General features: G+C 41.1%; 1 protein-coding gene across 1 annotated transcript; it reads right to left on the reverse strand.

Annotated features, from left to right (window-relative positions):
- Window positions 1-3,964: 3,964 nt before the first annotated feature.
- On the reverse strand, window positions 3,965-100,111 carry CUL5 (cullin 5). Its single transcript, XM_053900536.1, has 19 exons — window positions 99,631-100,111; window positions 79,178-79,287; window positions 62,114-62,213; window positions 54,301-54,477; window positions 52,337-52,478; window positions 50,375-50,520; window positions 50,211-50,291; window positions 31,122-31,215; window positions 29,658-29,788; window positions 29,301-29,408; window positions 25,702-25,766; window positions 19,208-19,340; window positions 18,230-18,361; window positions 15,378-15,501; window positions 14,642-14,817; window positions 13,931-14,092; window positions 12,868-12,986; window positions 12,132-12,255; window positions 3,965-7,579 (listed from the first exon to the last, which is right to left on the reverse strand). Exons 1-19 carry the CDS (start codon window positions 99,652-99,654, stop codon window positions 7,385-7,387), a joined length of 2,343 nt encoding a protein of 780 aa, XP_053756511.1. The 5' UTR covers window positions 99,655-100,111; the 3' UTR covers window positions 3,965-7,384.
- Window positions 100,112-130,964: the final 30,853 nt, after the last annotated feature.

The following is a 130,964-nucleotide window of genomic DNA, read 5'->3' on the forward strand; positions in this document are numbered from 1 at the left end:
AAAAACTTAAAGGAAAAAAAAAAGATGGAAAGGTGCCTGGGTGGCTCAGTCACTTGAGCTCTTGACTCTTAATTCTGGTCTAAGTCATGATCTCAGTTTGTGAGTTCAAGCCCTGTGCCGGGCTCTGCACGGATAGTGTGGAGCCTGCTTGAGATTCTCTTTCCCTCTCTCTCTCTCTCTCAAAAATATAGAAACATTTTTTTTAAAAGATGGAAATACTATAAGATCGAGTAAGAGGAAGATTGAAGATGAACCTTTGAAACTTTGATGAAGCAACAGGGAGGTCAATGTTGACCTTGTTAAGGGGACCGGTGGGGACAACAAGGCAATGGTACTAAGTGGAAGAGAGAGAGACAGCGGATTACTCTCTTAAGACAGAAGACAATGGAAGGAGGAAAACAGGGTCGCAGCGCGAGCAAAGCAGGGGAGGAATATTTTTAAGCATGGTGGGCACTTGCACATGTCTGCACGCCGGTGGGTCTCAACATCAGCATTACATCAGCATTACCTGGGGGGCGTGTGGAAATTCAGAATGCTAGGCCCTACCTGACGATTTCTGCAGATCTCGAGTAGAGCTCAAGGATGTACTCTTCCAAGTTTTCAAGTATGGCACTGCTGGTCTGTGGACCAGATCTTTAACAACCGCTGTTGTAGGCTAAGGACGAAATAACCAGATGGATGTTTGGAAGGTAGAGGAAACATAGGAATTTTTGGAGCACTACACGGGAGGCAGAAGATGGGTTTTAGCGAGAAAGTAAAATAGTTTGTCCTTGACTAAGAAGTGAGGTATCTCTCCTCTGAGACAGGCAGGCAGGTGAAGAAGTGCAACTATGAGAGATAAAGCTAGAGGTGGAAGGAAGGCAAGTTATCAAAGTTCATGGCTGAAGGCTTCATTTCCTCTGATCCGCTCAAAGCAAGGTCATCCCCTGAGAATGGAGGAGGTAAAGTAAACATTCAGCAGCCACAGGAGAAGGAACTTGTAAAGATATTCCCAAACTCTACTCTTTCTCAGAGGCATGACCCTTGTGGTGTCTTAACGGAGTGTTAATTTTCAAACCCGGCTCATACAACGTATGTGCCAGACAGGTTTCTTTTAGCACTCATTTTTAGCAGGACTGGATCCAACTTTTGACATTTTGAGAACTCTTTTTGTGAAAACAAGTTATATGAAATTACAAATTTGCCATTTAAAATGGATTTTTTTGTGTGTGTTGAGTTGTATGAGTTCTTAATGTATTTTGGTTATTAACCGCTTATCAGAAATATCATCTGCAAATATTCTCTCCCATTCAGCAGCTGCCTTTTTCTTTTGTTGATGGCTTCCCCTGCTTCACTTTGATATGATCTCGTTTTATAGTTTCAGGTCTCACGTCTTTAAACAAATTTTTTTTTTTAACGTTTATTTATTTTTGAGACAGAGAGAGACAAAGCATGAACGGGGGAGGGTCAGAGAGAGGGAGACACAGAATCTGAAACAGGCTCCAGGCTCTGAGCTGTCAGCACAGAGCCTGACGCGGGGCTCGAACTCACGGACCGCGAGATCATGACCTGAGCCGAAGTCGGCCGCCCAACCAACTGAGCCACCCAGGCGCCCCAAGGTCTCACGTCTTTAATCCATTTAGTTTTGTGTATGGTGTAAGGAAGTGGTCCAATTTTCCCAACATCACTTACTGAAGACTGTCTTTTCCTCATTGAATATTTTTGTCTCCCCTGTCGTAGACTGATGGTACAGGCATAGGTTTATTTCTGGGCTCTTTGTCCCACTCCATTGATTTACGTGTATATTTTTGTGCCAGTAACATACTGTTTTCATATCCAGGCTTTGTTGTTCCATCTATAGGGAATAGGAAGAAGAGATTTGGCATAATTCTGAAGGGTGCTAAGATTTTCAGAATGGTAAATGAGCACTGGCTCCAACCTAAAGTCACCAGCTGCATAGGCCCCTAACGAGGGTCAGCCTGTCCGTTGAAGCTTTCGGGCATGGACTTCTCCTCTTCAGCTCTGAAGTTCCTGATGGCACCTTCTTCCAGTAGGCAGCTTATATCATCCACAGTGAAGATCCGTTAAGTGTAGCCACAGTCATTAATTTCTCTTAGCTAGACATTCTGGATTACTTGCTGCAGCTTCTACATCAGCACTTACTGCCTGACCTTGCACTTTTATGTTACGGAGATGGTTTCTTTCTTTAAACCTCATGAACAACCTCTGCCAGCTTCTAACTTTTCTTATGCAGCTTCCCCACCTCTCTCGGCCATCACAGAATGGAAGAGAGTTAGGGCCCTGCTCTAAATATGAGGCTTTGGCTTAAGGAAATGTGGCTGATTTTATCTCCTGTCCAGACCACTAAAACTTTCCCCATGTCAGCAATGAGGTGCTTCGGTTGGTTGGTTGGTTTTTATCATTCGTGTGTTCACTGGAGTAGAAGAACTTTTAATTTTCTTCAAGAACTTTTCCTTTCATTCACAACCTGCTGACTGTGCAAGCAGCCTGCTTTTGGCCCATCTTGGCTTGCAATATGCCCTCCTCGCTGAGCTTAATCATCTCTAACTTTGAGTCAAAGTGAGAGATGTGTGATTCTTCCTGGCACTTGAACGAGTTACTTGGCTTAATTTCAGTACTGTTGTCTCAGGAGCAGGGAGGCTGGAGGAGAAAGAGATCGGGAAACAGCCAGATGGTGGAGTCCTCAGAACACACAGAACATTTATGGATTAAGTTTGCCACACCCTTACATGGGTGCGGTTTGGGGCACCTGAAACCATTATAAGAGTAGCATCAAAGATCACTGATCACCAGAACAAACGTAACCAACAAAAACCTTTCAAATACACAAAAATTATCAAAATAGGACACACACACAAAGTGAGCAAATGCTAATTGGAAAATGAAGCTGGGTTGCCACAAGCCTTCTATTTGTAGAAAACTTACCTGCAGAGTATAGTAACGTCAGGTGCAGCGAGGTAGGCTGGTGCAAAATTCCTAGAGCCTTTCCCAGGACCTGAGCGGGGGCCTGACCAAGTTAGAGTTACCATGAAACTCGAGCTTCTGGGCCCGCCTCTAGGTTTAGGTGAATCTTCTACCGACACCATATTTTTCATTGCTTTCATTTCCAAGTCAACTCCCTGCCCTGCCCCAATCCCTGTTCAAGTCCAAAGTTGAGTTTAGGGTCATTACGAAGTACAATAGACTTAATGTCTGTGTCTCTCCAAAATTCATACTTTGAAACCTAATCCCCAGTGGCGTGGTATACTAGGAGGTGGGGCCTTTGCTTGGAGAGGTGATTAGCTCGTGAGGCAGGGCCTTCATGAAGGGGAGTAGGACCCTTAGAAAAGAGACCCCGGGAGCTCTGTCAACCCTCTGTCCTCCAGTGAGGCCACAACCACAAGTCTGCAGCCTGCAACCTGGAACAGGCCCCTCACTGGAACCAACCGTGCAGGCACCTTGATCTCCGACTGACTCCAAGCCTCCGGAAGTGTGAGAAACACGTCTGTGGTTTATAAGCCAGTCCGCGGTACTTTGTGAACACACTGTCCATCCTCATAACCTTATCACTAATCTCTAGCTTTGGAATTTAAATACCTCATAGATTTTCAAATAAACGCAAAACATGAGATAATTCACTTTATATGTTTTCATTTTTATCTGATATAAAAATTCAATTTGTGGTTCTGATATGACTTCTCTAACCTGATGAAGGAATGCGTCAATCACTTTCAGGTCTGAATTTTTTTCCCCTTTTCCAGGCCTGATAACCTTATGCTATCATCAATGGAAACAGGTACATTCATGAGAGCTTTCATTTTGGACTAAAATTTAAAATCTACAAGAAGTGGGTTACTCTTCGTGTTTCTGATTTGTAAGGCTAAGATTTACTATTTCACCACGAAATGCATAAATATACCTATTACACAAATTTAAATTTAACTCTTAAAAACTATGTAATCGTAGAACATCAACATTTTCTGGATAGGTGAAAGCTTTTATATTACATTTTTATTTTGCAAGAAAATAAATTATACAACTTAAAAAATAAAATCCAAAAATTAAGCAGTTCATCAAAATATTTCAGCCTACTGCATACAGAAACTGCTACCATTTAAAATTGTACAGCATTATCATCTCAGTATGTAGTGGCACACATTCAAAATCGTATATACCATACGAAGATAGATTACAACTTAGGAACGCAAATTTGTTCAACACTCCAGACGACATATATCGTGTAGATGACAGGAAAGCTCTCGTGTAATGTTTAGTTCACAAACATGACCTTGGAAGAGTTTATAAGATAGCATCCCAGTCATTTACATGAAAATAGAAAAACCAGCTTGAGTTTAAGATAGCAAATCTTTCTGGAAAACTAGCAAATCTTTCACCCAAATTGAATTTCGAAAATTTGCCCTGTGAGCAGGGCTAATGACATCCTACTGCAAAGAATGCAAAATACTTTTAAATTACTCTGATCATATTTTGTATTAAATTCAATAAAAAGTAAAAACAAGGAAGCTAACATTTCATTTTTGGAAATTTCAACATTTATGCACAAAATAAGAGTAAGAGACTTAAATGAACAGGTTGACAATGCAGGGACCCCTCCAATAAGTGTAAAAATTGGAAGACTTCATAATTTATTTCAAGATCCTCATTAAATCATTGGAACACTAATGTTCTAATATTTATCTCATTGTAAGCATTAAAATGAGATATTAGCATTAAAAGATAAAGCATTAAAATGAGCATTATCTTTTACTTTGTAACTTTTGCTTCCTGTCCCGGACCCCGGCAACGGGAGACGACAAAGGTTCACGCTGGCCAGAAGGCTCCATCTTCCCACGAGAAACGGAGTGTTCTGCCTTAGTTAACCTCTGGCTCGCCTCCACTGCCCCACCCCAGGCCCCAGTGGCAGCCTGGACTCCTCTCCCTGGACTCTGTCAGGTTTCGCCCCTGCTCAGGCAGCACGACTTTTAAGTGCAATCGGAGAACAGGGGCTGGATAAAGAATGCTAACTGTGATTCTGTACCTCTAGCAAGTGCCTCACAATCTTTTTGTCAGACTCTTTTTTGTTAATTAGCAAACCTACCGTCCAGACATAAAGAAAACTTAACAATGGTATAGGCACCTCGTCAACTAAATTGTTTTCATAAACACCAAAAAGTAGTTAAATTTTGTATACATAACAGAAAAAAATGGTAACTGTAAGTCTACAGTATTTGCTGCTGTTCAATTTCCCAAAATACAATTAGGACATAATTCGCTATTAAAAAATTTATAAAATTGAATAGAAAACTTTGCTATGGATTTAGTTACCCACTTTTGCACTAAATTTTCCATTATAAATCAAAACATCATGACTCTCAAATGACCAAAAGATGAGAAATTCCAAAAATGTTCTAAGAACAATTATGGTTTGAAGCAACAAATCTTAAACTTTAAAAAATGGCCTGTAATTTCCCCTTCAACTGTTCTCCCCCGTGGGCGTTCTCCTACTGGATAAGCACATATGCTCAGTGTTTATTAAATGTAAGGGCCACAATTATTACAAAATTATTATTTTCTAAATTTCAAATGTACCCGTTGTTCACCGTCCTCTCATTCAGTTTATTCTCCCCAACACACTTCGTGTAATACCTGACATGTGCTGCCCTAGAGCTGGGCATAAGATTTTAAATTAGAGACAAAATCCTAATTTTCTAGGAGTTTCGGAACAGGCATCTGAACATCACCAGCGACACCTTAGGATGTTGTAAATTTGCTCTCCGTCCCGGCAGCAGACAGCTCACAATGCTTTCTGGGGGGGGGGGGGGGGGGGGGGGGGGACAGACTCACTGTGACGCTCCTGAGAGCACTCTGCGTAGTACTGTCCACTGTCTACCTCTCGGAGCTCAGCTCTCTGCTTCCTACTACTTCCAAAGTCATAGGTTTAAAATAATACTTAATATCAAACAAGATACAAACGAATTTGCGAGAAAACTTGGAACGTGCAGCATAACGAATAAAAATCCATGTGGGAGCCACTCTTTCCCAACGGGGAATCGTCCGTCCCATCTCGGTTGCCCGCGTCCTCACATCCCGAGCTCCGCATGACTCTGGATATTCAGTTCCCAGCAAACCAGTCAGTTGCTACTTTGGATTGACTGAAAGGAACAAGGTAAGTGTTGCTTTCGGAACATTTTAAAAACATTTATTTTTAAAATATATAAATATATATGTACATATATTTGGCAAGTTTACTGCTCATATTAAGACCGCAACAATCTGCTTATGCTTTTCAGGCCTTAGGCTGTGGTTTTGCTATTCCTCCTAGGTAACGGACACTCACTACTCTTTAAAACAGAACGTCTTCCTTCCCAGAAACCTGAGGCTATAAATCCCTTATCATGAGTTTAAAATTCCAAAACATTTCTATGCTGCAGATCAAGTGATCAGTTACGTAACCGTACTAATAGGACAGGAGGAGATTTCTGCCTTGTTTTTAGTAAATTTGGATATAATCAATTTGGCATAATAAATATTAGATAAATATTAAGTGTGTTATTGAACACACTTAATATGTTTGTTCTGCGATTTTTTTTTCTCTGCAATTTAAATGATCTGTCTCCATACATTTTCTTAAACGGTTGAAACAACAAAGTAATATAAGCTTTACTTTTTCAAAACAAGCTCTCCAGCCATAGCAGATTTTAAAACTCCTTATTTAACAACAAACAACTAAACTAGCAGTCTCCTGCTTAAAAAGAAAGCCAACATTTGTAAGTTGGAAAAATCTCGTATCATTTTCAGGTCACCGTTAAATCCGGTTATTATACTGAAGCAGGGCGTGAACAAATAATGTGATGCTATTAAATACTTCTCTCCTCACCTACATCTGTCCCCCCCCACCCCGCAGTGTCGTGTACACCAGCTCCCTCTTTTGATCGAAAGAAACCAAGAGTGCTATTTCTAGTTTTAATCGCATTTAAAAAAACAAAACATAACAGCATTATTCAGTGCACGAATATCTGAAGATCCTTCCTGGTGCAAGTACATTTTTGTCAGAGAGGAAAAAAAAAAAGAGGAAAAAAGCAATTAAGAACCCCGCCCTCACCCTGCCCAACTATTTCTTCCGATGGGTATAAATCAAATTTACTGTGAAAAGTTCATAATGGGCTCTTCATGAATGCAAGTTTCTCCACAAAACAGCATGCTGTTACCGAGTGTGCAACATGAAGGGATGCCGTCATGCTAACTAACGTGACTGGCAAAATATAGTTGTTTTGTCAGGTAAGGCAGAGATTTTAATAGTTATGTAATCAAAGTCCAAATAAACCTTCCTCCAGCACAAACTGTTACAACTTTCTGCCCACGCACTCTGAAATTTGGGTTCTAATGTTGTCCATGATATTCAAACTTATGCCATATATATGAAAGTGTTGATATCGGATTCATCTCTTCTGATGTATTTGTGCTCTATTAGCCATTCTATTTGCTCTTTTATCATTTTCTTTTGTGGCAAAAACATGTTTTTCAAAATTTCTACTAGTTCAGTCTGCAGCTGAGCATTGCTAATTTTCTTTCTCATCTTCATTATTTGTATGATGGCTTCCTAAAAGAAAAAGAAAAATGAAAAATCATTAATATATTACATCTTAAAACAAAAAAAAAATGACTTTTTTATGTATTTCATCCTCTTTCCAACATCCACCCCAATGATCAATCACTAGCAGATAAGTCTTGAGTCCAGCGGCTTTTACTGAACAAAAATACTTTTCACTCCCTGTAAAAGTAAATCTGATGATAAAGATTTTGACAAATGAGGAAAAGCAAAATAACCTAGAACCTCTCTGTGGAAAACCACACCGAATGTTCTGGAGTACTCCCAATACTTTTTTCCACATCATGCACATGTTAACAATTTATCTTGCTTGTGAACACAGTATGTACGTAATCTGGCATTGTGTTACCCATCACCTAAGAAAGAGCAAATCCCTTACTCCTTTTCCATCATATTCAGAGTTAATTCTTTGTATAGTAGCAAATGCCAGCTGGTGTCTATTTTTAAAAATCAAACATTACTACTCTTTATATATTTATCAGATTAATAAATTATATTTGCTATAGATAGTTTATTGATTCAATTACTTTGACTTCTTACAGGAGTAAGCACTGTTCATCTAAGTCAATTTTGTAAGTATTTCCTTGACAATTTAATTACTATTAAGCTTATAACAGAGATAATCAGAAAATGATTAAGTGTTCTTTTCTCTTTTGCTTTTCCAGGATAATCTCTGTCCTTAGCAAACCAAAGGCATCTATCTACCTTGGTGGAGATTAGAGTTTGCTAAAAAAGGAAATGTGAAAACAGAAAATTAGGTGTGTGTGTGTGTGTGTGTGTGTGTGTATACACACATATATATACACACATATATATATACACGCATATATATATTTTAAGTTTGCTTATTTATCTTGAGAGAGAGGATGTGCATGGGAGGGGCAGAGAGAAAGGGAGACACAGAATCCCAAGCAGGCTCCGTGCTGTCAGTGTGGAGCCCAATGCAGGGTTTGAACCCACAAACCGCGAGATCATGACCTGAACTGAAATTAAGAGCCAGATGTGTAACCAACAGAGCCCCCGAGGAGCCCCGGTAATATCTGCTTTTAACATTCAAAGAGGTGTTTTGCTGCAAAGCAGTAATAGGCTTGGTGGCCAGGAGCTGTCCCCTATGGAGGGAGACTTAAGGATCCCTCCCCTGTCATTAGGAGAGGGAGTGAACTCCTCCCATTATCAGTGCGACAGGATGCCAGACTCTGGACTGCAGGGCTTGCATCAAGGGTCCCGAGGGAAAGGGGGAAAAGGGGAAGTCTTCAGGCACGTGAAGATCACAGGAGCCAGGGAGGAGGAACAAGTGTAAATGTCTCCAGTCCGCCCTCCTCCCAGCTCTGGTGGAGGAGAGGAAGGTAGGCTGTGTGAGAGAAGTGGAAAGGAGAACAGCACAGGGGCTCCAGCCCCGGGTCTGCACTTATTAGCTGCCGAAGACGGCATGATGTGGTACGAAGAGCTCACTGCGGAACTCCTCTCAGGCCCCACACGATGCGGACAGGGTCTAGAGCCAACAGACCCACAGGGCCGTCAGGGCCAGGGGAGAGGAATCTCGCAGCAGCAGCTGATCATGACAGTGTGCCGGGCAGGCCAAGGGGCCACACCGAAAATGCGGCAGAGTCTCAGAGAGTTTAAGAGCTCAGTTAAGAACGGAGGGCAGGCAGTCAGAGCAGGGAAGGGGCCAGGAGGCCCTTACCAACCGGGAAAAGAAGCCCCAGCTCCTGTGCTACAACCAGCGGCAGCAGAGAGCCACAGAAAGTCAAACTCCCACAGGTGACAGGTAAAGTACCCCACAGATGTCAAGAGCAAGAACCCAGGACACTGTCACAATGATGTGACGATCCCTTCACTGTCACTACAAGGTCACGTGGACTCCTTTCACCCTCCGTCCATCCCGATGCCATGTGGGAAACAACAAAGAGCGAGGATGGGTAGAGCAGGGTCAGGGAGAAATGAGAAAGGCTGAGCGTTACGTCAGGGACAGCCTGGATTACGGGACTGCACATAATCACCCATCCGTTTCGGACAAAACAGAAAACCTGAATTAAAAAAAATTTTTTTTTAAATGTTTGTTTATTTTTGAGACAGAGACAGAGCGTGAGTGAACAGGGGAGTGGCAGAGAGAGAGTGGGAGACACAGAATCGGAAGCAGGCTCCAGGCTCTGAGCTGTCAGCACAGAGCCCGATGTGGGACCTGAACCCACGAACTGTGAGATCATGACCTGAGCTGAGGTTGGACGCTCAACCGACCGAGCCACTCAGGCGCCCCTCTGCACATCTTATGGAAGGACTATACTTGCCAACCCGTCACATAGCTCAACTGAAATCCATCTGGAATTTATCCTGGTCTAGCCATACACCAGGACTATATCCAGATTTTTCACCCCAAACATAAAACTCTCTAAAATCTCTTACTGAATAATCCGTTCCCTTTCACAGCCCATGGAAATTATTTCCTTTATGGTAAAGTTCATCTATACTTACATAGTAGGTTCACTTCTGAGTTAGTTTCCTCAACTAATCTGCCTGTCATACTGTTTTATTTTTGCAGATATTTTACTAAGGTGTAACACTTGGCAAGTTCCACTAACACCTTATTCTTACCTTTTTTTAAAGATCACAAACACTCATTTATATTCTTTGTCATAAAACTGAGAATCAATTTGTCCATTTTTTTTAACGTTATTTTTGAGGGAGAGAGAGACAGAGTACAAGCAGGGGAGGGGCAGAGAGAGAGAGAGAGAGAGACACAGAATCTGAAGCAGGCTCCACGTTCTGAGCTGTCAGCAGAAACTGACGTGGGGTTCAAACCCATGAACCTGAGCCAAAGTCAGACGCTTAACCAACTGAGCCACCAAAGCGCCCCTCACGTCCATTCATTTTTGAGAGAGAAGAGTGTGAGCCATGGAGGGACAGAGAGGGGGAAAGAGGATCCAAAGCAGGCTCCAGGCTCCATACTGACAACAGAGAGCCCAAAGTGGGGCTCACACTCACGAACCACGAGATCATGACCTGAGCTAAAGTCAGATACTTAACCAATTGAGCCACCCAGACAACCCCCTAGCTGAACTTTTATCATGGACAAAATTGACTCCTTAAGTAACTGAGCCTTGTCACTGAAAAATGTGGTATTCCATGGTGAGCCAAAAAAGGCAAAACCAGGCAATGGGACAGGAGTCTGGTTGGAGGGGGGGCTGGCTGCAGTGACACAAACGCTGTGTATCTTAGGTGATGGTCCCCAGGTACGTACACTTATCCAAACTCAACGACAGCTAAACTATGAAATGTACATTGTAGCATATGTAAATTACACCTCAATATAAAGTTTTAGTAAAAAAAAAAAAAAAAAAAAAGAGTAACATCTTCTATTTATTCAAATCTCCTTCTGAACCCCCTAGGGATGGCCACCGTCTTCACACAGGCTGTCAACGTGACTCATTAAAAACGTGCCTATGGGGTCTATGGTTTCATCTTTCTCTTAAGCTTTTAAAATTTACATGTTTATTGCTAAAAAGAAAAGCAACTGACTTTTATTCCTTTCTCTCCGCTACTTTATCATATTGTATGCTGTGTAAGTAATGAAAAATGTTCATCTTTCCTCTTTTCATTTTTTACTGAATCGGCCAGCAGTTTCAAATAATATTCAATAAAAATAGTGAAACTGGGATCACTTGGTTATAATAAGAATACTCCTAAAGTTAGAATGGACACATATCAGTCTGCAACAGGCACTCTTCTTATGTTCAGAAGGATCACAATCTTAGCTTTAAAATGTTTGCTGGCTCAGTCTGCGGGCTATTCTAGATCCTGGGGATATGAGCTGAAGCCCCACGTTGGTGTGGAGAGTTCTAAAAATGAATAAATAAAACTTAAAAGATAACTTTTTTAAAGTATTCCCTCATTTCACACTACAATGAAATTATAAAACTTACATAAGAATTTGAATACTTCAATCCTAGAATTGTAACTTATTGCTGACACACAGTTAATCAGTCATGGTCAAAGGCAGACACAACCTAAAACCAAGGTTTTGCCCAACAAATAGAATCTACCGGTGGGGAGGGGGGGAGGGGAGGTGGCACCTGGGTGGCTCAGTTGGTTAAGGGTCCGGATCGTCATTTTGGCTCAGATCGTGACCTTGCAGTCGTGGGATCGAGCCCTGCGTAGGGCTCTGCACTGTAAGCATGGAGCCTGCTTGGGATTCTCTCTCTGCTCCTCCCGTACTTGAACTCTCTCTCTTTCAAAATAATAAACATTAAAAAAAAAAAAAAAATCTACCAGAGGCCACCAAGACATACAGACATCTCTTGCAGCAGCTAAGATAAGGTCAGCAATACAATTTTTAAGTTCCAGTAAAGTGAAAATTAGTTCTTCGTTACAGGTGGAATACCTACTACATGCTTTAAAATTTTTTTTAACATCTGAAGATAAAAAAAGAGAAAAATTTCTGAAACCAATACTGTACTGTGTAGTCATTAAAATTTAAATAACAAATAAATACCAAAAAAATGCAATTTTTTTCAAGACGTAGACATTCTGTCTTAACGTCACAAACCTGGGTTCTTAGTATTCGTAGCTGAACTATCCCTTCATTCTCCTCTTCTCGCATCCTTTCTGTAGTGAGCTGCAAGCGTCCAATCAAGTTGATTTTACCTCTTTTCTGAACTTTTGCATTTTTTCTATAAAAAACATTGAATGAAATATTTTACAGTGGAAGGCCTTTTAAACATATTACAGCAACAACGTCTGAGAAAAAAGGTATAGAAATTTTCTGAAGACTACTATACTAGAACTGTTCAAAGGAAAAGTTACCAATAATCGACAGATAGCTTTAAAATGAACCGTAGGATTTCCCCCAAACACAACAAAGGTTCAGTTAATAAAATATGGGTGACAACATGCCCTGTAATAACAAAGCTAATGTAATTTACATTGCCACGAGAGAGCTGAGATAGTTGGAAATATATGGGCTGTTATTCAGCATTATTATCTAAATGGATCTTAAGGAGAAAAAGTGATTTCTGTGAATAGAGCTTCTTTAGAGTGCAAAAGGATGCTTAAAGATGAAAAGCAGTATCATCAGATACCAAAATGTACCCATGAAAAACACATAAACGAGTGAACATCTCCAGTCCTCAGTATGTTTAATGAACAACTAAATGGCAGAAACCTGGAGCGGTGTCAGGGTACACATAGGTCTTAAAAGTAAGGAAAACAACCATTTTGCTAACAATAAAACACCAAAGTCAAACAAGGCATTTTTATTTTACATCAACCAACATCAGCCTTACATTAAACTGAACTCCTGGTTCACCGAGAAGAGGGTGCCTTCTGTGAAGTCTTTGGGTGAGTTGACTTGAGGTTCATACAATAAAACCTGCCGCTTGAGCTTTGGGAAAGCTACTAAAGACTATGAAGAAGAAAGAGAACACAATTACCATCTATAAATGGTATGAAAGACCAAGATCAGTTCTCCAACATGGCTAACAAAATCACAACCAACTTCTGCCTGGTGCCTCGACCAGTCCAACACTGTGAATGTACGGCGAGGAAAGGACAAGGCGGGGGGCAGCTCACGAGGAGGGAAGCACTAAATGATCCCTTCACAGGAAGACAGAGACTGCAGGGATCGGTCATACACGAGCTCAACAAAACCAACTTGCCACTGACACACCAGCTATTTCTCTCTAGACAATTATTTATTCTGGAACTTCTAAGAGGTCTATGGAGTAGGGGTAACATGCAGCTATGAGCAGGAGACTAATGAGTACATTTTACAAGCCCCTGAAAAGACCAAAGTTTTCTAATTCTTGCATTTTTGGTCATAAAATCTTTGAACACATTCTTAGTATGAAATTTCTGGTCACATTCCTCACAGGCAAGACTGAAATACCAACTCAATCTTTCTCTCCACCCCGCCCCCCCCGCTTTTTAAGTTTATTTATTTATTTTTGAGAGCGAGCAAGCATGAGTAAGGGAGGGGCAGAGAAGGAATCCCAAGCGGGCTCCATGGTGCCAGCGCAGCCCGACGTGGGGCTCAAACTCATGAACCGTGAAATCATGACCTGAGCCGAGATCAAGAGTCAGGTGCTCAACAGACTGAACCACCCATGCACCTCAACTCTCCATTTTTTCCCCCTCTTTCATTATCTTGGTAACTTGCTTATTTTCAATTTCTTTTTTTACCATGAATACCTCATCAATGTATTAACACCTCATTAGCGTTTTTTTTTTTCTTGGTTAAAGGTCATTTGCAGAGTGTTATGAATTCATAAATTTATGATAAGCAAGCTATCAAATATTTCCTGCTATGTAACTGGATACACTTTAAAAACAAAAAAACATGAAACAAACCCATAAAGTCCTTCTAAGCTCAGCGTCAGGCAGTTCAGTTGCAAGTTTTAGATTTTCAAAGCTGATTTTCTCTCTGGGTCTTTGGTTCCATGCAAACAACACAGCCAGCTGAAATGTTGTTACCTCCAAATCATATTGCCCTACTTCATTCTTAAATGTTATCTGCAAGAGAGAAAGTAATATAAAGGTAAGAATCTCTTCAGGATGATTACCACCTCCCTGCTAGAATACTCTCCTTACATGAGATTATCCACGGAAAAGACTGGCAGTTGTCTTCCAATATACATTTTTCCTTTCCTACACAGTAGTAACAATTTTAACAGACCTTAATGACCGCCCAGAATTAAAGGCTCATCTTCCAGCTTTCAAGGAGCGAAATGTGGTCTTGTGACTAGTTCTGCCCAATGAGAGGTGAGTGGAAATGATGGGGGAAACTTCTAGAAGTTGCTTCTAAAGTAAGGAATACTTTCATCTTTCCCTTCCTGTTGGGCTGGAAGACAGCCACAGTGGGCATCACACTGGATTCTGCAGAATCCATGGTGATACAACCAGAAGCTAAGTCCCTAACGACTTCCTGGACTAGATCCACTGCACGTGTTCAAACTTTCACACGGGAGAGAAACAAAGATCTATCTTGTTTAATCAACTCTTACTTGGAGTCCTGGTACTTTCAGTCAAACCAATATCTGAACTAACACACCATCTACTTACAATTCCATTTGACATGAGATGATGCCAATGTAATTTTCTACCACTATGATTTTTTTTGTAGAATTCTTCTACTTCAGGTATCAAATCCTCCAGTTCAGTAGGAAGGGAGACAAAGACTTTCTCAGAGCTTCTTGACCATGCTCCAGCATTCAGAATTTTTATATTAACCGAATCAGCTATAAGTAGGAATATCGGGAAATATGAAGTAAATAAACTTGAAAATGGATAAAATTCAAAAGAAATTAAATATGTACATACTGGATAAGCTTTGGTGAAAAATAAAACCCTAAAGATTTAAAGGTGCCTTAAAAAAAAAAAAAAAAGGATTAGAGGGGCGCCTGCCTGATTCAGTCAGTCAGGGGAGCATGGGACTCGACCTCAGGGTCGTGAGTATGAGCCCCATGTTGAGTGCAGAGATTATTTAAATAAAAATAAAACTTAAAAAAAAAAGAAGTTATTCTCTTCATGTGACTGGATCTGAAACCTGTAAAACTCAGGCAAGTGAGTAGTGGCTATTAAAAATAATACATACATACATATAGATACATACATAAAAATAAAGATTACGAATCTAAATTCTGTTAAATTCTGTTTTGCCAGATGTCTTCAAGGAATGTGGACTTTGTAACATCTTTGTACCTATTACTACTAAGGTTCAATTCTAATCTACTGGAAAACAAAGATATTCTCTTTAAGAAAGCCTATATACATAATATATGTAATTTTAAAATAATACCTGGTAAAGCCAATTTGTTATTTTTGTGCATTTCCTTAAAAGCTTGGTTCAAATCTTCAGACACTTTTATGTCCTGAAACATTCTAGCAAGCTTATTTACATAATCTGCGGGCATACCAACTTCCTACGAAAAGCAAAGACAAAAGAGGTAATGAACAATAATATATAGAAGCTTTAATATAAAATTAAATTTATTTATTAGAATATTCATAGTCTAATATCTCTTAAATTTGATTCTTAAAAACTAAACAAGAGAATACAGGTAACCCAGGCTTTCTCTGCATGAGTTCAATGTGCATGAATCAGTCACCACAGTAGAGTTAAATCACACCAGTCCCCCAACAACACAGCTCAACTTTCGGTTATCACCGTACATTAAATATGAGTAATGCACAAATTTACTTCTCATCAGTGACCAATCACCATCCGCCTTTCGAAATCTGTTAGTCATCTGTTTATTCAGTTCACCCACAGAAAGCAAAGCACAGTGACAGAGCCACTTGACATTTTATAAAAATGGATAATCAAGTGAGCTCAATGGCCAATGAAGATAATAAAAGCACACCAAAGAAATAAAAATAAAGCTGGAAATGAAAATAAACAGAACCTAAATGAAATTCTAGAAGAGCGATCTGAAGTTGTAATGTTGATACTTGCCAATGATGAAGACTAAATACACAAGGCAGGGGAACTTAGTGAAGGCAAATTATCAGCACAAACAAAAGGAGCAGGGACAATAATAACAATAATAATGATAAGATGCTGCAGAAGTGGCACCAGCAAAAACTTTCACGACCTTGAGCGCCCAAAAACAACAGGCTGGAAGCTGACCCAAACCTACAGAGACAATGACAACTCTCCCAGGCGCATGGATGATGCTCATTCTGTGTTCTAAGCCACATGACAAGAAGGCACGTGCTAGTCAAACGATCCTTCATTTACACGACGGCTCTCCTGAGATATAATGCATCTGTCACAAAACTCACTCTTTTCCAGTGTACAATTAAGTAGGTTCTAATGTATTTACAGAGTCTCTATAGATTTAGTGTATTTAGTGTATTTACAGAGTCTCTATGGATTTGGCTACGGTGGACATTGGCAATTAGGGGAATCGTATACTAGGTGGTCTTTGTAATGGAATTCGTTCACTGAGCATGACAATGTCAACAATCATTCACGTTGTAGCATGTGGCAGTACTACCTTTCTCCTAACTACTAAGAAATATTCCATTGTATGATTAATCCACATTTCGCTTATCCTTTCATCAGCTGAACAGCACTTTGAGCCGTTTCCACTTTGTGGCTCTTATTAATAATGCCGCTACGAACATTCATAGACAAGGCTTTGTGTGGTCATACGCTTGAGCGGAGTTACTTAGGAACAGAACTGCTGGGTCAACTTTGTTTAACTTTTTGAGCAACTGCCAGAGTTTTCCAAAGTGACTGCACCAATTTATATTCTCATCAGCAAAGCATGAGATTCCGATTTCTCCTCTTCCTCGCCAACACTTGTTACTGTCTTTTTAATTTTAGCTTCCCTAGGGAGGAAAGGAGGAGGAAAGTATCTCATTGTGGCTTTGATTTGCATTTCCCTAATGACTAATGATGTCGAACATCTTTAATACACTTATTGGCCATCTGAATATCTTCTGTGAAGAAATGTCTATTTTAATCCTTTGCCCATTTTTAACTTTTCACTGGTGAGTTGTAAGAGTTCTTTATATATTCTAGATATGAAACTGGACATATGAATTGCAAATAATTTCCTAAGCAGTATTAAGTTTCTACAGAGAAATAGTAGTACTTTATGTTTATGAAAGTTTGTTATAAATTACAGTATACTAAATACATATTCATTTACAAATTTGTTCCTATATATTTATTTTTAATTTTTTAAATGTATTTTTCTGAAAGAGAGACAGAGTGTGAATGGGGGAGGGGCAGAGAGCGGTGGAGACACAGAATCTAAAGCAGACTCAGGCTTTGAGCTGTCAGCATAGGGCCTGATGCAAGGGTTGAACTCACGAACCGAGAGATCATGCCCTGAGCTGAAGTCAGATGCTTAAGTGACTGACCCATCCAGGTGCCCCTTCTTCCTATATATTTATAACAAAGAGTTTCTAATGTTTTGACAGAAATTTCTCAGTCACAAAATAATTTTCCCCACTGACTGTTAATATTAAGATCATTTTGCACACTGTCGGTTTGCAGGGTAATTTTTACTATCCTGTAAGTATCATGCAAAGCAGGGCAATGTGTAAGTGTGTATTTTGAAATACATATATAAATGAAAGACATATATATAAAATATATATATAACTACACACACTATATACAATCTTGCTATGTATTAATAAAATCATATTATAAATCATTAACACCATATATATAAGTAAAAGATATTCATTACAGTGAACTGACAGGAACAGACTTAAAATATTTTGATATGAGAATTTAGTTATGACTAAATTAGCAGTGATTACCCTAAATAAACCATCGTCTTTTACATATTGGTTCTTTTGCCTATACAAAAGCCTTTACTTACAGTTACGCATTTACTACTAAAAATACCTTAACAATGTAATGATCTGTCCTATAAACCATTTAATAAGGTCAGTTCAAATGGAAGTGGAAATAGAAAAGAGCAAAATATCAAAAGCACAACAAGAGCAAAGGTGTTTCACTAAAAGTCTTTATTAAGAAAATATACTTTATTAGATACCTATTTTACACAATTGATGCCATGTTCTTATAAAATGTCCCCTACTTCTTCAACACTAACAACATCACTTGAGCACACATAAGAACCATGTGCTATAGTAAGGAAAACAAATATTAAAAAATTTACTTACTCTTAGCCACTCTACCATATTCTCTTCAATTTCACTATCAGCAGAGATGTCTAATATAAGACGTCGCGTCAAATGAGCTTTGTGATATCTCATAAAAACGTCTTTATTTTGTACGTATTTAAGTACCAACAGCTGTACAGAAAACAGAGTTACTTTCAATTCATGTGCACTCTTCGCCACCTCTCTCACTGAGCCCTTTCCATATCCCCCAATGTCAAAGTCCAGAAATTTACATGAGTATATACAGAGAGAGGTCTACTGAACTGCCCGTGTCTGAAAAATAACCAGTCCTGACACACTATTTTACTAAACAATTAGCAAATCTGAGACTGTAATCAAATAACCTTTTAGTTTCTATAAACATCAAATTTCCAGATTTCATATGCAACGTAATAAAACTTTACATGAAAATTAAGGGTTCTCCCCCAATTTTCTCTTCTGTAAAATCTTTTCACTTTTTTTCTGACACTCATCTTCTATTGTCTATATTCTCTACTTTTACTTCTTGTTTTTCTTCCTCTCTGTATTCCTGGACTTACAGCATATTACACTAACAGCCAGGATACAAAAATGAAAGCAACTAACTCTTCCCTTCACTCACTGGTGTTGAAACACCTATCCTGGGCTCTCACAAAAAGAAAGAGGTGAAAAACTCCTAGTCTCTCCACTGCCATTCCAAACACCATCAGCCCCAATTCCCCCTTCTTTGTCCTTTAATAGAAGCTGGCACTGAATTCCTTGAAAACAATCAAGAAGGGGGAAGAATTAAATCTATTTTCCTTTCTAGAAGCTACAAAGTAAAAACTTCCAGGAAGAAAAACAACTGCCCTATAGAGATCTTACATTGTAAAATTTCGTATTAGCTGCTCATAGATAAACATTTTAAAAAACGTGATGCTATCACAGAAAGTCTTACAAGCAAAACACAAATTCAAAGTAAGATAATTTAAATTTCTGTAATAAAAAAAAGATATGTACCACTTCTTTAAGCTTTGCTTCAATCTCTTCAGAGGTTAGTTTTTTGCTTAATGGTGTTTTTCTTAACAACATGTCACAGTAATTGGCAAGCAGCTCAGGGCATTTTGATTCAGGCTGAGTTTTTAATCCCACCCTAAAAAACAAAATAAAAGCAGTTGATGAAAAGTGACTGGTATCTACAAATATTTTTTTTTCACCGTTTATTTTTGAGAGAGAGAGAGAGAGAATGAACAAGAGCAGGGGAGGGGCAGAGAGACAAAGAAGGAGAAAGAGAATCCCAAGCAGGCTCCACACTGTCAGTGCAGAGACTGACATGGGGCTCAAACCCATGAACCATGAGATCATGTCCTGATCCTAGATCAAGAGTCCGAAGTCCAACCGACTGGGACACCCAGGTGCTCCCTGCAAATATTTTTTCTAGAGCCAATTTTTCATGAGCAAGACAATGAGGGGGCATAACTTAAGGAGGCCCTCATCTCAGGTTCCCAGGGCCTGCAGGGCCCTGAGAGGGAAACCTCGAAGTAGTCTGTATCCTGGGTGAGGGCCTGTCTACCGGTAGCCTTGTCAATAATCTTTAAAAACTTTTCTTCAGGTACTTACTTGCTAAATACTTCTGAAAAAGTATGTAAGTCCTTGCATATTTTTAAGTTAACATTAAAAACTTTTCATTATTAATATGTCAAGAAAAAAGTTACTTCATTCTCTGAAATGTATCCAATGTAACTTAAATTCGTTATGTGATATCTACCATCATCCATTTTCAAAAACTGTAAACAAACTTCTCTTAAACAATGAAGAACTTTTAACTCTATTTTACTTTGCCAACAAAACTTAAAAGCCAGTGTACTATATTTTTATGCTTTAAAGTTCTTTATCTTACTTCTCTAAACTATGTAGGAAATAAATTTAAATTCAACATTTCAAAATTCGTGTATATAAAACTTACATGTTATTTTCCCAGAATTGAATTAACCAAATTATTTTAAGTACACAACTTTCCAAAATAACAAACTTGTAATGCCTGTACGTATAAAACATAGGCAGTACGTTACTGTTTGTGTCAACTCTTACTGAGGGAGATGAAACTTTTCCCTCCAACTTATGAACCCAGAAATTACTTTTATTTCTACTTTTTTATCTTTATAAATATATATCTGTCCTGAACGATCTTATTCTCATAAGTAAGTACATGAGACAGGAAGTTTTTCTGATGTCACTCAACTTGTTGAGAACCTTCCGGGTTACTGGCTTAAAAAATACATACAGATCTAACACCAAAGGTTATTTTTAATAATGCATCAAACTAGCCATCAATTGTGTGGAAAGCAAAGAACTGGACACCCTATGACTTGCAAAAGGATCTGATACTTAGTTGTAAGAAATTCATTTCTCGGGGGTGCCTGGATGGTTCAGCTGGTTAAGCATCGGACTCTTGACCTCAGCTCAGGTCATGATCTCACGATTTGTGAGTTTGAGCCCCTACACAGGGCTCTGACAGCACAGAGCCTGCTTGGAATTCTCTCTCCATCTCTCTCTGCTCCTACCCCACTTGTGCTCTTTCTCTCGCTCAAAACAAATAACTAAACTTAAAAAAAAAAAAAAAGAATCCATTTTCTGTACATCAATACCAATATTTCAAAATATTCCTTTCTTACGCAACTCGGAGGCTTTTTTAAATGTTTATTTATTTATTTTGAGAGAGAGCGTGAGAATTCCAGGCAGTCTCTGCACTGAGCACGGAGTCTGATGTGGGGCTCAATCCCACGAACTGTGAGATCATGACCTGAGCTGAAATCAAGAGCCGATCATCTAACCGACCAAGGCGGCTTTTTATGTTTCAAGGCAACACACCATACTAAGAATAAGGAGAGGTGCACCTCTCTTTGCACAGCAGGGAAGACTAATTGTGGGGAGAAGTGGAAAGGGCAAATTGTAACGATACTTCCACCAGAGGGCGCCAGTTTAGAAAAGAGCAGATGCGGAAGCGGAGGGCTGAAGAACGCATTTCCTTTAAGGCTAACTGGCACTCGCTAGAAAGGTTTTGATGTAGACATGGGCCAGTGGGAAGACCACTAACTTACTTCCCATCCCTCTACCTTCATCTACCCGCACTGCCAGTGCCTAGCTCCCGCATGAACTCCTGCCAAGTCTGCAGCGATCCATCATCTCCCTTCCTCCAATTCACCCTGCTGGGAAGACAGAGGTCAGTCCTTCATCCTTGACTCTGGGAAGGCAGCGTGTCATTTCCTCTCCTGGGGCTGTTTTAGGGCTTTTTTGTTTCTTTTCAGTTTTCCAGCTGTTTCACTATGACGTACTGATTTAATTTGTATTTATCTTCCTTGGGACTCAAAGAGAATCTAAGAGTTGGCAGCTTTCATCAATTCTGGAAATTTATGGCCAATAACTCTTCAAATACTGCTTATGTCCCCTTTTCTGCTCTAATTCCAATTACATATTGCTATAGACATGTTACCTTTTCTCGGTAACAATTTCCACCTATTTGTTCATTAATGTGTATTATTTGTTCCCTATCACTTATCTATTTAAGCTTGTTATTACTAAGATATAATTCACATACCATGCAGTTCATCCATTTAAAGTATGCAAGTCGAAGTTTTTAAGTATATCTATAAACTTGTGCAACCACCATAATAAAATTTTAAAACATTTTCATTACCTACAAAAGAAACCCCACACTCATTAGCCAAATGCCATTCTCCAGCCACCCCTCCCTCCCAGCGCTGGTTACAAGTATTCTACCTTTTATCTTTATGGATCTCCTTTCTCTGAACACCTCATATAAAGGGAATCATACAGTGTGTGCTCTCTGGTGACTGACTTTTTAAAATTAGGATAATGTTTTTAAGATTCGTCCATATCATAGCACATATTGCTGGTTCATTCCTTTTAAAAAATATTTACCTTTTTATTGTGGTAAAAAACATTTACTGTTTTAATCATTTCTAAGTTTACAATCCAGTGGCAGTAAGTACATTCAAAATGTTCTGCAAATATCGCCACTATCCGTACCCAAAACTTGTTCACTGCCCTACACAGAAACCCTACATCCATTAAACGGTAACTTCCCAGTTCCCTCTCCCCACCCCCACCAAGTCCCAGCAGATATCTACTCTACTTTATTAATGGACCTGCCTATTCCAGATACCTTATGTAAGTGGAATCACACAATATTTGTCCTTTTGTGTGCGGCCTATTCCACTTAGCACTTCTCAGGGCTTCATTCATGTTGTAGCATGTATCAGATCCTCATTCCATTTTATGGCTCAAGGACAGCCCACTGCATGGCTGTACCATATTCTGCTTACCCCTTCACCAGACAATGGGCATTTGGGTTGTCCTTTTGTGGAAGGCTATTAAGAATAATGCTGCTACAAACATTTGTGTACAAATAAAAACAAAATTTTTTAAATGTTTATTTTTGAAAGAGAGAGTGCAGAAGAGGGGCAGAGAGAGAGGGAGACACAGAAACAGAAGCAGGCTCCAGGCTCCGAGCTATCAGCACAGAGCCTGACGCGGGGCTCGAACTCGTGAATGGTGAGATCACGACCTGAGCCAAAGTCGGCCGCTTAACCAACTCAGCCACCCAGGCGCCCCATAAATGTTTTTGTTTTTGTTTTTTTTTAAGTAACCAATGTATTCACCACATCAGAAGAATACAGGAAAGAAAAAAAAAAACCTTAAGCATTTCAACACAGAAAAAAATTATTTAATAAAAGTCAATACCCATTGATTTATTATCAAAACTTTTAGCAAGCTAGGAATAAAAAGCAATCTAATTAAGGGCATCTATGAAAAACCCTCAGCTAACTTTGTAATTAGTGATGAAATATTAAAGGCTTTCTGCTCCAGCTTGCCAAAATGACAGGGATGCCCACTGTAACTACATTTATCTAAAAATGTACTTATAATCCTAACCAGTTTATCAAGGCAAGAAAAGTAAGTGGTATAAAAATCAGAAAGGAAGATATAAAACTTGTATATTTACAGATTACATGATTATTTACACAGGAAAACCTTAAGAAATCTGCAAAACAACTATAAGAACTAATAACTTCCACAAGGTAACAGGATATAAGATCAATATACTAAAATCAACTGTTTACCTACAGATAAATTATACTACCTGACTTTAAAACTTACTACAGAACTATATTAATTATGACTATATAATAATGGCCTAAGAATACCTAAACAAATCAATGGAATAGAATAGAGAGCCCAGAAATACAAACATATTTCGTTTTAAAGTTTATTTATTTTGAGGGGGCCTGGGTGGCTCAGTCAGTTGGGCATCCGACTTCGGCTCAGGTCATGAACTCGTGGTTCACCGGTTTGAGCCCCGCGTCAGGCTCTGTGCTGACAGCTCAGAGCCTGGAACCTGCTTCAGATTATGTATCTCCCTCTCTCTTTGCCCTTCCCCCGCTCATGCTCGCTCTCTTTCTCTCTCTCTCTCAAAAAAAAAAAGTTACAAAGTTTATTTATTTTGAGAGAGAGACAGAAGAGAAATAGAGTGAGAGTGGGAAGGGTCAGGGAGAGAGGGAGAGAGAGAATCCCAAGCAGGCTCTGCATTGTCAGCACAGAGCCTGATGTGGGACTCCATGTCACGAACTATAGGATCATGACCTGAGTCGAAACCAAGAGTGAGATACTTAACCGACTGGGCCACCTGAGCGCCCCAACGTACATATTTTTGAGTGATTTGATTTTGACAAAAGGTCCCAAAGCAATGCAGTGGGGAGGGAAAGTAATTCCAATAAATGGTGAAAGAACCACTTGTTACCCATGTGGAAAAGAAAAAAAGTCAGATTTAACCGCTGACTTACACTATACATAATCATTAATTTAAGATGGATCCTAGAACTAAGAACCTAGAACTTTCACATTTATGAAAGCTAAAATGATAAAGCTTCTAGAAGAAACAAAAGAGATTATCTTCATGTCTCAGGGGTAGAGGTAAATGAAGTTTTCTAGATGAAACATAAAAAGCAAAAAACCATAAAAGAAAAGCACATATCTCTCAAATGATCTATATTTCAAAGAATACGTAAGAACTGTTATAGCTCACTAAGAAAAAGGAACAATGCAGTGGGAAAAAAAACAAAAAAACAAAAAAAAACCAAAAAAAAAAAAAAACCAAACAGACAAAAAAGATACTTTATAAAGGAAAATATAAGAAGGCTAGGGGCGCCTGGGTGGTTCAGTCAGTTAAGCATCTGAACAACTCAAGTCATGATCTCACAGTTCATGAGATCAAGCCCCACACCAGGCTGACAGCTCTGTGCTGACAGCTCAGAGCCTGGAGCCTGCGTGGATCCTCTGTCTCCCTCTCTCTCTGCCCCTCCCCTGTGCTCATGCTCTCTCACTTTCTCAAAAATAAACATTAAAAAAAATTTTAATATAAGAAGGTGAAATGATACACGAAAATGTGCTCCACAACAATAGTCACAAGGAAATGGAGCCGAAACCATAATGAGACAGTCACTACAAACTCTACAACGACTGAAATTAAAATGACAACTCTAACTGGCTGGTAAGAACGTGGATCGGCTAGCACGCCCTGACTTCACTGGTGGGAGTGTGGGAAACGAGCCACTGTGATATGCCGGTACACACCTGAATCTCAACACCACTACGCTGCACTCAAAGAAGCTTTACAAAAAGAAGTGCCTATTGTATGATTCCATTTATATCAAGTCCCAGATGAGGCAAAACTAATCTCGGCCGAAATCATCAGAATGGCTGTCTCTGGAAGAGGACGGGGTAGGACTGACAGGGAAACGGGTCTGAGGAGATTCTTGAGGATGATGAACATCCGGTCCATCGTACCAGGGGTGCAGGCATTTGTCAGGTCTCACAGAACCGGACACTTGGGATTTCTGTATCTGTCCGCATGTAAATTTTACCTGAACACATATACCGACACCATATTCAATTCATGACCGTCTGCTGAAGTGTTCAGGGAGCGAAAGTTACTTGTGCCTGAAATTTCTTTTGAAATCCATTTAAAAAGCTGACTGATGATGTATACAGAGATATATATTTGACAAAGCAACAGGTGACAGAAATTTGAAAATTTTTGTTAAAAAACGCGGGGGGCAGGGATGAATGAGGAAGACCTTTATATATCCATATGAAGAGATTCTGAAAATGTAGTGTTTATGTGTTTTATATATTTCACAATGTATAAAGAAAACAGGACAGATGCCCTCTTAAATTTTGTCAAGTCAGCAGAACATTTTTCCACTTAAAAAAAAAAAATAAGATCAACGTTTGAGATAATTTAATATGAAATTAAAATTCAAGACAGTTTTTTCCCTCAAAAATGTGAGACAATTGTTAATATTCAACGGCAACAAAAATCATTAAAGTAAAAACAAAACAACAAAAATCAAACCTAACAGTTTGCATATTCAATAATGTATAAGACACTCCAAAAAATGAAAGAATTTTAAACATGATTTTTAAAGACTTACCCTTTCTGCTTCAAAGGTAATTCAAGTTTAAATATGGTAGCATCATTAACAACTGCTTTATATGCCTGTAAAGAATTTAAAATGTAATGAGCATTATTTTTTGTTTTGAAAATACAGCTAGATATTCTATTTATTTATTTTAAATGTTTGAGAGAGACAGAGAGAGAGAGAGAGTGTAAGCAGGGGAGGGGCAGAGAGAGGGGGAGACACAGAATCCGAAGCAGGCTCCAGGCTTCAAGCTGTCAGCACAGAGCCCAATGTGGGGCTCGAACTCATGAATGGTGAGATCATGACCTGAGCTGAAGTTGGATGCTTAATGGACTGAGCCACCCAGGCGCCCCCTACCCTTGTGTTTTTTAATGTACAGCTAGATATTTTAATGGTGTACCTGGCCTGACAGAATTTTTCAGGTCAATGACTTCATGCCCCTCCTGATGCTATGATTGTCGTTATTCTCAAGCGGGGTCTTAGTGCTGCCTGACCGCCACACCACCTTCTCTTGTCAACACACTCTCCCAGAACACATCTCGTACCATCAACTTTCTCTTCAGCCTCCAATATTTCCTCTCCCAGGGAGACTTCCCGCTGATGATGTGGCTTCCTATTTTCCTAATAAAACTGAAGTGATCAGAATTCCCTCCCATTTCTTCTCTATCTTCACTTTTTCCCCCCACCCACCATTTCTGCAGCCTCGCCATACAAACGTATCGTTATTTAAATCTTGAAAATTCTCTCTTGCCTTTGTTCACCTTCAGCCACAGCCTCATTTACCTCTCTCTCTTTAAGCTCGACTAATGGATGAAGTGCGCAGCCCATGGTCTCCAATTTCTCTACGGCCGTTCCTCCTGGGAAAACCTTCCAGGACCAGGCTTTCGCGCCACAGCTCCGCTAACTGTTCTCACTAAGTCACTGACCACCTCCATGTTGCTGAAGACAATGGCCGATGCCCATCCCATCTGACCTCTCAGCAGCATTTTAAAACAGCAGATCACAGCCTCTTCCTCAAAGTGCTCCTCCCACTTGTCTCCTCCCACAGTGCACTCTCCTGGTCATTCCACTCATCCCCCTCTCACCTCAGGAAAGTTGCTTCTTCATCCTTCTCATAACCAAACTGACTATCCCAGGCTGGTCCCTGAATCTCTTTGCTATCATCACTCATCACACTGGTGATCACAGCTAGCGTCCGTGCTTTAAATACCATCCAGACGCTAAAGTTCCCCATTTACGATTCCAGGTCTATTCTCTCCCTTACATGGCCGCCGTGACGCTGCCACATGGACAGTGAACAAATCTTTCAAAGTTAACTTGTCCAAAACTGATCTCCTAATCTCCCTACAACCGTCCCCCACAAACTGCCTCTCCCATCACCTTCCCCATCTCAGCAAGCACATGCTGCTAATCGATCGGAACAAAAATCTGACTGTCATCTTTGGTCTCTAGTACATTCTACATCTGATTCATTAGCAAATCTTGGGTAGTTTGCTGTCGTCATCAGTATCCAACCAACCATGACTACCTCTACCCGCTACCGTTCCGAGCCGAGCCTCCATCCTTACTTCACAGAATTGCCCAAGTAGGTTCCTAACTGCTCTTGTTTCTTCCCTTGCTCCTCTTAGTCTGTTCTTTTTGCAGCAACCAAGGGATCCTTTTTTATAAAATTTTTTTTAAATGTTTATTTATTTATTTTTGAGAGACAGAGGCGGGGGGGCAGAGACAGAGGGAGAGAGAATCCCAAGCAGGCTCTATGCCATCGGCGCAGAGCCCAATGTGGCGCTCAAACCCGCAAACGGTGAGATAATGACCTGAGCCCACAGGTCATGACCAAGAGTCAGACACTTAACCAACTGAGCCAACCTGGTGCCCCAACCAAGGGATCCTTTAAAATGTAAGTCATATGGGCCGCCTGGGTGGCCCAGTTGGTTGAGCATCCGACTTCGGCTCAGGTCGTGACCTCACTGCTTGTGAGTTCGAGCCCCGCACTGGGCGCTGTGCCGACAGCTCAGAGCCTGGAGCCTGCCTCAGATTCTTCCCCCATCTCTCTGCCCCTCTCCTGCTCTCTCTCTCTCTCGCTCTCAAATATAGAATTAAAAAAATTAAAAGTAAGTCATATTCATTCTGTTCAGAACCTTTCAGGGACTTTCTGTCCAATTCAGGGTAAAAACCAAACTCCTTACCATGGCTCATAGCCTGACGTGATCTGGCCTCCATTATCTCTTTGACTTCATTTCCTACTCTTCTCCCCTCACTTGATCCACTCAGGCCACAATGACCTTTTTCTCCCCTGTTCCTGGAATAGGACAGGGATATTCCTGCCTACAGCATTTGTATCCGCTGTCCCCTTTGGCTGAACACACTTCCCTCATATACCACATGACTTCATGTCTTAATCACCTTCAATCTTGATTCTAATGTCCCCTCAATGAAGACTTTGCCAGCCGCTCAATTTAACATTTCAAACCAACTCACTACTTCCATCCTCCCTTAACATCTTTCCTCCTCTCTCTCTCTCTCTTCCTATCCACTTACAAACAGAAAGAGGGGAAGAAAACAAAACAAAAAACCCTCAACCCTACTGGAGAAAGTTGATTGTCTTTTTAGAGACACAAGAACAACAGCAAAAAAATCTAACTTGGGAAATAATGAAAGGTAGTTCAAAACAAAAACACTGATGGTAATTTCTATAGTGATAGGTTTACGACACTTTAAAAGATACAACTCTAAGGATAATTCTATGTTTTGTTATTATCCCATGCTAGCAAGGACAGAAGAAAGGGTAAGGGAAGCAGGGTAAGTGACATAATACCCAGGAGTCCTGTGAGAAGGGCAGAGGGTGGAGGAATCAACTCTGCTTGGGACAGGATGTCGGGGGAGGCAGGCTATCAAGGAAGTTCCAGGAGGAATGTACTTTGAGGTGGGTCTTGAAGGGTGAAGAAGGGAAGAATAGGAATTCAATAATCAGTAAGAGTAAAAAACGGGAAAATATTCTTGGAAAAATGAAGGAGCAACTTTCCACTAAATTCTAGTCCATAAGCATACCCAACGCTTACAAAAACATGTACCAAGCCAAATATAATAAAAATGGTTGCCCTCCACTGATTTAAAAAAAAAAAAAAAAAAAAAAAGAGTTGCTAGGTTTTCAGTTTGTAACTTAGTAGCATAATGGTGCAAGTTTCTTTTTAAAAATAAATTATGGGTCGTTCATTGGTTAAGTGTCTGGCTCTGTATTTCAGCTCAGGTCATGATCTCACGGTTGTGAGATTGAGCCCCGCGTTGGGCTCCACGCTGGGCATGGAGACTGCTTAAGGTTCTCTCTCTCCCTCTGCCCCTCCCCTGTGCGTGTGGTCTGTCTCTTTCAAAAAATTGTTTTTAATTTAAAAATATGACATCTTAAGGACTGAGAACAAACTAAGGGTAGCTGGGGGAGGTGGGGGAGAGGGGAAAGTGGGTGACGGGCAGGGAGGAGGGCACTTGTTGGGATGAACACTGGGTGTGGTATGGAAACCAATCTGACAATAAATTGTATTTAAAAGAAAATAAAAAATAAAAAAAATAAAAATAAAAATATTATGACAGTAGTATTGATACACAGGAACACATACCTTATCTCTTGCAGTAAGAAATCGTGGATCATCTTGAAAAGCTTCTTTGACGAGTTTACTAAATCTATTAAATAATGTAAGTAACTGCTCAACGTATTTCTCAGAGTCCTAAAAATAAAATGTTTCATACTCAAATGAGATTTTAAAAAGAAAACAATACAAAAAAATAATATAAATGTAATTTTAATAAATCATTACAGAGATAAAATTTGGGACTTCTCTGAAAAAAATTTTTTCTCGATATTAAAAGATGTTCCAATATTACTGTTTTGCCATCAATCACTATTTTAAATACCCGATCTTCCGTTTACCAAACAACCTTGACACACATTCATCCTCGCCACTGAGGAAACTTACAGTAGTAATGGTTTCAGCAGCTGCTACCATATCTGCCAGGCCAGCGCTAATGATATGTTCCTCCAAGTCTTTCAGCATTGGCTCTATCCCATTGGGAACCTTGTCCATCAATGAAAACATTAAATGTAGTTCTGAAAGGACAGAACACACTCATGAAATCACCTCATCCATCAAAATAAAGTTTCTCATTGGTCTAGAATACCTATGATAGGAAAAGTATGGAGAAATAGTAGCTGGAAATTGAGAACCTTAATAGTACTCTGTAGGTACAATTAGTTTAGGAGTTGTTATAATAAGTACTATAACTTCTTGATCTACATTCTGACAAAAATTGTTTTTAAAGGAAACTCAAATTAAAAGTGACCACACAGCACAAAACCTAACTCCTCTTAAAAGGTGAATCATTTGACCTTCAATTCCACAGAACAGTTTTTATTCTAAGAAGCACAAAAATTTATGTAATAGCCTGTTTCATAAAGTAGACTCAATATTAAATTCATAGCACCTTATCATTAAGTGGCAAAAAAACTCACATCATCACAGTAATGATTATAAAAGAAAAAAGTGTATTAGGGATAACATGAAACTGCACTCATCGATAGGGAATTTTTCAGTTTATGAAAGCACTGTTTCATGTTATACTGTTTAACTGACTTCGCAAAAATCTTGCTGCACAAAACTGTTTGCGACTAAATAATCCTTTTGAAGGGAGTCCAACAGGGATCAGATAAGATAGAACTCTACTTAGCTTGGCATACAAAGATTCACATATTTCATTTATGCCAATGAGCTTTCTACTACAAAACTATTAACAAGTGTATGAACCTCGGTGAGCTGAAATACATACTTTAAATGCAGCTGGAGATTTTTATACACACTGAAATGCGGAGAGCAATACATCAAAGTGTTAAAAGTTGTTATCTCCACGTAGTAGAAATATAGGTAATTTTTTTACCATATTCCTTTTGGTTGTAATGTACTTGCAACCTCCCCAAATATACCTTTATTAAGAAAACATGTAAATAATAAAAAAAAAGTACTTGCAGAAATCTTAAATTGTAACATATTTTAGGGGAGAGGGATGAAGAGCATTACCATGGAGTGTTATTTTACTTTCTAAAAATATTTGTCACCAAGTCCCACACAGAAGTCAAATACCTAGTTCTTTCCTATCCCTATGTTTACCATTTAAATTAGCCTTTAAAAGCAGGAGTCCTACCGTTTGAGGACACACTGAAATCCAACCCCCTCCCCTGCACATTGATACCGAAGGGGAGAATGTTTAAAATGCAAATTTGCAACCTTCTATATGTTAAACATCTTACCATTTTCTTTAAGCACAGTTTACCGGAACAAATATACCTCTATATAAAAGAATAATCTAATAGCAAACTTATTAAAAGTGAGTCGATTCAAAGATACCTCTTAAAAGCTTATGAGAACTTTATGTGATGTTTTACCTACTTTCAGTTTCATTTCGCTTGATCATGCCTTGGCACTCGGCTAAGATAGTCTCTTTAAAAGATGTCACCAGGGCATTTACACAGCATTCCATGAGCTGAAATATAGCAAAAACTGGTCAAGGCTATTATAAGCACAAATCTACTCCACTCTGCTTTTTAAGCCCCATAAGATCATACTGTTCAACAACAACAGCAAAAAACTGAGTATACTGAAAGCAGATTTTACTTACCTTTACTACAGGAACGCTAAAGGTGGATACTCTATACTAGTTTACCAAAGTATATTTATTTACACCTAAGAAAAAGGCTATAGAACTTATGTTCTCTTTAGAAATTTGAATAAAGCCCCCCAAGGAGGGAAGGAAAAAAACTGGAAAATATACAAAACAAAATGAAAACAAAATTAAATAAACTGATGAATTCTTCTTGTCTGGAGAGAACATGCGTTAAAATTAGATTTTAAAATTCTGAAAGTATGAATACATCCATTCAACTAACCACCACGAGATGCCTACTGTGTGCAGGCATCAAAGAAGTGGTTCAGACAAAGATTAAGGTATAACCCCTGCTATGGAAGAGGTCACTGTCTACTTAAGGGCGAGGAAGAAAGCAAACATAAACTAAGAACAATTCAGTTAACTGGCAACACACACACACACACACACACACACACACACACACACACCCAACAAACAAAAACAGACAGAGGAACTATGTACTTCTTTCTGGGGTAGTTAAAATGGTCTTGTGTACAAGATGAAATCTAAACTGAATCTTGAAAAATAACTACAAGTCCAAAATGGATTGAGTATTCTAGGAATAAGAAGCTGGATACGGTAAGGAATAAACAGTGGAAGAGAAAACTAGAAAGGTAGCTGGAGGCAGATTATGAAGGAAAATCTACAGTTTGGGATTTTATTCTATAGGCGGGGCAGGGAACAAAGAATCAAAGGTTTTAAACAGAGGATAAATGCAATGAACTTCTACTCCCCCAAGAGTAGACTGGTCAAGGAGGCTGTTGTAATATTCCAAGGAGCATGGCCAGGGGCCAGTGTTCCAGGCGGTCTTCAACATAAGCCACCCCACCCCCACCACTGCTCCTTCGTGTCACAGAATTACTTCTTATTCGTGCAGGCCTCAATTAAAATGAATAGGTCGTGTAAAGCAAGGTACCCTACGGATGACTGGTACAAATCTTCTCAAATGAAGATCATGCATCCGTACTGAGGAAGGGAATTATGCGTGTCTTAAAAGCTCTTTGTTAAAAATTCTCCTTGGAATTGACATAGTGTTCATAATTACTGATGCTGAATTTAGGCAATAGGGATTCACTATACTACTTTTTAAATCTTAAAAAAGTTTGAATAGAAAGTTTTTTTCAGGTCCCTTTTTGAGAATTACGCTAACAACTTTAAAATCCATGTGTGCCAATTTCCTAAGAAAACAATACACACAAAGGTGGTGGGGAAATTTCTGCCTTGCCCAGGCGGGGAAGCTCTGCCCCAACTCCTGAGTAGTCTCACTTGACACCAGCTCTGTGATGCGCACAGCTGACCAGGGCCGCCCTCTGCAGCAAGGCGATTGTGAGGAGGTAAGTCTAACTACATATAACGGAGAAGAGAAAAAGTGCCATTGAAATAAGCTCCAAGCCTCTGTCACTTCATCTCCATTTTCATTTTGCTTTTTATAAAAGTTTATTTATTTTGAGAGACAGAGAGTGAGCACATGTGAGCGGAGGAGGGGCAGAGAGAGAGAGAGAGAGAGAGAGAGAATCCCAAGCAGGCTCTGCGTTGACAAACATGATGCAGGGCTTGATCTCACAAACTGTGACATCATAGCCTGAGTTGAAGTCAAGAATTGGACACTTAAACGACCGAGCCACCCAGGCTCCCCTCTCCATCTTCTATTTCACTGAAAATTTATACTTGAATATAAGTGAAGTTAGTCCAACTGCTGCAAATTCCTAAAGTCCAGCCTGTGTTTCAAATCGTTGTGAAAGAAATTTCTTTTTTTTCTGAAGTTTATTTACTTATTTGTGCAGGAGGGGCAGAGAGAGAGGGAGAGAGAGAGAATTCTAAGCAAGCTCCGCATTGGGCCAGGAATCTGATGCGGGGCTCGAACTCACAAACCATGAGATCATGACCTGAGTCGAAATCAAGAGATGGATGCTTAACCAACTGAGCCGCCCAGGTGCCCCTTGTTGCGAAAGGTTTCGATGACTGTAACCAGCTTTTTTTTTTTTTTTAATAACACAGAACAACAACAAAAAAAGCAGAGTGTGTCGTACATAATAACAGCGAGTATTATTTCATAGAACTTTGGTTTCAGATATGTGCAAGTAAGCACAGTATATACTAAGCCACAATACATAATGTATTTCTTATTGTGGGTTATAATGAGAATTAAAAGGAGAGGACAAGATGATTGAAGAAAACTGAACAGGATCTGGTAACTGCTTAGATGAAAGATAGTTATGAAAATAAAAGTCTGCTGAAGCAGTTTCTAGTTTGAGAGGTTTAACTATATATATAGCAAGGGGTATCTTTCCAAGAGCACCTACTCTGTGTCAAGCATTGCGCTAAATGCTTTACATACACTACCTTATTTAACCCACATGACAACCTTATCAAACAGATATTTAACACATAAGGAAACAAGCTTACGGAGGCTGAGTAACCTGCAAATGTTGTACAGTTAGTTCATGAGGTCTTGTAATATGAGGCTGTATGTGACTCCACTATCTAGAACTTCTGTTACATTAACAGAGCAAGTATATACTTAATAATGGCTACATGCTGAGAACTAAGTGCTTTAAGGAAGAGAGAAGTATAGAACATGGTTTGTATCTTCAATAATCTTATAACCCATCTGGGGACATGTATGTGTATATCTAAAAATTTGTGTATAATTCATATATATAATAGAGGTACATTAAAAGAAGTTCAACTCATTAATAAACCAAAGATGTAGAAATAAAGGCATCACTGTTACACTATAAACTTCACAAGGACAAAGACTATGTTTTGTCCACAGATATGTATTGGTGGCTTCACACACAGCTGGTGCCTGGTAAGTAACACAACAAAGTAGCCTATAATTTGCTACTAACTCTAGTGGTGGGAAAAAATAGGTACAGTGGGATTTCAAGTAAGAGGAAGCTGATGAAGGCTAGAGAATGTGTGGGGACTTTATCACAAGATGGACCATAGGATTCTGGAGGATTTAAACAGGCAGAGAAAAAGTATAAAGTAAAACATTAAGAAAACAGGTAAAAAATGCTTGAAAATGAATCCAAGAAAAAAAATGAATAGAAAAAAATATAAGAATGAGGAAACATTCTTGGGGCACGTGGGTGGTTCAGTTGGTTAAGCGTCCAACTTAGGCTCAGGTCATGATCTCTAAGTCTGTGGGTTCGAGCCCCATGTGAAGCTCTGTGCTGACAGCTCAGAGCCTGGAGCTTGCCTCAGATTCGGTGCCTCCCCCTCTCTCTGCCCCTCCCGTGCTCATGCTCTGCCTCTCTCTGTCTCTCAATAATAAATAAATGTTAAAATTTTTTTTTTTTAAATAATGAAGAAATATTCTTTATTGGAGTAGCATGACTCTTGTTGGACAGTATTAAGTGAGAAAAATAGGTTAGGGCAAAATTATGAAGAGGCTTGAACATCAGATATAGGAAATAATGATACTATAGTTCCTGAGTAAAGAAGTAAAATAATAAAAGTGGTGAAAGTTTATAAAAAATTAGCCTGAACTCACAAAAGAATAAAAACGGTCCATAATAAGAATAAAGACGTCTAGCCTCATTAGTAATTTTTAATTTTTTTTCAGGGCGCCTGGGTGGCTCAGTCGGTTGAGTGCCCGACTTCGGCTCAGGTCATGATCTCACAGTTCGTGGGTGTGAGCCCCGTATCAGGATCTGTGCTGACAGCTCAGAGCCTGGAGCCTGCTGCGGATTCTGTGTCTCCCTCTCTCTCTGCCCCTAACCCATTCACATTCTGTCTCTGTGTCTCTCAAAAAAAAAAAAAAAATTAAAAAAAAATTTTTTTTTAATTTTTTTTAATGTTTACTTATTTTTGACAGAGAGAGAGAGAGAGAGAGAGAGCGAGCGAGCGAGCATGAGTGGGGGAGGGGCAGAGAGAGAGGGGGAAACACAGAATCTGAAGCAGGCTCCAGGCTCTGAGATGTCAGCACAGAGCCCGATGCAGGGCTTCAAACTCATGGACCGTAAGATCATGACCTGAGCCGAAGTCAGATGCTGGCTGACTGAGCCACCCATGCCCCCCATCATTAATAATTTTTAAATACACATAAACATTTTTTTCAAGTCTATAATACCAGGAAAACTGTCAAAATCCACAGATTGACAAAAGCGAGATAAGCAAAGATCAACAGGCACACTGTTGATGGGAGTAAGGATCACCACATTTCCAAAGATCAGTTTGGTATCATGTAGCGATTTGTAAAAGTGCATACCCTTTGCTTCAGCAATTTCATTTCTAGTAAATTCCATTCCAAGAGAACACCACATGTGTGTGCATAAAAGTGTTAAAATGACAAAGGCATATAAGGATGTCCCAGGAAGTACTATTCATAAGAAATAAACTATAGTAATGACAATAATGAAAATGCCCATCATTAGAGAATTGGTTAGGTATACTGACTAGGTATGTATCATTAAGTACATACAGGCATGAAAAAGAATGTTATAATGAACTTCTGTATCATACAGAGTAAAATATATGGGACATCATAAATTTCTTTAACATGATAAAAGAAAGGAATGAAAGAAAGGGAAGGGAAAAGAAAAAAGGAAAGAAAACAAAAAAGGCAATGACCAAGTAAATATAACAAAATGATGATCACAGTTGAAGCTAGGGGCTGGGTACGGGGGTGGGGTTCATTACTCTTTTCTCCACTTTTGTAAATATTTAAAAACTTTCATAACAAGGATTTTTTTTTAAATAAAAGAGATTAATTATGGTATAAATCCCTATGTGATGAAAAATCCTTCAGAACACTATTTTACATAGGCAAAAAGAAGAAAGGGAGATTGCTTGACAGTTTTCCCCTTATTGTAAAAGAGTCTTAACAAGAGCATCAGTTCCTTGAGGACACAGATCATGTTCTTCCTCTTTTGTATTTCTTTCCCATCCTTTACCAAAATACTACATACAGAATCAACCCTACATATATTACTTGTTATTTAAAAAATCTGCCTTGAAAGGAAAGGAGAGCGGGAAGCTATCCCTCTCACCTTGTACCCCCCTTTCCGTCTCCTTTTGCCAGCTTCAGTGAGGAACACAACTTTTTGCCAGGTGCCATCACCTTGCGTATTTTGCCTGAGATGAACACAAGCTCTAAATCCATACAGATCTCTTCCCAGAGGTCTGCAAGGTGTGACACTTTCACTATGAATGTGCTCCATGTTCTACCTTCCTCTACAGCAAAACTCTGCAAAGATGGCACCTGCCACGCAACACAGCAGCCACTCAGGACCTGCTGAATGACGATGGAGGGCGGGACAGGTCAGCCAAGTGGCGTGGAGAGTCTTCCTTTAGTGGTATTCAATTTGCACCTTTAATTCTACTTCACTGAAATTTAGTACAAAGCAACAAGAATGGCTCTTTCGTTCATTACGTAAATCTGCACAAGTAATAGTTTGCTTCAGCCCAACTATAAAGTAGGGGATGAACTAAAAATTATCCTAGGTTTCTCCACTTTAAGATTTTACTTTATCATTATAAGGTCTTTAACCATACAAGGGAACATATTCAAGAATTCATTCATTCTATGCGTGGAAGGTTATTCTCAAAATTAATTTCCCTTGGCCTTTCTAGCTTGGTTAAGATTTCTTTATTTTACCATTATAACTAGTACTTGCTTCATTTATCAACTATTTACATGACTACACAGAGCGACGAAGAGTCAGACTTACCTTCACTTTTTTGCCATCGCCCTTAATACACTAAAATCGTGAAAGGTAACAGCTACTTTAATGTTATTCATTTATGACTTGTGGCCTGGTTGCTAATTTTTTAAATCAGTGTTTTGTATGGACAGTAAAATAGTTCCTGTCTTCGAATCAGCAACTTTCTCCAAATCTGAGCCCCGGCAGTAAAAACTACCTGCCAGGCACAGTGTTTTATTAAACTTTGACCACACAAGTGGGTATTATCCCATTTTACAGTTAAGCAAACACAGATTACAAAGGTTGAATGACTTGCCAAAGAGCACACAGCTGGTAAAATGACAACAATGGAAACGAAATCCTCACGTGGTGGCCACACATACACCCCTGACCGCTGTTAACACCACCCCCCACCATCTTTGCCTCGAAGACTTGCCACCACCAGTCCCCTCTCTACTCCATTACACTGCTGTACAAACCATCCACTTTATTTTAGTGTCCATCTGAAGACAGGAAGCAGATGGCTGCTATTACCCACAACTGGCATAAGACCTAACATATTTTAAGTGCATAATAAGTACTAACTGAGTGCCCTCATGGAATGCCAAGGTATGTCAGACAATCACCCAAAATATTAATAGCCAGAGAAAAAATGTTAAATTTATCCTAGTTTAAACTTTTTCTCATTCCTTTCTACCATGTCTCATTTCTTTTTCTTAAACGTTTATTTATTTTGAGAGAGAAAGAGAGAGTGCGAGCGCACATGCAAGGAAGGGAGGGGCAGCGCGAGAGGGAGAGAGAGAATTCCAAGCAGGCTCCAGGCTCCGTGTTGTCAGCATGGAGCCCGACTCAGGGCTCGATCCCACAAACAATGAGATCGTGACCTGAGCCAAGATCAAGAGTCGGACACTTAACTGAGGCACCAGGTGCCCCTCACGCTTCACTCTTTGCTGTCAAGTGCATCTCTCCAGCGGTGCAGCTCTGAAGGCTCTCTCCTGGTTTTACAAACGGGCTGCGGCTCATGTGTCCCAGGGCCACCGGAGGGAGAGAGAGCTGGTGAGAGCTGCGCGCATCACGGGAGTGAGAGGGACTGGGCGGCGCTCCTCTAAGCACAACTAGCACGGCCCTCAGCTGCCAGCACCCCCGGGACGGATGACATCCCAGGTGTCCCCTGAACTGCAAGCAGCGGAAGCTGCTCTAAGGGCTGTTCTCTGGCGAAGGCAGTCTCCTCCATGACACACACACGCTGCCACTGAGCCACGCTCGCACCCGTGTGCAACGACACACACACAAAGCATGTGATGCAAGCTGGTGACCGCAACTCAAGCTGGATGAATTAAAACCTAGGAGCCAGCCTCTTATCTTCTTTCAGTCACAATCTGGAAGGCCAGGCTGGCAGCTCTCAGGGTCCCCGCTTCAACAGCACAACAACAACAACAACAACAAAGACTGCCAGCTGTAGAAGATAACAGAGCAGACCAGGAGAACAATATGTATCTAGAAAGTTCTCACAAAGTTCCAAGTCTGTAAATCCAGATATCCTTCATTTTAGTTTTCTCCTTGTACTTTCCACACTGGATTTGACATGAACTGACACATTTGCCTTTTTTGTTTGAGATGGGTTCTTGCTCCTTGCAACCAAGAGAGTTGACTACATGTGTGCTATATGCAATACGTACATTCAAAATTATATATCAAACTTTGTGTCTCTTCTTTATACACCTCCAAAGCGCTTAGCATTATCCTTAGGAACTCAGGATCTAGAAATGGACTTTATAAGAAGCCTAGCTTCACCATTTCCTAGCTATCAGAGGCTAACCTCTACTGTCTCGGAGTTTCATTTTCTTCACTTATACAAGAGTAACAGCACCTACCTGCTAGTTCTACGTCCAAAATACATCCTGAATCCCTCCACTTATATATCCAGCTCCACTGCCATCGATACCTCTCCCCCTGATATAATTTGTGATCCAAATACCCCACTGCAAACCAAATGCCCTTTCGTAATATAAAAATTAGAGGACATCAGTTCTCTGCTTCAACCCCCAGAATGGCCTCCCACCGCATTAAGCTCCTGCCCCTCTCTCCTCCATCTGGGTCACTCACCGCCTCTCACCTGCCACACTAACCTTCTTCCTCTGTTCCTCACACAGGCTAAGTCTGTTCCTGCTTCGGAGCCTTCGCACTGGCTCTTCCCTCCACCTAGAAAGCTTTGTCCCAGATCTTCACAAAGTCTTAGGTCTTAGTTCCAATGTGACTCCCTGAAAAAGACCTTCCTTGACCACATTCCATAAAGCAAAAGCGACAGCAGAAGCATTACTGGCGCTAATTCACTTTCTACAGCATTAGTCTAGTTAGAAAGACGCACTTATCCTGGGACACTGCAAGGTCTTGACACATCCTTTACTGGGAATATATATAAACAGCAGCTCAGACAAGCACAAAGATTTGAGAGACAAACAACAGCTGAGACAGGGCTGAACAACAGGAAGAAGTAAAACTACCACTATTTACAGATGACAGGACATTAATATAGAAAACCAAGAACACAACACCAAAGAACTGTCAGAACTAATAAACGAATTCAGTGAAGTTTCAGAATATAAAGTTAATATGCGAAAATCTATTATGTTTCTTTACACTAATAACGAACTATCACAAAGAGAAATCAAGAAAACAAGCTCATTTACAACTGCACCAAAAAGAATACCCAGAAATAAATTTAACCAAGGAGGTAAAAGAACTATACACTCAAAACTGAAAGACACTGATGAAACAAAATGAAAAACACACAAAGAAATGGGAAGATATTCAGTGCTCATAGGTTGGAAGAATAGTGTTAAGATGTCATGAGACTACAAGTAATATACAGAATCAATGCAAGCCCAATCAAAAGTCCAGTGGTATTTTTCACAGAAAAAGAACAAACAATCTTATAATTTGTAGGGAACCACAGAAGACCCAGAATAGTCAAAGCAACCTTGAGAAAGAAGAACAAAGCTGGAGGCATCACCCCCTGACTTCAAACTATATGACAAAGCTCTACAGTAATCAAAATCGTGCGGTATTAGCACAAAAAACAGACACGCAGATCAACGGAACAGAAAAGAGCGCCCAGAAATAAGCCCACACTTATGCGGTCAATTAATTTACAACAAAGGAGTCAAGAATCTACAATGGGGAAAGGACAGAAATACACACGAGGAAAGGACAACCAAGTACCAACAAATGGTGCTGAGAAAACTGGATAGCCACACACAAATGAAGGAAACTGCACCACTCTCTTGCACCACACACAAAAATGAGCTCAAAATGGATTCAAGACTCAAACGTAAGACCACAAACCAGAAAGCTCCGAGAAGAAAGCATGGGTGATAAGCTCCTTAACACGGCTCTTGGCGATGACTGTTCTGAATAGGACACCCAAAGCAACAAAAGCAAAAATAAACACGCAGGACTACGCCAAACTAAAAAACTGCCGCACGGCAAAGGAAACCCTGAACGCAATGAAAAGACAACCTACCAATGGGAGAAAGTCACTGCACATCACCTATCTGACGAGGAGCTAGTATCCAAAACGCACAAAGAACTCCTACGACGCAACAGCAAATAGTAAACAATTAGAGTGAAAAATGGGCAGATCTTCCCATGCGTCCGATGACGACATAAGATGGCCAACAGGTCATTCAAAAGATGCTCATCGTCACGAAAATGTAAATCGGAACCGCAATGGGCCATCACCTCGCACCTGTCAGAACGGCCAGCATCAAGAAGACAAGAAATAACAAGAGCTGGCGAGGCTGTGGTGAAAAGGGAGCCCGTGTGCACTGTGGGTGGGAAGTGAACTGTGCAGCCACTATGGAAAACGCTATGGAGGTTGCTCGAAAAATTAAGAACAGAACTACCATATGATCCAGCAATTCCACTTCTGGGTGTTTACCCAAAGAAAATGAAAACACAAACTCGAGAAGATATATGCACCTCCTATTCAATGCACCATTTACAATAGCCATGATATGGAAATAGCCTGAGTATCCATCAATGGATGAATAAGATAAAGAAACTGGTGTGTGTGTACGTGCATATAGGTATATGCGTGCGCACACACATGCACGCACACACACATAGATATACACAATGGAATATTATTCAGCCAATAAAAAGAATAAGGTCTTGTCATTTGTAATAACTTGGATGGACATTGAGAGCATTATGCTGAGTGAAATAAGGCAGAGAACGATAAACACCATGTGAATTCTCTCATATGTAGGATCTTTAAAAACAAACAAAAACGTGGGGCTTGAACTCACAACCCCAAGATCAAGACCTGAGCTGAGGTTGAGTCAGATGCTTAAGGAACTAATGCTTAACCTCATACATTGAATCTTAGAAAAGAGAAAGAGAAAAAAACCCCAAACTCATAGATACAGAGAACAGACTGATGGCTGCAAGAGGCAGTGGATTAAGGGTAGGAAAAGTGTATTTTGTTTTTAGTTTAAAATAAATTGAATAAAACTTCTTTAGAAGTCATTTTTACTTACTGGTTTACTTGTCTTTATACATCCTTCTCTATCTGAATGTTAACTCTGTAGGAAGCAGGACTTCGCTTCGTCCATGAGGTACTCCCTCTCCTCCCTCATCAGTAACAGAGACTAACTACATATTTACTGAATAACTGAGTGCTCAGTAAACACACATTCAAATGGTCCAATGAAAAAAAACAAAACAAAATCTAGAGGATTGTAATCTGTGGCTACAGGATCCCATTCCTCAATAAACCCAGGGCATATTCACCAACAAACAAAGGAACAAGTCCTTAGATTGTAGAATGTCTACCCTTATCCCACGGCCCATCACATTGGAAGAAAAGCAGTCCAGTGGAAAAAGCTCTAGTTCGGAGCCAGGCAACAAAAGCTGTAACTCATCATTACCTATCGGACACTGAAGACAATGATTTTTCACTGCTTTTCACCAAGTGCTTCGTAAGTAGGGTTCTATCATGTATACACACTGCCTTCCCCAAAATTCTAACTTAAAACACCCTGGAGTCTTCTAAGTATACAATCTTTTAAAAACTGCAGAGGGCTCTCACAACTAGCTCCCCTCTGACTCTACTGTCAGATTATTCTAATAACTCAGGCTCAACATCTTTTAGTCATCCTACAGGTTATTAAAATGTCTTTTAGGGAATGCCTGTCTGGCTCAGTTGGTAAAACATGCAACTCTTGATCGCGGGGTCATGAGTTCAAGCCCCACACTGGGCATAGGGCTTACTTGAAAATAAACGAATAAAATAAAATTTCTTTCAATTATTCCTTCAAAGTGTCTCTTACATGCCTTCCTTTCCATTCATTTATCATCACGTACCTAGTTGAAAACCTTTTACTGCAGTGTCGACAACTAAAAGCAAGTTGCTTTTTGCAGCAAAAGTTGCAAGTTGCCTCTTTAAAGGTCATACACACCATGGCAGATGAATCTTCCCCAAGTGCAGCTTTGATCCCCTAGTCACCAACTTTCATGGCTCTCCAATACCAGAGCACTGGCTCCCAAAGCTTTCAGACCAAACAGCCCTTTAGACAGCAAATCCTGACGTGAAATTTACCTATATTGTTTCAAAAACATTGATACAACTCTCTAATCATAATATACAGCAGACATCAAAGGAAAGTTCTTTATAATAAGTCAGTATGTATTTCAACCTGTAAATTCTTGGGCACAACCGAATGAGAAGATACAACAGAGCAGTCAGATACTTTCATCTCTATGTGGCATTGCTGGGAATGCGACAACTAGAAATGCAGTCGCACACAGCTACGCTGGTGACTCAGACACCATGAGCAGTACCACTACAAGCGACGGAAGTTTCTGACAGTAAAAAAATTTTTAAATGCCAAACAGCAATAAAAATATTATCTTTCCCCAACTTATACAATATTATCATCCCTGGAAAATAAAGTGTATTATTAATATCATGCAAAAATATTTTGGTTTATAGGTAAAATAAAATTCAGTTTTAGACCCAAGCATAAACAAGATGCTCCCTTACATGAGTGGCCAGTGGGACACTAACCGTTACTTTTGGGATGTGATCTAATCTTTATGTGGGACCACCTGAGCACTGGGACATGTAGCATTCCTGACCCCATTCACTAAAAATCACTGTGACAACCAAAAAAACCCTCCACAAATTTGGATAATACTTCTTAGAGGTAGATGTTACCTCCATCGAAAACCTCTGGCCTAGAGATTTCAGCTCAAAATGAGTTATCCTAGTTCAAAAATATTAATCCAGAATTCAACTGTTCTCCACTTTTTTCCCACCTTTTGCATATGGGCATCTGTATGTTGTGATAACTAAATAACTCACAGCATTACTAACTTTCCACTGATTCGTCTCTGTCATAATCTGCTCTACTATCGACAAGCAATTTCCAGTAAAAGGTGAATTAGGATAAATCTACCAAAGGATCCTAAAGATACTATTCTTGTTATACAATAAACTTAACATTTAAACATTCTACACAGAAGAAACTGTGAGAGGAAGATCCTGGCAGTAACTTTATTGGCTACATAGATATGTCAAAATCCCTTTGGGGTACAAATGTTTATCCATTAAAAAAATGGAACTTTGTGTTCATTCCTAAAATGGAAGAATGGTGTAACGTTAGGAACTCTGTTAAATGTGGTTTACTGAATTAGTTCAATGAAGGATAATGCCATGTGATCAACTCCACTGATGCTTTCCAAATTAAAAAGGCATTCTTCATAATCTGCTTTTTTTTTTACATTTTATTTTGATTTTAGCATTACAAAAAAGTTGCAAAAAGAGCATAGAGCGCCTACACATTCCTTACCCGATTTCCCCTAACAGTCGTCCCACACATAACTACAGCACAACCATCACAACCACGAAAACAGCACACTACATCACCTAACCACAGACCTTACTCTAAACTCACCGTGTTCCCACTAAGGTCTCTTCCCTATTCCTGCATCTTATCTACACGCTCACCAGTGCCCCCTGGGCTGGGGCAGTTCCTCGGTCTCTTTTTTTTTTTATCTTGGCACTTAAAAAAAACATTTTTTTAAACATTTTTTTCATTTTTTGAGAGCATGAGCAGGGGAGGGGCAGAGAGAGAGGGAGACACAGAAGCCAAAGGCGGCTCCAGGCTCTGAGCTGCCAGCACAGACCCCAACGCAGAGCTTGAACTCACAGACTGTGAGATCATGACCTAAGCTGAAGTCAGACGCTCAACCGACTGAGCCACCCAGGCACCCTTGATCTTGGCACTTTTCAAGTTTTGATGAGAATACCACAGAATGAGGTACTCTTCCCAGTGCATCCTCTCAAGGTACATCATGTCAATATGTCCTATTACTGGTAATGTAAACCTTAATCACCTGACAAAGACAAGGTCTTCTGGGTTTCTCCATTGTAAAGTTACTATTTTTCCCTTAGTAACTGTCTGGGGGAATATACTTTGAAACTACTAAAGTAGTCCATTTCACCTCAAACTTTGGCCATTAACTTTAATACCTATTAGTGAAACTTTTCTACAATTACTACTGTGATATTTGTCTAATAGTGATTATCAATTTCCCTCCATATTTATAAGGTGGAAATCTCCTGTGAGAATGAGTTTGAGCGGTGCCTGGGTGGCTCAGTTGGTTGGACATCCGACTTCAGCTCAGGTCATGATCTCGCGGTTTGTGAGTTTGAGCCCCGCATAGGGTTTCTGTGCTGACAGCTGAGAATCTGGAGGTTGCTTCAGATTCTGTGTCTCCTCCTCTCTCTGCCCTCCCACACTCATGCTCTGTCTCTCTCTCTCAATAACAAATAAATGTTAAAAAAAATAAAATAAAATAAAAAAGAATGAGTTTGAGCATTTTCTTTCTTTCTTTTTTTTTTTTTTAGTATTTTTATTTATTTTTGAAGGAGAGAGAGAAAGACAGAGCATGAGTGAGGGAGGAGCAGAGAGAGAAGGAGACACAGAATTCGAAGCAGGCTCCAGGCTCTGAGCTGTCAGCACAAAGCCCGATGCAGGGTTCAAACCCACAAACCGTGAGATCATGACCTGAGCCGAAGCCGGATGGTCAACCGACTGAGCCACCCAGGCACCCCTAGTTTGAGTATTTTCTGTGTTTAATGGCCATTATTAGGTATATATTTCTGTGATTTGTCTGTATCTTTTTCCAATATCTTTCTTTCAGGTTCTTACTCATTTTTTGTTTCTCAATTTGTCAAAGTTCTTTATATAGCAGGGCTAAGAGGCCTCTTTGTGATATATGCCACAAATATGTTTTCCCAGATTGTCAGTTTCCTTTTGACTTTATGATTCTTTCATAATTTTTAAAATCTAGTCAAATTTATCAATCTTTTCTTTTACTGACTCTGAATTTTGAGTCATGTTAAAAAGACACCAAGGTTAAAGAGGAACTCTTCTAGGACCTGTATGACTGAATGCTGTAATACAGAGTCAGCTTTTTCCAAATGGCTACCGAGTTGTTCCATCGCTATCTTTTTTTTTTTTTTTTTAAAGTTTATTTATTTTGAGAGAGGGAATGAGAGAGAGAATCCCAAGCAGGCTCTGCACCACCAGTGCAGACGTGGGGCTCAAACTCACCAACCATGAGATCATGACCTGAGCCAAAACCAAGAGTCAGAGGCCTAATGGATTGAGCCACCCAGACGGCCCTCCCATCACCATCTTTTAAAAAGTTTATCTTCACTCCCAATGATTTGAGATCCAACCTTTTTCACATAAAACTCTGGACTTTCTACCCCACCCCACTGGTCCACTATGCATTCATGTGCCAATATCACATTATTTTACAGAAGAGGTTTTAATGTCTGATGGAGCTTGCTCTGCACAGTTTTTCTTTACCAGTATTTTCCTGGCTGTTCTTACATGTTTATTTTTCCACACAAACTTTCATATCAACTTGTCCTAACTTTATTAAAGTTGTATTTTTGTTGGAATTATGGTGAATTTGTAAATTCATTTAGGGAAGAACTGATATCTTTATAATTCTGAGTCACAGAATTTAATAACAATAGATGTCTTGGGAAGTCTGGGTGGCTCAGTCTTAGGTTAACTGACTCTTGGTTTTGGCTCAGGTCATGATCTCATGGGTTCGTGAGTTTAAGCCCTGCATCGCATTCAGCGCAAAGCCTGATTGGGATTTCTCTCTCTCCCTCTCTCTCTCTGCCCCTCCCCCACTTGAGCTCGGTCTCAAAAGATAAACATAAAAAATTAAAAAAAAGAAAAAAGAATAGTCTTTCCAATATTTCAAGTCTATTTCTTTTTGAGTGTGTAAAAAGTTTTCCTCCTACAGGTTTCACACATTTCTTGTTAAATTTATTCCCAAGCATTTAATTTTCTTTTTTATTACCATAGTGAGATTTTTCTTAATATTATATTCTATTTATTATTTATGCATAGGAAGACTATTAGTTTTGTACATTATTTTTACATCCTACTACTTTACTGAACTGCTTTATTTTTTGAGTTAATTTTACCACTGATGGTCTGGAGTTTTCCAAATACACTATCAAATCATCTCTAAATTTAGAGTTTTACTTCTGCTTGCCCATTCTTATTACTGCAATTGATTTCTCTAGTCTAAGTGCAAAGGCTGACACCTTTGCATACAATACAATGTTAAATAGAAGAAGAAATAGTGGGCACCCTTGCCTTGTTCATGATTTTAGTGGAAAGGACACTGGTGTTTCTCCATGAAATAAGATACTGGCCATACATAGGACTATGTATTACAAATTTCTGATAATATTCATAATAAAAGATGAATAAGTGAATACTTCTTAACCTAACAAAATGCAAACATCATGCCAAACTCCAACACCATGCTTAGTGATGAAAACGTGGACGTATTCCCATCAAAGACTGAAAGAAGACAAAGATCCCCAATATTTAACATTTTTCTAAAATTAACTATTAATAGATTTAGTCCATTGAAGGAAATAGGAGATATTAATATTAGAAAGGAAGAAGTAAGCATCATCATTTGCAAATGGTATCATCAGCCGCTTGGAATACGCAGGGTAACAAAATAAAACTCTTATAAACAATGAAAGAATCCAGTAAGCTGTTTAGTACTATATTAACATTACTTGAATGTACATTTGATCTTTATTAGGGTTGGCCTCACAACTGGGTACTACCTGGGTGAGATTTCCTCTATTATAGAAAACAAAACAGGTCCAAAAACATGTTTTCCTGCATATGTTAAAAACTAACCAGGTGTAAAAAACTGAGGATGATTCATACTAAGTTGATTAACCATAATAAATTGCTAATTTACAGAATGAAAAAAGTGCCAAAAACATACTTACTTTAACCTTAAATTCTGGAGTGCACTACTGTGTACCCCATATGAAGAGACCGTAACAGTAAAATACATTCTCCCTATATTATGACTGTCCTCCATTAAAAAGAATAGTTTGATATATAAGAACATAGCATTGCATGTTCTGACCTCTAGAAATACTTCTTCTCAGAGAATTTAGGACAGTAAGTCTGCTTTGAATTATTTGTAGTATGGAAAGTGACTTGTTTCTTACTAACTATTCAAATAATACTGTTCATGGGCACCTGGGTGGCCCAGTCGGTTAAGCATCTGACTCTTGATCCCAGCTTAGGTCTTGATCTCAGGGTTTTGAGTTCAAGCCCCATCTTGGATTCTATGCTGGGCATGAAGCCTACTTCAAAAAAATAAATAATAGTAATACTGTTCATACTTTATTTGTATCAGGACTTGGTGAGTTTTTGTTTACTGTTCCTTCCATCACAACATACTTCAATTTAACACATCATTTCTCTCTGAAAACAGAAACTGTAAATTAGCAATGTAACAAATATTATATACACAGTACCAGGGCCTCAGCTCAGTGAGGTATATAAATAGTAATGCATCTGCATTAAGCCTGAAATTCCCAATGTTATAATCAATCCTACGGTTTTGTACGTGGTTGTCCTCTGTACCAAATTTTGTTGTACAAACAACACATTGGTTGCTGATGAATACTAATCTATTGTTAACAGAGTGATACCCTTTGAAGAAAAAGATGGCAATAGTAATTGGGAGAGTGCATGACAGATTTCTGAAAGATTTCTGAATTGCTGGTAATTCTTGTTATGGTGATCTTACAGGTACGTTCACTTTGTGATAATTCATACTTGAGATTTCTGTGCACTTTTATGTATATACATTATACTTGAATCAAGTATATTTTAATTTTTAAAAATAAGCAGAAAACTGAAACAAAATAAAAACAAACCACACAAAAAGACCTCCAACATCTCCAATAAAGTCCAATTTCTCTGGAAGCATGCTATATTGCACTTAGGGTCTCTGTTGAAAACAGTAACAAAAAAACTCATCTTTAAACTCTAGAATCATTCAGCTTGATGAGATCCTCACACTATGTGTTAACTGTGGAAGAGCAAATTCACATCTTCTATTTTAACTCTTTCTGTGTGTGTGTGTGTATGTGTTTCAAAGTAGAAAGGGAGGCTCACTTGTTCTATACAAACTGTCATGTGTATTTGAGTATCTCTGCCTTTCTCATTCTCCTTTTCTTGCTTTCTCTTATTCTTAGACCATCTATAGCTGAATTTCCTGAAGTCTCATATGCATATAATACAAATTAAGCTGTATAAACCAGAGCAGAAAAACAATTCTACCTTACAAAACTGCAACATCCCCACCCAGACGCTCCAGGCACAATGATCAACTCAAACTCCTCACGCTCACTCATTATTTCTTCTGCACCATCCAGACTTACTCTTCCCCCAGGCCAAAACCCCAGAAACACCCAGACTCAGTTCCTTTTAATATCTAGCCCCACCCACAGACACCAGGTTCCATTTCTGGGAAGCCTTTCTCTCCACTCTTCTGGGCTATGCCCCCACTGCTACAGACCTATCTGGTGCTCCCAAACCCTAGCATGAATGATCATAAAAACCACCTACCTCCTATTCTTCTCTCTTCCCCATTCCAATGAACCTTTCATCCAGTCATGTCCTCTCTCTGAAGGACAGCGCTGAGCGAGGCACCTTGCTTAGAAACATTCATTGGCCTTCCCTGCACTTTGAATGAAGCCCAAGCCTGGCTTTCAAGGTCTACACAGAATTCCTACAAATAACCATGAAATTAGCCCACTCTCCTGACCAATATGAGAGTTATTTTAACCACTAAAAGAGGACACATACTGTATATTATAAAAAGACAAACATAAAAACCAAAGGAAAAAAATCTAACTCAGCCTGATTTCTGAACAAAGAATGAACATGACTATCATTCAAGACCGAAGAGCCAAAGAAAAGTCAGAAGCAAATAAATAAATAAATCCATCCATAGCTGAAAATGTTTGGTTACAGGGAAACATGAATGTGGCCACCCGGAATGCAAATCTAAATCTAGTTTCTCATCCCCAAAGACTGAAAATAACTACAGGAAACACTACTGCTATATGTGAGCAATTTCCGAGACTCTATGCAAGCTTGATTCTTACTTCCTTAGGACAGCACGTTAAGGTCATTCTCCATGTAGAAGAAAACAGCGAGTACAGATAATAGAGCATGGCTATGATCTCTGATCAGTTTCACTTTTTTTTTTTTTTTGAGGAAATTACAGTATAAAAACACCAAAATAACAATATAAAGACTGATGTTCTCTGATCAAGTAGTATTTTATCTCACAAGATAAGGTTTGAAAACATCCTCTCAGAACAAGAAAAAATACCCTCCATGGTCACTATTTCAGTGATCACAGCCACTTTACAGGACATAATTATCGTGAATTATAAGGATCCACTATATCTCTAGGGAACATATTTTACTTGCAACACAAACATGGTTAACTTCGGATACGCATAAAACAATACAAGGACACTGTTTAAAAATTAAGTACATTAAATGTAGTGAAGCCTGGAGCAGGGATGGCAAATAGATTTCGTCTTGCACGTCGGTTCAAAAGAACAACGAGTTCTGAATAAGGTGTCCTCTGAAACTGGGACACCAGGGGAGAGACTGTCCTCGATTAGTAACGTTGGCCAGAGATGAGAGAAAGGAGTCAGAAGACCTGCACCACACATTTGCCATCCCTTGGCTACCGTACTTCAAAGAATCTCAAAGAATACATAATCACAAAATTACTTACTGCTTCAACAGAGTTGCATTCCCGCCTTGTTTCTAAATAACGTAGTGCTCGTTTTTCTTCTTCTTTCAATTTAGCGTCTGCCTGCCCAGAAGCAAAATAGCAATCATTTTTAAGAATATCAAGAGAACAGCTGAAATTATCACATATACTAAGTTCTGACTTACATATTTCATATAATTCTGTACACCATTTTGTTGTAAATACGAGGGTGCCTGTGTTCTATAAAATCTCTCTGTGGAGTCCAAGTATGCCTTCTCAAAATTATCCCTATAAATTTGAAGCTTATCCTCAGGATTAGAACAAAGGTTAACTGAAAAACAGAAAATAAAATTTTACTCTAATTATGTTTCAAATCAGTATTTTGAGTACAATAATTGAAATAACAAATAGTGAGGGGTCATTATGTGCAAGGGACTGTGACAACGCTCAAGAGAACATAAATATAATACAAGACCCTTCTCCATAACAGACTTAAAATGGTAACAGCATAAAGCACTAAAGTGACAAACAGTACAGATAACATGGGCTATTGTATTTCTGCATAGGAAAGGGCATGACTTCTAACTAGATGGTCAAGAAACCATCCACAGATGAGATGAGATTTGAGATGAGTCTTAAGGGAAAACTAGAATTTACATAGAAGCTAGTAAAATAAGCAAATAATCTGAAGTACAAAAATCCCAAGGCCAAGTCAAGGTATAATGACCAGGTAGAATGGGAAGTTAGGAGTGGCTGTGGAGGGGTACATGGGTGGCTGAGTCAGTTGAGCATCAGACTCTGGATTTTGGCTAAGGTCATGAACTTTGGGTTTGTGAGTTTGAGCCCCACGTTGGGCTCTACACAGACAGCATGAAAACTGCTTGGAATTCTCTCTCTCCCTCTCTTTCTCTCTCTCTCTCAAAAAGAAAAAAAATACGAGTGGTTATGGAAAGTCTCGAATCTCAGGTTAAGTAACCTGAATTCAGCATGGTGTAACCACTAAATGGGTAAAATCAAATAAAAAGTACTTAAAAATTAATCTCATGAACAGTACATGGGTTAAATGATAGTAATAAGGTCACTATAAGACAACTGTTTCAAAAGTCCAGAAGCAGAGTTTACACAGTATAAACTGGTGGTAGCTGATAGAAGAGGAATAAATTTCAAGGACATGGCTAATGAAAGCCTAAACACTATGATAGCTCAAGACGTATGGGGTAATAGAGAAAGCCAATCAAAGATAACTGCAGGTTCATTAATACAAAAAATTCTTGGGGCGCCTGGGTGGCTCGGTCGGTTAAGCGTCCGACTTCGGCTCAGGTCATGATCTCACGGTCCGTGAGTGCGAGCCCCGCGTCGGGCTCTGTGCTGACGGCTCAGAGCCTGGAGCCTGTTTCGGATTCTGTGTCTCCCTCTCTCTCTGCCCCTCCCCTGTTCATGCTGTGTCTCTCTCTGTCTCAAAAATAAATAAACGTTAAAAAAAAAAAAATTAAAAAAAAAAAACAAAAAATTCTTACTGAGGAGTACTTTGTGCCCACGTCCTACATCCAGTAAAGATACAGTGTCAACAACACAGTTAACTGAACTAAATTATGATGACAGGGAGGCACGGGTCCTATGAATCAATGTGAGAGGGACCTAAGCTAGCCCGGGAATTAGGGAAGGCCTCTAAGAGGAAACAGAGGATGCAGATGAGCTAGAAGACAGAGGGAGGAGGAGGAGGAGTATTCTGAGAGAAAACACTGTATCTGACTTAAATAATAAATGAGAAGAGCACTGCCAGAAGCTGAAAAGTTCAGAGAGGAGTATGTACATGAAATAAACATACTGTCTGAAAATATAAGCACAAAATTAGTTACCACCTTTAGGAGCTAAAGAATCAAAATCTACATTTCTTTAATTCAGGTCACTGAAAGGATTTGCCAGCCAAGAAATGAGTGACATGGAGAAAACAAGTATTAACCACACAAATATGGGTTTTTCTATGTGGCCTTGAAGAGATTTCATGCCTTCTGTGTACTCTTAACAGCATCTGGCACTAAACATAGGCGTGTCTCTATGCTAGTACACATAACTCTGGCAGTACTATTCTGTAACTGTCTCAGAATTTCCAGAAAAAATTATCATCAGGAAAGTTCAGAACATACCATAGGATTCTCTTACTCCAATGACCAGCTGAGAATCAAAAGCTTCTCCTAATCTTTCAGCATGTACCAGCTTCATTGCACTATCCTGGAGTCTGTTTTTTATATTTGAAAAGATTGACTCATTCCATGTATCAAGCATGAGCTAGGATAAAAAGAAGCATGAAATCATTGCAATTATTAATATACTAAGTACCATACAGACACACAAAAACTTTAGCTATAAATACTAAAAAAAGGAAACCACATTCTTAGGCCTATATTCACTTGAATGCTTCAGGGAACTAGTATATTTAAATCTGGTAAAAAACACATGGTAAATGTTAAAGAACACATTTCAAAATCTAACGTAAATGGATTTGAATTCCAGCTCTATTACTTATTCACCGGCTTTCCCATCTGTAAAATAGTAAAAGTAAGAATACAAATCTTAAGTGGTTGTTGTAAAAATTAAATACAGTAATGCCTGGAAAAGGTTACCTCCCCTACAGTTACAAGGTTACATTTCAGAAATACTGGTCAGTGTTTGGAATGCTCATGTGCAGGTTTGTACGAACATGAAATGCAAAAAGCACTGAATGAAAACCTGCCTGATACTAGATCTTAAAAAACACACACAAATCCACCTGAAAGATGTTCCATTTAAATGATGGAAATATTACACACATATCCATATGTATTATCATTCCAAGTAACTGGGTCAGATACAGAAAATATATTAACAACAGTAGCATCAATAACGACAAAAATAACAGGTATGTAACATTCACTACGTACCTAGCACTGCTCTAAGTACTTTCCACACGTAACTCATTTAATCCTCAATACCGATATATAGGTGTTATTATCTCCTTTTTAGAAATGCAGACTCAGAGGCACTGAGAGGAAAGCTAACTCCCCACATGCATACAGCTCATTAATGGCAACACTGGGATTTGAATCCAACAACTATGGTCTCAGAATCTACGGTCTTAATCATTAAGTGATGCTGATTCCTGTAATCAGTAGGGGATGGCAAAAATTAAAAGAATAACGGAAAAACAAGAGAGGACAAGATTATGGAACTGAAAATTAAAAAGCACGTAGAAGTATTTTTCTTTTTTGGGGGGGAGGGGGATAATTTCTCATATTGCAGTTATTTCTACCACCCGAGAACCACTGGGTGTCTAAATTTACAGCATCCCTGTCGACATCAGCACAAATTTTAGAGCTTGGAAGGGGCAGGAATGCCGAGGCAACTATTTGAGGGCCTGAGTTTGCATTCAGCAAGTAGCAAGTCGTTTAAAGTCCAAGAGGCATTTCGTACTTTTCTTCCACTTTTCAAATCTATGTTTCTATTTGATTCTCAGAAGCAAGAATACATATGAGAAATGAGGGCAGGGAGCTTTAAGTCATTAAGGATTGAAGAGCTGAAAAGAACACCTGAGATTCCACTTTCAGAGCTGAGTTCTTTCAATTAAATCACAAGGAGTTCTGGACACAGAACTTTTAACTAGAAACTATGCAAAATATGAAAATAAACAGTACATGAGTTCACAATAACTAGAATCAAGTAAAAAGAAAAACATAACAATAATAGCAGCTTAGTCACAATGAAACACCAAGATACGAGAAGGTAATCTAAGGAGAGATTTTTGAAAGAGGAAAAAAGTAAAGTAATCTATAGGAAGGTAAAAGTACAAAGAAAGAAGAAGGAAACAGAATACAGAAGATAAAACTAGGAAAAGGCAGAGATGTCTGAAGGCACAGATCCGCAACTCAACACCACGTGGGATAACGAAACAGAAGTGCAGCTCAACGCGGTTGGAAGAAAGACAGTATTATTCAGTAAAACCCAGCAAGAACTTAAAAGGAATTTATATGTGAAGTAGGAAAGCCCACTTAAAGTCTAAATTACTTCCTAAAGTTGTAAAATAACCCTCTTTCTGAAGACTAGTAAGGGGGACAAAAAGCAAAAATAAACTTACTTTTCGAACAATACTGTCTTCTACGGTTGATTTTTTATTGCTGCCCTGTTTACCCATTAAAGTAATCTCCAGTTGACAAAAAGGCTTCGGTAAAATATCACACTGTGTAAAGAATTTTCGCCATTCAACAATGTATGCTTTTAGCAAAGCTGTATCATCTTGATGGCTCAGTACTCGCTGGAAAAAAAAAAAGAATTATATGAATTTGAAATAAATACAGGTAGGTGCTTGAAAGAATAACAGAACATAGCCATGCTATAGAGCATTTTATTTACTGTACAAACTATATTATACTCAAGAAATTAAAACATGTATATATCCAAGAAAAAAACACGTTCACAAAGACTTACTACGGCAATCATTTTGATATATACATAAAATCATCATGTATACATGAAACTGATCAAATGTTATATGTCAACTATATTTCATTTAAAAAAAAATCCCAAACCCTCTATCCTTAAGCTATCACCTTTTTATCCTCCCCACTACCATTCCCATCCATCCCTTTCCTGGCCCTAGCAACCATTCATTTGCTTTTGGTGTCTATATATTTGCCTGTTCCAGACTTCCACATGAATGGAAACTTACAATATGTAGACATTTATGACTGACTTCTTTCATATAACAGTTCTGAGGTTCACCCAAGTCCTAGGACCTATCATTACTTTATTCCTTTTATGGCTGAATTCTATCCCATTTTATAGATATACCACATTTTATCTACCGGTCCATTGATGGACATCAGGGTTGTCTCCACCTATTGGCTATCATGAATAATGCTGCTATAAATATCCATATCCCCAAAAAAGTTCATAAAAAAACCTGTGTACACTCACCAAGAAAGAGAGGACTGAAATAAACAACATCAGAAATGAAACAGGAGACATTACAACTGATAACACAGAAGTACAAAGGAGTGGGGCTCCTGGCTGGCTCAGTCAGTAGAGCACGTGACTCTTGATTTCAGGGTTGTGAGTTTAAGCCCCACACTATAGCCTACTTAAAAAAAAATTACAAAGGACCATAAGAGACACTGTGAACAATTATACGCCAACATATTCAACAACAGAGAAGAAATGGATAAATTCCATAAGACATAAAATCTATGAAGACAAAAGAAATAGAAAATCTGAACAGACCCAATCACTAGCAAGTAGACTGAATCATTAATGAAAAATCTCCAACAAACTGAAGTCTGGGACCAAATGGCAACAATGGTGAATTCTACTAAACACTGAATGAGAATATCAATCCTTTTCAAACTCTTCCAAAAAACAGAAGAGGAATAAACACTTACAAACTCAGTTAATGAGGCTGGTATTACCCTGACACCAAAAACCGGTAAGGATGGCCCAAAAGAAGAAAATTATAGGCCGATATCCCTTAAGAACATGGGTGCAAAACTGCTCAGCAAAATATCAGAAAACCAAATTCAACAATACATTGAAAGGACCATACACCATGATCAAGCGGGATTTATTCCACGGATGCAATGTTGGTTAGTTCAGCACTCACAGATCGATCAATGGGAAACACCACATTAACAAAACGAAGTATAAATCTCATATAACTAGAGTGCCTGGGTTGTGAGGTTGGTTAAGCGTCCAACTCTTGATTTTGGCTCAGATCATGATCTCACAGTTCAGTTAGTGGAATCAAGGCCTGCATTGGGCTCTGCGCTCCAGGCTCTCTCCCTCTCTGCCCCGTCCTGGCTCACATTCACAAGTGTGCATTCTCTCTTTCTCTCTCTCTCAAAATAAACATCAGAGAGAAAGAGAGAGAGAGAGAGAGAGCGCACGGGGGAGGGACAGAGAGAGAGAGGGAGCCACAGATTCCGAAAGTGGCTCCAGGCTCCACACTGTCATCACAGACCCCAAGTGGGGCTTGAGCCCACAAACCATGAGATCATGACCTGAGCCGAAGTTGGATGTTTAACTGACTGAGCCACCCAGCCGCCCCAATAAATAAACATTTTTAACAAATCATATGATCATCTCAAATAGATGCAGAAAAAGCATTTGACAAAATCCAATATCCATTTATGATAAAAACTTAAAGCAGGTATTGAGGGAATTTACCTCGGTATAATAAAGGCAATATATGACAAACACATAACTAAAATCATACTCAGCAGTGAAAAGCTAAAAGCTTTTCCTCTAAGATCAAGAACGGGACAAGAATGCTAACTGTTGTCACTTTGATGTAACATATACTGGAAGTCTTAGAACACCCATACAAGCCAGACGACAAGAAAAAGAAATAAAAGGCATCCAAGTAAAAAGAAGTAAAACTGTCACTATTTGTAGGTAATATAATACATTAAAAAATCATGAAGACTCCACTAAAAAACTGTCAAAACCAGTTAAGTTTAGTTTTAGTAACACAAGATACAAAATCAATATACAAAAATATGTTGCGTTTCTATATACTTAAACTATCAGAAAGAGAAATTAAAAAAAAAAAAGAACAATACCATTTACAATTGCATCAAAAAGAATACCTGAAAATAAATTTAACCAAGGAGGTGAAAGAACTGTACACCCCAAATTGTAAGACATTGATGAAACAAACTGAAGACACAAATAAATGGGAAGACATCCAGTCCTCATGGAATAGAAAAATAATAGCATTAAAATGTTCATACTACCAAAAACAATATACAGAATAAATGCAATCCCAATCAAAAGTCCAGTGGTATTTTTCACAGAAAAAGAACAAACAATCTTATAATTTGTAGGGAACCACAGAAGACCCAGAATAGTCAAAGCAACCTTGAGAAAGAAGAACAAAGCTGGAGGCATCACCCCCTGACTTCAAACTATATGACAAAGCTCTACAGTAATCAAAATCGTGCGGTATTAGCACAAAAAACAGACACGCAGATCAACGGAACAGAAAAGAGCGCCCAGAAATAAGCCCACACTTATGCGGTCAATTAATTTACAACAAAGGAGTCAAGAATCTACAATGGGGAAAGGACAGAAATACACACGAGGAAAGGACAACCAAGTACCAACAAATGGTGCTGAGAAAACTGGATAGCCACACACAAATGAAGGAAACTGCACCACTCTCTTGCACCACACACAAAAATGAGCTCAAAATGGATTCAAGACTCAAACGTAAGACCACAAACCAGAAAGCTCCGAGAAGAAAGCATGGGTGATAAGCTCCTTAACACGGCTCTTGGCGATGACTGTTCTGAATAGGACACCCAAAGCAACAAAAGCAAAAATAAACACGCAGGACTACGCCAAACTAAAAAACTGCCACACGGCAAAGGAAACCCTGAACGCAATGAAAAGACAACCTACCAATGGGAGAAAGTCACTGCACATCACCTATCTGACGAGGAGCTAGTATCCAAAACGCACAAAGAACTCCTACGACGCAACAGCAAATAGTAAACAATTAGAGTGAAAAATGGGCAGATCTTCCCATGCGTCCGATGACGACATAAGATGGCCAACAGGTCATTCAAAAGATGCTCATCGTCACGAAAATGTAAATCGGAACCGCAATGGGCCATCACCTCGCACCTGTCAGAACGGCCAGCATCAAGAAGACAAGAAATAACAAGAGCTGGCGAGGCTGTGGTGAAAAGGGAGCCTGTGTGCGCTGTGGGTGGGAAGTGAACTGTGCAGCCACTATGGAAAACGCTATGGAGGTTGCTCGAAAAATTAAGAACAGAACTACCATATGATCCAGCAATTCCACTTCTGGGTGTTTACCCAAAGAAAATGAAAACACAAACTCGAGAAAATATATGCACTCCGATGAATACTACAGCATCATTTACAACAGCCAAGATATGGAAACAACAAAAGTATATCAAAGACAAAGAAAATGTTATATAGGGGCACCTGGGTGGCTCAGGCAGTTAAGCAGCCAACTCTTGATTTCAGTTCAGGTCATGATCTCACGGCTCATGAGAATGAGCCTCACATCGGGCTCCACACTGACAGGGCAGAGCCCCCTTGAGATTCCCTCTCTGCCTCTTCCCTGCTTGAGCTCTCTCAAAATAAATAAATAAACATTTTAAACCAAGAAAAAGAAAATGTGGTATATATACACATTGGACTGTTTCCCAGCCATTAAAAACAAAACAAAACAAAACGAAGTCTTGCCATTGGCAAGAACACAGACCTTGAAGGCAACAACAGTTAACAACTGTATTCGATATTAGAAAGTTGGTAAAAGGAGCTCTTAAAAGGTCTCATCACAAGAAAAAAAAATTCTGTAACTATGTGTGGTTATGGATGCTAACTAACTTACTGTAATCAATTCGCAAAATATACAAACATCAAATCATTACACTGTACACCTAAAGCTAATGTCAATTATACCTAAATTTAAAAAACCCAACTTACACAGTAATGTTCACAGAAGCATTATTCAAAACAGACAAAAAGTAGTAACAACCCAAGTGTCCACCAATGACGAACAGATGAAAAAAACTGGTGTATAGTCATACAGTGGAATATTATTCAGCCATAAAAAGAAATGCAACAAAGATAATTATTACAATGTAGTTTAATCTTGAAAACATTATCGTCAATCAAAGCTAGTCATAAAAGGCTTCATATTGCATGAGTCCATTTATACAAAACGAACAAAAGCACAGAAGGAGAAAGTAGATTAGGGGCGCCTGGGTGGCTCAGTCAGTTAAGCATCCGATTCTTGGTTTCGGCTCAGGTCATGATCTCACAGTTTTGAGATCGAGCCCCACAACAGGCTCAGTGCTGCCTGCTTGGGATTCTCTTTCCCCGTCTCTGTTCCTGCTCCGGTCATGCTCACATCTCTCTCTCTTTCTCAAAATAAATAAGTCAACTTAAAAAAAAAAGTAGATTAGTGGTTGCTAGAGTTTGTGGAGAGTGGGTAATGAGGGGGCGGGTTAACTGATCAGGGGTACAGTTTTTTTTAGGGTGACGAGAATGTTCTAGAATTTGTGGATGATGGTTGCACAACTTTATGAATATATAAAATATGGTTTAAGAGGGTGAATTTTCTGGGATGTAAATTACATCACAATTTTTTTAAAAGGGTGGGGTCTATTTCTCCACCACTGGTTTGGGTTGATCCTGTGACAGGCTTTGACCAAGAGAATGCAGATGTGACACCTTGAGACTTCCAAACTGACCTGAGGAGCTCTTGCAGATTTCAGTATCACCTCTGAGGCTGGTTTCCTCAAGAATGGGAAACCACCTGACAGAGAAAGGCCCAGATGGAAGCTAGCACCGAACACCAAGTTTGTGAGAGAGGCTCTCCTGGATCATCCAGTCCTTGCAGAGCCAACAGCCACCTGCTGGCACATGAACACACCAAGGCCTGGGGCCCCTGGCTGGCTCAGTAGGTAGAGTATGCAACTCTTGACCTCAGGGCTGTGAGTTCAAGCCCCACATGGGGCATGAAGCCCACTTTAAGAGAAAAAAGAAGCAGGGGGAGGGGAGCTAAACTTAGGCCAAATCAGGTGACCCTATCCCCAATTGCTAAATTATACAATTAAGAGCAAAAAAATACTTACATCAATATAACAAAATAACAAAAGAATTAAATACCCAAATAACTTCCCAAGCCTTGTACATTTATTTTTCACTTTCCATTTTGTCATTTTATATAATGCTATAAACATTTTAATGCAGATGGAAACAATCTCTCCTGTTTAAGAGATCTGGTCCTCCCTAACAAGATAAGTTCAGTCTAACTACTGACTAGGAAAATAACTCAAAAAGCTAAATTCTCTTAAAGGTTTAGAAGTCATACATATATGCCTAGCATTACTACTCCTACAATTTAAATGCTCAGAATCAGTGACACTAATCATCCTCCTCAGGGTTTTTCTGAGGTCTACATTCCAGATTTCACTGGATCATATTACAGTGAAACACTTAACTTAGTTTTCCAGTGTAAAGTGTATTTTTTTAACATTTATTAATACGTAAGGTGATTCTTTATGAGCCCATTTCCAGAAAATGAAGGATAAAGGTCTATAAATTTGAAATAAATATAATTTATATTCACCAAAAGTCATAAACAGATAAGGTGATATGCTTCCAAGGCAAGTAGAAACTATATTTCTAAATGAGTTCTGGAAAAGTATACTTTTCATTAAATTTTGATACCAAAACATTTATTTTTCTAAGCAAAGCAGAAAAATATTACTTATGTTCATTAAAAGATAATTTCCTATAAAACTATAGTTTTTAAAAAATCATTTATCAAAATGACAGAATTAATGATGTTATCAATAAAACATTTCATTTTGTAAGTAACACCCCATGTGACAGGATTCTTTTTTCATCATGGTAGTGGCTATTAGCAGAATTAAATATATAACAATCATACACGTAACTTCAGTATCTTATATAGAAAAAGACCATTTTTTAGGTTAGGCTAAAAATGTTAGGCTGCTATCAGTATTTAACAAAATTTCTAACAGACAACTTTGACTAATGTTGTATGAGACACTGACATAAAAATTCACCTAAAGAATAAAAAAATTCTAGCTCTGTAGTTTTCAAAACTTCATTTTAGAGAAAGGAAAACAATCTCAGGTCTTCAGGCCCTTCCTTCTTCAAAGTGTTAAGAGTATGGGGCACCTGGGTGGCTCAGTCAATTAAGCATCCGACTTCAGCTCAGGTCATGATCTCACAGTTAGTGAGTTCAAGCCCTGTGTCGGGCTCTGTGCTGACAACTAGGAACCTGGAGTCTACTTTGGATTCTGTGTCTCCCCCTCTCTCTGTTCCTCCCCTGTTCACACTGTCTGTCTGTCTGTCTGTCTGTCTGTCTCTCTCTCTCCCTCTCAAAAACAAATATTAAAAAGAATATTTTTTAATAAAACTGAAGCAGGCTCCAGGCTCCAAGCTGTCAGCACAGAGCCTGACACAGGGCTCAGACAATGAACTTTAAGACCATGACCTGGGCCAAAGTCAGATGCTTAACCAACTGAGCCACCCGGGCGCCCAAACCTAAAGACCTTTGAATGACCTCTTTTTCATTTCAATATTATGAAACATTTCTACATATTATAAACAAGAGTGAATTTCAGCTCAGCAGCAGCAATGTAAAGGACAATGCAAGGATTTTACAGTTGAAGAAATATCTGGAATTGAAGAAAATTACTATCAGCTTGAGAAGAGATACAGGCTGCGAGAAAAAAAACTGATTCATGTGTACTGACACTTGACAAAAAAACAGTGGGGGTGGGGACTTCTAAAGAACATATAAAAAACTTAACTCTTTATATCTTTTTTTTTGACAGAGAGCGAGCATGTGCACGTGCAAGCGGGAGAGGGGCAGAGGGAGAAAGAGAGAGAAAGAGAGAGAAAGAGAGAGAAAGAGAGAGAGAGAGAGAGAGAGAGAGAGAGAGAGAGAGAAACTTTAAGCAGGCTCCATGCTCAGCACAGAACCCGACCTAAGAGTTGGACAATTAACTGACTGAGCCACCCAGGAGCCTCTTTACAGCATCTTTTAATGGAGGATGATATACTCTCTTAACAGAAAAGGCGCTAAGGGGCGAAAAAACAACCAAATCCAAATCATCTCATTAAAAATTTTAATCAAAATGGGGCACCTGGCTGGCTCAGTTGGTAGAACATGCGGCTCTTGATCTTGGGGCTATGAGTTCGAGCCCCACGTTGGGGGTAGAGACTGCTTAAATAAATAAACTTAAAAAAAATAATTAACAGATGTCCAAAGTCAATGTGATATTTTAAAATTACTTCTGGAAGCCCTACATTCAAAATCAGAAAACAGGAAACTCTCTGAGTAAAGTCTTAAAATAAACTTAATACAAAGATGCAGCACTTACTGCCTGTGCTTGCTTGATAAACTCAAGAATATCTTCTTTTAAAGCCTGATGAATTTTTGCTGGACCTTTATCATCCCAGAGACAGACTGCATGCACATCCCTGTAAAAATAAAAGTAAACGAACATGAATACCAGAACAAGAACAAAGACAAAACTCACGTCAAGTTCTGCATGAATAGTTTCCATGGATCAAGCTACACCAAGATGAGGGTGGCTGAATCCATCCCTAAGAACCAAGAATTTTTTGTAAGCTGTTGTCACACATACACTTGTTTCTTTTTTTATTTTACTTTCTCTGTTTTCCTCCTTAATCTCTATTTACTGGATTTTTTTTTTAAGTAGGCTTCACGCCGAGCACAGGGCTTAAACTCTTGAACTCATGACCCTGAGAACAAGACCTGACCTGAGGTCAAGAGTAGGACATTCAACTGACTGAGCCACATAGGCATCCCCTCACTGGATATTTTGAATTACAAAAGCAAGCTCCCTTCTTCCAATCCCACATCCCAAGGTTCACTACTATTAATTTCTTTCTCATGTAACGACAAGTGTAAATTCTAATTCTTTACCAGAATATATGCAAACTATTCTTTAAAAAAAATTAGTCATTTAAATACTAGCAAATCTCTTAGCTTCCCCCATATAGCCGCTATATTTACACACTAATTACCGCTGTATCCCTGTTATTTAAAAAAACAAAACAAAAGCTCTCATAAGTTGGTATACTAAAACTCTGAATTTATAAAGCTGATATTATAGAAATATATTTAATGTTAATACAATATTGTCAATAAGTTAATTTCTTAATTGCCAAGCTGTAGAGTAGGGAAACTTATAACAAAAGGACAGAATCTTATATCGAGGATTCTTTTATCAAAAAATGTTCCCCAGTGATTCATTTAGTACCTAATGGAGCCCCTCTTATAAAAAATGTCAGAGAAATCAAAGTAAGACATCTCCAGAATTGTAATATTGTAACAATGACCAAATAGTTTGCTTTATATACAGAATCTTAGGAACATCAATATAACAATGTTCTGTCTGCATATTCATTTGAACTTACTTTGTCACCTGTTAAATTTAGCTTTTACCTTAATAGTGGTATCTAGCTCACTGCCCAGGATGCAGCAAACATACAAATCTTTGTTAAATAACAACAAAATAGGCAAATCTGATTGCTTACTATGTGCCAGTTACTTTTCTAGGCTGTTTTTACTCATTTAAATCTTCACAGCAACTCTGAAAGAAATACTCTTTTTATCACCATTTCACAGGTGGAGAAACTGTGGCAAAGAAAGGTTACGTAACATTCCGAAAATTACACAGCTAGTATATAGTGGAAACAGGCAGCTGGGCTCCAGAACACACACTAAACCATTCCCCAAATTCACTCTTGCACCTCTCCAAACCAACCATTCAGCCAACAGCAGCCAAAGTGATCTCCATAAAACAAGTCACATCATATGAGCTGTACCCTTAAAATCCTCCAATGGTTTCCTACTACTGTTTGAATAAACTATAAAATGATTAACTGATCCCTCTACAATCTCACCTCATGACTAAAATCAACCGGCTAAAATCAACTGATACAAAAATAGGTTGATTCTGGGGCACCCGGGTGGCTTAGTCAGTCAAGCGTCCACTCTTGGTTTCAGCTCAGGTCAAGATCTCACAGATCGTGATATAGACCCCCATATAGGGCTCTGCTCTGACAGCTTGGGGCCTGCTTGGGATTCTCTCTCTCCCTACCTCTCTGCCCCCTGCCCCTCCCCGAGCTCGCATGCGCACACCTGCGCTTTCTCTCTAAATAAATAAATAAGCTTAAAAAAAAAAAAAAGGTTGATTCTAATTCAGTATGTGTGCAACTACTGTGCATATAAACCCAAGATAGTTCAGGAACCCAGGAGAGGGGGAGAGTAGAAGTGAGAGGCAGAGGGGTAGTAAGGAAAAGGGAAGGCTCCCAGGAAGAGTTGGTTTCCTGAGCTTAATCTCCAAGAACAAGTAGGAGTTTGCCAGGCAAAGGTACAAGGGGGTGCGAGAAGGACATGGCACACACAAGTACCAGTAGAAGTACAGAACTGTGGATTACTGTGGTGCTTGCAGTGAATTTAACCAAATCACTGTGGTTCTCATGTCAAGCAGGGAGTGGTAAGCAAGAAATTGGGCAAATGAAGCCTTTTGCAGCCACATACTACATTCAATCATGGTCCTACTGTATCCATCACCTAAACATCTCTCCAATTTGGACATGTGCATCTATTACCACCACCAAAGTCAAAACCACCATCATCTCTTACTTTATTTACTGTAACAAAACTCACATGCATGGACTGCTTACCATGTGCCAGGCACTGTACACATACTGACTCGTGTTAGTTTAGGTCTTCCCAGAAGCAGAGGGTATTACACATGCAAGAGATTTATGGAAGGAACTATATGCAAGGGAAAATGTGAAGTGTGCTACAGGAAGCTGGGCAAGTGATAAGCCCACAATGCCAGTCTGATCCCTGTAGGGAAGGGTGGAAAGGAAGGTTGGGTAGGAAGAGCCTTAGACTGTCTTGCAGTTCTAAGAAAGTTTGGGAGTTCTGAGGCAGAAGTCACCCATCAGAGGAGTCTGTGCCACCCTGAAGTAGGACTACCCTAGTATCCCTGTACTCAAAGTAGTGCTAGGTACATTTTAGAATGGCTAAAATGTGGCATGAGTCTCATAAGGCAAGAGGGAATGGTGTGGTTAAGAAGGCAGGGTTGGGTCACTCCCAAGTAATCTTACCCAAGAAAGAGCTAAACTTGTGACTGATTTAGCACATCTTCCCCAGCTCGCTTTTCTCAACCTCCAGGTATTCCTAACTTTTGTCACATCAGCCCTCTTTTCTCAACCTCCGGGTGCTCCTAAGTATGTCAACAATACGCTCATTCTTATTCAAACACAACACTACTCTTCATCACCCAGAAGACCCTGTCAACTCTCCAGGTCAATTTTAACACACAGTTTGAAAAACATGTAATGTACCTGAGGAATGGATTATGATAATACCCTTAAAGCTCTCTATGTTCCTCGCCCAGATCCTACTCTCTTCTATCCTCCCCAGAAGTAACCAAGCCTGAATTTACTGTTTTTTGTGTTTTATGACAGACTATGAGTATTCCTGACCTTCATGGAAATTGTATCAATAATCTTTTGGAATCATTTTGTACTCAACATTGCTTCTGCTATTTACCCATACAGACAATATGCAGTTTTAGTTCGTGCAGTTTATCTGTTGTATCAAATGGCACATCAGTATAAAAGGGAAGGAGTAATGGCCAGCAATAAATGTATGAAATTAAATCCGAATGGTTAAGAATACATTCTCTTGGAATATAAAACCAAAGTGCTCTTAAAAATGTTTGGGAGCTCAAAAACCACAAAATACCTAGGAATAAGTCTAACCAAAGAGGTGAAAAATTTATACACTGAAGACTATAGAAAGCTTATGAAAGAAATTGAAGAAGACACCAAAAAATGGAAAAAGATTCCATGCTCCTGGACAGGAAGAACAAATATTGTTAAAATGTCGATACTACCCAAAGCAATCTACAAATTCAATGCAATCCCTATCAAAATAACACCAGTATTCTTCACAGAATTAGAACAATCTTAAAATTTGTATGGAACCAGAAAAGACCCCGAATAGCCAAAGCAATCTTGAAAAAGAAAACCAAAGCAGGAGGCATCACAATCCCGGACTTCAAGCTATACTACAAAGCTGTAATCATCAAGACAGTATGGTACTGGCACAAAAACAGACACGAAGATCAATGGAACAGAATAGAGAACCCAGAAATGGACCCACCAACATATGGCCAACTACTCTTTGACAAAGCAGGAAAAAATATCCAATGGACTAAAGACAGTCTCTTCAGCAAGTGGTGCTGGGAACACTGGACAGCGACATGCAGAAGAATGAACCTGGACCACTTTCTTACAACATACACAAAAATAAACTCAAAATGGATGAAAGACCTCAACGTAAGACAGGATGTCATCAAAATCCTCAAGGAGAAAGCAAGTAAAAACCTCTCTTATCTTGGCTGCAGCACCTTGTTACTCAACACATTTCCGGAGGCAAGGGAAACAAAAGCAAAAATGAACTACTGGGACCTCATCAAAATAAAAAGCTTCTGCACAGCGAAGGAAACAATCAGCAAAACTAACAGGCAACCGACAGAATGGGAGAAGATATTTGCAAACAACGTACCAGATAAAGTGTTAGTATCCAAAATCTATAAAGAACTTATCAAACTCAAAACCCAAAAAACAAATAATCCAGTGAAGAAATGGGCAAAAGACGTGAACAGACACTTCTCCCAGGAAGACATACAGATGGCCAACCGACACATGAAAACATGCTCCACATCACTCATCATCAGGGAAATACAAATCAAAACCACAATGAGATACCACCTGACACTTGTCAGAATGGCTAACATTAACAACTCAGGCAACAACAGATGTTGGTGAGGATGCGGAGAAAGAGGATCTCTTTTGGACTGCTGGTGGGAATGCAAGCTGGTAGAGCCACTCTGGAAAACAATATGGAGGTTCCTCAAAAAACTAAAAATAGAACTACCCTACGACCCAGCAATTGCACTACTAGGCATTTATCCAAGGGATACGGGTGTGCTGTTTCGAAGGGACACATGCACCCCCATGCACTATCGACAATAGCCAAAGTATGGAAAGAGCCCAAATGTCCATCGATGGATGAATAGATAAAGAAAATGTGGTATATATGCACAATGGAGTAGTACTTGGCAATCAAAAAGAAGGAAATCTTGCCATTTGCAACTATGTGGATGGAACTGGAGGGTATTATGCTAAGTAAAATTAGTCAGACAAAGACAAATATCATAGGACTTCACTCATATGAGGACTTTAAGAGAAAACAGATGAACATAAAGGAAGGGAAACAAAAATAATATAAAAACAGGGAGGGGGACAAAACATAAGACTCATAAATATGGAGAACAAACAGAGGGTTACTGGTGGGGGTACGCACTAAATGGGTAAGGGGCATTAAGGAATCTACTCCTGAAATCATTGTTGCACTATATGCTAACTAATTTGGATGTAAATTAAAAAAAAATTAAATTAAAAAAAAATGTTTGGGTGCCTGGGTGGCTCAAACCAGGGTGGTGCCTGGGTGGCTCAAACTGGATGGCTAATTTGGATGTAAATTTAAAAAAAATTAAATTAAAAAAAAATGTTTGGGTGCTGGTTGAACATCTGCCTCTAGCTTTTGGCTCACATCACGATCCAAGGGTCGTGGGGTAGGGTCCTGCGTTGGGCTCCCCACTGACCATGGAACCTGTTGAGATTCTCTCTGTCCCTCTCCCCCACCTGTGCTCTTTCTAAAATAAAAATAAATAAATAAATAAATGAAAAGAGACATGTTGTAAGGGAAGTCTTAACTACTTAATTATATTATGAAAATCAGGGAGTCGGGGAAGTAGGAGAGGGACAAAGTAAAGGTTTTTCAAAGCTTTCAAGGGGACAGGGAGAAGGGACAGGAGAAGCATCAAGCGGTAAGAAGTATTCCAAATGCTTCAACCTCCTTGGGTACAAAGAAAGTAAAACAGAAAGAATGTGACCCTGGTGTGACAAACAGGTATTTTGCTTTTAATTAATAGTAACACTATATGCTTCTGATTGAGAGCCGGAAACAGAAATATAACCACTAATGGAAATGAATTTTCAGATTAACAAAAAGAAGGAAAACAAAAAATGAAGCAGTAAGAATAATTAGTGATAAAGTTAGAGAAGCAATAAAACAAGAATATCAGCTATAACATTACACATGAACTCAATAAGTTATCCCACTGGAAGACAGTAGGCCCTTCAAAAAGACAAATATTGTGTGATTCCACTTATATGGGGTACCTAGCATAGGCAAACTAGGAGAAAAATGGGCTCCGTAGAGACAAAGAACATGAAGTTTTAAAAATGGGTAATAATGTTGATGTTTGTACAACAGTGAACGTGCTCAATGCCACTCAACTGGTTAAAGCGGTATGGTTTTATATAATGTAATGTTTATGTAATTTCAAAAAAAAAAAAAGGTACTAGGAAACACAAATAAAATAAAGCAGGGTGGCAACACTAGTATCATCCACAGAGGAATTTAAGGTTAAAATAACTACAGAGAGGACACATTATATAATAATGATAAAAAGCATTATTTATCAAGATATACCCAATTCTTTGGACCAAAAAACAAAACAAAACAAATTTATCTAAATATAAAACAAAAATAGAGGGGCACCTGGGTGGCTCAGTCGGTTGGGTGTCCGACTTCAGCTCAGGTCATCGTCTCAGAATTTATGGGTTTGAGCCCCACGTCGGGCTCTGTGCTGACAGCTCGGAGCCTGGAGCCTGCTTCTGATTCTGTGTCTCCCTCTGTCTCTGCCCCTCCCCCACTAAGGCTCGGTCTCTCTCTCAAGAATAGACACTAAAAAAAAATTTTCTTTAAACACAAAAATAATTACAAATTTAAGAACTTGATACAAATACAATGCAATACGTTAAAGCATCCTTACCTCTACCAGGTAGGAGGCATTCAGCTGAACCATTAAATTCAATTATGAGTGGCTCAGACTATTATGTTATTTTTCTTAAATAACTAGAAGTCTAGAGATGGGCAGCTACTGGGGTTCATTCAGAGACTGAGAAGAGGCTCCTTCTCCTTCTACTCAGACACATTAGCGTGGCAGCCTCTTACTTCTGTGAAAAGGACTGTGCCAGGCACGTTAGTTTAATTCATCTGAAAAGCAAAAACTTTCTCAGAAGCCCTCCTGTAGACCTATTTGCTGGAACTGTGTCACATGGTGACCCAAACAGCAAGGGAAGTTGAAGAAGTGACTATTACAATATGCAGCCAAGTGGACAGTACATGGCACAGAATGGGGGTGCCTCAGCTAATCAGCAGTGTCTATCACAAAATCTCTTAACATCTGAAAATCTAGACAAAAGAAAATTAAGGACATAGAGGAATGTAAAAATACAATCAATAAATATGACTTATTAGAGATTCTTATTACAACTATCAAAATGATAATTTCTTCGGGGCACCTGGTTGGCTTAGTCAGTGGAGCAGGTGACTCTTAATTTGCGGTCGTGAGTTCAAGCCCCACACTGGCTATACAGATTACTTAAAAATAAGATCTTAAAAAAATACTATTTTCTATGAGCATATAAAATTTGTAAATATATTTATACTTATTAAAAAAATTTTTTAACTATTTATTTTTGAGAGACAGACAGAGCATGAGTGGGGGAGGGGCAGGGCTAGAGGGAGACACAGAATCTGAAGCAGGCTCCTGGCTCTGAGCTGTCAGCACAGAGCCCGACGTGGGGCTTGAACCCAAGAACCGCGTGAGATCAAGACCCGAGCTGAAGTTGGACGCTAACCAACTGAGCCACCCAGGTGCCCCTATAAAGATATTTTTACAGGCTATTTTCCTGATCATAATATATAAATAAGTAAATGATAAAAAAAAAAAAAAAACAACTCCATTGTCAGAAGGTAAGTCCTTACATAATATGTGGATTAAAGAACAAAAAAAACTTACTAACTAAAGAATCTACTAACTTACTAAGAGAGCAATAAAAACGCAAACATTTCAAACTGCAAAGCCTGTGGTAATAATAAAAGCAGCATTAAAAAAAGTATAACCCTGGATGCTTTCATTTTATTTTTTTTTTAAATTTTTTTTTAACATTTATTTATTTTTGAGACAGAGAGAGACAGAGCATGAACGGGGGAGGGGCAGAGAGAGAGGGAGACACAGAATCGGAAGCAGGCTCCAGGCTCTGGGCCATCAGCCCAGAGCCTGACGTGGGGCTCGAACTCACGGACCGCAAGATCGTGACCTGAGCCGAAGTCAGACGCTCAACCGACTGAGCCACCCAGGCGCCCCTCATTTTAAATATAAAAAGATAAAAGAACTAAGAATTTATCTGAAAAGAAACTAGAAAAAAACCCAAAATAATTCAAAGTAACCAGAAAGAAGATACTAATCAAGATACAAATTATGGATGTGATAAGGAGAATAAATTGAATATTCTTCTTCCCAAAGAACTAATTTTTGCCTTTTCCTTTTTACTACCACACAATTATTTTGTATTTCATTAATTTTGGCTTTTGTCTTCCCTTCCTTATACTTCCTTTAGTTTTACCATGCTAGGGTTTTTTCCTCATTAAAAAAAAATTTTTTTTTTAGTTTATTTATTCTGAGAGAGACAGAGACAGTGTGATCCGGGGAGGGGCAGAGAGAGAATTCCAAGCAGGCTCTGCACTGCCAGCACAGAGACCAATGTGGGCCTTGAACCCACAAAACTGTGAGATTATGACCTGAGTCAAAACAGAGTGTTGGATGCTCAACCGAGCCACCCAAGCACCCCTTTTCCTCATTTCTTGAAATGAGCAGTTAGATTACTGACTCCCAACCTCTTTTTTTCTAACACATGCATGAAGGCTATAAACTCCTTAATACAGAAGTTGTTTTGATATGATACATCTTATCAAAACAATTTTTAAAATGTGGTTATGTGAAAAGACAAAATGGATCAACTCCTCAAGACCAGATAAAAGTGGGGCACCTGGGTGGCTTAGTTGGTTAAGCATCTCCCTTTGGCTCAGGTCATGATCTCAAGGTTCATGGGTTCGAGCCCCACATTGGGCTCTGGACTGACAGCCTGGAGCCTGCTTCAGATTCTGTCTCCCTCTATCCCTGCCTCTCCCCTGCTCGCACTCTGCCTCTCTCTCAAAAATAAATAAAATATTTTTTAAAAAAGACCAGATTAAAGAAAAATGCATAGGATTAGGGATGAAATACATGGTATATCCACACATACAATATAAATACGCTATTAATAATGCCATTTCCAATTTCAAAACCTAGAGGAAACAAAAATGAAATATGAGAATAGACTCTTTGTCTTACTCCCAATTAAAAAAAAAATGTTTATTTATTTTGACAAAGCACGAGGAGAGGCAGAGAAAGAGACAGAGGGAAAGAGAGAATCTCAAGCAGGCCCACGCTCAGTGCAGAGCCCGACTCGGCTCGATCTCACGACCACAAGATTGCAACCTGAGCCAGTTATCGAGTCAAATGCTTAACCGATTGAGCCATCCAGGCACCCTTTATTCCCAATTTTAAGTAGAATGTTTCCAACATATCACTATTGGGATGATGCCTGCTGCTGGAATACTTGACGAATTTATTTTTCCCATTTTTTGGAAACATTTCTTTCTTTATGCCCTCATCTATGGAGATGATCAACTTCTCATGTGACTTTAACTTTTTCTATTTGGTTTTAAGTTCAACTGTCATTTTATCTTCCTCCTTTTATTGATTTCTCTCCTTATCTTGTAAGTTTCTGAATCAAGATATTTTAAATGACCCTAAACGGTCATGTGCGGATACCCAACTCAGTTCGGAATGCTGTTTGTGTTCTTCGGCTTCACAGTCAGTTTCTGTGGAACAATTTTTATCAGCTAAAATGTTTTGGTTTCCACTCTCTTGTGGTTTTGGATGGATGGTGTCTGTCATTTTCTATTTATATTCATCTTTTGGTCAGGATTCCTAGTTTAGGAGCACCTCCTCTTTAGTTTACGAAAGCTCAATTTCTTAATGGCCGACGCTGGGAACAGAAGAAAGGGTACGTATTTCGTATCTGCTGGATCCTTAAATCCTCTAATTACTTACCCGTCTGGAAACATTTTTATCTTGCCTTAATCTTGATTACACACTTGACTAGGTAGAGAATACCAGGTTTAGAATAATATCCCTTCAAATATTTAAAGAAAATGTTTCATCAGACTCCTACACCCAATTTGACCAATGAGAAGTACTGGGGATAGCCTGCTTTGAGACTTAACTGTACTTCATCACTCCAAGAAAAGTAGGACTATTTTGTTCATCCTTGGAATTCTGAAATTCCTTAAGGATGTGTCTTGGCATGTTTTTTTTAGCACTTTCAATATTAAAACTCGTGGCGGGGGGCAGGGGGCACCTGGGTGGCTCAGTCAGTTGAGCGTCTGACTTCGGCTCAGGTCACGATCTCTCAGCTCATGGGCTGGAGCCCAGTGTTGGGCTCTGTGCTGACAGCTCAGAGCCTGGAGCCTGTCTCAGAATCTGCGTCTCCCTTTCTCTGCCCCTCCCCTGCTCAGGCTCTGTCTCTAAAATAAATGAACATTAACAAAAAAAAAAAAAAAAAAAGTTACATCTTTATTAAAAAAAAAAGACTCGTGGGGATGGGTGGGAAGGGACAAGAATATTCAATTTTCTTCTTATGTTTTTGGACTATACCCTCTCCTCTACTATTTCTATTCTCTCCTGGCATGACTTTACCCAATTCTAGATCAACCTTCTTCCTTTCTTTCTTTTTAATGTTTATTTATTTAGAGAGAGCACAAATGCAAATGCAGGAAGGACAGAGTGAGAGAGAAAGAGAAATAATCTCAAGCAGGCTCTGCACTGTCAGCACAGAGCCTGAGGTGGGGCTCTAACTCAGAGACTGCAATATCATGACTTGAGCTGAAGTCAGACACTTAACTGACTGAGCCACCCAGGTGCCCCCATTTTATTTTCCATACTTTGTTTTTGCTCTACATTCGGGGAGAGCTCTGCTTTTATTTTTCAAATCACTGATTTGGTCTTTTATTTTTTAGCTCTTTATTTTTTATTTCAAAGGTCTCTTCTTTATCTTGACTTTCATTTTCAGTGGCATCTCTTTCATTTTCTTCCTCTTTGATACAAACTGGAGTTTTTTTTAAGAGTTCTTTTCCGAACCTTGCATCATCTATTTCCTCTAAGATGGCCCTTGATGATTCCCCATCTCCTGGTATTCATGGCCGTGTAAGTTCCCTCCTACAATGTACAAGCATTTGCATGATTAACAGCACATATGTAACGGTCTGTCACTTCCCAAATTATGTTATAATCACCATGAATTCCACCTTGGGAGGACCCTCTTTCACTCTGGGGAAAATACGCTGCCACACTGTAAACTGCCCTACGGAGGGGCCCACATGGTGAGGAACTGAACACCTGCCAACAACCATGTAGGTAAACCCGAAAGCTCACTCAGCCCTAGCTGAGTCTAGGCCTACATCTTCTGCTGAGCTCCACTGCAACCCTGAGAGAGACTCTGAGTTTCGCCACCCAATTAAGCTGCTATCAGCTTCCTGACCCTCAGAAACTGTGACAGAGTGTTTTTTACTTCCAGATGCTAAAGTTTAGAGGAACTTGTTATGCAGCAAGAGACAAATGATAAACAGAGATACAACAAAGAGAGGCAGAAAACTATTGTAATCATTCAGATGAGGAGAGGGGGAAGAAGCTGGGATGGAAAGAAGTTTCATTCAAGAGATATTTAATAAAAATCTATGAAACCTAGTAATCAACTGAATATGAGGGAATTAAAAAACAGAAAGCTGATGGTAGCTTCTACATGTTCGGTTTGAAACTATGAATAACACATTTTTATCATTCTAAATTTGGAGTATTTACAGAACTTAAGAGACCAGACACATAGAGGAAAAAACAGACCATTTGAGTCTGGAAGTTCATGTCACGAGAATAATCTAGATTGCTTTTGCAGATATGAGAACTCAGTTAAAGGAATAAAAAGAAATGAAACTCTGGAGGAAACCAAAATTTAAGAGGTGCACAACAAAAAGTCAGCTTACATGACAGAGATGAGGCAGACAAGAGAGGAGAAAGTGGCGTCAAAAACCAACTTGGGCGGGGGGGGCACCTGGGTGGCTCAGCCAGGTGAGCATCTGACTCTTGGTTTCGTCTCAGCTCATGATCTCATGGTTCATGGGTTCAAGCCCCACGTCAGGCTCTACGCTGACAGTGTGGAACCTACTTGGGATTCTCCCTCCCTCTCTCTCTGCCCCTCCCCTGCTTGTGTGTGGCCCCCCTCTCAGATTCAAATCAAAATAAACTTTAAAAACAAAAATAGAAACCAACTTACGAACAATAAAAATACATTTTAAAATAACTTATAATAAAGACAAATCTTCTTTAAAATGAAGCATCCCAAGCTCAAAGTAATTTATTATTTAATTCTGGCATCGACTTCACAAACCAGAGTCAAACCAAGTATGTATATAGAACAGCAGCAGTTATTAACCAAGGGAGGTACCGTCCCCACAGAGGCTCATGGGGAAAAATCTGAGAGCTTTTCTTTGGTTTCACTAATGAGAAGTAGGGAGGAGAGTACACAGGGAGTGTCCACTACTAGAGGTGATGAAGGTGAAGGCCACAGGTGATAAACATCCTGCAATATGCAGCACAATCTTGTTTAACCACTTAAAATGCCAACAGTGCTCTTACTGAGAAACAAGGATATATGAGAAAAAATGGAATAGCCAATGTACTTTAAAAATAATACAATATTTTAGTGCCTCAAATTTAGAAAGATATAAGCAGTCTAATTATTAACTCGTGATCAAACAGGCTAAAATCTGAAAGGTTTTAATTAATGTAGGTCTTGCAATTTTGGTGATGGCATGTAAGATATACATACAAGAAGTCTTTAACCTAAAAGGACTACATATCGAGCTGCCTTAGATACCTCAAGGAGATCAAGGAATTTTACAGAAATGACGTGATGAGACCACTAACTAGGGCACGTACAAAGGTGTTGACGATTTCTGCTTAGAAACAGACTTGAAGCAGGGACACCATCACACTACGCTCCCTCTCCTGGTCAGGAGTGCACAGGAAACAAGCATTATTCTACATGATAAATGATATTATCAACACAAATTGGCAAAAACAAAACAAAACCAAAAAAACCCCACCACATTCAACATATTATTCATAAAATAGTTTAATCAAATAATTTAAGAAAAATATATAATATACATGAATGCTACGAATTTTTTAAAGGGCTTAGCTATTTCTTACTGAACTCTTAATTTTTCAAAAGGCAGAATCATGCGTGTAAGTTAATTAATATTATGCAACAAGTTCTACATTATTTAGGGAAATTAAATTTTTCTTATGTGATAAAGAGAAAAAGAGCACAACAGCTTAATGTGTTTGGGTTACTCAGTCACACACCTACAACTCACTAGTAGAGTATTTCACTAGACCATACACAAAAAGATTATAGCAAGTCTGAGACAGTTATCCTTAGGAAGATATGCTTGCAAGGCTGGTGCTTGGCTACTATCTGGGAACTTGAATTTTGCAAAGGTTCTCACCGTTTCCCTATAAGAATGGCTCATGGTGCCTTAATGTTTCAGTAAACAATCTGATTTATGATGAACACTTGCTTTTCAACTAGGAGTCCGGAATTTTAGGTCATGTCAGGCAGAGGCTATTGTGACCAGTAAAAACCCTGGGCACTGAGTCTTTAATGAGCTTTCCTAGTAGACATAATTTCACATGTGCTGTCACGATTAGTTGTTGGAGAAGTGTCTCCTGTGTAACTGCAATGGGAGAGGATGCTTGGAAACTTGTACCTGGTTTCCCCTGGACTTGCCACCCCACCTTTGTTGCATTTTGCTTTGTATCCTTTACCGTAATAAATCAGAGCCATGAAGATGACTATATGCTGAGTCCTAGGAGTACTCCAAGCAATCAATGAACCTCGAGGTGGTCTTGAAACTGATACAACTGGTGTCAGAAGTGGAATTCACTAGCACCGCTGTGACTCACTGAAACACGGTGACAGCACTGTCTGGTAAAAGGAAGAAGTGATGGGATGATGAAGTTTTGTCGTTTGGGGGGCTATGAAATCATCCATGGTATGAAACAGCAGCTGAGTTGCTATCTGTTTGAAGAGAAAAGAGTTACCTCGGAAATTTGAAAATGAAAGGTCTAACCCCAGCAGAGTTGGCTAGCTCAATCCCCTGGCTGCTTTTGGCCATGCCGATAAAGTAGGAGGAGAAACGGCACAGTCTGGGTGACACCTGTGATTTCTGTTCTTGCCTCCAATTGGAAAGAGAAAAGGCCCAGAGTTTTGGGTGAACCAAAAATGTCAAATGTTGATTTTGGTTTCCCCCGCAGCCATGAGGAAAGAGTTAAATGAGATGCCAGGGTTGGAGAAAGCTTTATATAAACCATGGGAGAAAACGTTGGGGGTGGGGTGCTTGCAGGGAGAAGAAACTACTCCAGCTGTTTCTTCAGCCCAACAGCTATTGCTGAAGCAAAATCCTTCCAGGCCCCTTGCACTCCTGTCAGGAACTCCCAGCAACTGTAAATGCTAAAGTTACTGCTAGGGGTTTGAACAGGAGGTCAGGGGAGGAGGTTTAAAAAATGGCTTTGTATTTTGTAGCTATTATATCTGGATGTATGGCCAAAAAAGATGCAAAATGCTATATGCTTGTACTTTTGTAACTGCGGAGGGGTTGTATCTATCAGGAAAGTTTGGCCCTAAAAATTAGCGGACACAATTTTCTTGCCTTGAGTTGCTGGGGAGGTGACTGGCGTTTAAAGTGTTTGAATATTGGCAACAGAATAAAAGTCTCTGTAACAGGTGATATTTACTATTATTTTTACCTATTAGTATGTTGAGAAGACAACATGAAAACAAAGGAAATCTTCAGACAGAAATACTTTTGGAGTTTTAAAAAGCAGTTTTTAGTGGCCACTGAGCTCTGGCGAAATCAGATGTCTGACCCTCAGAGGCTAATGATTTTCCAGCCTGATGTGCATTATTTCTGAGTGGGTCAATTTGGACTCCAAGACTGGTAAGATAAAAAAGGCTCAGAAAAGTCTTGCTTGTCACTTGGAACTGGAACATGACTGTGTGCCTGCAGCATCTTGGCTTCCTGCTGCAGAAGAAAACTTGCTCTCTTTTTTAGAGTCCTGAATTCACAGATCTTAACTGCCTGGTCTCCGAGCTGAAACTGGATACTGTCTGTTTCTGACTGTTTCAACCTCAGCATAAGCTGTACTGAACTAAAGAGCCAACGTATACTCAGCGAGCAGGGGTCTGCCATGAGGACCGCTGCAGATATACTGAACTAAAGAGCCAACGTATACTCAGCGAGCAGGGGTCTGCCATGAGGACCGCTGCAGATACCAGACCCCCTTTGCAGAACCACAGACTGAAAGCATCACGGATTCTGGCTGGACCACCTGAATCACTTGCAGATGCCTACAGAAAAGGGCTTATTCTCTGATGGAGCCGTCTGAAGTCAAGCTTCTGGCTGACGCTCTACATGTGATACAGAGACTAACTGCACTCCTAACTTGTGGTCACCACCAAGAGCTGCAAGAGTCATCTCACTGTGATTGACTGGTGTTCAGTTTTCTGGATTTGTTGCAGTTTTCAACAACTGATGAATAATAACCTGATTCTATTTCACTCACCTCACCTCAGTAAGGCACCTCGGTTGCTAAAGGCCGCTGTCTCCAGAAAGGAAGTGATCTTTTCTAGGCTGCTCACTAGATAAATGATTGGGACAAAAGGCATGGGAGGTGACATAAACTTTAAAACTTTCTGAAAATTTGGAATTTCATCCAGACCAACATCTAAAAATGATACATCTTTCTAGTTAAGGTGTGTAAAAATTGTTTTTCTGTAAAAATGCTTTTGCTCCTCTTGCAAATCCACCTGACTGGGGGGGGGGGGCAGTTTTCATTACTGAGTGAGACACAGTGATTTTACAAGAGAGAAAAAACCAAACCCAGCACCTGAGAAGGCTCACGGGAAGAGGAAGACATTACTGATTTTTTATTTTCCTAAGTATTCTAAAATTCCTGACATTAGCCTTCCACACTGCTGTGAGTACCCTGAGGTCAAACTTCACCACACTCAGAGACAGGAGGGAGCAGCCCAACTCCTACACGCTCCACAAAGAGCACATCTAAACATCATCCACTAGTGAGGCAATCAATTGGTGTCATGAATAAACAAAACTATCTGGAACTAATGTCCTTTAGACACCTCATCTGAAGACAAGGCTGGAACTGAATTAACAGAAATGGACTGAGAACTCTACAGCCAAAGGTCCTCCGGGACGAGGGAAACTGGGGGCTGGTGATCACATCCGACCTGACTAATGTATGTCTTGCCTGGAGTCCCCTAACAATTGCAAACTCCTTGTATCTGGGTTGCCGCACATGTCCTCTGAGACTGCACTTCTTTGGGGATGTACTGTAATGATCATGACGCTGCTAAGACTGGACAGTTCTCAGGTGAGCTTCCACGTATAGGCCAGAGGTGTGCTGGGCCTGAATTGATGGCTCAGGCCACATTAAAAAAAAAAAAAAAAAAAAGGTTCATTATTGAAACTGAAGGAGAAAACCACCTAGTTTCCTAAAATAAACTTCACAGTTGATGGGATTTATTGTCACTCATTAAATCTAGGACCTCTAAAACGCATAACTGAAATCAGTACTAGAGCCTGGTCTTGCCGTGCCCTGTGGTATCCCACTGGTAACAGTTTTGCTGTTAAGACATTTTCGGTCAAAAGCCAAGAATTAATTTAAATGGTCAACAATTTCCTACACTGATATAAAACTCTCCTAATGATAGGAATGGACCCCGGTGCCTTAAACGTACAAAATACGTACAAACTCTATGGTTTACACTGAACACCCGCTCTCTCTGAGCATCTGGAATCTGGGTACGTATCAAGCAGAGGCTACCTTTGTGGCCAGCGCCTAATGAAAACTCTCAGGACGGGGTCTCCAAGAGCGTCTCAATTAAACAACATATCACACATGGTGTCAATCCTGTCGCTGGAGAAGTGAAGTGTGTCCTGTGTGATTTCACAAGTACTCTTGGAAGCCTGTGCCCGTCGTTCCCCAGGCTTTACTCTCTGTGCCTTTCTTTGTACCGATTTTGCTTTGTATCCTTTTGCTGTAATAAACCACAGCTGTGAATATGACTGAATCCTCCCGGCAAATCACTGAATGGAGATGAGGGCTTGGACGAGTAATAATTGTAAACGAGTAAACAGTCCAGTCTAGAGTCAGCATTTCATTTGAATATACAAATGCATCACCAAAATTTCCTTTACTTTAGCAAAAAGTTAGAGTGAATGGATTACTTACGAAAACAGATCAAACCACTGCTGTTTTGTAACAGATTCCTGGCGTAAAAGCTTCAGAACAATTGGACGCATGAAATCCCATTTGTCTTCAAACTGAAGTGAACCTTTATTCTTAAAAAAAAAAAAAAAAAAAGATAAACAGTAGTTTAATTTAAATGCAGTTAAATCAGAAGTGTCCATTATTTTTGTCTTTTAGAGTTAGCTAGAGAAACACAAGGCTGGACATGTAAAAGAATCGTTTTCTATAATGGAATCCCTAGAAACTTAATCTGGTTTCAGAGAATTGCAGGAAGACACCACAAAAAAGAAAACTAATTGTACAAAGTGGAAAGAATTTCGCCTTGCCCAAGGACAACTTCTGACCTTTGTCCTTGACTTCTGGTAGTTAATCTGTGGGCTGTTAGAATGTACATCTGATAAGAGAGTTTTTGTTCACCTGGTAACCTTGGGACAAACTGGACAATCTAACAAACGTGATTCAGGGAGGGCGCTGGCCACACCTACGGAGTCCTTAGGGTGGGGGTTGACCAATCCAGAAACACCAGCGTAACTATGGGAGGTGGTTTTGGGTTAACCAAAATGGAGACCGAGATGATTCACAAGTAATCAGTCAGTCGTGCCTACACAACGACGCCCCAATAAAAACTGTGGACACTAGGGGTGCTGACTGGCTCAGTGGGCGCAACATGCGATTCTTGATCTCAGGGTTGTGAGTTTGACCCCCAAGTTTGGTGTAGAGAGTACTTAAAAATAAAAATTAAAAAACAAAAACAAAAAACTCTGGAGACTAAAGGTTGGATGAGCTTCCCTGGCTAGTGTGGAGGCCTCTTTTAAGTAAAGGGCCCACAGCAATCCCCTGACTGAATACCGACAGACCCACGAGGTGACCCACCTCAAACTATCCATAAGCCCTAACTGACCAATGGGCTACTTACAACCAGGCACAGTTACCAACAAAGGGGAAATTCGTTGTGTCCCCATACCTCCTCACCTTTCTTCTTTAAGAATAGCCTTCATCCACTGCCTCGTAGCAGACAGTCTCTCCTCGGCTGTCCTGCCTGCCACTCCCTTGCAATTCTTTCAATGAACTTCTATCTCCTTGCTGCTGCCTTGGGTGAATCCTTTCATCGCTCACACCACTGGCTTCCACCTGATTGTCACCCCCCATTTGGGGGCCCCCATCTGATCGAGAGGGCCACCACAGCTAGCAGGACCCAACACACACTGTCACACATCAAGGCCAAGATAGAGAGGTGATCTGACTACAGTGGAGAAGAAGAGGAAAGCTCCTTGTCTGGAACTCTCCTAGACTCTGCCCTATGTGTCTCTTTCTTTGGCAGATCTTATCTGTATCCTTTCTCATAATAAACCATACCAGGATCTATGAGTCTAATTACTGAACCTCAGGATGGTTTTGGGAACCCTCCAAACTTGTAGCTGGTATCAGAAGTGAGGGTGGTCTTGTGTGTGGAGACTGAGCCTTCTAATTTCATAGTTGCCCTAAATTGCCCACAAAAAGTGTAATGAAAATCTACATAAACTGTGAAAACTGAAAAAAAAAAAAAAAAACGACAAAAGAAGAGAAAAATACCCCACTCCTTTTTTAATGCTAACAAAATACTTGACCGCGAACTGCTGAGAAGAGCACAAGAAATAGAAACTGTATACAGATGTAATGAGAACGTAGATGCCAAAATCTTAAACATTAGCAAGTTAAGGAAGTGGCATGTCAAAAGAATGGCACTTCATAATCACGCGTGGTTTATCCCACGAATGTGGAAGTAGCTGAATATTAAAAAAGGTCATCAATTCATTACATTACTAACAAGACAGAGAGACTGTATGTGTTTAGTCAATTACTACTATTCCTTTTCAAGGTAACTGGGGCCACGGGACTTGCTTTCACCAATAAATTTCCACAAAAGTCACCAATTTTCGAACATGCCTATGAAACATTTACAAACACACCTATGAAACTCATGATTGCTTTCACTATATATAACGTTGCTGAAGATGACGCTCACTTATAGCAGGTAAGGTTCCAGACTGATGGCATGGGACCCGCAAATTCCCTGAAATTACAACCCAGGAGAGGTTTCTAAGCATGTGGTCTAACCAGAACCTACACCAGAATCACCTGCTTGGTAGTTTCACATATACATTTCTAAAACTTATCTCAGACCTACTGGATCAGAATCTCTTAAGTTCAGAATCAGCATATTTAGCAAATCCATGATAAAACTACATAAAAATGTTGGAGGGTTTATGACCAAACACAGGCTAAGAACTACTGTCTAACACTAAACTCTTGTGAAAGCAAGCGATGCTTCTTGCATCCACAGACAATGTTTCTTTTTTCCTTTTAATCTTTTTGACAAAGGTAGACTGTCACATGCAGTGCTGCATTCGACATGTCTGGAGTCCTGGAAGCCTGACCACCCTACGCTACAAATGGACCCTGAGAGCTTGTTTGGAGGCTCTAGCAGAGGAGGACGGCTCATATACCCTTGACCAAAGAATGGTCCTCCTCTTTTGGCGAAGGTCATCCCCTTCAACCAAGTGTGCACATGAAGAGGGACGCACACGGGAGTGGTGAGGGAGGAAGGGCACACCCACCTCACCGGCCAGATCAACCAAATCAACCCTGGTAATCGATGAGATGACAGAGGTCACAGCCAGATCATGCTCGCATCCTGTATCCATGAACAATGATGATCCTAAGAGTTACTGAACTGTCTTGCCGCAGGTACCTATCTATTTTAATCACAGTATTCTTATTATAAGCACCCACGAGTGTATTCACTCAAAATTTTGTGTGAGGGTTAGTTGTGCTTCTCCCCTGAACAACTAGTTTGTTTTTACCTTATGGACTTCAGTGAATCGTGTAGGTAACTTTCCTCTCAGTGTTGACTACGGAGAAATTCAGAGTTAGATTTGTAATTCTACGGCATAAATTCTGTGTACTAACCTCACGGCTGGCTTCACTTTTTCTACTGTTCCCTCTGAGGGAGGAGCATGCAAATCAACAAGTTTGAAAGAACCACTGAAAGTTTTCTTGACTGAGACATGCAGACTCATTATATATGCCCTTAATTAGAGGATACATTATAATGTCAACTAAGTCCATTTCCATAAGCAATTTTGGCAATTCGTAAAGTTAAACATGGTATAAATCTTATAATTAAAAATCAAAAAGGTACAGAGAACTGGAGTAAACAGGTCTTTGAGATAAATACTCGTTAGACTCTGAAATCTATTAGCTATGGCAAAATAACAGGAAATACATTTTGGGTCTTCTGTTTGTTGAAACATTTTCCCCAATACTAAATTAAAAACGGAATGCAATAACTGAATGTTTTCTATTATTCTTTGATCCAAAAAATGGTGCTCAAGCAATTCTTTGGTCTATTCTCTGTTAAACTGAAGAGCACTTCATTAAATCATAACTAAGCAGCAGGACACCAAATCTATCTACAAAAGAGAGTGCTTTATTAATATGTGAAGGGACTTTCCAATTATGAACCCTGATTTATGAATGCTTCCATTGGCTAACTGAAGGCTGCCTTATCTCTATTAATTTGCTGCAAAGTCTCTTCTGCTTTCTTCCACTATTACTCAGAACAGCAAGTAGGCTGAACTCACCAACTGCTACTATCTGGGAATATCTCACCCCCTGGCTCTTTCACCGAGAAGATTTCAGCATCTGCCACATCCCTGCCCTCTATCCTTTCTTCCTTTCAGCCCAACTCCCTCCCTCACAGGTATTCTTCTCAAACACACAGAAAGGTTATGGGGAAGCCAGGGAGGGGCAGGTCCTGAAGGATACCTCAGGAAAGAGTATTTCAGGCAGAGGAAGCAGCCCTTGTAAAGACCAGAGTAGGGGCACCTGGGCGGCTCAGTCGGTTAAGTGGCCAAATCTGGCTCAGGTCATGATCTCGAAGCTCGTGAGTTTGAGCCCCGCATCGGGCTCTGTGGTGACAGCTCAGAGCCTGGATCCTGCTTCGGAGTCTATGACTCTGTCTCTCTCTTCCTCTACCCCACTTGTGTGCGCTCTCTCTCTCTCTCTCTCTCTCTCTCAAAAATAAATAAATATTAAAAACAAATTTTAAAGGAGGCACTAAGCAGGATTTCCTGACAGTATGCATCTGCGATGAGAGAAAAGAGTAAAGCATGACTCTAAGGCTTTTGTCTGATATGTTAAGACCCACAAAATGGGGTCCACTGCAGGGGCCCAGCCCATGTCCAAATCTAAACTAAGTCAGCCTGCAGTTGGGGAAAAACCTTACTGCCAAGGAAACCTAACACCAATCACAATCCTCCTACTCAGCTTTAGTTAGCTTATTCTACCCTACAGCAGAAGACCTACTTGCTTTATAAGGAAAATCTCCAACATCCTAACCAATCAGGCCCTGTTTTTGTCCTGCCTCTTCTAACATTCTATAAAGCTTTCCCTTGCCACAAACCCTTTAGGAAGAGTGTTCCACGGGTTGTGAGGCACTGTACTCCCTCAATCCATGGATCATCTTCCCTGGCATCAAGGGCATCAAAGTTGTTACCTGTTTTAGTTTTGTCGTTTGACACATCCAAGAAGTATGGCACTGCCGTCAACTGAAATGGAAAAAACTGTAGATGGAACAGGCTAAGAAGGAAAGCCCTGGAGTTTGATTTCAGACACATTACACCTGACACATATATTAAACAGCCCTTTGAAGATGTTGAATTAGCTGTGTCATAAGAAACTCTAGAATTTATAGAAAGGTCTAGGCAGGAAATTAAAATATGCAAGTCACTGGAGTACAGATGGGTTTTACAACTTGTTACTGTCACTACCAAGAGAGTGAATATGAGAGAAGAGGGCCAGGCTCGAGGCCTTAGGCACCCAACATGAAGGGGTGAGAAGAATAAGAAATAAGAAAGGAGATGGAACAATCGCAGAGGTGGCAAGAAAATCAAGAGCACAGGATTCTGGAAACCAAGGGAATAAAGCATATCAAGGAAGGGGGAGTGATAGAGAGCAGCACATGCTCCTGGAAGATTATGTAAGAGGACTACTGAAAAACCAATACGGAAGTCATGGAGACCTTCGTATTAATAATGTAAGAGCAGTTCTCATAGAACGGTAAGGACAAAAGCCGGGGAATGGAACTGAGAGAGAAAAGAGAAAGAAAGAAAACTGGAAAAGTACAGACAACTCTTGGCAGTCTTACTGTAAAAGAGCACAGAAGTGGCATGGTAGCTGATGCAGAGAGGGAGACAAAATTTCTTTTAAGACGGGACGGACACAGTGTATTTTTATACCGATGGGTATATTCCAGGGTATAACACTGATGACGTGAGAGAAAAGGAAGGAAAGTGCTGGAGAATGTGAATTGAAATTTAATTTGCCCAGGGTAAGCAAGAAGGAAAGGGGCACAGGGCGCACAGGTGGAGGAAATAACTCTACCGTAAGAAGGTAAGGCAAAGTACATACATGCAGATGTTAGTAGAAGGGTAGATGAAGTAAGTACCACTCTCCGAAGTTCATTTTTGATTACTTCAGGTTTTCGGTGATGTAGAAAAAAGGAAAATGCCTTGGAAGACAGGTAAGGACATACTAGAAGTTTGAGAGAAAAGATGTGAAACAGATACTGAGGAAAGTAGAATAAATGACCAGGGTAATGTGACGGGGCTCATTTATAGAGTGTGGTCACGGATTTCAAGTGAAAAAAGCACTGGATCAGTAGAGTGGCAACGGAGGTAGCAAGTAGCAGGCAGAGTTTCTGTTCTAAAGGGGGCACTAAGGAGGCTTTCCTGGCACATTCACAGGTGCCAGCACTGGAAGATGGAGATATAGCTAACCCGGGTATAGTTTTCCCAGGTGAAAGGAGACAGGAGCAGGGGAATCGAGGTGTGTTCAGGGCACTGGTAACAATGACTGAACAGAGAATTTATGCTGATAAGAGCGAGACAAAGGACATCAGGAAGAGAGACAGAGCGTTCTTCTTCCACCCATGATGGAATAACGACAGCCAGATCTCCCCTCCTGCCGCAATGGCTAGAGAACCAAAGGGCAGTATAGGACAGTACTTCCTGAGAAAACTATCATAGGGCAGCCCTACAAATGCCCAAACATGCCTGGTTTCCAGACCTCAGCACAAGCAGGGGAACGCAAACAGCCTGGAAGTTTCACGTAGGAGCCAGAGTTCAGAGTTTAGACAGGACAAGGTGACAAAAATTTGTGGCACAGAGTACTAGAAAAAAAGGGAGCTGTGCAAGAGAGGGAGTTCCAGAGACAAACAGAGAGGTGTATCAAGCCTTTGACCGAATACTGACTTGCACATGTGTGTGAGAACACTGTCAGAGACTGGGGAAAGGCCCATGAGAAAGTAGACACAACAATCAGCAGGGCTCATAAAGGGCTACGAAAAGTTTGTGTTGCTACTAGCCAGAATAGAAATGCTCCTCAATATACAAGACATTCGGTAGAGTCCTTAGAAAGGCACTGCATCTGTAGTGGAGCCTAAGTAGCCCTACCCTGTTGTTCCCAACCCACTATTACAAAACTCGAAAGCAAGCTTCAAAAAGATCAACCTGATTCCAAGTAATTTAACTGTGTGAAAGCCAGACCCTGAAATATTTAAAGCATCAGATCCCAGCATATAAAACAATGTCTAGCATCCAATCCAAAATACCAAGCAGGCAAAGAAGGAAAATATAACCCACCATCAAGAGAAAAAACCCATCAACAGAAACTGACCCAGAAATGACATGAATTATAGTTTTAACAGAGCATGACATTTATCCAGCTATTATAAATATACTTTGCACGTTCAAGAAAATAGAGGAAAGCATGAACATCACAGAAAGATTTTTAAAAATGATTATCAGGGAACAGCATCATATGACCTGACTTACATATAACCAGAGTCTTGGGGGATGGGAGGGTATTTAAAGAATTAAAAGCCAAAATGTTTCCTAATTTGATAAAAACTATAAACTAAAAACTATAAACATACAGTAAGGTGATAGAATCAATGAACTGGAGGCCCTTTTGGAGCCAGATTACTTGAATAATACTTGAATGAGTTAGAAAGACAGGAGGGGTCTTGACAGAGTAGGATACTTGACACTGACATTATAGAAGGGTGAAATTTTAAAGTTTATTTATTTTTTTGAGAGAGAAAGATAGAGAGCACAAGTGGTGGAGGGGCACAGAGAGGTGGGGATAGAGGATCTAAAGCAGGCTCTGCACTGACAGGAGAGATCCCAAGGCGGGGCTCAAACTCATAAACCATGAGATCAAAACCTGAGCCGACGTCGGAAGCTTAACCGAGCCACTCAGGTGCTCAAAGGATGACATTTTAAAAAATGTTTTCATTATATTCTTAACATTTTTCTTTAATCATTCCCTTATAATATTTTCCACTTTTCTTTCATTGCAAACATATGGCATTTTGCTAATTTGGAGTTATAGCCAACAATTTTTTTAAAAATTTTGTTAATATTTATCCATTTTGAGAGAGAGAGAGAGAGAGAGAGAGAGAGAGAAAGCGAGTGAGCAGAGAAGGGGCAGAGAGAGAGGGAGAGAGTGAGAATCCCAAGCAGACTCCATGTTGTCAGCGCAGAGCCCAATGTGGGGCATGAACTCATGAACCATGAGATCATGACCTGAGCTGAAATCAAGAGTCAGACACTCAACAAAATGAGCCACCCAGGCGCCCCCAATAAATTTTTTATATGTGCTATCTGTGATACAAAAGAGGATCTCCTTTTGTTAATCTCCACAAAGCTTCTTTCACATTTCCTTGGGTAGTCTGAATATCCGATAACTGTAAATATGAGTTATTTATTTCTCATATTATTTAACTTCATTATAATCTTCAATGTACATCAACCACTTTGATCATTTTACTTTATAAAATCTATTAATTATGTGTCAGGTACTATTTTAAATACTGACAAGCACTGGGGTGCATAGGTGTTTCAAACAGCTAAGCGTCTGACTCTGATTTCAGCTCAGGGCATGATTTTATGGTTTTTGAGTCTGGGCCCCATGTTGGGCTCTGCACTGGCAGTGTGGAGCCTGCTTGTGATTCTCTGTCTCCCTCTCTCTCTGCCTCTCCCCTGCTCATTCATTCTCTCTCTCTCTCTCTCTCTCTCTCAAAATAAATAAGTAAACTTTAAATAAAATTTACAAGTTTTAATTCATTTAATCTTTATAAATATCCTAGGTGTTTGGTATATTATTATTCTCACTTTATAGATGAAAAAATTGTACACTGTACCTGAAATTAGGTTAGGTTATTTCCCTAAGGTTATAGATAATGAGTGGTAGAGCGGGGATTCAAATCCAAGCAGTTTAGTTCTGTTAGTTCTGCCACATTCTTAACTACTTCCTGGATCTTTCTTGAATGAGCAGTAGAGGGACTTGCAACGTATGGGTCAGAGCCAACCCTTGACTTGATTTCATTTCAAAAAAATGCAGGAAAAAAACCCAAAAAAACTATGATTATAAAAATGTAGTGACCATCTAAAAACCACAAGATAGAACCATCACTATAAAAAGAGACTTAGTTATCTTCAAACGTGGTACAGAAGGGAAATAATACTATTTTCCAAAAAGCTAAAAATCTTTCTCCATTGAAATGAGACATTTCACAGTACGCTTCCCTTTAAAACCTTTAGTTTGCAGGGGCACCTGGCTGGCAGGTGGTAGAGCATGTGACTCTTGATCTCAGGATTTGAAGTTCAAGACTCACATTGGGTGGAGAGATTATTAAATAAAGTCTTAAGGGGACCCTAGGTGGTTCAGTTGGTTAAGCATCCGACTCTTGATTTTGGCTCAGGTCATGATCTCATGGTGGTAAGATCAAGCCCTGTGTCATGGAGCCTGCTTGGATTCCCTCTCCTTTTCTCTCTGACCCTCCTCCATTCTCTCTCCCTCTCTCTCTCAAAATAAATAAATAAACATTTTAAAATAAAATAAAATCTCGAAAGAAAAAGACCTTTAGGTTTCCTTTGTAAAGAAAAAATCCTTTTTAAAGAAATTTTGATAGTCCTTGAATTTTTAGAAACCAAAACAACTAATTTTAAGGAAAAAAAAAAGAAAAAATAACAGTACTGATAGAAGAGTTTGAACTTATTTGAGGGGTTTCTTCATCATTTATGTATTACATTTACTCATTCAACAAATGTCTTGAGTGCCCACTACACATGAAGAATTATGCTAGTCACTGGGACTTATAAATGAAAGGTCTTCTGGGGCACCTGGGTGGCTCAGTCAGTTAAGCGTCTGCCTTTGGCTCAGGTCATGATTTCACAGTTCATGAGCTCGAGCCCGGCACTGGGCTCTCTGCTGTCAGCGCAGGGCCTGCTCTGGATCCTCTGTACCCTTCTCTCTCTCCCCATTCCCTGCTGTCTGTCTCTCTTAAGAAATAAACAAACATTAAAAAATTTTTTTTAAATAAATAAATGAAAGGTCTTCCAGGAACTCACACTCTAATATAGTGTTCCTTAAATTGTGGTTTATGGATTCCTAGAAGGGTCCCAGGATATACTTTTGAGGCTCAAAACTATACAAATAAATTAATTTTATGTTCTTTTTTTTTTTAAATAAGGTATTAATGCAAGTAGAGTCTGGATCATTTGTATGACTTTTTAACCAAGCACTAACCACAAAGAAAGGAATTGATAAACCGTACAATATAAAAAAATAAAAACTTTAGTCTTAAAAGACACCATTCAGGAACTGAAAAAGCTACCCACATAGTGGAAGAAGTATTATTTCTAATACATATATCCAAGATAGGCTCTTATCCAATATATGTAAAGATTCCAAACAAAGCAAAACATGTGAAGATTCCTAAAAATCAGTAAGAAATGAAAAACAATCCAATGTAAAACTTGGCAAACACTGGTAGAGACCCTCCATAAAGACAGTATCTACATGGCCAATAACCATATGAAAAAGCACCCACCATCATTAATCATCAGGGAAACATATATTAAAGTCATGAGAAAAAATCACTATAAACCACCAAAAAGGCTAGAATAGAACAGAATGACAATACCAAGTATTAGACAAAATTCAGTGCAACCAAAACTCTCAATGTGCTGGTGAGAGTGTAAAGAGGAAACTCTTCAGCAGTATCTATGAAAGCTAAACATATGCATACTATGTGAACCCCCAGTTTCATGTCTAGGTATGCTTCCCAATGAGCTGCACACATATGTCTACCAAAAGACATCGTATCTCAATTCACAATAGTAAAAAAACCATAAACCCCTAAAAGTCCATCAGCAAGAGAATGGATAAATTGTGAAATATTCGTAACAGTGGAACACTATACAGCAACAAAAATTTAACATGTAATAAGAGGAATCTCAAAGAAATCATGTTGAGCAAAAAAGTCACACACAAGAGTACACACTGGCTCCTGAACAGACAAAACACACCTACAGTTATTAGAAGTCAGCATAGTGATTACCTTGTGGAAGGGGTTACAAGTTAGAGACTAGCACAAGACAACAGAGAGGGGGCTTTCAGGGATACTGTTAAATATTCTATTTCTAGATCTGGGTGTTGATTATACAGGTATGTTTACTTTATAAAAATGCATCCAACCATAGACTTATGATTTGTGTGCATTTCTGTATACAGGTCATATTTCAACAAAGCTTACTTTAAAAATGGGCATGCTAGTATTGTTCATTTAAAAATTATTTTTTTAGGGGCGCCTGGGTGGCGCAGTCGGTTAAGCGTCCGACTTCAGCCAGGTCACGATCTCGCGGTCCGTGAGTTCGAGCCCCGCGTCGGGCTCTGGGCTGATGGCTCGGAGCCTGGAGCCTGTTTCCGATTCTGTGTCTCCCTCTCTCTCTGCCCCTCCCCGTTCATGCTCTGTCTCTCTCTGTCCCAAAAATAAATAAAAAAACGTTGAAAAAAAAAATATTAAAAAAAAAATTATTTTTTTAGTACTGTATTTAATTTGTAACATTTTATTTTATTTTATCATTTCATTTCATTTCATTTCATTTTAGAGAAAGAAAGTACTCAAGCAGGGGAGAGTCGTAGAGGGAGAGAAGAGAATCTCAGGCAGTCTCCATGCTCAATGAGGAGCCCAACATGGGGCTCGATCTCAAAAACGGTGAGATTATGACCTGAGCCCACATCAAGAGTTGGCTGCTCAAGTGACTGAGCCACCCAAGTGCCCCTTGTAACTATCTTTAAAAAAAATTTTTTTTAATATTTTTTATTCTTGAGAGAGAGACAGAGACAGAGCACAAGTGGGGGAGGGGCAGAGTGAGAGAGGGACACAGAATCAGAAGCAGGCTCCAGGCTCTGAGCTGTCAGCACACAGCTGGACACGGGGCTTGAACTCACATGCCATGAGATCATGACCTGAGCTGAAGTCGGACCTTTAACCAACTAAGCCACCCAGGCACCCCATAGAGAGAACCTGTGACTCTGATCTCAGGGCTGTGAGTTAGAGCCCCATAATGGGTGTAGAAATTACTAAAATATTTAAATAAATTTTTTTAAAAAGTTGCATTTGGAAGAAAATAAAGTTTATTATTTCTATACATCTTCTTCATGATAACAAAGGTACAAGAAAAGTTAAAGGAGAAGTTGAGTCAAGACAAGAAATAATATCACACACACAATTAGAATTATTTTTTACTCATCGGCACTCTTTCACTCCCAGGACATTTTGACGACACAGGGAATTTAGTTGATTTAAGATTTGTATTTGTTCCCTCTGTGAAGTTCTGATCCTACTGATTATGAATTATATTCAATGATGGCACCCTAATTACTTTACAAAAGGAATCCAATTTGTGTATTTATCTTGGGTCTTTCCTGTAAACAATGAGGCTAGCTATTTGAATGTTGGGTTCCTATATGGTCTATGAGCCACTGGTACTCCCAGTTATGTGATTTTAAAACTACATTTGCAACCCCCATTAACCAAAAGAACCACAAAACTCCAGTATATATTCAAATCCTGGCAATTCTCACTATGTTTCAGCCACACCAACCTTTTAAAGGTGCTCCTTAAATATGCCAAGCTCACCAGTGCACCTCAGGACCTTTGCCCTGGGCAGAATGCAGACCATTCAAGTCTAGCATCAGTATTGCCCCACAGAGGTCCTAAGAAAACTGCCTTTCCCCCTTTCCTCTCTGCAGATCCAGAACCTAGATCTTAAGCATACAGGAGATTTAATTTGGCTTTGAGACTGAAAATTTTATGTTTTTTTTATATATGTTTGTTCACTTTTGAGAGAGAGACAGTGTGAGTGGGGGGGGGGGGCAGAGAGAGAGGGAGACAGAGGATCTACAGCAGGCTCTGTGCTGACAGCAACAAGCCTGATGTGAGGCTCAAACTCATGAACCATGAGATCACGACCCAAGCTGTAACCAGACACTCAAAACCGACTGAGCCACCCAGACGCCCAGAGATTGAAATTTTTAATGTAGAGTAATAGAATTGTTAATTTTCATTTTTTAAAGTAGGTTCCACACCCAGCGGAGAGTTCAACAGAGGGCTTGAACTCACGACCCTGAGAGATCAAGACCTGAACTGAGACTAAGAGTCAGATGCCTAACCAACTGAGCTACCCAGGCACCATGGGTAACAGAACTTTTTTTAAAGACCAGAAAGTTAGGAGATGGGGCTGAAATGTCATCAAGTGGCAGAGAAGGAAAATTCAACAGAACATAGTTGAAAGCAATATTTAGGGGAACAAATTTATTTTGTTGTAAGACAGTGCCCCCAGCTTCTAAACACTCTTGATTATACTGTTTTCATCTCAGCTCTCATTACTGCAAAACTACCCCATGTGTTACTTCTTTGGTGTCAGTATTTACACATTTGAATAGAAGTTCCAAAGACTAAGGACCCTATCTGTCACATTCCCTACTGTATCACAGAATAGTATCCAGCACAGAATACACGCCTACACATTTGCAGAATGAACAAACCCTGTACAGAGATCAAATATCCCTGAAGTTACTTGTAAGTACTACATCTATTATGACCAATGTTTTAACCTGAGCTGTAACTTGTTTGGGTGTTTACACAGTCCATCAGGTGCCAATTTATTCTACCTACTATACCAAAGCAAGAGTCAGATGGCTTTCTGTGACACAACTGGGTTCACCAGGACACCTAGCAAAACATCTAATAAGAAACACCTGTCTTTGTCTATCTCTCTTCTCCAGCCTTCTCCTCTGTCCACCAGACGGATGTCTAGCGTCCTCCTGATAACCTCCTGCAGTCTAAAATTCCCCTCTTCTAATCCATTGATAAACAACGGATCTCTCAAAGTTCATCCTAAACTGTCACGTTCTGTTAGCAGCAATAATTAATATACATCACCTCCAGATAATGGTAATTTTGTTCACTCATTTCTCTTCACAGAATATGAACAATTCTCACATTTACATTTATCATTGCTTTTTAAAATTTTTTAAATATTTATTTTTGAGAGAGAGAGAGCGAGCACGAGCATAAGTGGTAGAGGGGTACAGAGAAAGGGAGACAGAGAATCCAAAGCAGGCTCTAGGCTCTGAGCTGTCAGCACAGGTCCCCACACCAGGCTCAAACCCATGAACCACGAGACCATGACCTGAGCTGAAGTTGGATGTTTGACTGACTGAGCCACCCACGTGCCCCATCACAGTTTTACAGTAACTAATTCAGTCTACTATTCCTACTTCCACCTCTACCCATGGCCAACAATCATAACCCTGAATTCCTTTTTTCCCTAAGCTGTGTCAAATGTAAGCATGTCTCTAGGACAGGACACTGGAGGGAGGGCAGGCCCCCTAAGGATCATGTGCCTCTTACATACCCATTCAGAAGGGCAATTTCCCACAACTCAATGAAAACTGACGAGTTAGGTTCTTAAATAAGGCTCTCATTTACGTTCAAATACAAATTAAAAGGAATCATGCACTTGGGTATCTTAACCATTCACTGACAACATTCACATCTTGATAATCACGTCCATTAATTCCTTGCCAAGCATGTTCCTGACTCAGTGCTTTTACACGGGCTGTTCCCATTCCCTCTACATGAAACTCTTCTCCAAACATGTACAGGCTTCTTCCCTTGCTTCATTCAGGTCTCCAGTCCAATGTCCTCTCCTCAGAGGCCTTCCCTCATTAGCACAGCAATTGCACTATTAGATATTTACCCAAAGGTTCAAAAATACTGATTCGAAGGGACACATGAACCCCGATGTTTACAGCAGCATTGTCAACAATAACCAGATTATGGAAAGAGCCCAAATGTCCATCGACTGATCAATGGACAAAGAAGATGTGCTATAAATGTATGGCAAGATTTCATTCTTTTTGATGGAATATTAGCCATCAAAAAGAATGAAATCTTGCCATTTCCAACAACGTGGATGGAACCAGAGTGTATTATGCTAAGCAAAATGAGTCGGTCAGAGAAAGACAAATACCATTAATTCACTGATACGTGGAATTTAACAAACAAAACAAATGAACACAGGGGAAGAGGGTGGGGGAAAGAGATGGGGAGGCAAATCATAAGAGACTCTTGGGGGCACCTGGGTGGCTCAGTCGGTTAAGCATCTGACTCTTAATTTCAGCTCAGGTCATGATCTCACCGTTGGTGAGTTCAAGCCCCACATCAAGCTCAGAGCTGTCAGTCATTCTCTCTCTCCTTGCCTCTCTGCCCTTCCCCTTCTGTCTCCCTTCCTCCCTCTCAAAACAAACTTAAAAACAAACAAACAAACAAAAGATAAGAGATTCTTAACTACAGAGAACAAAAAGGGTTGATGGAGGGAGGTGGGTAGGTGATGGGCATTAAGGAGGGCACTTGTTGTCTTGAGCACTTGGTATTGTATGTAAGTGATGAACCACTAAATTCTACTCCTGAAGCCAATATTACAGTATATGTCAACTATCTAGAATTTAAGTAAAAATATGGAAAAGAAAAAAAAACCCCACCAGATTCCTCTCTATCCTTTCCCTAAATTGTTTTTCTTCATAGCATATACCTGACCTATAGAATGTATTTGTTTATATGCTTTTGCCTCTCTCTCCATAAAAAATATAAATTAAATTTAAAAAAACTTTTTAATGTTTATTTATTTTTGAGAGAGGGTGAGAGAGAGAGACAGAGCTCGAGTGGTGGAGGGTCAGAGAGAGACACAGAATCGGAAACAGGCTCCAGGCTATGAACTGTGAGACTATGACCTGAGTCGAAGTTGGATGCTTAAGTGACTGAGACACCCAAGCCCCCCCCCCCCCCCCCCGCCACCACCTCTGTGGATCTAATTAGAAGGGAACAGAACCAGAAATTTCTTCTTTTAACCAATCAACACTCACTCACAGAGCGTCTACAATGCAGATACTTCACTCGACTCCTCTTTTTAAGCAATTATCACTCGTTTATGGAGCACCTACCATAAACGATCACTGCAGTTGATGGTTAAGGCATCAAGATTAATAACATAAAGTCCTGCAATAATGGGGCTTACAATCTTGGAAGGGAGCTACATATGTAATAGATCATGCAAATAATATATAAGTATATATGCATTATGTATAAGTATATGCTTGTAAGCATACTTATATGTATATACTTATATACACGTGTACACACATGTGTATATGTATAAGTATGTAACTATTATGAAAATAACATATAAGTACACAAATATATAATATATAAGTATACAAGTATATAATATATAAGTATACAAGTATATAAGTATACAAATATATAATATATAAGTGCTGGAAAAAACCTGATGTAGTGCTCTGGTTATGCAGGGCAGGCAACAATTTGAAAAGAGAGCTCTAAGAAGAAAGGAGGAATCTGGGCTGGGTCTTAATGACTAAAAATGAATTTAACAGGCAAATATTGAGGGATAGTGGGATACTACTGAACCAACAAGGAACCAGCCAGGTAGAGGTAGGGGTGTGTGAGAGAAAGAGAGAAAGAGGGTGAGAGGGAGAGAGAGAGGGGAGAGAGGAGGAGAGGACATGGGAGGGAGACAGATATTAGGGAGAAGACCCAACTGGAAAGATATCAAAGAATTTGAACCATCAAAGGTATGTGAGCAGGAAAGTGATATGGTCAGAACTGTGTTTTGGTCCAGAGCTCAGATCAGAGTTAAGAGATAAAAATAGTGAAATCATGGGAGTTAAGACTGCCCCAGAAACAGAAGGACAAAGATAGAAAAGGGCTGAAGATTAAATCCCAAGAAATAACTACATTGGGGAGGACAGGAGGGAGGTCAGAGAAAAACACAAGTGATCTGAGAGACGGGACACCAAAAGAGAACCTCATAAAAATTAAAAGGGAAGCAGAGATAGTCATCAACAATATCAGAAGAGAGGATGGACGTAACATTTCGCAATCACGAAGTTGCTATTGCTCTTGAGACAGACAGCTTCACTGTAAGCAGGTGGGGGTCAGGGGAGAGTCGGGTCACAGTTAAAGAAAAAGGTGTAGAATTATAAAGGCAGTGAGTGGGGGCCACGTTTCAAACAACAGTGAGAATGAATGGAAAGAGAAAAAAGGGCAAAAGTTTGTGGCCAAAGCAGAGTACAGGTGAAGTTTATACCAGGAGACAGGGGAACTTTCTTATCCCTATAGAAGTGAGGAGGAGACTGAAACAAAATCACAGGGAATGTACTGACAAGTCCTGGGGGGGGGGGGGGGGGGAATGAAGGCTGAAGAACAAATGGAAGGAAGCAATACAGTGGGTGCCTTGAAAAAGAGGAGACTCTAAGGGAAACTGGAAAAATTGGTGATACTGACCAAGGTTAAGGGCACTCCAAATAACTGAATAAAGTAATAGGCTAAGAATTAAATGGGGTGGAGACTTGAAAAATAAGATTTAAACAACTGCTATCTGGGGTAGGATTCTCAACTAGAAATGAAGAAAATAGCAAAGAGCACTTAGGGCCTAGATACCGCAAAAGCAAAGGAACAAGAATTATATGTTAAAAAAAACAGAGTAGTAATATTGAAAGGTTTTAGGCAAAATAAACCCCCCAAACAACTGATAATTGTTTATGACAAAACATACACCACCAATCTCTGTATATTCAAAAGACTTCCAAAATCCAGCCATAGTCCACTTGCTTTAAACAAAGTATTATATCAAATTCCAATATTAAAAAAGTAGGTGGTTTGTATTGCTTTGCCTACTGACTTGCAAGTTTCACATCAAAGTTTCGATCTTGTTATCTCTCAAAACATATTAGCTATCCCTCCAAACGGTCATCCACAAAGTCCAAAATCTTAACTTCACCCAAGTTACTGGCAAACAGGAAAAGAACTTATTTTTTCAGAAGAACACTGAAAGCCTCCCTTCAGGGTTGATGATTTATCACTTATCATTTCTTCAGGTACAGCTGTTTAACTGATAATGAAGCAAATTCTAACTGTTCTCATCTAGCCCATGTTTCTCCATTGTGACCCCAGGACATGACAATTTCGGCAAATATGATCTGGTGAAATCTAACTGCACAACGTCTAAGGCATATTTCTCTTGTGAATCACGCTATTCGTCCTATCAAAAAAGCAAATAAGGCTAACGTGGCCACACCCAACCAGCTCTGTCTCTATTCAAGGGTACCCCCAGACTTGAATTTAAATGAGCCTATGAATTATGTTATGGGTCTACCCTGGCAGGGTCTCACTACATTTCTCCAGGAAGACAGACTGTTCACTTTTTATTTTTATTTTATTTTATTTTATTTTATTTTTTTAACGTTTATTTATTTTTGGGACAGAGAGAGACAGAGCATGAACGGGGGAGGGGCAGAGAGAGAGGGAGACACAGAATCGGAAGCAGGCTCCAGGCTCCGAGCCATCAGCCCAGAGCCTGACGCGGGGCTCAAACTCGCGGACCGCGAGATCGTGACCTGAGCTGAAGTCGGACGCTTAACCGACTGAGCCACCCAGGCGCCCCAGTTCACTTTTTAATTAGTTACTTTTTGTTTTTAAGAGAGAGAGAAAGAGAGACATGTGCACACGCTGGAGAGGAGAAGACAGAGAGAGAGAGAGAGAGAGAGAGAGAGAGAGAGAGAGAATCTGAAGCAGGCTCCACACTCAGTGCAGAGCCCAACACGGGGCTCTTATCCCAGGACCCTGAGAGCACGACCTGAGCCTAAATCAAGACTCCTATGCTCAACCCACTGGGCCACCCAGGCATTCCTAATAAGTTACTTCCGTTAAGTATAAAAATGAGACCACCTCTCTCCCCACCCCCAAAAAGAAAGAAAAAAGGCAAAAAACAAACAAAAAACCAATACAACAGTTTTCTGGCCAACTTGAACATGGAAACTTTTGGTGATACAGACAGAAGAATCAAATGTCTATTTATAACGTTCACTACGTTGGTTATACTATTTTAATTTTTTTTTATTAAGTTTATTTATTTTTGAGACAGAGAGAGAGAGAGCATGAACAGGGAAGGGGCAGAGAGAGAGGGAGACACAGAACCGGAAGCAGGCTCCAGGCTCTGAGCCATCAGCCCAGAGCCTGACGCGGGGCTCGAACCCACAGACCGCGAGATCGTGACCTGAGCCGAAGTCGGACGCTTAACCGACTGAGCCACCCAGGCGCCCCTGGTTATACGTATTTTAAATCGCGGACTTTGTTAAACAATATTCAGAAATTCCCTCTCCCCCTTTTCAACACTTCATGAAACAATTTCACTGAAAAATTTCCAGTGTGACTTCGGCATGTGTCTTCATGTTCACTGAACTGAATGATTCATTCACCTGTTTTTTCCAAAGCATTACCACCTTCCTTTAATTTACAAACGTTGTCTGAGTTAATATGAAGTATTATATGTAATATGACGTATATATAATATGAAATATTATATACAGTATTTCAGAACTTCTTGAATCCCTGTGAACTTTTTAACCTGAGTCCTAAATGCCCATTTTCTATACCTTCAAGCAGTCTTTTCGTTCTATAGGTGGGCGTTGGGTACGAAGAATCGTAATCCCGACAAGGTAAGCACTCTTCTAGTATTTATGAAGTCGCTTAGCTTGGCAAGGCTTTGTACGGAATAGAATAAAGCGACTTTCTCTTTTCTGAGAGATAATTCTTTGGGGGGGGGGGGGGAAGGGCCTTGATTTACATCCAAGTAATCATCAAGTCAAAAAAAAAAAAATCACAAAGAATCGCGAACCCAAATACTTCTTAAGCACAGTTCAATGAATAACATTAACTACCGCTTATGTAAACAGGCAGAGGCACCAACAGGCGCCTTCAGAACTTTTCTTTCTGACCCGATCAGAACTCTGCTATACTGTTACAAAAGGAGGGTAGAATGGGTTACTCGATGCCCATGAATTCGTTTTCTGAGAGAAACAGCAGTCGTAGTAACTCAAGTTATTCGTGTGTATTGTGTACGAACTCCCCGCCAGTCACTGTTTTAAGCCTTTTGCATACATTAACTCAATCTTAACGATGCTCCTATGAAATAGGTGCTATTGATAACGCCGTGGGATGGGTAAGGAAACCTAGGCACAGAGAAGTTAAGAAACTTGCCAAAAGTCACACAGCTTCTGAGTGGCAGGCTGAGCGGAAGCTATACCGCCTCTTACACTAATAAAATTAGGTCTACATTTCCTAAGACGGTCTCACCTGTCGGACAGTTATCATCAGTTGCCTAAAGGAGACCTAAGCGAGGTGCCAGCATATCTTCATGTACTTCCTATTATCCGTGTGCCGTGTCTTCTCCTCCTCCCAACTTTTTAACTGATGGGAGAGAAGACGCTCCTGCGGGCCTAGCCCTTCCCGGCCTTCCCACGCGCTAACTAACTCGAGCCGTTTCCTCGGATCCCGTAACTTTCCCAAGCTCCACACCGCCGGGAGCACTTCCTCGCTCGGTCCTCCGGCTGCACCGCACCGGGGTCGCGAGGCAGTCTCCCAAGGAAAAACCCTAACTCCAGAACCGGAGAGCAGGAGGGAAGGCGCAGAGGGCCGACAGGAGAGCCCGGCCCCGCTCGCCGTGCGGCCGGGAATCGCTGGCAGACTAGACGCGGCGAACAGAAATTCAGAAGGTGGGAGCGGGGAGGGGGAGGGGGTCAGTCAAGTCATTGAAACCTACTGGGCATTTTCTCGGATCGCCCTCTCACGCGTCCCGGGCGCCCGCCTCGGAGAGAGCCGAGACCCCCGAGAGCGCGCACGGCCCGGCGGGTCCGGGCGCGGCAGCACCGCGCACCCGCCGCCCCGGGGCCGGAGCTGGTCCCCCGCGCCGGGCCTCGCACACCGCGGCCGACCGGCGGGGCGGACGACCGGCGCCTCCCGACCCCAAGGCCACAGACCCCCGCGTTCCGGCCCGCGGCGGCGGACGGCCCCCGAACGCTCCCCCCCCCTCCGCCGCTGAGCCCGAACCGGGCCTCTCCCGGCGAGCCGAGCCCAACGGGGGCGCGGGGTCCAAGCCGGGCTGCGCTGAGGGTCTTACCTTTAACAGATTAGACGTCGCCATGTTCCTTCAACTTAGCGTCTCGCGAGACGGCGCGAGATTTCGTGGCGCTCCGGGCCAGGCCCCAGGCGGAGGCCGGGGTTCCCACCGGGGCCGACCCGCCCGCCGGCCCGCACCGGGGGGTGTGCTCGGCACCGCGGGGGCGTGCCGACAGCGCTGACCTCGTCCCGGGCACCTGGAGCTTCCTCACTCGTCCCCCCTACATGGTCACCGGAGCTCCCCCACGCGAAAGAGCTCATGCAAACGCTCGGGGAGACGGCAGCGGCGAATGGTGACGCGGTAGCGGGAGCCGACCTGAATTGGAAGAGGAAGCATCGACTCCACGAGCCTCCCCACTCCTTCGGATTAGCCTCTGTGGTTGCACCCGCAGCGGCCACGGGCAACGAATTTAGCACGGCTTAGGCCGGGCAGCTCAGGTTCCGCGGCCGCGTCACGTGACGCGGCGGCCGGGGGCGCGCTCGGGAGCGAGCGTGGGAGCCGGGATGCCTCGGAGGGTCGGGAGGCTGTGGAGAGGGCGGCAGCACGCCCTCTGCTGGCGGGACCAGGTATTTTCTCTCGTCCCCCAAAGCCGGGGATGGGGTGTACCTGGAGGGGCGCGATCCTCAAGGAAATGCTTCTGACAGCTGGGCTTAGGTCCGGGCAGCTCATTCGGTAAGAACTGGCGCCTCGAAGGCGTCCAGTAAATGTTTGTGCAATGACTGCTTCAATAAGTGCGCAAAAGCGTGAACTATTAATATTTCCAGTCCAGAGTGCCTGGCACTGAAATAATGAACATTCATCTTGGATTTCCCGTGGGCACATGATTCCAGAAGGTACTAACCATAACCTCCCCCCAAGCTTTAGCCCTTCGGACCACAAACCACTGGCCCAGATAAGTGAATATAACTCACAGAAAACCGACAGTGTACCTGGAATTATATGATGCGTGTTTATAAACAGTATTCATTCCTACATGCATAATCTATTAGGAGGGAGGAAAATTAGATCTATGGAGTAAAATGCAGCCAGGAACGGGCATGAAGTTTGTAACTTTGCATAGAATGATCCAAGCAGGTCTTGCTGAGAAGATGACTTTGGAGCAAAGGCCTGAAGGAGGTGAGGGACAAGACCAGGCCATGTGTGGAAGAACATTGCAGATAGGGGGAACCCGGCGTCAGGTTGCCCAGACTGTGGGAACAGCCGTGAGAAGGTGGTGTCTTCAGAGCTGCGAGAGTGAGGAGAGCATGAGCTCATTTAGGACCTCGTGGGCTGCTGTAATAAAGACTCGCTTGTATCCTGAGTGACATGGGCCATCAATCACGCGGGCTTTTGAGCAGAGGGGTGGCATGATGAAACCCCTGTTTTCAGGGCGCCTGGGTGGCTCAGTTGGTTGAGCATCCGACTTTGGCTCCGGTGATAATCTCATGGTTTGTGAGTTTGAGCCCCACATCGGGCTCTGCTGACAGCTCAGGGCCCGGAGCCTGCTTCGGATTCTGTGTCTCCCCCTCTCTCTGCTCCTCACCTGCTCACACGCTGTCTCTCTTTCAAAAATAAATAAAGATTAAAAAAAATTTTTTTTTAAATCCCTGTTTTCACATGCTCACTCTACTGTGTAAATAGTAAACACAAGGGTCATTTAAAGAGCTTCTTAATATCTCCTTAAATTGACAGGACAGTCAGGTGTCCCAATTTTCAAATAGTTTCTTAGAGTAATCTAGGCATGATTAACCGATGATCAAGAGGTAGAGCAAGGACTCAGCCAGCAGGTCTGTAATGTCCAGGCAGAATGTCAACACAGGGATGACCCTTCAGGGGTTATCTTTGTTCGACAGATGGGAAAAATTGAGGCTCAGAGTGGTGATCTGGCCAAGGTCACTCAGGTCAGAGAAAAGGCCTAGTCCAGCATAAACTTTATATAATTATGGTTCCCTTTTCCAGGGAAACTGGGTTTTATCTTCAACCCTAGGCCAACTCTCCTGCTCGATTTAAAGTGTAAATTGGGGGCACCTGGGTGGCTCAGTCGGTTGAGCGCCAACTTCGGCTCAGGTCATGATCTCACAGTCCGTGAGTTCGAGCCCCACGTCGGGCTCTGTGCTGACAGCTCAGAGCCCGGAGCCTGTTTCAATTCTGTGTCTCCCTCTCTCTGACCCTCCCCCATTCATGCTCTGTCTCTCTCTGTCTCAAAAATAAATAAACGTTAAAAAAAAAAATTTTTTTTTAAAAATAAAGTGTAAATTGATTATAATCAATTTTATGTATCTTAAAATAAGATGACAATGATAAAGCAAGTGAATGAATGAATGAATGAATGACACTTAAGAATCCAACTAAGGGGGCACTAGAGTGGTTTAGTCAGTTAAGACTTCTACTCTTGGGGCGCCTGGGTGTCTCAGTCGGTTGAGCGTCCAACTTCGGCCCAGGTCATGATCTCGCGGCCCGTGGGTTCGAGCCCCGCATCGGGCTCTGTGCTGACAACTCAGAGCCCGGAGCCTGTTTTGGATTCTGTGTCTCCCTCTCTCTCTGACCTTCCCCTGTTCATGCTCTGTCTCTCTCTGTCTCAAAAATAAATAAACATTAAAAAAAATAAAAAAATTAAAAAAGACTTCTCTTGATTTAGGCCCAGGTCATGATTTCAGGGGTTGTGAGTTCAAGCCTCACATAGGGCTCTGCACTGACCTCACAGAGCCTGCTTAGAATTCTCTCGCTCACTCTCTCTCTGCCCCTCCCCTGTTCATGCTCTTTCTCTCTCTCTCTCAAAATAAATAAAACAAAAAAATTTTTTTAATAATCCAAGTAAGTATTTAATACTTGTTTGACTGCCTGTTATGTATGTACTTGGCACCAGAAATACAGGATTAAATGAGACAGAGGAGACCCATGCCATCTTGAAGCTGACACAAATAACGTATTACTTAACTGGGGTGCCTGGCTGGCTCAGTCGGTGGAGCATGGGACTCTTGATCTCAGGGTTGTGAGTTCAAGCCCCACATTGGGTGCAGAGATTACTTAAAAACAACCACCACCACAAAATCTTGAAAAAATGGCTCATTTGGCGTTGTGATAAATACCCCAAAGGAAAAATCCAACGTGCACTACAGAGCATATGGTATGGAGGGGGAACCAATACCCTAACTGCCATCATTCCCATTTCACACTACAAACCTTGAGAGTACTTTCTGAAACCCAGTTGCAAACATGCCAGGGTATTTCCTTCTCCTAACTCACTCGTTGTGGCAACAGAACTTCTATAAGATGTCCCCAGTTTACAATGAGTTCTCTGTTCCACTGACTCCACCAATTCCTTGTCACCCACCATCCCCTCCTGTTTTTACCTTCTTCCTCTTCCCATTTCGGTCTATGGCCTGACATTACAAAAATGCTTAAATATTTTAAAAGCTTAAATATTTCATTTATTTTAAAATTAGCACAAGCACATGGTACAAAATTCAGAATGTGCTAAGCAGAATGCAGTTAAAAGCAAGCCTCCCTCCCCTTTCTGGGGTAATGTGCTATATTGTGGCTGGGATTTGGGGTATTCAGATGTATGCATTTGTCAAAATTCAGCCAAGTGCTGTTAAGGTTTTTGCATCTCCTTCAAAATTAAAAAAGTGGTAAATAAAATTTGAAATTTAGTTAATGATATTCATGCTGAAGACTTTAGAAGCAAGTGAAGTTATGCTTACAATTTACTCTGAAATGTATCAGGAACAGCCTCAGCAATCAGACAACACAAAGAAATAAAAGGCATCCAGATCGGCCAGGAGGAGGACAAACTTTCACTCTTCGCAGATGACATGATACTCTATATGGAAAACCGAAAAGATTCCACCGAAAAACTGCTAGAACTGATCCATGAATTCAGCAAAGTGGCAGGATATAAAATCAATGCGCAGAAGTCAGTTGCATTCCTATACACCAACAATGAAACAATAGAAAGAGAAATCAAGGAATCAATCCCATTTAAAGTTGCACAAAAAAAACATACAATACCTAGGAATAAATCTAACCAAAGTGGTGAAAAATCTATACACAGAAAACTATAGAAAGCTTATGAAAGAAATTTGAGAAGACACAGAAAAATGGAAAAAGATTCCATGCTCCTGGATGGGAAGAACAAATATTGTTAAAATGTCGGTCCTACCCAAAGCACTCTACCTATTCAATGCAATACCTGTCAAAATAACAGAAGCATTTTTCACAGAGCTAGAACAAACTGTCCTAAGATTTGTATGGAACCAGAAAAGACCCCAAATAGCCAAAGCGATCTTGAAAAATAAAACCAAAGCAGGAGGCATCATAATCCTGGACTTCAAGCTATATTACAAAGCTATAATCATCAAGACAGTATGGTACTGGCACAAGAACAGACACTCAGATCAATGGAACAGAATAGAGAACCCACAAATGGACCCACACACGTATGGCCAATTTATCTTTGACAAAGCAGGAACGAATATCCAATGGAATAAAGACAGTGTCTTCAGCAAGTGGTGCTGGGAACACTGGACAGCGACATGCAGAAGAATGAACCTGGACCACTTTCTTACAACATACACAAAAATAAACTCAAAATGGATGAAAGACCTCAATGTAAGACAGGAAGCCATCAAAATCCTCGAGGAGAAAGCAGGCAAAAACCTCTTTGGTCTTAGCCGCAGCAACTTTTTACTCAACACGTCTCCAGAGGCAAGGGAAACAAAAGCAAAAATGAACTATTGGGACCTCATCAAAATAAAAGTCTTCTGCACAGCGATGAAAACAATCAGCAAAACTAAAAGGCAACTGACGGAATGGGAGAAGATATTTGCAAATGACATGCCAGATAAAGGGTTGGTATCCAAAATCTATAAAGAACTTACCAACTCAACACCCAAAAAACAAATAATCCAGTGAAGAAATGGGCAAAAGACATGATTAGACTCTACTCCAAAGAAGACATCTAGATGGCCAACCAACACATGAAAACATGCTCCACATCACTCATCATCAGGGAAATACAAATCAAAACCACAATGAGATACTACCTTACACCTATCAGAATGGCTAACATGAACAACTCAGGCAACAACAGATGTTGGCAAGGATGCGGAGAAAGAGGATCTCTTTGGCATTATTGGTGGGAATGCAAGCTGGTGCAGCCACTCTGGAAAACAGGATGGAGGTTCCTCAAAAAACTAAAAATAGAACTACCCTACGACCCAGCAATTGCACTACTAGGCATTTATCCAAGGGATACGGGTGTGCTGTTTCAAAGGGACACATGCACCCCCATGTTTATAGCAGCACTATCGACAATAGCCAAAGTATGGAAAGAGCCCAAATGTCCATCGATGGATGAATAAAGAAAATGTGGTATAGGGGCGCCTGGGTGGCTCAGTCGGTTGGGCATCCGACTTCGGCTCAGGTCATGATTTCGCGGTTCGTGAGTTCAAGCCCCGCGTCGGGCTTTGTGCTGACAGCTCGGAGCCTGGAGCCTGTTTCGGATTCTGTGTCTCCCTCTCTCTCTCTCTGACCCTCCCCCGTTCATTCTCTGTCTCTCTGTGTCTCAAAAATAAATAAACGTTAAAAAAAATTAAAAAAAAAAAAAAGAAAATGTGGTATATATATATACAATGGGGTATTCCTCGACAATAAAAAAGAATGAAATCTTGTCATTTGCAACCACATGGATGGAACTAGAGAGTATTATGCTAAGTGAAATTAGTCAAAGACAAATATTGCATGACTTCACTCATATGAAGACTTTAAGACACAGAACAGATGAACACAAGGGAAGGGAAGCAAAAACAATATAAAAACAGGGAAGGGGGACAAAACATAAGAGACTCTTAAATATGGAGAACAAACAGAGGGTTGCTGGAGGGACTGTGTGTGTGTGGGGGGGGGGGGTTGGGCTAAATGGGTAAGAGGCATTAAGGAATCTACCCCTGACATCATTGTTGCACTATATGCTAACTAACTTGTATGTAAATTAAAAAAAAAAAAAAAAAAAAAAAAAGACCACACTCAGATATCACCTCACGCCAGTCAGAGTGGCCAAAATGAACAAATCAGGAGACTATAGATGCTGGAGAGGATGTGGAGAAACGGGAACCCTCTTGCACTGTTGGTGGGAATGCAAATTGGTGCAGCCGCTCTGGAAAACAGTGTGGAGGTTCCTCAGAAAATTAAAAATAGACCTACCGTATGACCCAGCAATAGCACTGCTAGGAATTTACCCAAGGGATACAGGAGTACTGATGCATAGGGGTCAGAGAATGTTTATAGCAGCACTCTCAACAATAGCCAAATTATGGAAAGAGCCTAAATGTCCATCAACTGATGAATGGATAAAAAAATTGTGGTTTATATACACAATGGAGTACTACGTGGCAATGAGAAAGAATGAAATATGGCCCTTTGTAGCAACATGGATGGAACTGGAGAGTGTGATGCTAAGTGAAATAAGCCATACTAAGAAAGACAGATACCATATGTTTTCACTCTTATGTGAATCCTGAGAAACTTAACAGAAACCCATGGGGGAGGGGAAGAAAAAAAAAAAAAAGAGGTTAGAGTGGAAGAGAGCCAAAGCATAAGAGACTGTTAAAAACTGAGAACAAACTGAGGGTTGATGGGGGGTGGGAGGGAGGGCAGGGTGGGTGATGGGTATTGAGGAGGGCACCTGTTGGGATGAGCACTGGGTGTTGTATGGAAACCAATTTGACAATAAATTTCATATATTGAAAAAATAAATAAATAAATAAATAAATAAATAAATAAATAAAAACATTTAATTAAAAAAAAAAAAAGAAGAAATGTGTCAAGAATAAAAAGGGTTGATGGCTGCATAGAAAGGTAGACCAAGCAAATAGAGTGAAATGTTAATGACAGAATCTAGGTGGGAGGTATACTGGTGTTCTCTATGTAAAATATTTCAGCTTATCTCTATGTTTGGAATTTTTCATAATTAAATGTTGGGGGAAATTTTTTTTTTTTTTTTTTTAACAGACCTCCCTTGGGGCACCTGGGTGGCTCAGTTGGTTAAGTGTTCAACGTTTGATCTCAGTTCAGGTCCTGATTTCAGGGTCATGAGTTCAAGTACCACATTGGGCTCCACCCTGGGCTGGAGCCTGCTTAGAAAGAAAAAGAAAAAGCTCTGGGCGCCTGGGTGGCTCAGTTGATGAAGGGTCCAACTTCAGCTCAGGTCATGATCTCACAGTTCGTGAATTTGAGCCCCGCATCGGACTCTGTGCTGACGGTTCGGAGCCTGGAGCCTGCTTCGGATTCTGTGTCTCCCTCCCTCTCTCTCTCTCTCTCTCTCTGCCCCTCCCCTACTCGTGCTCTGTCTCTCTCTCAAAAAGGGCACTCTGTGCCTGTGTAAGCAGGCACGTATGTATTCTTCTGTCTCTCCCACAAATGATGGCCTACTAATTATACTTTTTTAAATCTTTTTTTCCCCCTCAGCTGTATGATATAAATTATTGAAAAATATGTCTGTGCTTATTTTTTCTCACACTTCTTTATAGAAATTCCCATAATTATTGGCAGACCCTAATGCATCCATTGCATACAGGATGTTTGGAATTGCTCCTTCAAAAATAAGCTTCTGTGGGGCACCTGGGTGGCTCAGTCCGTTGGGCGTCTGACTTCAGCTCAGGTCATGATCTCACAGTTCGTGGGTTCGAGCCCTCCTTTGGGCTCCGTGTTGACAGCTCAGAGCCCGGAGCCTGCTTCGGATTCTCTGTCTCCTCCCGTCTCTGTCCCTTCCCTGCTCACACTCTGTCTCTCTCTCTCTCAAAAATAAACATAAAATTTTTTTTTAAAGAATCCAAAAACACAAAAAAACAAAAAGGCCCTTACAGTCCCATTTTACTTATTTATTTATTTATTTATTTATTTATTTATTTAGCAGATTTGTTTTTAAGTAATCTCTACACCCAATGTGGAGTTAAGACCGACGACCCCAAGATAAAGAGTTGCACACTCCACCCACTGAGCCAGCCAAGTGCCCCTCTTACAGTCCATTTTAAACACAATAGCTATAAAGTCAAAGCTTTTGATTTGTAAGAAGCAAAAAACAAAAAGTTTTTGTACATAAGAAGATAGTAGGTAGGGGCGCCTGGATGGCTCAGTTAGTTGATGGTCCAGACTCTTAATTTCAGCTCAGGTCCAGATCCCAGGGTGGTGGGACCAGCCCTTCACTGGGCTTCCTGCTGAGCATGGAGACTGCTTGGGCTTTTCTCTCTCTCTCCCTCTCTCTCTGCCCTTCTCCCCTGTTCACACACACACGCTTTCTCTCTCTGAAATAAAATAGAAAAAGATAGCATGTCAAGTTTAACCAATATATTGATTGATTAGAAAATTGTTGAAAACCTAGAGGGGCACCAAAGGTTTACAAGATTTTGGAGTGACAGAGAGAGGAGAGAAACAGACCCGGGACGTGGAGGAGGATGGCCACTGGGCTTCCCAGACCTCTGTATATCATATGGAGAGAAAGAATCCGCCTTGAGAGAACTTACCACTGCCTAACATCAGGAAGAGGCGTGAGAGCCAACCCTAAGCCTAACCCAAACTTGAATCTAACCATAGCTCTATATCAATTTCCATTCTTATTCCTAAGCCAGAAGATCCTTCTTTGTTGTGCCAGGGGGTACCCACGTTGCCAGTGCTGAGCCAGGTATCAGCTATCTTTCTAGGGGAGGCTATGTCCAGGCAGCTGCCTTCTCCATATTGCTTATAAGACAGTCATGGGTACCTTAAGTCTGTGCTCCCCCCACACCACTACTTTATATGGATGACTCCCTCTTCCATGGCCCCAAACACTTCTAACTGCCATTCCCACCTCCAGAAAGTGGTGCCACGGACAGGATAGGTGGCTGGGACAGGGGGCGGGAAGGAAATGAAAGCCCCCTAGTAACTGTGTGAAATCAAAGAGAACCATCCCAAGATTCCAACCCATGGGACCAGGTCAGGAGTGAAACCCCCACAGTCCACTCGATACATGTCACATAATCACTTTCTTGCAAAGTGTCTTCAACAACCTCGTCCCTTTCCCTGTCCATCATACGTAAGCAATATAATCACAACCTTGAATAAACCCTTCAATCTTCTCCATGCCCACACCTAAGTAGGTCCACATCGCTAGAGAAAGTCCCAAAACCAAGTTCAGCGGCTTCTCTTTAAAGTCACAAACTTAGACCTTGGATGAGCATTTAACACACTACCCGACAATCCTGTTGTGTCTTCTCCAGTGGGCTTGCTCAAGTGGGTTTCCACTCCACTCCCAGGACGTCCGCTTCATTTCATCACATCTGACTCCCTTCCCCCCACGCCTCAGGGCGTTACCTCCATCCGTACCTCACTGCAAACATAAATGGCATCTTTCTTTTCTTCCCCCATCACATCTCCAAACTTCTGTGCCTCCACTGGTAATTCTTTTCCCTGATGGCGCACTGTATTGGCCAGGCCCCTACGCCAGCTCAGTACCGGTGTGTCTGTTTGTATTCTGGGTCCCATTTCAAGAATGCCCTTCTTTTAGCCATCTGCCACCTCTCTTGTACCATCAGTTGTTCCCCTCTCTCCTATAGCATCCCCATCTGCATAAAAAAAAAAAAAAAAAAAACCTGTTCATAAGCATCTTTCATCTTAAAAGAAAAGAATCTCTCCCTTGACTCCCTTGTCAATTCTAACGGTCACTGCCCTGATCTCACTGCTCGGCCCCTTTCAGTGCCATTCTCCACCCTTTCTTTCCCTCCCTTGGCCTCCACACCATATTCTCTTGTTAGTTTCCTACCCCGTGGTTCTGTCTCTCTGCGTTGCTAGCTGTCTCCCCCTCTACTTAACCTTTACGCTTGTTCTTTGGGGCTCCATCTTGGACCCTCTTCTCTCAATACCCCTCCTTTAGTGATCTCCTCAAGTCCCCTGGTGTTCAATATCACCTATAATGATGAAGACTTCCAAATATACATTTCCAGCTTTGAACCTCTCTCCTGGATGCCTGACTTCTACGTCTAACCGCCTGTTTGTCTTCTCTTCTTGGGATCTCATAAACATCTCAAGTGTAACATATTGATAGTATTGAACTTTACCTCAGCCGTATGCTCCCAGAACACAGTGATGGTTAATCCCCGTCCCCCCGCCCGCCCCAAACCTTTTGTTTTCCAGAGATGCCTTCCTACAAAGAGCCACCCTTCTCCATCTAACTTTAAGTGTCCATTCTTTCTAACGATTCCTGTTAAACTTGCAGATGATGCCCTCATTTACCTGTGACAAGGCCAGACACAGATCCACCAAATTCCCATTCTTCATCTCATAATGACCAGCTGAAGGGTTTATCCCCCCTGGAACTAGCTAGACATAGAGACAAACATTTCTTGTTCAGCTAACTGGCTGAGATTACCCGTGATTTATAGAAGCAGCCCAAACTGCAAAATCACCCCACCTACAACTTATCCAGGCAAAACCATCCTGCTAAGGCGGGCGCCCTGATCTTTGGATCTGGCATGCTCTCCCCATTGTAATAGCCTGAATAAGGTCAATTTCCTTATTTGTTTAATGTTTTTACCTTTGTCAACGTGCAAAACAGAACTTCTGATTCCCTTCTCTGTTCTTTAACTGCCGTTTCCGTAACATTACCTAGTCCAAATATGTTCCTCTCTCACCTCCCCGACGCTTCACCATCTCAGTTTAAAGCACCATCCCCCACCCATTTGCTAGGGTCAAAAACCTGGGCATCATCCTTTCTTCCTCCTTCCTCTCTACCCCCTACAACCAAGACATGAGCAAATCCTCTCAGATCTGGTTCCCAACATCATCTGAATCTGTTCATTCCATTCTGTATCAACTGCTGTTAGTTTATGACAAGAGAGAGTAACTTCAGCAGATCCCTGACCACACTTCCCCAATCCACACTCTATACAGGTGTGATGGGCTGGGGCCGGTAGAGGAATCAGTCACCATCTGCTACGTTGTGAGGCTGCCAAATGAAACATTAGAGAGAGTGGACCTAGTTTGGGGTGCTGAAGGATTATTCTTTCCAATAATGACTCTATTATTTAAAAATAGCATTCTAAAGAGATAATAACATTCTATATATTCCTTGTGAGAAAAATGTTCATTGATGCTGTTATTACTATCTTCTTTGCAGACCATACAAATCAGCTAGCATTTCGCTGATTTAGGTATTTGCATCATCGCTGAAGTCTGTTATAACTCAGCAGAGAAAAGAAATTCACAAATATCTACTGGGGACTTCTAGAGTACTGGTCAATTGCTTTGATCCATAAGGAACTAGTTCTATTTTTACATTTCAGAGAAAGGATAATCCACGACCTTATTGAAAATGTTTGTGGCCTACTTACTAAAGAGTGGAGAGACTAACATTTCTCTACTGTAATACTGACGTAAATCTTTTTTATTTGTAGGTACACCTTAAGGGTCCAGAATATAGATATTGGTGAGGAAAAGTGAAATAATTATTCCCTACTTTAGGTATAGAAAGAGTTTTATAGCATGCTGAATATTAAAGAAAAAAGGATGTTCTGCTAACATTTTCTGTCCAACACAATGGATGCCCAATAAATGTAAGTCTGGTCGGGGTCTCATTCAGGAGTCAGGACCCCACCCTACTGAATGGTTTTGTTCATATGCTGACAGATACAATTTCCAGATAACATGAACATGGTAAAGATATCAAACATGTCTGAAGAAAAGATTCCTAATTTAAAATATCTCAACCGACTGGAACAATGGGCTAATGTGACAACATCTAGTAAACAGGAGGAAAAGAAAAACTAGTCTCATGGTCCAAAGCCACATAAGTATGAGGGGTAAATAAATATTAGTGTCTCTCTAGAAATACTTAAGCGTTTTAACCTGCGGGCTCAAGATTCTTTAAAATGTTCATGACCACTTCAGGGACTTACTTAAATAAATTCTTACATTTTGGCACGAGCACCTTAACCTCAGCATTATCAACGAGAGCAGAAAGTAGGGGTGCCTGGGTGGCTCAGTCGGCTGAGTGTCCAACTCTTGATTTCAGCTCACGTCATCATCTCATGGTTCGTGAGTTCGAGCCCCACATTGGGCTCTGCACTGAAAGCACAGAAACTGCTTGGGATTCTCTCCTCTCTCTGCCCCTCCCTGCTCGTGCTCTCTCTCTCTCAAAATAAATAAATAAACTTTAAAAAAAAAGAGCAGAAAGTATAAAAAAAAAAACAAAAACTTAAAAATACAGCCATAAAGAAAGAGTTAAGTAAGTCTTACAGACATGTGACAGAAATAGTGTTTAGATATGAAAGCTCATAGAAGGCTATTTACACGGGAAAATGAGCAAAATATGACACATGAAAATACAGGATAGCAAGTTCCAAATCTGTACTATAATTCTCTTTTTTTTTTTTTCTTAAAGATTTCATTTCAAGTAATCTCTACACCCAAGGTGGAGCTCAAACTTACAACCTCGAGATCAAGGGTCCCATGTTCTATGGACTGAGCCAGCCGGGCGCCCCTGAATTATAATTCTAACTTTGGAAAAACTAGCAAACCCTGTAATTCTATTTCCTATTCTCAGTTAGAGGGGGGGGGGGGGACCTGGAAAAAAAATATCCAAAAAAAAATGTTACCAATGCTTGCCTGTGGATGATGGGAAATGGGATAATTTTTACTTTTTATTCATTTAACATATTCTTTATTTTTTTAACGTTTATTTATTTTTGAGAGAGAAAGACATAGCACAAGAGGGAGAGGGGCACAGATAGAGAGGGAGACACAGCATCCAAATTTCGTCCCAGGCTCTGAGTGCAACACAGGGCTCAAACTCACAGACCACACAGACCACGAGATTGTGACCTGAGCCTAAATCACATGCTTAACCAACTGAGCCACCCACATACCCCTTAAAATATTCTTTAAATCACCTGCTCATTTAAGAAAATTTTGGGGCACCTGGGTGGCTCAGTTGGTTAAGCGTCCAACTTCGGCTCCGGTCATGATCCTGGGGTTTGTGAGTTTGAGCCCCGGACCGGGCTCTGTGCTGACAGCTCGGAGCCTGGAGCCCGCTTCGGACTCTGTGTCTCCCTCTCTTTCTGCCCCTCCCCCGCTGGTGCTCTGTCTCTCTCAAAAATAAATAAAAACATTAAAAGAAAAAATTTTTAAGAATGTTAAACACCACATTAAAACATATGTTAGAAAGTGAAAGTTCTCTAAAATCTCCCCTCTTCCACCACCTAAGAAATCCACCGTCAGCAGCTTGCTTTGGTCTCCTCATTTGTTTTCTGTGTACACGTTAAAGGGTGTATAAAGGAGCTTCTCAAATGTGGTGCATGTATCCTCGGAGCACGTATTAAAAAGCTAGACCGCGGGGCGCCTGGGTGGCACAGTCGGTTAAGCGTCCGACTTCAGCCAGGTCACGATCTCGCGGTCTGTGAGTTCGAGCCCCGCGTCGGGCTCTGTGCTGATGGCTCAGAGCCTGGAGCCTGCTTCCGATTCTGTGTCTCCCCCTCTCTCTGACCCTCCCCCGTTCATGCTCTGTCTTTCTCTGTCCCAAAAATAAATAAAAAACGTTGAAAAAAAATTAAAAAAAAAAAAAAAGCTAGACCGCTAGGCTCCACCCTGTAGACATTCTGATTCCACACAGGAGCCCCAAATCTGCCTTTCCCCCCAAGCATCCCGTGTGATTTTTTAAATGTTTACTTATTTATTTTTGAGGGGGGTGGGTGCAGAGAGAGAGGGAGGCGGAGGATCCCAAGCAGGCTCCACGCCGTCAGCACAGCCCAACGTGGGGCTCGATCCCGCGAACCATGAGATCATGACCTGAGCTGAAATCAAGAGTCGGACGCTCCACCGTCTGAGCCACCCAGGCACCTCGCATCTTAGGTGACTTTTACACGTACAGATCATTGAGAAGCTGGATAGTGCTTGAGAGCATGTGCTTGGGTCCTGCCATCTATGAACAGTGACATCCTGTGTGTGCTATTTAACCTGGATGAGTCTTGGTTTACTTATCTGAAAAATTAGGATAAAAATAGCATCTGTATCAGAGTCATTGCAAAGATTAAAGATGATAATGCATGCAAAGCATAATGTAGCATGATGCATTACATATTCAAGCACTCAGTGCCTGTAACAACAAGAGCTAATACATATAACACCGTGTGTCGGGCACTGTTCTGTGCACTTTATATAGATGAGTACTTTTTTAAAAAAATTTAAGGTTTATTTATTTTTGAGACAGAGAGCGACAGAGCATGAACAGGGGAGGGTCAGAGAGAGGGAAACACAGAATCTGAAGCAGGATCCAGGCTCTGAACTGTCGGCACAGATCCAGACATGGGGCTCAAACTCACCAACCATAAGAACGTGACCTGAGCCAAAGTCAGACACTTAACCGGATGAGCCACCCAGGCACCCCTAGGTTAATACTTTTAATACTGGAATTAATCCCTCCTTGTGGAGAACTTAAGTATCATTAAACTTCACATCTGGCTGATATGCATGATCCAGTAGAAGGGAAAAAACGATGATGCAGGATGGGGGAGGGGCACCTGGGTGGCTCAGTCGGTTGAGCATCTGACTCTGGATTTTGGCTCAGGTCATGATCTCACAGTTCATGGGATCAAGCCCCACGTAGGACTGTGCTGACAGCATGGAGCCTGCTTGCGATTCTCTCTCCCTCTCTCTCTGCCCCACCCCCACTCGTGTGTGTGTGTGTGTGTGTGTGTGTGCGTGCCCATGCGCGTGCATGCGTGCTCTCTCTCTCTCTCTCTCCCAAAATAAATAGGTAAACTTAAAAAAAAGAAGGGGGCGCCTGGGTGGCTCAGTCGGTTGGGTGGCCGACTTCGGCTCAGGCCATGATCTCATGGTCCGTGAGTTCAAGTCCTGCGTTGGGCTCTGTGCTGACAGTTCAGAGCCTGGAGCCTGTTTCAGATTCTGTGTCTCCCTCTCTCTGACCCTCCCCTGTTCATGCTCTGTCTCTGTCTCAAAAATAAATAAAACGTTAAAAAAAAATGAAAAAGAAGAAGAAGGGTCACCTGGGTGGCTCAGTTGGTTGAGCATCTGTGTTCGGCTCGGGTCATGATCTCACAATTTGAGAGTTTGAGCCCTGCTCTCAGCACAGAGCCTGCTTTGGATCTTCCGTCCCCCTCTCTCTCTGCTCCTCTCCCACTTGCACTCTCTCTCTCTCTCTCTCTGTGTCTCTCTCAAAATAAATAAATAAAAATAAAAAAGAAGACAGAAGCAGGGAAACTGCCAGAACCATTTTCCTGATGAGGACAGGGGATGGACCTAGCACACAAATGGAGAGGGTTGGCCTTGGCCAGGAGACTGGACAGTCGCACATAGCAGCAGGATGGACATGATGTAGTCGATAGGCTGTTGGAAGTGAAAGTCCTCTTCTAATTTCTCTGCTGCTTAAGTTGGAAGCTTGACAGGACGTTGTGAGAAAAGAAGAAAGGAAATTCTTATTTATGAGGGATGGAGGGGTTGAAGGCACTGGGGAAATGCATGTTGATCCTTAGGCAGCCTCAAAGAGGCATCGGACACTGCTGGTCCTGAATGTAGTTGAGACCGCCCAGCATAGCTAAGGAAACTAGGACTCAGTGGGGTTAAGTGATGTGCCCAAGGTCCCACAGCCTGTGAGTGGCAGGACCTGCTTGTTCTTTTTTTTTTTTAATTTTTTTTTTTAACGTTTATTTATTTTTGAGACAGAGAGAGACAGAGCATGAACGGGGGAGGGTCAGAGAGAGAGGGAGACACAGAATCTGAAACAGGCTCCAGGCTCTGAGCCGTCAGCACAGAGCCCGACGCGGGGCTCGAACTCACATACCGAGAGATCGTGACCTGAGCCGAAGTCGGACGCTTAACCGACGGAGCCACCCAGGCGCCCCATTTTTTTTTAAATTTTTTTAATGTTCATTTATTTTTGAGAGAGAGAGAGAAAGAGAGAGAGAGAGTGAGTAGACCGAGGGAAGGGGCACAGAGAGAGGGAGACACAGAACCTGAAGCAGGCTCCAGGCTCCGAGCTTTCAGCATAGAGCCCAACGCAGGGCTCAAACTCATGAACCGTGCGATCATGACCTGAGCTGAAGTCAGACGCTCAACCGACTGAGCCACCCAGGAGCCCCTGGACCTGCTTGGTTCTAAAGCCACATTCAGCTGTGCAGACTCAGGCACTGAATAGGTATGGAACCAGATGTAACCAAGGTTGGGGTTTTGCTGAGGGAGGGTGATGATGATGGAAGTTGAGCATCCATGTAAAAGAGTGAGTGTGCTGATTGGCCATGGGATTAAAGCTGAGTCAGGAGGGTGAAGGACAGTGAAAAGATAGAAGGATCCAAGTACTGAGTCTAAGGATTGTTGGAGTCAATAGGGGACTGAGCTGCTAGGGAAGATAGGTCGAGGTGTTTGGAGGGTGACGGGGAGCTCAGGCTGTGGGCGGTTGCAGAGACTGGTAATGACAAAGGCTGAACTGTGATCGAGGGAGAGAGGCGTTGAGGCAGGGTGGAGGACAGGATCCCTGGGAAACAGGAAGTTAGGGAACTGAGAAGCCAGGCATTCCAGATGCTTTTGGTGTCGTAGTCACATCCCTTAACCTACTTGTGATTTTAGCAGGAGCTGTGGTGGAGGACATTTCAGACTCCCCCTGACAGCCTCCTACCTGAGAGGAAGCACCTTTCCTCTCTGCTTTCACTTCAGAGTCTTCTCCAAGCCCCCAGGAGCCCGCTAGGCTCACAGGCAAATGCAGCAGGAATGGGGAAGATAATGCTTCAGGGAACAACCCTCCACCAATACGGGCAGAAGCCAGTGAGTAAGGGCACCAGCCTCCAGCCTTCTGGGAGACAACGTTGTGGGGCTCTCAGGATGCTTCCCAGAGGCCTCAGCAGACCCGAGATCCCCTTTGTTCATGGCAGTGAACTTGATGCCACACCTTTACAGAGGCTTTTCCTTCTTCCTCGTCTTACTCTCCTTGCTCCCTGGTTCCTGATTCCTGGGTTATCTCCCCAATAAACCACTGTTGTCTCACTTTCTTGTTTCAGGAGACACCTTACTACCACACCAGGGTATTAATAATCTCCTACATTATTATTGAAATCACTAAGAATTATGACAGGAGTCATGTTGGAGAGAATGATAGTGAGTCAGGACCTAAACCAATTAAGGGATGAGGGAGTATGACCTAAGGGGTCAATACATGATTTGCAACAAGGAGGGTTAATGGCTGGATGGACAGTCCATTGACCCCAGGCGCAAAGCAGAGTGCTTCTAGGGAGAAGGAGAGGAGGAGGATTTGGAAGTGGCAATAGGAAGTAAGGAAGACCAGTAGCACACAAACATCAGCCCAGTGGTACCTCAGGCCAGCGTCTACCCAGTGGTACAGCCCAGTGGTACGTCAGCCATCTTGTGAGAAAGATGCAGGGGACGCAGTGATTTCAGGGGTGAATTGAGCGTCACCTAGAAGAGACTAAAGAGAAGAGTATGAGGAAACAGAGGTTTTCGGTTTTACTACTAGTCCAGAGGCTTGGAGGTTGAGTAAATCAGAGATGGAATTGGGAGGGGTAAGGTGCAGAGGGGAAACCTAGGCATTGGGGCTTCTTGTGGATATGGATATAACATGGCTAAAGGCATAACGAGATTTTTAAAATAATATTTATTTATTTTTGGTAGATAAAGAGGGAGAAAGTGAGAGTGGGGGAGGGTCAGAGAGCGAGGGAGACAGAGGATCCAAAGTGGGCTCTGTGCTGACAGCAGAGAGCCTGACTCGGGGCTCCATCCACAAACCATGAGATCCTGACCTGAGCTGAGATCAAGAGTCAGACGCTTAACCGACTGAGCCACCCAGGCACCAGAGATTGGTTTTAATAGTATAAGATGTGGGGATGTGTCAGGCAGTAGGGATGGGTGGGGATCTTGCCAGAAACACACAGAGTTCTAGCATCCTCTGTTCTCTGTTACAGTTGAAAGTGTGGAAGTTGGGGAAGGGCAGTCCTACTCCATCCAAACCCATCGGATTCTTTCGAATTCGCACCCTCTCTCTCTTTAAAAGATTTTTAAGTAATCTCTACACCCATTGTGGGGCTTGGAACTCACAACCCTGAGCTCAAGAGTCACACACTTCACCAACTGAGCTAGTCAGGGGCCTCAGGAACTCTCTTGATCCTTATTAGAAGGAGCAGGGAACCGAGGGAGAAACGTGGACTAATCTGGGGTACTGAGAATTCTAGGGAACACATTTTAAAAACTAGTTTCAGGCTAGTGTTCTGAAAGCAACTGGTGAATAGTCACATATTCTTTCCAGGTTCTTCATGAACGATTGTTAACCACGAGCACTAGCGTGGCCCAGTTGGTTAAGTGAGACTGACTGTTGATCTCGGCCCAGGTCAATTTCTCAGGACTCATGAGTTTAAGCCCAGGGTTGGGGTCTGAGCTGACAGCACAGAGCCTGCTTGGGATTCTGTCTCTCCCTCTCTCTCTGGCCCTCCTCCTCTAGCGTGAACGCTCTCTTACTCTCTCTCAAAATAAATAAGCTTTAAAAAACAGTTGTTAACCAATGCCTGGAGCTTATGCTTCAACATTTTCTAGACAAGGATGAATTAAATAATTCAGGACTTAACGATATTCTATTTATATGATGGAAAATAACCCCCAAATTCTGAAAAACAGAAAAAGTGTCTGAAGATTTAAAATATGGCAAAACAACATTGTGAGACAGAATTGACAGAAATGTCAATTTTTGAAAAACCAGCAATTAGGTACCTCTGAATTCTAGAACAGATAGATATCATAACCAACTTGCTGGGTTGATCAACTTGTTTCCTATGAACTTGCTTGGAGTCAAATTATCTCCCATCTTATCAGCTGTGTTGGCACTAGCACTGGGACTAGACCCAAGTCTTCAGATTTGTGATTTAAAAAAATTTTTTTTACATTTATGTATGTAAAGAGACAGCCAGAGCACGAGTGGGAGAGGGGCAGAGAGAGAAGGAGACACAGAATCCAAAGTAGGCTCCAGGCTCTGAACCCGACGCAAGGCTCAAACCCACACACTGAGATCATGACCTGAGCCAAAGTCGGATGCTCAGCCAGCTGAGCCACCCAGGCGCCCATTCAGATTTGTCATTTAATGCTCCTCTTGGCCGAAGGATGGTTTCACGGGAAAACATCAAAGGAAACGTGCTCGAGGATGTTTTGGTTGAACTGTGAGGTTGAGCCTTCACTTCTGGACCTGATTCTGATCTCCCCTGAGGCTGCCTCACCAAAGACTCGGACACTAGTACTCCACATCTGTGGATCTCCCCTGCCCTACTCTCACCATACACCCTAACTCTTCTGCACATAGGAGAGCAGTGGTTTAATCCACAGATGGTTCCAAGTTTTCTGACGCTTCTGCTGGACTCGTTTGTTCCGGTGCCCCAGTCAACCTCCCCCTTTGCCCCTTCCTCTCCCACTAAAATAGTTCGCCAGCAGGTTGAAACTTTCCTCCTTGGAAAGAGAAGACCAGTCAGAGGTTTGAACTCCCAGCTTGTCGACTCTGCCTTCCGGTACCCTCCAGCGACCGCCGTTGGATTTGCAGCCGCTGCGAAGGGAGTGTTCAAAACTCCGTCTCACGAGCTCCCCCTAGTGGTATAACAGTTAACCACAGTGGTGGGAGCTGCCATATGAGTTGATGTTGACTTTTGGCTTAAGGGGGATTTCAAAGACCGGGACACGCGCGCGCGCGCGCGCGCGCGCACACACACACACACACACACACACACACACCTCTAATACTCGTTTCATTATCTATAATTACACAATTATTCACTTTTCCAGTACCAGAAAAAAAAAAAAAAAACCATTTTACCTTGCCTAATTAGCGGTAAGTATAAGAAATGGAAATTAGCAGCTGTTGGCCAATTATAACTTTTTTATTCATGCTATCACTTGGAGACTTTATCTATTTAGAATTTTATTTTCAATTGTGTAATAATATTTTTACTCAGGCTACTATTATTCAAAAGCCTTAGCCAATTTATTTTTAAATCTCTGTTGAGACAATTTATAAGATAAGGATGAATCGTGAAAATAATATCTTAGTAATAGAATTTACAGACTTACTTTCTACGTGAAACTCAATTTCCTAATTGAATTAAACCCGAAGTAAATTGTCAGAGTGTTTTTCTGTGCCAAAGCAACCCAGTCATTGTAGCACAAAGGGTATGTCTGCTGTATTTTTGCTTAACAAATTGCTTATGACTTATGAAATTAAAATACCCCCAGGCTTCACCAGACTAGGCGATGAAGTCACATCAATATTAAAGCCTAACTTTGCCACTTCATCCACCAACCTCCACTTATTCTCTTTACTCTTCCTGTTTTGATTTGGTTAGTCTCCAAGGCATCCCTCAAAATGCTCACGATTGATTCTGCTTGTATCCAGCTCCACTCAGCTCCATCACTTCCAATGTAGTGGTGATTTCAGATAATATAGTTAGAAACTAATTATGGGCCGAGGGACAGCAAACATGAGGGGACAAGTAGGGCATAAAATATTTACAGTACGCTAGTAAAGCTAGGCTGGAGAATACGTCTTGAGAGGGAGGCCAGGTGTCTTTTTTTCACTCTTCCCTCTGAATAGAACTCAGCCACTCAGTTATCAGGGGGGTGGCTGGAGAACCACAGCGTTCCTTCACCTAGAGTCCCATCCACTGGGCACACACAACAATCAGCTCAGACTAGCAAGGACATCCTGTGACACTTACCTTTGACATCATTTCCCCAAAATTAATTTGTATTAGATTTTGATAAAATACTTCCCTGATTTTTTTTTTTTTTTTTACCAGAAACTTGACAAGCTAATTGAAAATGTATTGGGGGCACCCGAGTGGCTCAGTTGGTTGAAAGTCTGACTCTTGATTTCTGCTCAGGTCATGATCTCACAGTGTGTGGGTTTGAGTCCCATGTGGGGCTCTGCACTGATGGCGAGGAGCCCTCCTTGGGATTCTCTTTCTTTCTCTCTCTTTGCCCCTTCTCTGCTCATGCTCTTACTCTATCAAATAAATAATCTTTAAAAAATGTATTTGGGAGAAACATGTGAAAGACTAGCAAAAATATATATTAAAAAATGTTTTTAATGCTTATTTATTTTTGAGAGAGAGAGAGAATGCAAGCGAGGAGAGCAGAGAGTGAGGGAGGGAGACACAGAATCTGAAGTAGACTCCGGGCTCTGAGCTGTCTGCATAGAACCCAACATGGGGGCTCAAACCCACAAACTATGCCATCATGACCTGAGCGGAAGTCAGATGCTTCACCGACTGAGCCATCCAGGTGCCCCCAAAATATAGATTTTTTTAAAAAACAAACAAAGGAGGACTTGCCAAACTATATATCAACCCATATTACATTTTCTTTTTCAGTGCTGGGTCTCTTTTATATTTCAGAACACTTTTTTTATTATAGAAAATTGGGGGCGCCTGGGATGCCAAATTTGATCTCAGCTTGGGTCTTGATCTCAGGGTCGTGAGTTCAAGTCCTGTGTGGGGCTTCATGCTGGGCATGGAGCCTATTTATAAATGAATAAATAAATAAATAGAAAATTTCGCAAATGTAGAAAAATATCACAATGGAACTCCATATGCTTACTGTATTAGAGTCATATTCCTGCTGTAACAAATTATCATACATTTGTGGCTTAAAACAAAACAAATTTAGTCCCTTACGGTTCTGGAGAATGAAAGTCCAAAATCGAGGTGTCGGCAGAGCCGCGTTTCTTCTGACGGGTTCAGGAAAGAATCTGTTCCTTGTCTTTTCTGCCCTCTAGTGGCTCCCTGCATTCTTTGACTGGTGGCTCCTTCCTCTATGTAGCCATCCGGAAGCATAGCATCTTCTCTCTTTGACTCCCCTGTTTCGCCTGGTTCCACTGTCACATGGTCTTCTTCTTTTTTGGCTTTGACCGTCTTGTCTCCCTCTTATAAAGTCTCTTCTGATTATATGGGGCTCACCTGGAGAATCCAAGATCATCCTCTCACTAATCAAGATCCTTAATCGCACCTGCAAAAATCTTTTTCATTCTGGCGATGAGGACAGGGCATCTTTGGCAGGTGGCCCGTGATTTTGTCTTCCATCCGTACCGACAATTCATAGTCACTCTTGTCCCCATGCATATTCCAACTCACTTCCATTTTAGTATGTTTATTCTAAAAACACAATAATAAACTAACATCGCACCCAAAACATCAACAGGATGTCTTGATATCGTTAATGAATCTTCCATTTTCCCTGATGGTTACTTCTTTTCTACAGTTGAATCAGAATCATGATCAACACAACCCACATGGTTGATGTTTTAACTTGGGAGCTTCTGAAATACCCCACCCTGATCTTCCTTCTATGAAAGACATATTGGGGCACCTGGGTGGCTCAGCTGGTTAAGCACCCACAACTCTTGACCTCAGCTCAAGTCATGATTTCAGGGTTATGAGTTAGAGCCCCACGTCAGGCTCTATGCCCACAGCACGGAGCCCGCTTTGGGATTTTCTCTCTCTCTGCATCTCTCTGCCCCTCCCCTGCTGGTGCTCTCTCTCTTTCAAAATAAATAAATAAATTAAAAAAAAAAAAGATGTGTTGTCCTGGCTCTGCTGTCTGCTGGCAACATTCAGTTGTTAGTTCCCTCAGGCATTGCCTCAACTATAGAGAGCCACAACACCCAAGGCCACACCTCTTCTGGGAGGCCCATCTCCAACAACTTGTCAACAAAAAGAAAAAAAGGCCTGACCATCTCAAACCAACCCTGTCTCAGAGTCAGCTTCCTGGAAAACCCACGCTGTGACAGTTGTTACCAGGACGCTTTCAATAGAGAAGCAGCTAAAATTGGGTTTTAGAACGGAATCACTTCTTACTATGATGGTAAGGTCACCACCACAGGTTGTTAGAACTTTCTCCAGTGGTGAATGATCTGATATATGCTGGAAGGAAATGCATTAGCTGGTACACTATATAAGGTGTCTGTATTGGCGGCCATTGCCAAGTACAAGAAAAAGATGATGAAAACCTGACAGAGTTAATTTCCAGTTGGAAACTACATGTGACATTCATGTGATAGCTTACACAGAGGCTGTCATCTCTGACAGTGGGAGGAGAGAGAAAGCCAAAGACTGGGCCCAGGACTTACTCGTCAGAGTAGCCAAGCTCCACAGAGAGTTCAACTCCCTACAAGGCAGGTCTTCTATGCCAAGGTCAGGGCCCTGACCGAAAAGGAAGGAGAACCTGACACATGGACTGAGGACATCTAGTTTGATGACCTACAGGATCTTGAATCATCAGGTTTCTCTGAAACCTCTGAGTCTGAGAGCTCACCTCTCCCTATTAAAAACTAACACTTCTTGGGGAACCTGGGTGGCTCAATCAGTGGAACATCTGACTCTTGATTTCGCCTCAGGTCATGATCCCAGGGTCGTGGGATCGAGCCCTGCATCAGGCTCTGCGCAGAGCATGAAGCCTGATTAATATTCTCTCTCTCTCTCTCTCTCTCTCTGACCCTCTCCCCTGCTTATGTGTTCTCTCTTTAAAAAACAAACAAAAAAACCAAAACGCTAGCAATTCTCCTCTGACTTGATGATGTAGACATTTTTTTTTTTTCTGACCCAAGGCAACACGTGCTTCTCCTCCAGACCTTAACGAGGGTTAAGTCACAGTATTACCCAGTCAAGAGTGTGCTGGGCCCAAGTAGGGATAACGGAGATTATATCACAAAGGAAACTGCAAGACTGCCTGACCTTTACGTGCCTGCGGGGGCCAGGGGAATGTGCATGCTATTGGCTTCTGAAGGTGCGAGATCAGCAGGCCAGAATAGAGGGTTGGATAAGGAAAATTTTATTGATTTGGGAGCACTTTCACAGGACATTGGATTTAATGCTTTGGCAAGAGCCCGGGGAAATGGTGCCGACTTTCTCCCAGGAAGTCCTCCAGAAGCATGGGGAAAGTAATGTCGCGCTCAACGAAGTTGGAATGCTAGAACGGCTGTGGTGGACAGTAGAAGTAAAAGGCTCAGAGAAGCGAGGGTGCTAAAGTGGATGTACTCTGTAAAGTGGAAAATTCTCCCGGTGATAGTGCCTCACAGAAAGGCCTGAGGACACATCATGTACTGAGGCAAGAAAGAATGTCCTGGTCAGAGGCTCACCTGTGTCACTCACTAAGGAGTTCAAGAGTGGCTTTCCTGTGTAGGCCAGGGCTGGCGGTAGGAGAGGTCATACAGAACTAGGCTTCCGGAGAGGAACAGGGGTGATAGGACCCCAAAACTGCAGACACGGGGTGGCAACCCTTAACCATCAGAAATCACATGGACGGGCGCCCGGGTGGCTCGGGTGGTTAAGCTTCCGACTTCAGCTCAGGTCACGATCTCACAGCTTGTGAGTTCAAGCCCCACATCGGGCTCTGTGCTGACAGTTCAGACCCTGGAGCCTGCTTCGGATCCTGTGTCTCCCTCTCTCTGCTCCTCCCCCACTTGCACTCTGTCTCTGTCTCAAAAATAAATAAACATTAAAAAAAAAAAAAAGAGGGGGGTGGGAGGGAGGGGAGGGTGGGTGATGGGTATTGAGGAGGGCACCTTTTGGGATGAGCACTGGGTGTTGTATGGAAACAAATTTGACAATAAATTTCATATATTGAAAAAAAAAGAAATCATATGGACATAATTATCGTAATGTATGTTAAGGTCAGGTCAGGGGCGCTGGATCCTCAGTATTATTGAGACGGTTAAAAGACATGGTGTGCTTGATGGTTTATGTGTCCGCTTGGCTGAGCCACCAGTTGCCCAGCTATTTGGTCTAACATTTTTCTGGGTGTTTCTGTGAGGGTATTTTGCTGGATGAGATTATTATTTAAATCAGTAGACTTTGAGTAAAGCAGATTGTACTCCACGACATGAGTGGGACTCATCCAATCAGCTGAAGGCCTGAATTGAACAAAAAGACCGGCCTCTCCCGAGCAAGAGAAGCCTCCAGCCGACTAACTGCAGATTCCGTCTGCAGCATTGACTCTTCTTGATTCTACAGCAGACGGCCTTCGGACTCGAGCCGGAATTTTGGCCCTCCTGGGTCTCTAACCTGTCAGCCCACCCTGCAGATTCTGGACTTACCAGACCCCAGAATCTTGTGAGCTAATTCCTTATAATGAATATCTTTACAATATGTTTCCTATCGGTCCTCTGGAATGATTCCTCTGGGGAGTCTTAACTAATACGGTGGCTCTGCTGCAAAACAGATGGGCAGCGAAAGTGGCAGACTCAATCTACACCCTCAAAAGAAAATCAAGGACGTACGATCCGGAGGCTCGGGGCAGTCACTCAAAAAAAAAAAAAAAAAAAGTTATATTCCCTTGCCCAGTTTTCAGAACCAGAATCCATTGACTTTCGAAGAAACTAGGTCATCGGGAGGAAGAACCCCACAACATCTCAGCAAGCGTACATCGTAATGTTTACTCGCGCCCTTGCCCTTTCCCCAAAAGGCCTACGGCCATTTACTTCGGTAACGATGCGAAGGGGAATGCCCAAGTATTTCAAGGACCGTTTGACAGAGTGCCAGCTGACGTGGACATTCAGAGACCTGAAGTGTCATCGTGTCCCCACTGCTAGAAGGGGGACATACGGGGACCAGGTGGTAAATGACACCCGTGACTAGTTCCAGCTCACGGTGGGTCCACCCCACCTACAGATTCACCCGGGGGTCCTTTCCCTCCGTCCTCCAGTGTAGAACCAAAATAGCCACACCGGGTAGTTGGTAACTGGACCGGGGACTAAAAGCTAACGCGATGGAAAAGGCCGAAGAGTAGGCTCTGCCCCGGCCAGGAGGAGAAATATTATATCCTGAGGGAAATGGTGTAAATAAGGCTCTTCTTAAAGGTTTTAGAATTCGGGGGTGGTAATCCTCCATGCGATCCACCAGTATCACCACTCGTGTTGGAGAATGACAGCAGACTACCAGACTCAACCAACTATGGCACCTGATGTGACGTTTTGCCAATACATTCTTTCCTATCTTCGTCAGAAAAGAGGGTCAGAAACAGGTCACATTCACGTGGAATGGACAAGAGTGAAAAAATGTACAGTTTTCCTCTAGGGTGATGCTTACTCTCCTGTCCTTTGTCATACTACAGTCTAGAGACGTCTGGACTGTCTCAGCATCCCGCATGATATACCGATAAAAGACATCATTTGATGTAAGTTGCATGTACTTTAGGTGTGTGAAATAAACCCAATGAGGATTCAGGAACCTGCGGCAAGACGAGAATTTTGAAGGGCCAGGCGATCAGCTGTGTGCTGACATTCCGTCTAAATTGAAGAACAAATTATTGCATCTTGCCATGAAGAAAGAACAAATCCTTGGAGGCCTCCTTAGTTTCTGAAGACAGTCTAGTCCACACCAGATAATACTGCTCTGCCCATACACCAGGCTTCCAGAAAAGGACAGGGCTCTATAGCAGATCCAAATTGTGGTCCAAGTGGCCCTGCCGCTTGGACATGAAATCAGAAGACCCTATATCGTTAGTGGTGGGAAAGACATTGTAGAGTCTACGGTGAGACCCAATGGAAGAATCACAAGCAGTCCCTAGGGTTCCCGATCAAAGTCATTCCATCTAAGCAGGGAATTATATGCCTTTAAAAAACCAATTCTGGCATGAAACTGGGCACTGGTAGAGGTGAAGTGTCTGACCATGAAGTACCAAGTGACTCCGTGGCCATGACTCCCCTTCACGAGTCGGGTTCCTTTAGAGCCGCCAAGCACAACAACACCCTCTTGTAAGATAAAAATGGCAGATCCGGGATCCACCACTGGGTGTGGTGTTGGGGATTCCCTAGACTGAGACCAACCAGCCACTCACTATGGGATGATTACATTGAACCTTTTCCATCTTGGAAGGGGCAGAGATTTGTCCTTACTGGCACAGATACATATTCCGGATATGGTTATGCCTCCAGTGTCTGAAACGCTTTTGGTTGCACTATCATCCTTGAACTCACGGGATGCCTTATCCGGGTGGTGGCCCCCCCATAGCATTGTGTACGATCAAGAAACTAATTTCACAGCAAAGGAAGTGCAGAAGCAGTCCCACACTTGCGGGATTATTGGTCTTCCCACATACTTTATCCCCAGAAGCAGCTGGCCTAACTGGAAGGTAAAATGGCTTCCTGAAGACTCTGCTTCAGAGCCAGATCTAGGAGACGAAACCCAAAAGGACACGGTTGTGTCTTACACACTGCAGTATATGCTTTGAATCAGAGACCCTTATACGCCGTAGTCTCCATTATAGTTTGAATACAGGGTCTGGGAATCATGGACTAGAAATAGGAGTTTTTCTTACTATCATGTGAGCTCATAGATTTAAAAATATTTAATGCCATTTTACGCCACTATTTTTCATTCTGATGCTCGTATTGTCCCAGCTTTGGCCTTTTCAGGTTTGTTTCTATGTTCTTTTGGTATGTCCATAGTATTCTTGGATCTCTTCCTTACCTTCTGGTGTGACAAGATGTCCAGGCTCATTTTGTTCACTTCTTGCCCCAGACCAAGAAGCAGCCACTTCACAAAAGAAATGGTGCCTTTTATTTTAAAAGGGAAATAGTATTTAGAGACCACAGTCTGGGTGCTGAGGGACATGGGAAGGGCTTATAGCAGTTGAGTTTGTCGTTCTGACACCGTATTTTAAAACTTCGGTAAATGATTTGGAGCGCCTGGCTGGTTCAATCGGTGCAGCATGCGACTTTTGATCTTGGGGTTGTGAGTTCGAGCCCCGTGTTGGGTATAGAGATTATTTAAAAATAAAATATTTTTAAAAATCTTTAATAAGTGAAAGTGTGGTATTAGTTCAACAATAGACAATAATCAGTGGAACGGAAGTCTGGGAACAGATTCTGTATAGGTACAGAGAGCGCTAAAATATAGATGTTTAAATCTTCCGGGATAAAGATGAAAATTCAAATGTTTGGAGAAAGGAAGTCGTGACATTGGAACAGTGGACTATTCAGAAAAAAAACACCTATATGACACCATGTACAAATACATCCTGACATATAAAAGTGCAAACGTAAAACACAAAACGTAGGACAGTGTTTATAATTTTTGGCTAGGGAAGACATTCCTAATCAAGACATAAATCCTAGAAGATATGAAGAAAAATGAAAACTTTACAACAAAAGGCAATATACAAGCTATAACTGGCTGTAAGAGAAAAATTTCAACACAAAACAAAGTATCTCTGTCCATACTATAGAAAATGTTCTTGGGGTGCCTGGGTGGCTCAGTCGGTTGAGGATCCGACTTTGGCTCAGGTCATGATGTCATGGTTTATGGGTTTGAGCCCCGTGTCGGGCTCTGTGCTGAGAGAGAGTGAACGAGCAGGGCAAGGGCAGAGAGAGGGAGAGAGAGAATATCCCAAGCAGGCTTCACACTGTCAGTGCATGGCCCAAAGCAGAGTTTGAACTCACGAAATATGAGATCACGACTTGAGCTGAAATCAAGAGTCGGATGACTGACTAAGCCACCCAGGCATCCCTCTTATAAAATCTTTTTGAAAATAACACTGGCCTACTCTTTCTTTTTTTTAATGTTTATTTATTTTTGAGAGAGAGAGAGAGAGACAGAGGATGAGCATGAGCGGGGGAGGGGCAGAATGAGAGGGAGACACAGAATCGGAAGCAGGCTCCAGGCTCCGAGCTGTCAACACAGAGCCCAATGCAGGGCTTGAAACTCACGAACTGAGAGATCATGACCTGAGCTGAAGTCAGGCGCTCAACCCACTGAGCCACCCAAGCACTCCTGGCCTACTCTTTTTAACAGAAATTTGGCAGGGTGCCTGGGTGGCTCAGTGGGTTAAGCGTCTGACTTTGGCTCAGCTCATGATCTCACGGTTTGTGAGTTTGCGTCTACATCAGATGAACATAAGCCCTGCTTTGGGTGAGCCCCACTTCTCTCTCAAAAAAAAGGGGGGGAGGGGGAGGGGGAATTTGGCAATATCGACTAAAATTTGCAAAATGACATGTGACCGCGCATACATCTAGGACATCAGACAAAATAACACGTTTTCCCAACACCTATATCCACCAATATGTTCACTGTAACATTATTTATAGTAGAAAAAATTGGAAACAATCTAAACGTCTATTAATGAGAGTGGCTAAAGAAATGATATTTCCCTGTATATATTGCGTTTTGTGAAGTTGTCGAAATGAGTGTATATTAAAATGAAAGATATTGCCAAGACTCTGTTATGTGCAAAAAGCAAGTTACAGAATAGTGTTTTAACAGATCTTATTTGTGTGTTCCTTGTCCATTATATTTGTGTGTATCATCTGTATAAACACATAGGAAAAAGGCGTGAAGGATAAACATAGAATTGCGAACGATGATTTTTCTCTTAAAGGGGAATGGACCCAGGGAGGGCAAAAAGAAGTTTTCACCTTCCACTTTATATCTCTATTATTAGACATTTTTCTTTTTGCAACATGGCTGTATTATTACAAAGGGGGGAAATACCTTAAATGTTGAAATCGTTATTTTCAGGGGACGGGTCTAATGGTGATTTTTCCCTCTTCTTTCTATTGTTCTATATTTTCCAAATTTTGTACAGTGAGCTAGTATTTGCACAGTGGGGATTCCCTTATTAAAATAATGGTACTGGGGGAGACGCCTGGGTGGCTCAGTCGGTTGAGCGTCCAACTTCGGCCCAGGTCATGATCTCGAGGCCCGTGGGTTCGAGCCCCGCGTCGGGCTCTGTGCTGACAGCTCAGAGCCTGGAGCCTGTTTCAGATTCTGTGTCTCCCTCTCTCTCTGACCCTCCCCTGTTCATGCTCTGTCTCAAAAATAAATAAACGTTAAAAAATAATGGTACTGGGGCATCCTGCTGGCTTACCTGGTAGAGCGTGAAACTCTTGATCTCAGGCCCGTGGGTTCGAGCCCCGCGTCGGGCTCTGTGCTGACAGCTCAGAGCCTGGAGCCTGCTTCAGATTCTGTGCCTCCCTCTCTCCCTGCCCCTGCCCAACTCGTGCTCTGTCTCTCTCTCTCTCTCTGCCTCTCAAAAATAAATAAAACATTAACAAATTTAAAAAAGAAAAATCATCTAATAATACATCTTAAACAGGTAAATTGTAATGTAAGTTATATGTCAATAAAGTTATTTCCAAAAAATCTCTTAAAAACCCATGCTACTGATAATCATGTTATATATAACTAAGAGGCCCAATCCTTTGGTCCATGCTCCTTACCACACGGCACACACACACTCGCTGTTCTGGTGATGACTGTTTCTAGTGCAGCTGCTGAGACGCGACGGCCACACCCATTTGAGTACCTGTCCATTTGCTCCGGTGTGGTGGGTGGTCACCAGTCTTCCCCAGGAACTGTACCATCTTCTGTTTGTCCTGCTAAAGCATTCTCCCCTGACTCTAAGAATCAAATCATTGCAAAGAGTAGCGACCATTCACGATGATCTGTAAGACTGCCTTTATCAACAATTAGTTTGTGGCACACCGGGGACTAAAACTGGCTTCTTGGCGTTTCGGTGGTTATAAGAGTAATGCTAAAGGGGCACCTGGGTGGCTCAGTCGGTTGAGCCTCTGACTCTGGACTTCAGCTCAGGTCATGATCCCAGGGTTGTGGGATCAAGCCTCGCACCAGGCTCTGGGCTGAGCATGGAGTCTGCTTAGGATTCTCTGCCCCTCTACCCTGCTCTTTCTCTCTCTCTTTAAAAAAAACAACAACAGAAAGATGACATTTCTCAAGTGCTTACTATGTGCAAAGCACTGTTTTAAATATTTTACATGTATAACTGGTTATATATGCAGAAGTTCTAAATTTTTTTTGTGAGATTGAACAGCTCTATTTAAAATTTAATAAGCTCTTGCTATGTGCAAGGCTGAAGTATGACAAAGATGATCTTACTAAAAAAAGTCACAAATTCTGAGTTATCTCTCAAGGCATAATAAAAGACTATCATCCTTTTAAGTAATTTGGAAACCCAAAAAGCTCTGAGAGTCTACAATTCTTTTTTTTTTTAATTTTTTAATGTTTTATTTTATTTCTGACAGAGAGAGAGAGACAGAGTGTGAGAGAGGGAGGGGCAGAGAGAAAGGGAGAAACAGAACTCGAAGCAGGCTCCAGGCTCCGAGCTGTCAGCACAGAGCCCGATGCAGGGCTCGAACCCTCAAACCGTGAGATCATGACCTGAGCTGAAGTCGGATGTCCAACCGACTGAGCCACCCAGGCGCCCCATCTGAGAGTCTACAATTCTTTTGATAACTCACTTGGCAGCAAACAATCTGACCTTAATTGGTGACAGGTTATCTACAGACATTCTTTTAGTGTAAATATTTACACATTTTGCTGCAC

The sequence above is a fragment of the Panthera pardus genome, unplaced genomic scaffold (assembly GCF_024362965.1).
Source record: "Panthera pardus isolate Hobbes unplaced genomic scaffold, ASM2436296v1 HiC_scaffold_12, whole genome shotgun sequence".
Taxonomy (NCBI): Eukaryota; Metazoa; Chordata; class Mammalia; order Carnivora; family Felidae; genus Panthera; species Panthera pardus.

Coding starts and splice junctions, on each gene's coding strand:
- CUL5 (XM_053900536.1), bottom strand. CDS start 99,654: ATGGCGACGTCTAATCTGTTAAAG. Junction 50,292..50,374: donor TACAGAATTATATGAAATAT/GTAAGTCAGAAC, acceptor GCTTCTGGGCAG/GCAGACGCTAAATTGAAAGA. Junction 29,789..31,121: donor CAAGCGAAATGAAACTGAAA/GTAGGTAAAACA, acceptor CTGTCCTTTCAG/AACTACATTTAATGTTTTCA.